General features: G+C 34.1%; 13 protein-coding genes across 36 annotated transcripts in view; 6 read left to right on the top strand and 7 right to left on the bottom strand.

Annotated features, from left to right (window-relative positions):
- Positions 1-10,475: 10,475 nt before the first annotated feature.
- Positions 10,476-19,315, bottom strand: LOC129802131 (glycosylphosphatidylinositol anchor attachment 1 protein). Its single transcript, XM_055847711.1, has 6 exons — positions 19,040-19,315; positions 18,628-18,978; positions 18,382-18,567; positions 14,051-14,808; positions 10,778-11,089; positions 10,476-10,665 (listed from the first exon to the last, which is right to left on the bottom strand). The coding sequence occupies exons 1-6, from the start codon at positions 19,218-19,220 to the stop codon at positions 10,540-10,542; spliced, it is 1,914 nt and encodes a 637-aa protein (XP_055703686.1). The 5' UTR covers positions 19,221-19,315; the 3' UTR covers positions 10,476-10,539.
- A 1,975-nt stretch (positions 19,316-21,290) lies between these two features.
- LOC129802132 (phosducin-like protein) lies at positions 21,291-22,195 on the top strand. Its single transcript, XM_055847712.1, has one exon. The coding sequence runs from the start codon at positions 21,374-21,376 to the stop codon at positions 22,169-22,171; it is 798 nt and encodes a 265-aa protein (XP_055703687.1). The 5' UTR covers positions 21,291-21,373; the 3' UTR covers positions 22,172-22,195.
- LOC129802133 (40S ribosomal protein S20) lies at positions 22,183-23,292 on the bottom strand. Its single transcript, XM_055847713.1, has 4 exons — positions 23,170-23,292; positions 22,904-23,062; positions 22,581-22,670; positions 22,183-22,361 (listed from the first exon to the last, which is right to left on the bottom strand). The coding sequence occupies exons 1-4, from the start codon at positions 23,170-23,172 to the stop codon at positions 22,245-22,247; spliced, it is 369 nt and encodes a 122-aa protein (XP_055703688.1). The 5' UTR covers positions 23,173-23,292; the 3' UTR covers positions 22,183-22,244.
- Positions 23,293-28,184: 4,892 nt separating this feature from the next.
- LOC129802134 (zinc finger protein 431-like) lies at positions 28,185-46,661 on the top strand. Its single transcript, XM_055847714.1, has 8 exons — positions 28,185-28,419; positions 28,485-28,733; positions 28,802-29,216; positions 32,024-32,370; positions 32,435-32,782; positions 32,847-32,966; positions 39,476-39,617; positions 39,714-46,661. Exons 1-8 carry the CDS (start codon positions 28,321-28,323, stop codon positions 39,932-39,934), a joined length of 1,941 nt encoding a protein of 646 aa, XP_055703689.1. The 5' UTR covers positions 28,185-28,320; the 3' UTR covers positions 39,935-46,661.
- A 4,372-nt stretch (positions 46,662-51,033) lies between these two features.
- On the bottom strand, positions 51,034-55,764 carry LOC129802135 (sodium-coupled monocarboxylate transporter 2-like). Of its 2 annotated transcripts, none has more exons than XM_055847717.1 (5): positions 54,988-55,764; positions 54,305-54,929; positions 52,657-54,251; positions 51,979-52,598; positions 51,034-51,919 (listed from the first exon to the last, which is right to left on the bottom strand). In XM_055847717.1, the coding sequence occupies exons 1-3, from the start codon at positions 55,668-55,670 to the stop codon at positions 53,883-53,885; spliced, it is 1,677 nt and encodes a 558-aa protein (XP_055703692.1). In that variant the 5' UTR covers positions 55,671-55,764; the 3' UTR covers positions 51,034-51,919; positions 51,979-52,598; positions 52,657-53,882. The 2 variants fall into 2 exon arrangements, with proteins under 2 accessions (XP_055703692.1, XP_055703691.1); XM_055847716.1 differs by having other exon boundaries at positions 51,974-52,598.
- On the bottom strand, positions 51,715-53,339 carry LOC129805010 (sodium-coupled monocarboxylate transporter 2-like). The gene is made up of 4 exons (XM_055852813.1): positions 52,657-53,339; positions 51,974-52,598; positions 51,817-51,919; positions 51,715-51,764 (listed from the first exon to the last, which is right to left on the bottom strand). The coding sequence occupies exons 1-4, from the start codon at positions 53,337-53,339 to the stop codon at positions 51,715-51,717; spliced, it is 1,461 nt and encodes a 486-aa protein (XP_055708788.1).
- A 3,442-nt stretch (positions 55,765-59,206) lies between the features above and the next one.
- Positions 59,207-107,452, top strand: LOC129802136 (sodium-dependent neutral amino acid transporter B(0)AT3). 21 transcript variants are annotated; one of them, XR_008751772.1, is made up of 14 exons: positions 59,207-59,377; positions 71,617-71,727; positions 71,872-72,120; positions 88,816-89,048; positions 89,102-89,338; positions 92,809-93,161; positions 93,448-93,595; positions 96,162-96,363; positions 96,443-96,602; positions 96,673-96,835; positions 97,383-97,583; positions 98,353-98,421; positions 98,502-98,743; positions 102,061-102,123. XR_008751772.1 is itself a non-coding variant. In XM_055847728.1 (12 exons), exons 3-12 carry the CDS (start codon positions 71,895-71,897, stop codon positions 102,223-102,225), a joined length of 2,088 nt encoding a protein of 695 aa, XP_055703703.1. In that variant the 5' UTR covers positions 59,207-59,377; positions 71,617-71,727; positions 71,872-71,894; the 3' UTR covers positions 102,226-107,452. The 21 variants fall into 21 exon arrangements, 13 of the variants coding, with proteins under 13 accessions (XP_055703703.1, XP_055703705.1, XP_055703702.1 ...); XR_008751773.1 differs by having other exon boundaries at positions 89,117-89,338; XR_008751768.1 differs by having other exon boundaries at positions 59,207-59,321; positions 71,617-72,120; positions 98,502-98,715; positions 102,061-102,126.
- Positions 107,453-116,126: 8,674 nt separating this feature from the next.
- Positions 116,127-126,876, top strand: LOC129802137 (uncharacterized). The gene is made up of 5 exons (XM_055847732.1): positions 116,127-117,175; positions 121,572-121,805; positions 121,864-122,146; positions 122,212-122,328; positions 126,735-126,876. The coding sequence occupies exons 1-5, from the start codon at positions 116,813-116,815 to the stop codon at positions 126,821-126,823; spliced, it is 1,086 nt and encodes a 361-aa protein (XP_055703707.1). The 5' UTR covers positions 116,127-116,812; the 3' UTR covers positions 126,824-126,876.
- On the bottom strand, positions 126,841-127,937 carry LOC129802139 (NF-kappa-B inhibitor-interacting Ras-like protein). The gene is made up of 2 exons (XM_055847733.1): positions 127,680-127,937; positions 126,841-127,612 (listed from the first exon to the last, which is right to left on the bottom strand). The coding sequence occupies exons 1-2, from the start codon at positions 127,776-127,778 to the stop codon at positions 127,109-127,111; spliced, it is 603 nt and encodes a 200-aa protein (XP_055703708.1). The 5' UTR covers positions 127,779-127,937; the 3' UTR covers positions 126,841-127,108.
- Positions 127,938-130,676: 2,739 nt separating this feature from the next.
- On the top strand, positions 130,677-137,992 carry LOC129802140 (uncharacterized). 2 transcript variants are annotated; one of them, XM_055847734.1, is made up of 4 exons: positions 130,677-130,736; positions 130,841-131,596; positions 132,814-133,479; positions 137,378-137,992. In XM_055847734.1, the coding sequence occupies exons 2-4, from the start codon at positions 130,841-130,843 to the stop codon at positions 137,519-137,521; spliced, it is 1,566 nt and encodes a 521-aa protein (XP_055703709.1). In that variant the 5' UTR covers positions 130,677-130,736; the 3' UTR covers positions 137,522-137,992. The 2 variants fall into 2 exon arrangements, with proteins under 2 accessions (XP_055703709.1, XP_055703710.1); XM_055847735.1 differs by having other exon boundaries at positions 132,817-133,479.
- Positions 137,993-137,997: 5 nt separating this feature from the next.
- On the bottom strand, positions 137,998-139,007 carry LOC129802141 (protein OPI10 homolog). The gene is made up of 3 exons (XM_055847737.1): positions 138,810-139,007; positions 138,360-138,716; positions 137,998-138,292 (listed from the first exon to the last, which is right to left on the bottom strand). Exons 1-3 carry the CDS (start codon positions 138,843-138,845, stop codon positions 138,095-138,097), a joined length of 591 nt encoding a protein of 196 aa, XP_055703712.1. The 5' UTR covers positions 138,846-139,007; the 3' UTR covers positions 137,998-138,094.
- A 3,575-nt stretch (positions 139,008-142,582) lies between these two features.
- LOC129802143 (ragulator complex protein LAMTOR1) lies at positions 142,583-143,489 on the top strand. Its single transcript, XM_055847740.1, has 2 exons — positions 142,583-142,783; positions 142,851-143,489. Exons 1-2 carry the CDS (start codon positions 142,712-142,714, stop codon positions 143,310-143,312), a joined length of 534 nt encoding a protein of 177 aa, XP_055703715.1. The 5' UTR covers positions 142,583-142,711; the 3' UTR covers positions 143,313-143,489.
- Positions 143,455-143,590, bottom strand: part of LOC129802142 (uncharacterized protein C05D11.1-like) — a 7,865-nt gene continuing 7,729 nt past the window's right edge. For both annotated transcript variants that reach the window (XM_055847739.1, XM_055847738.1), the window contains exon 7: positions 143,455-143,590. This exon is cut by the window's right edge and continues 13 nt beyond it. In XM_055847739.1, coding sequence (XP_055703714.1) covers positions 143,543-143,590 — 48 coding nt within the window. In that variant the 3' untranslated portion in view covers positions 143,455-143,542.

Raw genomic sequence — 143,590 nt, forward strand, 5'->3', positions numbered from 1 at the left:
ATTAGGGTCTGAAGTGGTGTACAACTGAAAATGAAGTGCTTCACTGAGAGAAATCCTAAAAAGGTTTTAGGTGTATAATGGGTTAAAGTTACCCTTTTTCATGTTAATTTTACACTTAAAAAGGTGTAAAATTAACATTAAAAAATGTTGATATATTTTCACACCTAAAGTGTTAAAGTTACGAGGAAAGAAAGTTAATCGCACCCTTTTTTTTCTCAGTGGAAGTGAAAGTGCTCAAATATAAGTCCTTTTTGTCTAATTTTGTATTTTTCAGACTTGGTTGCTTTTAGTTGAGACTTTTAATTCCAGTAGCAATTTAGTTAAAATAGAGCAAATACGCTCAAATTTGTTCAATAGTAATTTTCCTTGATTTTCACAGGAATTTCAAATTCTTGTAGTAGCTCGCAGATATTATTTAAAGGCATGAACGTTCGAAGGGAGAGTTTTCCCCTATGTGTAAAAATATGTTTCTTGGGATTTTTTTTAAAAGATTTTCCTAATTAGATTTTTCATCAGACTAAATACCTTATTGATTTCTTAGTATGAGAAGTGCTTGAAGTGCAGGAAGTGCTAGAAGTACTGCGACATTTTTGAGAGTGTTTTACAGTTTTAGAAGTGCGAAGGCCTGATCCATACAAATTGTGGAAGTGCCTGGAAGTGGTGTACACATTTTCACTCAAATATTTCCCCCTTGGACAATTCAAAAATTATTTAATAAATGACCTCCCAATTCTAGGCAATATCAAATTCTTTCAATCCGTTTTCACTCAAGCCGGGACTCGCTGTTATAGTTTAAGTTTTGTCTTATCTCGTGGGAATTCTAGTCCTGTTATTGTACTTCCCAGTGTGTACAGTTAACTGAGAAAACAGTTAACTGCTGAGTCGATCGGCAAAAATAAGCTAACCAGTCAGCAGTTCTCGAACAAAAAGTGCTAACCAAATACATGGAAATAACATTACCTCGCGAGTATCGTTTTATCGGATAGCATGTTGTGTTTCCTGAGTTCTGGAATACGGATTTTTAAAAATAAATTTTGAGAATTTCTTATTGATCTATTCTGAATAGTATTACAATAGGAGAATATAAGCATGGTCCGCATATAGTGAACCTTCAACGATGTGAATTTGCTCTTTGATTGCAAATAACTAGTTCGGATAGTAAACCAACTCTTTGCAAACAATGAGAAAATTCGCATTATTTGAAGGTTCACTGTGTGCGAACGATACCTACGTTCCCCTATTACTCCCAATTTCAGTAATTATAATTTTGCTTTTATCACTCGTTTAAACAATTTTTGCGCTGAAGGAAAGCACGATCATTTGGAGACAATAATTTATTTTCTAATTTTATTCCCAAAATATTCATAATGAGTGGCTGCCCCATATTTTCTTAGGAATAAAACCAAGAATAAAGCACATATTGTGCTAAAATTTTGGTTCTGCTAGAGAGCAATATATGTTAGAATATCTTTTGCATAGATAAACACTATAAGATATGCAAACTAATATCGTATATTTATTTTGAGCTAACATAGTTAATTCTTTTTATGCTTCATCTTCCTTTACTACCTATAATGTTCTCCTGAATATAATACCGTTTTCAGTTGAAATTTTCAGAAAATGTGACTCAGGGATTTTACACTCAAGTTACAAGATTTATAACATAAATATGCACAATAAAACTATGTACAGAACTTTGGAGAATATTCTATGTATAAGAAGTTTTATTAGATTTACCTTTAAATGCTCATTTGAAGTTTTGTCTTTGCTCTTTCACAACTTACAGCCATTTCTACTTTTTGCAAGTTTACTCTGACATTTTGTTGTTCAAATGAAATCACAAGGGTCACAAGCTAATTTTTTTATCTTCAAAGAGTTACAACGTCGAAGAAACAAATTCTATTTAGTGCTAAAGAAAATTTTTTTAAATAATACACGTTGAATTTTTCAATATTTCATTTAATTTTTAAATTTTGTAAAAGCTTCTAAAAGTAAATTATTTTGTATGCAACCTCATTGTTTTGCGATTAAATATTATTTTAGCCACTTTCACTGCAAACGATGCAGTATTCAATGCAATCTACAGTAGAACCCCGCTATAGACCATCGCTCTATAGTCCACAATTTATTGACCGTTGATTTCAAAACACTGATTTTAAGTGAGGTTGTGTTTTTTAGTACGCGACATGCAATGTTGTCATAATTATTTTAATATTTTTTGGCAAACTTAATTGTGTAGTTGTGATAATTGTGATACATAATGAAGAGAGCGAAGACAAGTAAGTACCACAATCGCAAAGAAAGTGGAAGCCGTCGAGCAATTTCAATACTAAAAGTCGTTGATAATTTTAAAAAATGACATGGACTATAGTGCGACCCAAGTGTCAAATCTGGAACCAAAAATGGCCTATAACGAGGCTCTACTGTAAGTATTTTCAGTTTCCTGCTGAATCAATAATTACTTAAAATAATTAATAATTTCGTGAATATTAATTTTATTCTATCTCAAAAAACAACTTAAAGTTCAATCAATTAAAATTATGATAAAACTGCATGGGGGGGAGACGATTTTCCCATGAAATTGCTTTTACGCCTGTGATATAGGCAAATTAATTTTCACGAATTTTTGATGCATAAAGTGTGGTAGTTCTGATTCTGGTGAATTAATTTTAATCTTCAAAAGTACCAATGAAAGGTCTCTTAATTGCCAATAATTCCCTGGAACTAGTTAAATTTGTAAAACCTTTTCAGGTCAATTGAACGCTTTTCAGAGCGAAATTCATTAGAAAATCAAAAAAATTAAAATGATTTTGTAAAGTTATTTAAATTTTCTTTTATTGCTCAAATTCTAGGCACTTTCGCGGGAAAGCAGGAGTAAAATCACCTGTAAAGTTAGATGCGACCATAGGAGTTGAGTCGACAGAATAGAATGAAGTAGGTACTTTTCACCAGGTTTAGGTTCAATATTCTTGTAAGTTTTTTTTATAATTTTGTCCACATGAAATGAAATCTAATGTAAAGATCAAGGGGTGAATAAGTGGCTCTCAGAGTGCACCGTGACAGGTGATCGGCAAAATTGTCACAATGTGGAGCTAAAAATCGACAGATCGGCGTTATTTTGCTAAAAAAGCGACAGATCGGCACAATTTTAGCGAAAAATCGGCAGATTTAAATGGCAGTTTGAACTTATGGAGTATAGCATTCATTTAAACTCGTGTAAAATCATAAATTTCCTATGCACAATTTCAGTGGTAAATTTTAATGTACTTTACTGGAAACACTAATCTTCTAGATTTACTCAAATTGTTCGGCAAATTGGCACAATTTGCCGATTTTCCGTAAACCATGAGCAAAACTGTTATCTACCCTTTCTATTGCGGATGACTTCTCTAGAATTTTTGAGTATCTCATTGAAAACAACAGTAATAACCCCAGAGAAGCTTATGGTAGCTGAGATTCTTTACAACGACTTCGAAATGCGTGCAACTCAGGGTGATTGTAACTCTGAATACTTGAAAATTCGATTTGAGTTGTATTTTGGGGGTGAAAAATCGCATCGAGCCAATTTTACCCCCTTAAGGACGAGTGGGACACCAGTGTCCCAAAAACAAACACGTTTTTTCGACTATAGAAAGTTATTTTGTCCTCTAAATACAGTAGACTCTCCCAAATTCGGGTATTTGGAACCGAAATGTCATCCGAAATAGAGAGAAATTCGGGCATCAAACTTATTTGAAATGCAACGATTTCTTGTTCATTTGCGCACTCATATTAAGTTTAGTTACTCGTACTTATTGTGAATTGCATTAAAACTGCTTAATAATGCAAAATCACATCAAAACTAAGACAAACCATTCTCTTGATTACTTACCCCGTTGAGAATCCTCTTGGTGCAAATAAAGAGATTTTATTTAAAATGGCGAAAAAGTGCTTACTCTACCCTAATATTGAGTTGCAAAAGTAGTAAATTTAACGATTATATACTTAAAAAAATGTATAATGCCACCGCAATATCCTTAATAAAAGTGAATACGAGTGTCAAGTGGATAAAAAAGTGGGACTTCATGAAATGTTGCATTACATAATTTTCTTTTCAACCTCTCGCTCTCTCGCGCGTCCTTATTAAAGAGCAAAAGAAATAAGGAGAAAAAAATTAAAAGAAAACTGCGGAATGGAGGAAAATAAATTGGAAGAAAACTGGCCGATGTGTCCGGAAATCAAAGAGACAGCTAACAAGCATTGGCCATCTTCAGGCTTATGGCCCTGGAACATATTAAATGCTTTAGAAGGATATCAGACAGGCCAACTCTTGGGTGTATCTAGCATTATACTTTTCGACTTGAACATAAACTACAAATTATGTTTACTTTGAATACCACTTGAAATGTCCATCATTTTGCTATATTTTTTCCCATTCTTCACTCTTTATTGCTCGTACCTTAAGGAAAAGAAATATGCATTTTATCAATTGATAGAGTAGGTTGCATTATCGATAATATGCATGGATTTGGCTACTTTCATATTTTCTGGAATTTTAACTAGTTCATGAAACATCCAAGAATCATTCCATTCGTATTGCGGTAATTTAAATTAAATTTACTATAAAAATTCATTTATCGATGGTTTACCAACTTATTACCGATCAAAACCGATTCAATTACGTTGAGAATTCTAAGACCTTTCAAAAAAATCCAATTTTAAACAAGTCTGTTAAGAAATAAACATTTTCTAGAGCTTTTGAGGTAGTTAACCTGTATACTTAAAAAAAAGAAATTGGCGTGTATTTCCGTCATACTTGTCTATGGACGAATTGTCTGCCTAGTTCCCTTCTTCGCTTGTCTCCGGAAGTGGCCCTCATTGCCCATTCCAAGAGAGCTACGTATCCAGCGTCCTCCTCGCTTCACTGGTGAAGACCGGATGAGGAGCCGATTCGATTGTACCCTTCGGAATAACTCGTCGAGTACTCACAACCCCATCTAGCGGAACTATAGCAATATCGTAACTTGAAATTAGCCGCCGTTATAGCACCCCTCAAAGTTACCACTCCAGCTGAACAGCCATTCGTACCACTGGCTTAGAAGAGTCTTCTTCAGGACGAGCTTTCTCCCTCCAACTCCTCTAGGCTCAACAGTTCTACTACATTCGGCCTTTTCTGACCTTTGAATATCCTCATCAAAGGAGAAAAAATGGTAGTTTGATTTGTCGTCAACTACGTACTTTTCTATTCTCACAAACGTTTGTTAAATTTTTGGTTCTTCCCTAGAATGCTTACAACCTTAGTGTTATCGCTCATGCGACAACAGAGCCGCGATGCAGAAAGTGAGAGAAATACTCTTTGGGAAATTTCCCCTCCTACTATACACATACATGAACGCCAGAATTTCCCATCGGCTTCCCAATCTCTTTTTCTACGACATCATCTTGAGACAGAAGCACGCCATTTTTCGACCGCGATCAATCTCTCTATCAAATTCATAATTATCCAAGCCGTCTTTTGTTTTATTGTCAAATCTCAGTAAAGTTAATTTCTTTAAGTCCAGCGAATTGGAATTATCAAGAAATAAAAGTTGAAGTTATCAAATTAAAACAGTTTTTTCGGTGCAAGAAGTTGGCGTCATCCGAAAGGTCTGAATCTAATTGTCTCTCAATCACCTTACAGGTACGCCACAATCATTCATCATCAGTCACGCACGAGAGAGAAAATTCACGCAGCATTCATTCATTTACATTCAGGTACAGTTCAAAGCAAGCAATAGTGACGCAGGAATTCTATCATTCATACAACATTCATTTACAATTATTCAGGTAACATACAATACCACTTAAAATCCGTATACTTAAGTTCAGTCTGTTTCTTATTTAGAGAGAAAAACTACGTTCCTTAAAATTACTTAAACTCTCACCTAACAGACTTCATTTCTTGCCACTTTATGGTCTCTCAGTGTCCTTCTCAGTTCTAAGTCAATTGAACAGTTCCAAGTGCTTTCCAGTTTCACAGACATAACAGAACCATATTTGCGTTCAACCAGCTTGAAACTCATAAACCACTGAAATACCAACCACGAGCTATCAGTGACGTACCAAGCGTCATCCAGTCTCTTGCATTCCACCGGCTATAACCCTCGGAGTCACTGACTTCCAGCACAACAATCAGTGTCGTACCAAGTGCTATCCAATCCAGTCTCACAGACCTTAATGGAATCACACCTGCATTCCACCAGCCATAGGCCTCGGAATCGCTGCGTTACCAAAATTATACTTTATCCTTCAGCGTCGACCAAGTGCGATCCAGTCTCGCAGACTTTAGCGGAACTACACTTGCATTCCACTAGCTATAAGCCTCGGAATCGCTGAATTACCCAAATTGTTTCTAGCCTCCAGCGTCGACCAAGTGCTGTCTAGTCTCGCAGACTTTAGCGAAACTACACTTGCATTCCACTAGCTATAAGCCTCGGAATCGCTGAATTACCCAAATTGTTTCTAGCCTCCAGCGTCGACCAAGTGCTGTCTAGTCTCGCAGACTTTAGCGAAACTACACTTGCATTCCACCAGCCACAGGCCTCGGAATCGCTGTGCTATCAACCTTTCTGATTTTAAAAGTTTCATCAGTGTCATACCAATTCTAACTGTGTTATCACACTTGCACATTAAAATTTTAATATGATTCACATTAATTGTCGCTAGTGAGAGTCTAAATGTGTAATTTGTGTGTTTGAATCATTTTATATTCAAAATTTGATCTATTTGTTGATAAAAAGGTAGACTTGGACCGCAAAATTTGATATAAATTGATTTATATCAAATTATTAATTATTAAGTGCCCAGTTCAGGTTGTCGCATTCTCCGCGACTCCCTATTTGTTGAGGGAATCGTTCTTTGGAATAATTTACCTCGCGAGCGGAAGAGGGAGCTTATCCTTAGATTTGTTGGTGCCGCGCGCTCCTCGTGCCCCACATAAGCCTTTTTTCTTCTTCTTTTTTTTCTAAATTTAAAACTTCTTAAATTCTATGAAGCTGAGCTAATTGTATAGAGGACAGATTGTCCTATTCTTTATCAATAAATTGAATTGAATTGAATTGAATTGAATTTATAGCATTAATGCGAAAAATTAATGCGATTTTCTCTTTATTTTTTTAATGTGAAAAATATTTATGCTTATGGTAAATTTAACTTATTTTTGCAGGCCAAGTCCATTTCTTTATCAATAAATAGAAAAACCCCAAATATTAAGTGACTCAAAGACACAAATAACATATTTGGACGCTCACAAGCGACAATTAATGTGAATCACATTAAAATTTTAATGTGCAAGTGTGATAACGCCGTAAGAGTATAGAACGGTACAAAGTGTTATCCAGTCTCACATACTTTAATAGAACTACACTTACGTTCTATATGCTAAGGGCCTCGGAAACAGCTGAGCTTACAACGAATCCAATCAATAGTGTTGATACCGGATGCTACCAGTTCTTTAGTAAAGCAGCTTAATATATCAAGGAGCCTTAATGAAGGTCAAGAACCGTGCTTGATTAATTCTTGGAACCACAGGACGATGTCGAATGCTACCCAGTTAACTTGTGAGGTTAACTTGTTGCGACCACATCCGTATTGAACTGAATTATAATTTCAGAAGCTCCTGTTCGAATTCCATTTCTGTAATACTTGCATCGTACCGGTATTGTTGCATACTGCTACGCCCTTAACGTTCTAAATAAGACATAATTAAGCTAACCATTAGCGTCTCGTACGCTATGTAGCCGTAAATGATCAGCTATAAACTTCTCTATGTTTTTTTGTTTAATTTATAATCTCATTACAACAATCAAAGAAATATTTTACAGTAGACTCTCACTCAATCGGCTCTTTTTCAATCGGGCGACAAATTTTGTTGACAATTTTCACGTTTAATTATGAAGCTAATTCGCTCAAATTCGCTGTAGTTCTTCCTATTTTATCGTGATTCTTTATAATTGATCGCTTTTTGTGGAATTTACAAAGGCTTTGACGCTCAATTCTATCGCTAAACCGAATGACATTTTGCCCCATATTCCCGATTGAGAGAGAGTACTGTATAAATGTTGTTGGCGCCACTGCCTCCTCATCGAAGGCAGCGACACCAACGGGAATTTCCGACCTGTAGCTACCTTCACATCTTATGCTGTCTAACAACCCCATAGCAAAATTCCGCAAAAATTCCAATGGAAAACTTGCGTCCAAATGGCTAAATTCGCTGGAATTTGACGCTAAAATTCCACTAAGTTTTCCTATGGAATTTAAAGCCGGAAATTCCATGGAAATCATAGTGCTCCATGGAATTTACTAGTACGACATGCTGGAATTCCAGCGTTAAATTCCGCGGTATTCCGCGGAAGATTTATATGGAAACTCACACGTGAAACGTCCGCGGGATAAGCTGGAAAAAACATATGGAAATTTCCACTATCTTTCCATAGTGTTTTATATGGATTTTTCCACTAGTTTTCTGAAATGTCAAACAAATAAAATGGTGTTGCGAAAACTTTTAGAATTTGTTTCCAAACCTTCCGCAAACATTTCTAGTGATTCATGTGGCAATTATAATATAATTAATTATGCGATGCTTCGTTTCGTGTAGATAATAATGAAGTGATTACATTAAATAGGTCGCCAATCTAAAATAATGCTGTTTTTATGTTAATTAATTATATATTTTAGGAAAAAATTTTTTTTTTAATAAAATATTTTTTTATTGCTCAAAGTGTCAATTCGTTATTGCTGGTTTATAAAAACATACTATAATCCTCGTAATCTTTGCCGTTTCTATAAAATTTGGAAGTAAAATCATGAGGTGCATGTGACAGCTTCATTTTTTCTCCATTTTATTTTGGTGGAAAAATCCACATAAATTCCACGAGCATTTCCATGGATGTATTCTATAGAAAAAATCCAGCATAAATCCATTAAATTTTCCTTGGAACCTATTATGGAAAATTCCTATGGAATTTTTTAAGGAAAAATAGTGGAAAATTCCAAGGAATTTTTCGCTTGTTATTCCTATTCCGCTTTCTTTTGCAATGGGGAATTCTCTTTCTCTCTGCCTTCTATACCACGACACGCGCAACATCGTTTTCTGATCAACACCATAAATTTCTTGAAATATTATCTACATCGTTCATCAGAACGCATCCTACTTGAGTTCCTTTTGTAAATTAATTGTCTCTGAGTGAAGTGTGAAATATATTGGAAGAAAAAATCATCAAAAATTGTTCTCTTCTCGCCGAATCCTCAAGTCTCGTATATTTCACAGGTACCTCATGCTATATTTGTCAAGGAAGTTAGTTGAGGTTCAGGATCTCATGCTTTTCAATCGATATTCTCATAGGTAAATCATCACAGGTTTCCTTCACAAGATTAGTTAGATTTTAACTCATGCTTTCATTGCTCACTTTCTCAGGTAAACCCTAACAAATGTCAAATAAAATACAATACAAACACAAAAAAATATCGACGTGATTCTTTGTTATAGAATTGTCATTGGAAATATAGACCGGTAGATCCGAGCTAAACGATTAATAACCCTCAACTTTTCGTTATCCGTATGATTAGGGTTGCAAATGACAAATGAAAACCGATTTCTGAAGGAGTATTTGAATTTCTTGAACGTTTGACAGCTGTCATTCAAATATCGGAGACCTGCCAAGATTCTAGATATTGGATATCGAAGAGTGTCGAAAAAAGTTCATCCTAGGCAAGACGGAATTCCGGACAAGCCAATTTAAATTTAATTTAGGTTCAAACAACTTTCTTTAAACTGGACTAAAAGTCAATTAAATAATATTCCAAGCACTCTAGTAAATCTGAACCAGTTTATCAAAGTTCTAACTTCAAAATTGATTTGTCTAATTATTCAATTTTATTTCGTTCATGGGCCATATCTCAGATTGAAATTGGATTATGGGGTAATGCGACCTATCGTTGGAAAGGTCTCGACTTCAACTATGACGTACAAAAACTTTATTAAAAACGGTAATACGGATTTCGAGATATCGGACATGAAATTTTAAAGCATCAATTTTTCGCTTTCAACTACACGTTCGGTGACAAAATAAAATTGTAATGCTCTCTAAAGAGTTGTAGCGTTTCACGAGACCGTTCAAATCACTATCGATCATCAAATTCGTTCGATAAAATACGATTTTTGAACGTTCTTCAATTCGAGATCTCTTTACATTCTCTTCTAGAAGCAGTTATATGTCCACTCCTTCTGAATAAAAAACTTTAATTAAGATTTTGCCATGAGCTGATTTTCCCCATTGAAAAATCGTAACACATAAATTGAAGCATTCTGCGATGTCTTTTCTATTTCACCATTTATCTCCTTCATGCATAAATATTTACTTACGAAGCACATAAAATGTGGCTTATACTTGCTATGAAAATTAATGCTGAAAGAGGATATGCAGAAACTCCTGGATAAAGTTAAAAAAAAAACAAACTCCAAGGGTTTTCTTCTCTTTATTTTCAGGACATAAAGTGCTTTTTGAAACTCCGTTATTCACCTTAAAATTCTTTGCATTTCCCATCAATCTCACGTTCACTGAATCTCCATGCCAGGAAGTTCCACAGGAGGATCCAAATGGGAAAGAAAACCAGGCTAATCATATTGAACATCCAATTTCCGTAAATCTGCAAGAGACACAACCAAACAAAAAAAAGAACCCCCACAACACGATGGGATGTTATATTTTTCTCCACAGGGCCAGAACAAAAAGAGGCAATGCTCCAAAATGATATTTACCACAGAATCCACAGCAGAATATACGAGAGCATTCATTGTCGCGGACAATGCTTTGGAGCAGACACTCATCAATGATAGTTCATCAAATGTGATCCAAGTCAGTGCGAATACCACCAAATATGCCACAATGAGTGGTTGCAGCAGGATTCCACACAATTGCTGGGCAAATTTGATAATTCCATTGTGAGATACTTCAACATTTATCAATATTGGGACGGTAACAAAAGCCAAAATGAGTGCCAATGAGAAATTCAGCATTCCAACGACTATAAGGGCAGTTGCCAACTCCAAAAGGATCCAAATGTGAAGTATCTACAATTTAAAATATCCAATTTTACTGACGGGCTAATAAAAAGAAATCAATTGCAAATCTTTTGTTTAATCTTCAAAAGATATTATTTCTGTGATGAAAAAAAAAATCAAATTTATCTCGTGAGTACTTTTAGCCAATGAATTGCTCTCAGCCTTCCTGCTGCCCATCTCCGCAATGCATCTTATGGATCTCCTACAGCTCCAAATACTCGCTAGTGACCTGATTTCCAAGTATATTGTCTTGTTTGCAAATTTTTACACTTAAGTTTATACTTCAGGAGAGGAACACATATGGTTAGGGTTAGGGCTATATAAGGGACAGCAGAACGTATGGTATTCAAAAAAAAATCAGAGCTTATAGTTCAGTTGTAATTTACCAGTGTTTCCAGGCTTTTACCCTGAAAGATTCCTCAGGAAAACCAAGGCTTATCGTGGCCAATTGCCCGGCAGAGACCCAGCTCTGTGCTCCTATCAGAACTCTTCCAGGCCATGTTACCGACTGACTGACAGGGTTTTCTGTCAGAAATGTCCCAAACGGCAGGCAACAGAACTATACCGCCAGTAAAAGAGCCTTAGAGCAAGAGGCGGGATGTGTGAATTTCCCGCGAACAGGGAAGGCAATCCACCCGCCAGACTCTATTTCGCTATCAAGGAAGGAAGGAAGCTGCTGGAAGCAGGTTCCTTATCAACTGACAGGACAGTATGGACAGGATGGACTCTCCTACTCATTTTCAACTATAATTCGGTCCTAATTTTTGCACTTAAACTTATACTTCAGGAGAGCAACGCATAGGAGTGTACTCACAAAGAATACAGGACATCTATAGTTTAGAAAGCCTCTTATACTTCCCTTCCCTTCCAATAAAACCCGGTAAACCCATATAAAATAGTCCTCTTACAATAACTCAGACAAACAAAATTTTATGGTTCATGTCTTGGGTAACCAAAAAAATTACTTTTCCTTTTTTCCCATTTTTATAAACTTCACGTCACATTTTTTTTTTTAGTAACTTCGACAAAACTATGCTAAGAAATCAGTTAAATTGTTTTGGAAATTCAAAATTTTATTGCTAATTTGACTTTTTGAACCAAATGACCTAAACTAAGCTTTCAAAATAAACGCGCAATTACTGAGACTTCTTTTAATAAATTCTGAGTAATGATGAAAAAATATATAATAAGACATTGACAAAATTAAATTTATAAAATTTTCTCGCTTAGCCGAGACACATTCCTAGAAAGCTAATCCACTAAAGTGAAATATGTTTTTCAAATTAAGAGGTTAAAGAAAAACGTATAAGGAAATTTTACCTTTTCTTTCAGTTCAGAACTATGCAGAAAATCCAAAGCAGGATTGAAAGCTCAGTTTAGTTATTTTTTTTAGGGTTAGCTAAGACACACACCTAGAAAACGAAGTTAGTTTTACGTTCTTTTGAATTTGAACTATTAAAGCCTTCTTGTTTGCTTACTAAATCCTTTTTCCACTCTCCTTCTATCGTAATTTTCTTCTTTTAGTTTTTCTTCTCTAAAGGTTTTTCTTCCAATTTTCATGTTTCCTAAAGTACCCCAGATAAACTAAACCAACTGTTCACCTTAAAATGAATCTCCTTTACTATAAAAAGCGTAGTTTTTCTTATTCAGACCACGAGGCAAACTCATTTCGATGAACTCAAATCAATTTGGCTAGGGAACTCACGAAGAACCCACAGGGAACTCAGTAAACTCTCGGGGAACCCGGAATACCAATTCAATTTTTCGGGTAACACACAGGAAACCTGTTCATTTTTCAGGGAACCCGGGGAACTCATGTAGTTTTGTCAGGGATCCTGGGGATCCCATTTTTCTTGGAACCCAGGGAATTCATGTGCTTTTTCAGAGAACCCGGGGACCCAATTTTTCAAGAAACCCGTGGAACCCATCTATTTTTTAGGGAACCCGGGGATCCCATTTTTCAAACAACTCGGGGATCCCATGTGTTTCTTCGGGGACCCCGGGGAATCCATGTATTTTGTCAAGGAACCCGGGGACTCCATTTTTCAAGGAACCCGGGGAATGCATGTATTTTTTCAAGGAACCCGGGGACCCCATATATTTTTACAGTGATCCTGGGGAACTCATTTTTCTTGTAACCCGGGGAATTCATGTACTTTTTAAGAGAACCCGGGGACCCAATGTTTCAAGAAACCCGGGGAATCCATCTACTTTTTTATGAAACCCGGGGATCCCATTTTTTAAAGAACCCGGGGATCCAATTTTTCAAGAAACCCGGGGAACCCATCTATTTTTTTTTTTTAGGAAATCCGGGGATCCCATTTTCCAAAGAACCCGGGGACGCCATTTATTTTTTCAGGGATCCTGGGGAACCCATTTTTCTTGGAACCCGGGGAATCCATGTACTTTTTCAGAAAGCCCGGGGATCCCATGTATTTTTTCAGGGACCCCGGGGAATCCATGTATTTTGTCAAGGAACCCGGGTACCCCATTTCTCAAGGAATCTGGGGACCTCATGTATTTCTTCAAGGATCCCGAGGAACCCATTTCTCAAGGAATCCGGGAAACCCATGCAATTTTCCACTGAACTCGGGGATCCATATAATTTTTCAAGGACCCTGGGGAACTCATTTCTCAAGAAACCCGGGGACCTCGGAGAATCCATGATTTTTTTGAGCAACCGGGGATTCAAGCCACTCTAACGAAAAAGGTTTTCAGCAGCAATGTGAATTAAATTAATGATTTTTTTTTTTAAATTAGCTGAGACACACACCATGATTTTTTGAATATGTTCGAGTAATAATCATGTAGTCATTCGCTAGATTAGGAAAAGTCAAAAAAAAACTTTTTCTTCACCAGAATTAAGAGGGAAATTTGAATTACCGCTGCAAATTAATTCATTATTCTTTTTTAATGGGTAGCTGGTTTGTGTCTTGAGTTTTAATGTGTCATTGCTTTAGTCGTTCTTACCTTGACATCCTCTTTGTTGAATCGGAAGAAGAAGGAGGAAAAGAGTGCAAGAACTGACACAGTGATCAGTAGAGTAGCCACAGTCACTTCCGTGGAGAGCGCCTGGCGGTAGAAGAACTCATTGACGTTGTTGTAGAACGGAAGGTAGTTGATGAGAAATCCAGTTGCGTGAGCGAAAATGACCAAGAGTCCAATCCTCATGAGATTTGGACTCTCTGCATTCTCTTCCTTGACCTTGTCTCCCTCTTCTGTGGCCTCGGCGTCCGTCTGATGGAGGGAGAGCCACATGATGAAGGATTTGATGAGAAGGGATCCCGCCATCAGGGCAATGCAAGGCATGTAGTCGCCAATTGAGACAAATCTGTCATTGGCCACAATTAAGTAGAAGAAGAAACTCTGATGGAATCGTTCAAGGAGATTATTGAGACTCCGTGAGATGCCCTCGAGGATGCGCAACATAGGCAAGAGGGACTGAGAAGACTTTGCATCTGACCTCGTGACCCCTTCAAGTGTCACAGCCTCAATGCCAAATCTGTGGAAGAGACCGTGATTGCCGGTGGGAACGCCCGTCGATTGACTCAACACCATCGTGAGCATTTGCCATATATTATTCATGTGGCTGGCCTTAGGACGCTTCCCCTTGGTCTGCTTGTATCCACAGGCTATGCCCTCTTTATTTGTCAACTTCTGCACCAAATTGAATAAATCCAAATTGGGCAGCTGTCCATTGAGTCCCTCCAATTTAATATTGATGAAATCTATGCACGGAAAAACACAATGAATTATTCCTTTGGCATGATTCCTTACCGTTTTCTTGCTCCATTGCCGACTTCCTTGTCAAAGGAGCATCTCTCTGGGATAGGACTTTAGCAGAAGGAATCACATTTAGCACAAAATGAAAGGAATATTGGCGCAGGAAAAAATTGCAAAAAATAAATGATTTTTTTTAAATCAGTAATCGGTTTTTTACCGATTCAAACCAAGTCAGATTTCCGTAGTAATTTCCATGGGCACCCCAAATAATTAACGGTTTATCTGATTAATAATTTATAATGCTCTATTTGGTGAGGTTCCTAATAATCACAGCTATTACAATCTTCACAAAATTTTATGTTTGCTGATCACGCAGATATTGACCGGAAAGTTTTTGAATCAGGAAATTTCATAAAATCAAAATTTCCGTCTTTTTCTTTCTCAAGCGTATTGTTATTTGTCTATCATCTTTCATACTCTTCTTCTCCCTGTGAGTGTCACGACAAATTCAATTTAGATTTGAATGCGAGAGACTGGGATAGACTATAGATATGATCAATCCGTTTAAGAAAGGGATAGAAATTTCGTTTTTACTGAATATTCTTTATGTTCCGGAAGTGTTACTGACCATACTGATTTCATTACTGCCCGCAAGGAACAAAATTCCAATTTTACTGACCATTTCAACTTTGTTGCTCAACAAACCTATTTTCATTACCCAATTTTTTTTTTGTCAAATTCGATTTTTTGTAACTAAAATTCAACTGATAAAATTCAATTTTTCACTAATCAAAATTCATTTAATGACTAATCAAAAAATTTTCTGTATTACTGTACACAAAATAATTTTTTGCATGCAAAAAAGTTCAATTTGATAACCAAATTTTCTTTTAAAATGGCTCCGGCACACCTTTTAGATCAGGAAAATTTTATAAAGTCAAAATTCACATCCTTTCCTTCTTAAAAGCTTTTCATATGTCTATCCTACTCTTTCGTACCCTTCTTCTTCTTTTGAACATCACACCAAATTAAATTTAGTTCAGTCTAATTATGGGACTAAAAGAGTGGAACAGACTTATGCAAATTTTATGAGAAAGAAAGGAACTCGAAATTTGATTTAATGAAATTATATAGATCTAAAAGGTGTGCCGATGGCATACTGACTAAATACGTTTTTTTTCCTAACCAAAATTGATCTCTATGGCTTCGTCACATCTTTTAGATCGGTCAAATTTCATTAAATCAAAATTCACGTACCTTTTCATTCTTTTAAGAAAGAAGGGGATGTGAATTTAGTTATTATGACATTTTCCTGATCTAAAAGATTAGCCGGAGCCATTAAATTCAGCAAATTTGATTTATTTACTGACCAAATTCGATTTTTAAATTGAGTTTATTAAGGGAAAAAAATAAATGGTCAGTAAAAAGTCAAAAGTGATCAGCAAAAAATTAAATTTGATCAGCAAATAATTCGAAATAATCAGTAAAAGTTTTCAATTTTGTCAGTAAAAAGTAAAATTTTGTCAGTAAAAAGTTAAATTTGTTCAATAAAAAGTTAAATTTGGTGAGTAAAATCTTCGAATTGATCAGTAGATGTATTCGAGTTGATCAGTAAAAAATTAAAAAGTAATCAGTAAAAAAATAAAAATGGTCACTAAAAAGAAAATATGGTCAGTAAAAAAATAAAAATGAGCAGCAAAAAAAATTAAAGCAGTAAAAAATTAGAAATGAGCAGTAGAAAATAAAGAGTGATCAGCGAAAAATTAAAAATGAGCAGTAAAAAATAAAAATTGGTCAATAAAATTTTTATTTTTTACTGCTGATTTTTAATTTTTTGCTGACCACTTTTTATTTTTACTGATCACTTTTATTTTATACTGATCATCTTTTACTTTTTACTGATCATGTTTTATTTTTTACTGACCACTTTTTATTTTTTACTGATTGTGTTTCATTTTTTGCTGACCATTTTTCGTTTTCAACTGACCGCTTTTAATAAAGTACTGCTCCTTTTTAATTTTTTACTGCCCTTTTTTACCTTTTTACTGCATTTTTTTAAATTTTTTACTGACCATTTTTTTAATTTTTTACTGATCTTTTCGAATTTTTGTGCTAACCAAATTAGACTTTTTACTGCTCGTTTATTCAATGCCGTTTTTCAATTGATTTATTTACTAATTAAAAAAAAAAATACTGTTTCCCGAAAAAAATCCATTTTATTACTTGCTGGCGCTAGCATACCTTTTCAATTTAAATCGATTGAAATTTTACCTCTTACACTTTCAAATTGAAATTAAATAGTTGTCCCTTTCTGTCAAATGAAAATTGAAACTTGAGTTTCATTTTCAATTTCAATTTCGATTTTCATTTGACAGAAAGAGAGGTAGAATTTCAATCAACTTGATTTCACGAAATTGAAAAGGTATGCCACCCCGTGCCAAGTCGATTTAAAAGGTTGATCTAAAAGGCACACCTTTTAGATCAGAAAAATTTCATGAAATCAAAATTCACATCCCTTTCTTTCTCAAATAATTTTTCATGTATCAATATCGTGCTTTCGAACACAAAATTTGATTGAACTAAATTGAATTTGTTGTGCTGTTCAAAAGAAGAAGAATAGTTTAAATTAATGAGACAGACACGTGCAGATCTTTTGAAAAAGAAAGCAATGTCAATTTCGACTACATGAACATTTCTTGATATAAATCTAAAAGGTGTGTTGGAGCCATTAATAACCAAAATTGATTTTTAATGGCTAGGGCACACCTTTTAGGTCGCTAAAATTTCATGTGATCGAAATTCACATACCTTTCTTTCTCAAATGTTTTGGTTATAGATGTCTCATTTTGTCGCATTCAAAATTCGATTGAACTAAATTTAATTTGGTGTGATGTTCAGAAGAAGAAGAGTCCAAAAGACTGGGATAGATTAATTGTGGAAAATTTTTGAGAAAGAAAAGGATGTGAATTTTGATTACATGATACATGATTATAACTTCGGATGAAAGTTCAAAAAGTCACCACAGATGGCATTGCGACAGCGTCAAAATTTAAACTCATTTTCCTTAAAAACGCCATTGTGCAAGTCAATCAAATTTTAGAGTATTGTAGTCTAGGCTATGAAGTTTCCAAAAAGTGGCGTGGGTTCGCTGTGGTTAGTATAGAACCAGAAATATGGTAGGTCAAAGTTCATGAAATTCAAAAAGCCATATCTCCGGTTCTATTTGACCGATTTTGACGAATGAGGGCGCAAATTAAAGGTCTTGCAAAGCACTACAACTATCTAGAACATTTTAACTTCGTGGGACCAACACCAGGGGCGCCACAGTCGAAAAATCAATTTTCACAACACATAACCTCAATTAACTCGGTTTTCACGATATATAACCTCCAAACTTCACCTTCACATCGAATTTAAATGCAATTCTGGTTTGCTAACATTAAGAATCTCCCATACAATAAGCTGATTTAGGCTTATCACTGAATTTTTTTACCCAGAAAACATTTTAAGGATTATAGGAATAATCAAGGAAGCATTAATTTTTTTTTCATGAAGGATTTAAATTGTTTTGGACTTACCCAAATCGAAGCTCTGGATCTCAAGATTGAGGGCAGCCTGGATTGCTCCTGCCCTCAAATGCAAATCACTACTGATGAGGGCTGAATTCTCATTATTCCCGTAATAAGCATTCAGCCATGCCTGCATCCCGAGCTGTTCCTGATCCGTGATCAGGAAGATAATGTCCTTAGCCCAGTACTTTTGCTCTGGAAAGGTATCAAAGTCAATCCAGGAATTCAGAAAAACTCCTAAAACTTCTAACTTACTTCGTGCATAATCTGCAAAAGCCAGCATCAGAGGGACAGAGTGAGACACTTGAGGGTGAACGGAAACTGACGTTCGATAGGGGCAGGATATGACAATGGATTCAGTTGATCCGATCCTAGAAGCCCGGAGAATCCCATAGACATTGTTTCCAGTGAAAACTTTGCCTCCGCCAAAGGGATAATTGAGGGTGAAATTGTGAGAAGAAGCATCTAGTCCAATCTGCTTCATTTTGGCCAGAAGCCAAGCTGTTGGAATGGTATTCTGATGACTTTCCCTCTCCCTGGACAATTCCTCCTGAAGATTCACGGCGAAATTGCTCGTGTCCTTCTTGATGGACGAATACACGAGCCCTGCAAATGTTCTAAATTCAAAGACTTGCTCCTGACTATCTTCAGCTTCCGAGTGTCTTACCAGGAAGCAGGGCATTCTCAGAGAAATATGTTCCGTGATTGAAATTACTGTCCGAGAGGGCGGCAAACCAGGCAACTCCGGCAACAAAGAGCAAATTGCAGAGTAATTTGCAGTGTCTCTTCAGCAATTTGGTGTACTTGGCCTTTTGGGACAGTCCCGAAGGATCTGTGAGTAATCCCATTGCACTTTTCACAGATTTTCTTCCAGAAAACACTTGAAAACCCCCAATTTTGTTTATCTCTAATTAACCTAACCTCACTTTTTCGTGTTCCGAATATTTTCCGGAAATTCATCGATTACCAATTGTGGATCGATTAAAATCCCGGCAGACCAGACCATATCATTTTTAATTCTGACCCTGTTTCGAATACTTCGAATTAGTACTTCCAAATTGCAAAACGGATTGAATACACATGGCTATTCGTTATCCGGCACTTCGTTATCCCGTGCTTAGTGGCGAAAAAGTACTGACTCTACCCTAAGGAAAAGTCAAAATTTCAACGTAAAAATGCATATTTTTTTAAACACTAAAAAAAAGTTACGATTTCACGATTTTCTTCAAGTTTTCTTAGTTTAAATTTGGTATATAGTTATGAGAATTGAATTATTATTAGATTTTTCTCAGACAAGAATTACGAGATGTAGATTTCACGCAAATAGGAGAGCGGTAAGGCGAGGAGTTCCACTAAACTAGTTATTAATCCACCATTTTAGGCTTCTAATAAGGGGTCAATTCACTTGTATGCGATTTTAAGATTTTAATGCACTTAGAAAGAGAATTTAATAAATTTTTAGATAATGTAAGTCATTAAATGTTGTCATTATGGTGCTGACACACATTTTCAGTTTAGTAAAATTCAATCGATTAAAATTTTATCTCATACTCTTTCAAACTAAAATAAGATATGCTTATCTCTTTCTGTCATATGAAATTTGAATTTGAAATTTCATCTTCAATTTCAAATTTTCATTGACAGAAAGAGACAGCTATATCTGATTTAAATTTGAAAGAGTAAGAGGTGAAATTTCAATCGATTGAATTTTACTCAATTGAAAAGGTGTATCAGCTCGCCATTAGAAAAGTTCTCAAAATTTTACACTTTTTGATTACTTATGTAGTAGGGCGTTTCAACTAGGAAAAAATTTTTTTGGCACTATTCTCACGGTGCTGTATTTGATGAGACAAGAAAGTTTTTCTTCTACGACCATATGATCAGACGCTGTTTAGAGGTGGCTGAACGACCCTCTCTGTAGAACAAATTTCTGATTTTACCGGATTTTACACTACAGAGAGGGTCGTTCAGCCACCTCTAAACAGCGTCTGATCATATGGTCGTAGAAGAAAAACTTTCTTGTCTCATCAAATACAGCACCGTGAGAATAGTGCCAAAACAATGTTTTCCTAGTTGAAACGCCCTATTATGTAGTTTTGTTAGAAGTTAAGAATCACAAAATAGATTTAGTGTTGAAATTTTTATGGAAAAAGGGACTAACTCAAGCAAGTTGAGTTCTTTTTATTCTAATTTCAGGAATTGCAATTATCTTTTTATTGCTTAATATAGATGTAATTTAGACACAAGACAGAGACACAAGTAAAGAAACGCTGAGAAGATTTGCAAGCACTCAAGCAATCATTCAAAACTTTAAAGCGCGGTTGGTTCACTTTTTTTTATTTTTACAATTTCTTCGAAATGGTGGAAAATATTGAGAAAAAACTTATTGACCGAATAAAACAAATGAGGGCTTATTCGCTTCAATATTAAATGCTCTTCTTTTTTAACTAAAATATTTGTTGTAAACCTATTAATATAACTTGTGTAGAATGGAAAAGTCAAAATTTTATCTTAAAAATGCATATTTTTTTTAAACAATAAAAAAGAAAACTTTTTTGTTGTTGAAAGAAGACTTGTTCTGATTGTCGCTCTCTGTGCAAAAACACAAAACTTCTTGGAATTACGTACCAAGCGAACAGGAGTCTGTTCAATCACTTTCATTGAGAATACCAGCACTAGAATTTTTTATGCCGTTTTGTTTTATTCCTTTCACTGATTACAAAGGCAGATATAATAAAATTGTAAATCATTTGTAATATTTCTTTAGAAATATTTTGGATTTTTATATAATATTTTCTTATATTATTAAAATGATTAATTTTGGTAAATTTTTAGAGTTTTCAAATTTTTATAAATATTGCGTATTGAAATAATTGCGATATGATCATTGCTGGAGAATTGAAAGGTGAAATCGATTAGTTGATGCATTGTCAGCCGGGTGGACATCTCCCATTTTCGGAAAATAGAAAAAATTGTAAACAAATAAACGAAATAAACAAAAATGACTTCCTTGGAAGACAAAATTCTGGGTGAAAAGTCCCAAAATTACTGCAGCAGTGACGAGGAGGAGGAAGCAAATCCCATCCAGGTTGTCCGTGATGAGGAAGGAAGTGGGAAGGATTTCTGTCCTCCAAGTGGCACGGGAAATACTGGCCCCAAGGGAGTCATCACAGACTGGAGGGAGTACAGGAAGATGCTGGCTGAAGCCCGGACAGCCGAGGAGCAGGAACGTGTGAAACAACTGACGCAGGCATCAAAGGTGGGCAAGACAAAGGCAGAAGATGAGAAGGCACGGGCAGATGCTGAATTGGAGGCAGAATTGGCTGAGCTGATGAATGATGAGAGTATCTTGGAGTTCCAACGACAGAGAATCCTCGAGATCACGGCCAAAGTGGGGACTAGGAATGTCTTTGGGCACGTGATTGAGCTGAAGAGCGGAGATGACTTCCTGGAAGCTGTGGAGAATGAGCAATATTCCACGGTCATTGTTCACATTTTCGAGAACACCGTTCCAGCCTGTCGGAGGCTCAACGAATGCCTCGAGGAGCTGGCCAAGGAGATGCCTACGATCAAATTCTGCCGGATTCTCAGTTCAGACGCCAAAGTGAGCCTCAAATTTCGCAGCACTGCCCTTCCCACGATCTTGGCGTACAAAAAGAATCAGATTATTGGGAATTTTGTGCAACTTGGGAACGAGCTGGGAGATGACTTCTGCTCCTCAGACATTGAGAACTTCCTCATTGAGCAGGGAGTCATAGTGGAGAAGGAGATTCAGTATAATTCTTTATCTGTTAAATAAAACAAAGAAAAGATTCTCAAGGAAGTGCCTTGTACTTTATTTATCTCCTTCCGGGAGTGGACAGGAAAGCATCTTAAGCCCCAGCGATGGTCACCTCGATCACTACACCCGGCTCAATGTTGATTGACGTGATCTGTTTGACGATCTCCGACGGGGAATGCAGATCGATGATCCTTTTGTGGATTCGCATCTGAAATTGGAAGATTTTTCATGAAAATTCCCTTCCTGCGACCAAGAAAGTCCAATGTCGTGCCCTCGTGGAGACCATCCAGGGCTAGGATAAACCCAAGACAGCACTATGAACCAGGCACATTTACTCTTCGGCTAACTAAAAGAAATCCCAGATCCAGGAACGATTTTCCTAGTCCGGGGCGCGGTTGCCGTGGCAAAAAAAAACCTTCCAACTAACCTGGAATCGATCCCAGGTCTTTGAACCTTCACCGCAGGGTGTCTTCCTGGTGGTGATCCTCAGGATTTTGGTTGGCATCCGGACTGGACCCTGAAAAAAGCAATTTTTAAGTAAACATAACCTCACTTTGTGCCTTCCGAAAACTGTCTTTCCCGCCCTCTTTCCACCCTCGGCCCAAAAAGTTAGACTCTGAGGGTACGTACGAGGGTGAAAAAACATTCATTTAGCATCTGTTAAACAAGGAAACTCCCAAGAGCACCAGAGTATCCCCCAGGACAGAATGCCTTGGCAATAAAGTCCTCTTTCCGGAACTTATATCTCACCTTTACTCGCAGTTTCTGCTTCTTGGCGCCAGTCACGAGATCAGCACACACCTTCTCCAGTGATCGCACATTCCTGGAGGTCAGGGTGATGCGGATCCGATGGACTGAAGCGACCTCAGCCTGGGGCTTTTCGATGTCTTTTCCAACAGCTGCAGCAGCCTGCAAGACACGTGGATATATTTACTCTCGCATAACTCCCAGAAAATAGCCAATATCAACCAAACGGCAGCATTGATTTGTGGCCAGAAGCATCATCTGCAGCTTACCATGATGTAATTGTTGTCTTCTGGTCGAGATAGTTGATTTTTTGGCGAAAATTCCAACCAGCGCTGAACCAGACGATTTCAACACCACGAGATTTTCTCGCAAAAAGGGCCGCCAGATGGCCAAAATGGCGGCACTTTTGCTCAGTTTTCCGGAAAACCAACCCCATAGCAAAATTCCGCAAAAATTCCAATGGAAAACTTGCGTCCAAATGGCTAAATTCGCTGGAATTTGACGCTAAAATTCCACTAAGTTTTCCTATGGAATTTAAAGCCGGAAATTCCATGGAAATCATAGTGCTCCATGGAATTTACTAGTACGACATGCTGGAATTCCAGCGTTAAATTCCGCGGTATTCCGCGGAAGATTTATATGGAAACTCACACGTGAAACGTCCGCGGGATAAGCTGGAAAAAACATATGGAAATTTCCACTATCTTTCCATAGTGTTTTATATGGATTTTTCCACTAGTTTTCTGAAATGTCAAACAAATAAAATGGTATTGCGGCAACTTTTAGAATTTGTTTCCAAACCTTCCGCAAACACTTCTAGTGATTCATGTGGCAATTATAATATAATTAATTATGCGACACTGCGTTTCGTGTAGATAATAATGAAGTGATTACATTAAATAGGTCGCCAACCTAAAATAATACTGTTTTTATGTTAAATAATAAATATTTTCGAAAAAATTATTTTTTTTTACAAAATATTTTTTTATTGCTTAAAGTGTTAATTCGTTATTGCTGATTTAGTAAAACATATTATAATCCTCGTAATCTTTGCTATTTCTTTAATATTCGGAAGTAAAATCACGAGGTGCATGTGACAGCTTCATTTTTTCTCCATTTTATTTTGGTGGAAAAATCCACATAAATTCCACGAGCATTTCCATGGATGTATTCTATATGAAAAATCCAGCATAAATCCATTAAATTTTCCTTGGAACCTATTATGGAAAATTCCTATGGAATTTTTTAAGGCAAATAGTGGAAAATTCCGAGGATTTTTTCGCTTGTTATTCCTATTCCGCTTTCTTTTGCTATGGGGAAGGCGTTTCTTGAGTTCCGAAAAATAATTTTGAAACGGTTTTCCGTTATGTTAAAGTTAAGCGTTAAGGCATTTGCACACTGAAAGCAATTTTTGTAAAAAAAAATGATTTTTTAACACTTTAAAACCCGAGTCAAAAAATCACGTAAAATACCAAATTGGCATAAAATGCCAGTGTAGATATTCTCCACAAAAAACCAAATTTTCAAGTTTTTTTTTCCGTAAGACTTCTACAGCAGTTTGAGGACTCGTAAATTATTTTTTGAATAAATATTTTCCCAATTTTCTTGTCAATTTTTTATAAATTTTGTGAAAATGGACAAAAAATTCCAAAGTGAATTTTTACAGATTTTCGTAGAAAAAAGCCAATTTCTATTGAATTTCCTTTTTCTTAGCAATTTGGTAAGGATCTTAGAACACATGACATATCTATATATTTTCCTGTAAAATTTTCAAATTCTCATTAATTTGCGCTTTTTGTTTAATAAAATTTTATGTGAAGTTGCAATAGGAATTCGGAAAAGAAAAATAAGACGTAAAGTGAATTTTCACCTTATTTTTCTCTGTAGTACCACTTTACAACAATTTTAGGTCTTATATTATTTAATTTTTTATAATTATTTTTTTACATTTTCACGTATTTTTTAAGATTTTTTCGAATCGTGACAAAATTCAAAAAATGGTAACATTTTTTAGGTTATGTAGAATAAACCATTCAAATGTCCATTTCGGATACAAACTCCATATAAAAAAGGTGGCATTTTACGCCAATTCGGTATTCTACGCCCATTTTTTGGTTTTTTCCCAATTTTTTAAATAATAAAAAAGTTATCAACTATTTTTTGAACTAAACGAAAGCTAATTAAATTCTCTACACATTCGTGTTATCACTTTAGCATAATATTGAATAGAATTCCTACTATGAAGCTCCAAACTTAAAATTGGAGTAAAATGCCACTTTGGGTTTTAAAGTGTTAAAGAAAATTTTATTAGGAAAGAGATATGAATAATTATTTACAGCTGAATGTTGAATCGAAGTGTAAAGATAATTCGAGGATGATCCACCGTTTTCTAATGTTTGAACGAGAAATAGAATAAATTTAAACAGTGGATTAACATTTAACTCTTTCGCGTCTTTAGGGTCATATATGACCCGGGGAAAAAAGTTTCTTTTTGGCTATTTACATTAATTGAAATCTAACTGGAGTCTTGAGAAAATGAGCCAAGAATCTTACATCCTTCTATTATGATGTCGTGCACGAACAGATAGATTTCAATTAATGTAAATACTCAAAAAAAAACTTTTTTCCCCGAGTCATGACATTAGGACATTACCCTAAAGACGCGAAAGAGTTAAGCCAAAAATTAAACCCCCGATTTCAGAGGTGTAATTTTTGGCTTAAAGATGGAATAAACCTGTCCACATCTATCCGTAAATTCTTCCCGAAAATACTGTTAAATTTATTTAAAAAAAAAATAAGGCTTTCACTCTATTTACAGCTTCTTAAAAAGCCAATTTTGCCTGAAATAAAAAGAATCATCCACCATACGCGACTTCAATGAGTCGACAAAGTCCTCAACTTGCAATTAAACTCGAAATTTGAATTCTCAAGTAATCTGTAAAGGTAATAATTGAAATAATTCCTTAAGAACAAAATCAAGAATATAAAGAAGTATGTCATAATTTGCTGAAAAATTGCATATTTTTATTTAAGAAATATTTTCACACTTCGACTTTTTATAATTTTTTCAGTGTTTTATGGTGAATTTCTAAAAAAAAATTCAACAAATTCATATTATTTATGAAATAATTGACCGTATGATGTTAAATCATTTGCTAAATATTATTGCAAATGTAAATAAATTGTTCCACTGGTCGACTTACGAATCCCAGGCTCAGGGTGGTCGAGTCAAGGATACTTTACCCAGGGTTGAGCTAAAATAAAAGCCGAAGTGAATTTGGTGGTACCCATTCAGATTCTTCGAACTGCCGCGAGAATTCACGTAGAGAAAATGAGAGGTTTTTAATGTTAAAATTGTTTAATTCCTTATGGTGTCTATGTCTACACACTAGAAGCAATTCTCGTTAAAAATTTTATTTTTTTAAAAAATTCTGACGTTGCTGCCTACTAGGATAGGGGAAATTTTCTCTAAAAAGGCATTTTTTAAAGAAATTTCTACTAGTGTGTAGAGGCCATAGAGTTAAGTCATTTTCACAAGAAAATCCTTTTTATAATTTAGTTGAATACAGCTATTTGGGTTAATTGTAAATACTTGTCGATAAATACAACAAAAACATTGGGATGAAATTTTGAGCTGGAAGACTCATATTGTCATATTCTTTTAAGCTGTCTCATAATTCAGGATAGGTTTGAGAAAAATCCTTTTGTACAACACTATTTTGGTTAATAAGCAATGCAAAAGTACGTATTACGAGAAGAAACAAAACCTGCTAATAAGCATAAATTAGAGAACAAAATATTTTTTCGCATTTTAGAGATTTTTTGCAACCACAACGCCGCCAGACGTTTGTCAAGTGAATTATTTATGTCTCTATCTCTCTCGCGGTTGAATTGCGCGCGATTTAATAACTTTCCATTTGAAGTTATATTTGCATTCAATTTCCTCATATATCTGCAAGATTCAAGTAAAAAGGCGTGTAGTGAAGAGCTACCCGTCTTCTGACATAGATATCAAGAAGACAATTTCTTTTTATGTGAGTTTTTCTTTATATTATGTCTTTTTGACGCAAATATATTCATCGTGGCACCGTAAATAAGCGGAATTAGTGTTACTGCAATTTCCATTAGAATTATCAAAACAAAATTTCCGATATTACACAACTTTTGACGAGCACAGGTTTGCTTCACCTTATTTATGTAAATTTAAAATAAAAATTATGGTAAAAGACTCAAATATATATTTTTTTTAACTGAGTATGCCAGGGGCATGACATTTCCTATGTTTCCCATATGTTTCTAGCGAGCTGAAAAAGTTTTTGAGTTTATTAGCTGTTTTCTGTCATTGCAGACTGATTTTGTAAAAAAAAATACTAATACAAAATAAAAGCCAATTCAATAACGAAGAGGCAACCGAAAACCCTAAATTGGCAATCTACGTAGTTTTGGAGATATCTCATGAAATGTGTACGAAAATAGGGAAAAAATTACACTAAAACTGGTCGCATTTTTCAGAGCTAATGTCACCCCCGTGGAGTATGCTTATGTCCTGGACACACTTACGACTAAAGTCCAGAGATGACTAAGCTAGTTCATAGCCAAGTCAGTTCCTGACACACTACAAAGAGGCTTAGCATTCACTGGTATCCACAAAACATAACTTTCATGGGTTTTTATGCAGATATTTCTACTGAAATGCACTAATACTCCTCTGAAAATGAAACTATTTGTAATATCATGTCTCAGTACACGTCCAAAATAATTGTTTAATTACAATTATTTGTGAGGGGGAAGCTAACTCGCGACTTAAGCCAATTTAGGCGATTATAGTGAATAATTCTTGTTGTTATACATGAATTGTGAAGTAAATTTGAAAGTAATTTAATTTTCAAAGGAGTACTAGTGTATTTCAGAAGAAATATCTGCATAAAAGCCCACGAAAGATATGTTTTGTGAGTGCCAGAAAATGTTAAGCAAGCCTCGTTTGTAGTGTGTCAGGAACTAACTTGGCTATAAATGAGCTTAGTCGTCTCTGGACTTTAGTCGTAAGTGTCCAGGACATTAGTAAGAATATGTATTTAATTAAATGATTTTTAATACGGATATTTTAAAACAGCAGTTTGTAATTTTTCTAAGTACTCATTTATAATTTTTTTAGAGTTTCTTATAAGAATTCTTGTGATAAGAAATGCATGAGGCTGTGTTGATATGTTTCACCCTTAAAAATTTTCGGAAAGAAAAGTTGCTCAAAAAATTGCGCAATTTGACTAGCAGCGCCATCGTCGAAAATTCTTTCTTTCTCTCCCAAACCTCGGACCATCAATGACGGTAATTATAATTTCTCCTAATTTTTGTTGGAAAAAACGCCCGAAAAAGCATAAAAATCAGTGGAAAGGCTAGCTCACGATCTCCCCGAGTCACTGATGCTCGAGGACAGGATGGTGAAGACGGAGAGCGGATGCTGCGTTCTCTGCCAAGTGAGCGTCCCTTGTCGCAGAAGCTTCCACATTTTCACCAAAAAGGTGAGACGCCATCATGGCTTTCCGGAAGATGAATTCTCAAGCGCGTTTTGGGGCCTTTCCTGTAGGTTTCTGACTCTGACAATGTGGCTGAGGTGCTGTCCAGAATTCTGGAGCATCCCGTGGAGCCCGAAGTCATCCATTCTGAGTACATGTGCACCAAGTGCGAGATGATTTGCCGGGAATTTGCGGAGATTGAGGATCGAATACTGAAGATCAAGGAAACTGTGATAGACAATTACAATACATTCGTGTCCTCCATTGAGTACGTGGACGTTGTGACCAAAGAAGAAGCTGCGGAGGACATCCCAATGGAGGTAGAGCTAGAGCTCTCTCGGGCTGTTTTTGCTCTTCAGTAAAATTCATGGAATAATCCTCGTTGCAGGGCGAAGGGGATGGAGAAGACCTGGAGCAGGTCCTCGAGGGAGATCAGGAAGAGACTGAGGTGCCAGCAGATGAGGAGATTTTGCTGCTGTCTCATGTGGAAGCCACAGAAAATGACAGTATCATCACAATGGTGTCCGGAGGGGAGAATGAGGAGGAAACAGAAGAGATTCCCGGACTCTACTATCCAGATCTCGAAGAGGATGCCGCAGAGAAGTCTTCCGGAGCAGCCCAGAGGAAGATTTACACGCGCAAAAACAGTGTCTTCTACTGCAATTTGTGTCCGGAAGAGAGGATCATCAGTGATCCCACGGAACTCACCTTTCACATGAAGATGCAGCACATGGAGAAGCTCTACCTCTGTGACATCTGCGGACTGGATTGCGGGAGGCGAATGTACCTGATGAGGCATTTGGGTAAGTTGATTTTCTCATTTTTATATTCTGAAATGCAATTTTGAATTTTTTTTGGTCTGTCCGCCATTTTGAAAGCCCCCAAAATTTTGCTCTATCACTTTCTGCCCCTTGGAATGGATCCAGCTACAATTTTATCATGTCTAAGCTGACCTTTTGACTTTTTTTTAACCCAAAATAAATTAAAAAAATAAAGACCCCTTTGTAGGAAAATGAAGGAACAATTCCAATTAGTTTCCAGTAGAAGTGTCCAAGGTCAAATAATTTTTCCCAAAATGAAGTAAAATATATTTTTAGAGGTAAAAAGTTGCGAAATTCTTGAACTTGTTTTAACCCTTTAAGGACGATTGGAACACCGGTGTCCCATAAAGAAAATAATTTCTCCTGACTACCTAAAGTTATTTTTTTTTAATGTTTGTACGTAATTGCAAAGTAGAAGGTTGAAGGAATCTTAAGATATATTTTGCAAGTCTCAAGATATTTGCGATATAGTAAATAAATAAGATTAAAAATGGCGATTTTTTTAATTCTCATATTGAAAAATTATTTTTTTTATGCAGTGGAGTGTCTATATGCATAAATTGTTGATGCACAGCTTTTGTGCGGTTGCATTCAAAATCAATTGGTTTACATTTTGACAAAGTAAATAAACGAAATGATTTTCTGGGTAAATAATTTTTCTCGTTTTTAATTTTAGTAATTTTATTTTTTTCTCAGTTAAAATAACACGGGAAATTCTAAAAAATAAATAAATATAAAAAGGTTTTTATTAAAAGAAAGAAAAAAATCGTTAGGCATTTAAAAAAAAAGTTGTGCATATTCAGAGATAGAACTGTCAAAAAAGTAGGGGGAGGCTTTGGACTTTCGCACAGAAAAATGATGTTCAAGTTCAGTGATTTTTTCTGACTACCATGCAAACCGTATGGATTCTCCAACTATGCCAAAAAAAATGTCTTATGCTCTAGACACACTTGCGACTTAAGCCGAGAGACGGCTTAGTGGAAAATGATGGAAATGCACTTTAACCATCATTTCTAATAATATAATTACGCTAAGCCGTCTCTCGGCTAATCCTCAGGTCTGTCAAGGCCCTTATAAGGTTCATAATCCCACCCCACAAAATCCCAGGAAATTCTTAGATTTTCCTCCAGAGGAAAATGAAAATATAATTGCGATTTGTGCGAAAGTTCAATCAAGTTTCCATCTTCGCACACGATTCACGCCATCATTGAACACTCTATTTTCACCGTAAATTTTGCACCGGACACTAAAAGTTGCACATCATTGTTTAAAGGGAACTCTAATCTACTTGATTAAACCATTTTTATAAGGAATAAAACATTTTAATATCACTTTTTTTTGGAACTTTTCTGAGAGATGTTTTATTGACACTAAAAACCATTTTTTTGCTCGATTCTACGAGAATTTCACTCCGGAAACGGTTAAATCTGATGAATACTTTCTTGAAAAGTCCAAATATCACCAAATTTACACGAATCAATAAGTTTTTAAAGCTAAAAATTGACTAAAACTCTGCAAGCGAGAAGACCACAGAAGATTCCACCATTCCTCACGGAGCCGGACATGCACAAAAACGTTTGAATGCGCATCATTGAAGATTTCGTTCCTGCAGCTGCAGGAATATTGAGCTTCAGCAGGTGAACAGGCCAAAATTTTCACAAAACAGCTTCTCACGGACAATTTTTTTTCTTTGACATGAAAAACAACACAAAAGTGAGGTTATGTCAAAGATCGTCAAAAACCATTTGTAAACTGTGTGAGCTTATTGTAGATGTGATTCTTTCATTGATCGGTGGGAAATTCTAGAGAACGATAATGGAAATTGCACATATGAATTTCTCTAGGAAACCCATCGAAATTCCCTAGGAAGTTACTGTTCCCCAGTCCGAAGGAAGAAATTTCCAATGGAAACCCCTATGATCTACTTGGGAAATTTCCACTCTTGAGTAATCTTGGAGACTTATGGAGGAAAATTCATTTGGTACCTCCTGAAATTTCTCTGAGATTCCCCTGATGAGATTTCCTTCAGGAGGATATTTTTTATGGGGTCAATTAGAATAACTGCCATAAAAACCCCAAATTCTGAGAGTGAATTCTGAGATGCTGTGATAATTTCATTTAGAGAGTTTCTGTAAACGCTTCATAAAAATTTCACAGAAAACGATTCTAAGCGTTCGTAAATTTATCGCGTGAAGAACTACTCACTTGCCAATATTTTTCACCGAGGATTATTTCGGTGAGAAGGCTTTTCGCGAACGATTATGCCAAAAATATCATGGGAAAGGTTAGGAATAATACAATTCGCTCGTTGTATATAACAGGGAATAACTTTTATATCTTATAGTGTAATTTATCACACTTTATTGAAAAGAAGAGAAGATCACAGATAATGGAAAAGACAAGGGCCTATCGACATTCATTTTTCCTATTCATTTTATTGCTCGACTTGTATTGATCGACTTCTCTGGGATTCCAAGACCTTTCCAACGTTTCTAAACTTGGCCAAATCGGTTGAGAAATAAGCTCTGTAGAGCATTTTTATCCCATGACCTTGAAAAACCGTAATGAGGAGTAATTCAATAATAGTGCAATCGTAATGCATTACAAATTGCAGAATATCCTTTCACAAGGGGGTTCAAACTTCACTAAGCAATCTGTCAGAGCTAAAGCCTGGGTTTATTTTCCTTCCAAAAATCAAAAGTTCATTTTGCATTGCAATCTTAAATCTTTGCTTTTTGCTGTCATAAAATTTGGATTTTTCAATTCCACATTTAATTCAAAATTTTCAGAGTCTCATTCAAATGTTAAAGTGAAAGCGGAAGGAACAGTCGAAGCTTCTGTCAATGAATCCGTTGCTCTGCCAGATGATTCAGTTCAGAAGCGTGGAAGTCAAACTAATTCGTCCAAATCGTGGTTTTGTCGATTGTGTGATAAGCCTTATGGGTCGAAAAAACTGTTGGACGAGCATATGAATATGCATACGGGCGATCGGCCCTACAAATGTGACATTTGTCCTAAAGATTTTGCCTCCAAATACACTTTGGCGGCTCATATGCGAATTCACACGGCAAGACCACGTCCTTTCACCTGTTCCGTCTGTCACAAGACATTCCTCACGGGTCAGAATCTCTCACATGTAAGTGCGATTTCTTTTTGATGTTTTTTTTGACATAAATTACTGAAATAGTTTTGTCCTTCAGCACGAAAAGACGCATTTGGGCGTGAAGGAGTACAATTGTGATGTTTGCGATAAGGCCTTTGGGTCATCTCACAATCTGCGAGTGCACAAAATTGTGCATTCGGGCAATAAACCCTTTCTGTGTCGAACGTGTGGGAAGTCTTTTGCACGAAGGGCCGAAGTGAGGGATCACGAGAGAATTCACACGGGCGAAAAGCCATTCAAATGCGACATCTGCTCAATGGCCTTTGCCCAGAGATCCAATTTGCAGTCGCACAAGAGAGCAACGCATTTCAATGAGAAACGCTACAAATGTGACGTCTGCGAGAAATCCTTCAAACGTCGACGACTTCTCGATTATCACGTTCAGGTTGGAGTTTTTTTTTTTTAAATCAGGAGATTTTGGATTGATTTTGAAAGGATTTGTTTTTCAGGCTGCTCATACGGGAGAAAGACCTTTTCAGTGTTACATTTGTCCATCATCCTTTGTGTATCCGGAGCACTACAAGAAGCATCTGTTGATTCACAAGAACGAGAAGAAGTACACATGTGAGGTGAGTTGTCTTTTTATGAAATTTACTTTTGGATTTTTCAGCTGTGGTTCCTTTACTTGAAGCGTACATTAAAACGCTAGCTTCATTATTAAGACAATTATTGTCTAAAATTCCCATCCAACTCGTCGATTCTGTCAATAGCGCGGCTACTTATGGATTCTGCTGACCCGAATAAGACTAGCGCTGTACAGAGGGGGACAGAATCGGGAACAATAACAAGAATTTAAAATAATATAATAATAATTATTAAGTGTTGTTTCTGCAACGTACTCCTTAAAGGCTTCTACACATTGTGAGAAATTTTTGTGAAAATGGAGCATTTTGAAGTAAATCGTTTGCACATGTGGACGTAAATCGCGTCAAAATACAAAGAAGAATGAGTTACAAACTTTTCTTCTTTTCGAAGTGTTTGAACACATGATTTTCATTGATTGATTTCGTATTATCATTATTACGAAATGATTCAGACATTTTTTGAGTGAAAACGCTAAATAACAGTAATAATGAGTGTTACCGTATTAGCAGTTACTAAAACTCCGTTAAAGTGTTAAGACAAATTAATGCAGACACAAAACAAATGCAATTAGCACAGTTGCTGATCCAACCGACGATATCCTATTGATTTTGCCCTAAGATCGGATTTGTAAGTGTCTGAGCGTCAGCGTGACATGAAAACTTACAAATCATCACGAAAAAGGCTTTTACAGTGTTTGATTAGTGTAACGGCGTTATCACACTTACACATTAAAATTTTAATGTGATTCACATTAATTGTCGCTGGTGAGAGTCCAAATGTGTAATTTGTGTGTTTGAACTATTTTATATTCAAAATTTGATCCATTTGTTGATAAAAAGGTAGACTTGGCCCACAAAATTTGATATAAATTGATTTATAGCATTAATGCGAAAAATTAATACGATTTTTTCTTTAATTTTTTAATGTGAAAAATATTTATGCTTTAGGTAAATTTAAACTTACTTTTGCAGGCCAAGTCCACTTCTTTATCAATAAATAGAAAACCCCCAAATATTAAGTGACTCAAAGACACAAATAACATATTTGGACGCTCACAAGCGACAATTAATGTGAATCACATTAAAATTTTAATGTGCAAGTGTGATAACGCCGCAAAATGTTTTGAGCCATTTGAGAAGTGCACACATGGATAAACAAGTCTGGCACTTATGGTTCACTATACCGATCTCCGCGATCCTGGGAGTGGATTATGTAAAAATCGTGAACGTTCACTGGTGAAACGTTCACAAGTGAACGATTCACCACTCGCGTTCACAACTGCTAGAAAAGTGATTATGAATGAGTGAATCGGTTGCGGTGAAAAATTGCTAGAGTGAATTCGAAGACGTCAAAAACTCATTGTTTTTGTTCAGTGGTCATGTAGTTTTTCACAAATTTTCTAAGTTTTCCAGAATATTTTAGCAAAAATGGAGTGAAATTTATGTTGTTAAAATAATACAAAGTGTATACAAACCCGAGAGCAGCGTCTCTTAACGTGAGTGAGAAATTTTGTCAATCTTTTCGATTTGTCCGGAAGTGAATATTCTATACATACCACGAAAACAGTGTTGCGATAAATTATATTTTGGCAATTTTTTTTTTTGCGTTAAATGCTTTATAAACTCAATGATTTCGAGTCAAATGATATACTAGTTAGGTGAAAAAGCCTTACTTCCGATTCTGCAATGTATTTTTTCATCCTAAAAATTGCGTTCACTTCCAGTTTCACCCCATCAAAGTTTAACTGGTCTTGAAATCAGTAATGAAATGATTAAATATCCGAGAATTACTTATCTTTCTCGTGTTTACATTTCTTGTTTGTCCGTATGCTTGTAATTCATCCCAGAACATTCTAAAATTATAATTTCTTTACCAATTTTTGATTTTGAAAAGCTTTTCTGATTTATAAGTCAATTTGATAATCACTAACAGCTGAATGTTGAATCGAAGTATAAAGATAATTCGAGGATAATTCACCGTTTTCTAATGTTTGAACGATAAATAGAATAAATTTAAACAGTAGATTAACGTTTAAGCCAAAAATTAGACACCCGATTTCGGAGATATAATTTTTGGCTTAAAGATGGAATAAACCTGTCCACATCTATCCGTAAATTCTTCCCAAAAATACTGTTAAATGATACCAAATTGATATAATCTACACTTTAGTGGATTTAATGAAAAGAAATAAGGCTTTCACTCTATTTACAACTTCTTAAAAAGCCAATTTTGCCTGAAATAAAAAGAAACATCCACCATATGCACTTTCAATGAGTCACCACTGAAGTAGGAGTCGCGAGTGTCGCGGAAGTCGCGCTTTTTTGCACCCAGAAAACATGCACATTCTTTCACATCCACAATATTGATTCCTATTTTATTTTAGAGAATTTTTAGCAAGTCTGGTGGTTCAATATTACCAAGTAACGAGAAAAAGCCGTGGAATCTTGCTAAATCGAGCGAAAATATTGACGAATTGACATTTTCTGGCATGCCAGAAAAGCCAAAATATGGGGTTGCCATATGACAAAAACAGCTTAAGCCAAAGCACTATTCCACGTTTCTGCATGCGAAAAAATATTGAAGCCTAGCTTAATTTTAACTCTAGATTAACGCTAATCTGAGGTTAAACTGAAGTTATTCTTCGTTTCAACATTCAGCTGTAAAAGATCATGCGAAAAACTAATTCACGGAGAGCTCTATCTCATGAGTTCGAGCATTCCGCATGGTTGGGATGCTTTGACATCTCAATGTGTTGATTTTTAGTTTTCATACCATGATTTTGCTCAGGAACTTGCGAATCCTATTATTTTGGGACAAAAACACCAGGACAGCAACACTGTTAGAGGCAGGGGTCTCTCGACATTTAATTTTTTCCATACGTTTTTGCATAGAGGCACTGAAGACTATTGACAAGTTTTTCTCCTAAAGAAAATTTACTTATTAGTCTGATACATTTCGAAATCGTGCATTAAAAGCTATCTAAAAATATATATTTCATAATGTTCGCCGAAATAATACAAGAACTACGATCAAATTTGTTTAAGTCGCAGTGCAATATCTGCAAAATTTTTACAAGGAAAAGTGAAAAATAACTTGACTTTTTATTAGGCTTGATGAGCCCTTGGTTAGAGACATGAAGTTCTTTCGGCCTCTGACAAAAGGCCTTTCGATTTTTAGAATACCTTCAGACCTAATCATTTTGTAGTTCATAAGATCCACCGCCTTCAAAAGACTTCAATTTTCCCTTTACCTTTATTCGTTAAACATTTTTCCCGTGATATTTTAACAAAAAACTTATAAAATATCTAAACTATGAAAAAAAACGTTGAGGAAAGTGGTCTTTGAGGGGGGGGGGGGTTGGAAGATAGAAATTTTGGGGGTACAAAAATCGATGGATTGTAAACTACTCTCTCTCTCTCTCTCTCTCTCTCTCTCTCTCTCTCTCTCTCTGTGGAACATGCTTAATTCGGTATTGAAAAGAAATTCTGTGAAACATAATTCGCAGTGATTTTCTTCAAAACTTAGCAAAGTCATTAGGCCCTTATATTAAGAATCACTTTTAATGACAAAGAAGGTAGTCTATACAAAAAAAAAAAAGATTTTTTTAAGAAAGGTTTCTTTTCTAATTCTAAGTGACTATTAATGAGTCTGGTCAAATGATTTTTAATAGTAATGATAATGCCACCTTTATCCTTAAAAATGAGTATTACTTTTGCAGGGTTTCTTTCTAACTTTGGAAAGACAAATTTAACAGAATTGAGAAAAATTGAATATAGTGGACTCTCTCTCAATCGGTCATATGGGGCAAAATGTCGTCCAAATTATCGAAAGATTTGGGCATCAAAATCATTGTAAATTCCATAAAATGCGCTTAAATATAAAAAATCACGATAAAACAAGAGGAACTACAGCGAATTTGAACAAATTTGCTTGAAAATAAAACGTGAAAATTGTCAACAAAATTTTCCACCCGATTGAAAAAGAGCCGATTGAGCGAGAGTCTACTTCGAACTGATTCCGAAGAATTTACCAAAATTCACAAACGGAAAGAAATATTTTATGATTTTTTGAGTAATTTTATCTTGGTAAACAAATTCAATTTCTACAATCTTACCGATAAAATCACAATTTTATCGGTATTTTTCTTTTTTGTTGAATCAATGTACTTATCTACAGTCAGTCTTTGATAAACTTTAGGGTAAGTGTGCCAAATTTCGGCATAGTTGCATGCAAGCGTCAAAGTCTCAAGTTTGAAATGTAATATTTTAAATACAAATTGATTTTTTTTTAAAATTCTTCTGAAAAAGTGTGGAACCTTGTAAAGAGTGTACCGTCTTTATTTACTCTAAAATCATTCTTAATACATTTTAAAATGGATAAAATTATAGACATAGCTTTGGTGCCCTACTTCGGCCACCTGCATTCTTCTAGTTCCTTGCCCTTCGGGAATTCTTCCAATATCTTTTTCACGTTATCTCGTTTGTCGAAGTTACATTTTTTGTTATTCTTTTGCATTGTATAATCTCTAGAGTACGTAAAATCTAAAAGTTCATGGAAATTCGAGGAACAAAAAAGGTGGCCGAAATTACAAGCTGGCCGGAATTTGGCACACTTACCCTATTTATATAAATAAAGTTCGACTGTGAAAGAATAATTTCGGTCCTAGAGAATAAGAAACGATGAATAACTCGCAGTAGGCAAATTTTACAGGAGAGTGATTTGAAGCTGAGGTTTTACATGTAGAGTATAGGATTTTTGAGATATAAAATCTCAATAACTTTGAAGATAATTAACTTTTAAGTATAATATTCACAGGGAAGGTAAAGGATATAATGAAGTGTCCAAAAAGCGAATAAAACGATGTTCGTGAAAAATCGAGTTGTTCGACTTATATTCAGTCGATTTAGGTATCCATAACTACAAAAATTTATTTTGTAAAATTTGTTCTGTCTTTAAGACATGCAAAACGTTTCCTTGGAACTATCATGGCTTGAAATTTTAAATAATTTTTGACCGATATACCTGTAGCCATTTTGTCTGAATATTGAGGCAATAAAAGTTTAAAAATAGCAATTTTGAGCTATGGAAAACTCCAGGCAGATCAAGCAAAAAAAAAAGAAAAGGTTTCTCTTGCAATTCCAAGAGGGCTGTTTAGTTGCTTGCGAGCAGAATTTTCTACCTGTTTTGCTTGAGTCTGCAGATTGTGGAGGGGATAAGAGACGAATTCTTGAGCGTCGGCTTCTCTAAAAAGCCGCTTCTTCAGCTCATTTCGTTCATTTGCAATCGTGTCTTCGTCCAGAGCAGTTGGACAAAATAGTGACAAGAGGCATCAAGCTTAAGATATTCCAAGTGTGAAAATGAGTTTTTTCAAGTTCTCGTGTGAATTTTCCAAATTTAATCGAAAGTTTTTAACAAAAGGGCATCATTTTTGGCTCAAAAGTGAGTAGAAATCAGTGAAAATGTTGCAGTACGCGGTAGCTGAAGATATTTCCCGCGAAGCTGATATAACCACGTGGTCGGCGGCGTCACGCGTGCTTTCTCTTTAAAACGGAAAATCTCCTTTCCATTTGGTAAGACTAGTGGAAATTCTTAAGCTTTTTTATCCAATTTTATCACATATTGAAATTTGATAAAAGTAATCTGTATATTTCATGTGGAATATAAATGAGCCTTTTCATTTAGTTGGGCTTCTTTTTTTTTACAAAGCTTCGGTAAGCGTCAGTACTCTAAATTCAATTTCTTTAAAGATATTGTCGGAAGTATTAATCACTGTGCTAGTAGCGTGTAATTTATTTTCGTAAAATCTGTTAAAATTTATATTTTTTACAAACTTATACAGAGATTCAGTATTTGTGGTTGAAAGAATCAATTGTATACAAAAAGGAGATATTTTCCAATACAAGCTACGCGCTTCAATTATTTCAGAAATACGCTCTCTCCGCTCTCTAGCGCTATTCTTAACCTTGACAATTCTTTGGAATCCATGTTTCAAACATTTCCGAATTCTCGGCTTTATATAATCAATATAGTATTATTAATTGATACAGTAGACTCTCGCTAATTCGGCTTTTTTAAGATCGGGCTACTTTATAATTGGGGCGGCAGTTAAATTAAAAAAAAAAAGTTTGTTGTCATTTTTCAAGTTGGATTATGATTTCAAATGAAGCAAATATGCTCAAATTTGTCATTGTTTGTCTTAGCTTTGATGTGATTTTGCATTATTAAGAGGTTTTCATGAAATTTATAATAGCAAAGAGCATATAAACTCAATATAAATATGCAGATGAACAAAAAATCGTTGAACTTATTAAGTGTTAAGTCTAAGTTCCAACCCAGATTCATAAAGCAACTAGCTTACAGTTTTTCCGTATAACTAATTTCAATATTTAGACATAGAAAGAAATAGACCCCTTTTTAAATTGTATTCTATTGTGTAGTGCAGGTCTTTTCTGAAGAATTTCTCAGCAAATCCTTGTTTCTTTTTGTTTTTCAGGTATGTGGAAAGGGTTTCAACAACCAAGACAACCGTAATACCCACAGATTTGTCCATTCGGACAAGAAACCATTCGAATGTGTTCAATGTGGACAAGGTTTCATGAGGAAACCTCTCCTTTTTGCTCACATGAAATCTGAAGGTAAGTTGTTCACGAAAAATATTTTCTTTCTCTTCCTTAATTCACTTTTTTAAAAATCTTTTTTTTTTCAAATTCATTTTTCAATGTTCTTTGCAGGTCATTTGAGTGATACAATTATTGTAAATCAACCCAGATTGCAGGACAGCACCAAAGCAGTTAGTAGCGAAAAAGTAAGTGAGACTCGAGTTGAGTCTAGCACCGTTGACGATGTCAGCGTAGAGGACCAAGGGGAAGAAATTGACGAAATATCAACCAAGGATGTTCAAATTCTGCAAATTGCCATTGAAAATCAACAAGAAAAGACTACATGGATGTGAAAAAGGTAGAAGAATCAGAAATTTTATTTAATTTTTCAAAATTAGAAGTAATTTTTGGAAATTTTAATTTTTTTTTTAAATTTTCTAATTTAATAGTGAGATCAATAAGTTTTTCTTTAAATTATTAAATCATTTCGTGAAGTTCATTGAATAAGAAAACACTTCAATTTTGACAGATGCATGCAAATGTATTTTTACATTACGTAATTTTTGAATAAGGAAATCTATTGAGCTACTTTGGATACATGTTTAAAATAATTATTGAAAATATATTGAAGTTCATATTTTCAAGTGGCTTTTAGGCCAAAAGACAAAATGTTTGATTACGTAGGGGAATGGTTGGTCTTTTTAGGATAATAAGATCACCCGTTAAAACATTGCAGACGGACAATTGTTGTCCAGCCTGCAGATGGCGCTCGAGTAAAAGCGCTGATTTATGATATTGTTAGTTATTTTGAATAACTGACGTCCATTTAGTAATTTTCATAGCGAAGCGCTATGGAGAAGTGCGATATTAGTGGAAAGTACTTTATGGTGGAGTACTTGACGAGTCGCATTTCTGTAGCCTACAATTTGTTTTTAGACCATTTAAAGAAAACTGATGGTTAATAATAATGAAGAGATAGATAGTGAGAAAAATAGGCCAAAATGACAAGTTTTCTCGCTAAGTCCTAAGACTTTCTCATTAAATTTTCTATGTCAATGAATTGAACTTCTTTCCCTGGTTCTTTATTGACATCACAAAACTGGTTATTATCATATTTTTTTTCACTTACTTCAAGTAAAAAGGAAATTATAAGAAAATATTTAAATTCTTGAGTCTCTGGAAAACTTGCTTCAATGTTTAAAAATGAGACTCCAGTTTGTTCCCAATTTTATTAGTATTTCATGTATTTTTCAGCCATTTGGCTTGACTTTACTTCCCTGGTTCTTTATTGACATCACTTAAACTGCTTATTATCATATCTTTTTAACTTTATTATTGAGTTCAAGTAAAAAAAGAAATTATGAGAAAATTGAAGACCTTGAGTCTCTGGCAAACTCGCTTCAATGTTGAAAAATGGGACTCCAGTTTATTCCCAATTTAAAAGTATTTCATGTATTTTTCAGCCATTTTGGCTTGACTTTATTTCCCTGGTTCTTTATTGACATCACTTAACTTGCTTAAGAAAAAAACGAAAAATTAGATATTTGAAACATAATAGAACGTTCCAGATAATTTTTCCAGTATTGTAATTTTCTTTTGAAAATTATTCAGAGATTGGCCTTCTTTACCTGGTTCTTTATTGACATCACTTAACTACTTGTGTTTTGCGAGCAGTAATACTGTTATGCATTTTTGTGGTCAAAATGACCTTTAATTCGTTCAATTACATTCTATAAAGTGGATTATGGTTCGTTTCGAAAAGAAATTGCGAACTTTTTCGAATTTGTCATATTTTGCAGAGTTGGAGATGAGATTGTGTTTGCAGTGACATCTTCAACTCTGAACAATATGATTTGAATAGTCATATTTGGGCATTTGCCTTTTTGAACATGAATATTTCGGTCTAAGATATAGGTTTCCAGGATTTATCAAGAGGTAAATCTAGGTGTAGTTTGCTTTGAAAATTCTTCTAGAGTAGGCTTTCCTTAGCGTTGTTAAGTTCAATTCTGGGAACGCGAATATCTTGAACGATCGTGGATTTGTTATCAAGAAGTTTAGGCAAAAACCAAATCTCGTAGATCGGTGAGCGCAATCGTAATATTCATCTTGTTGTTACGCCCCAGACGCACTTATGACTTAAGCCGAGAGATGGCTTGACGTAAATATAATCAAAATAATGATCAGTTTACATTTCCATCAGTTTCTGACTAATCCGTCTCTCGGCTTATAAGCCAAGTGGAAAACTGATGGGAATTTAGGCAAAAGCATTATTTTGATTTTAAAATTATGTTAAGCCGTCTCTTGGCTGAAGTCGTAAGTGTGTCTATTCCATTACACTGCACTTGGACTTGGATCACAACTTCTGCCGTAATCTTCACCATTCGACTAACAGAATTGTGTTAGTTGAATGGTGTACTGTACATTATGGCTGAAGTTGCGATAACAATCCAAATGCAGTGTAAAAATTCCCGGCTGTATCATGACTTTTTTCCTGTCATATTTGATACCTGATGACGAGGACATACATAATCGTGATAATCAAAAGAGGTTCTGTATTTCTGTCCATCTCTGCTGAAGGTGAAAACGTCAAAATTCTATGTAAAAGCCCTTAGTCCATCAAACATGAAGGTATGTCCGTACATCGAGTTACCATCGATTTAGAATTTGATTAAATTTATACGTTACATTGAAGTACGCCAAGTAATCTTTCAAGATATTTGGAATATCTTGAATCTATTGGCAGCTATTGCTCTGTCTTTCCCTAGCTCTTTATTTAATTTGTAACCTACTAGCGAAGTATGATGTATATTCTCAAGATACCCACAATATCTTGAATATAGTGACGGATACTGTTCTGTCTTTCCCTAGCTCTTTATTTAATTTGTAACCTACTAGCGAAGTATGATGTATATTCTCAAGATACCCACAATATCTTGAATATAGTGACGGATACTGTTCTGTCTTTCCCTAGCTCTTTATTTAAATTGTAACCTACTAGCGAAGTATGATGTATATTCCCAAGATATCCACAATATCTTGAATATATTGACGGATACAGATCTGTCTTTCCCTAGCTCTTTATTTTATTACTGTATCATACTTATGACGTGTGATTTATGAGTGTACCGTCTGGAAGCACTGGATGTCTTACAAGACTCTAATTTATTATGAACCCACTTGAACCACTGCTGGATATCTTGTTTGGAGCCGACTGTACCCCACTACCTTTGATTTTCATTAATGGTACTAAGGTACTAAAAGTAGGAAAATCATAGGTAGTGATGCAGGATCACTTTTCTCAATAAAACTGTGGTCGGCTGTTAATTGTTTTCAAAGTAACCCGAGGTATCCGGAATGTAGAGTGGGTGTATGTATCGATATTAACCTGCTCTTGGAGCATGGGTCATCTCAGATATAATTGGAACAACTACCTTATTTAATGTATTACTACAGAGGGGCCAGGTTGCAACAGGCCGTTTCTTTTTTTTTTTTCATTGTAATGGAATCAACATTTCATACTCCCAGTTTAAGCCACATAAATTCCAAAAATGATATACACTGCTATGCACAGGTAGAGCATAATTCTCTGACTTCTTCCTTCTTACTAAGATCATACACATCTATACAGTAAAGAATCTCTTTCAATTGTATGTCTTGTTTTTCGTTAAAGGTTTTCTTATTCCGATATTTCCGATTTTAGTACTTTGTTCAGTCAGAATCTTAATGTTGCCCATTACATTTATACCAACGCACTTTGCGCTTGGGTATGGCATTTATACCAGGGACTTCGTGTGAAGAAACTGGAAGGATAATTCTTTTTCTATGTGATCTTGCGATAACTTACAACCTTCCATTTTGACTTGGCGGGTATTTTATCTGAATAAGTAAATTATGGCTCTATAATGGAATGCCTATGGTAAGAAAAGTGTTAGATTGTCTAGCATTTACTTACATTATATTTATTATAACTATACAAATAATTATGATATTCAGCGTTTCGTCGTTGTTCACTTTATTCTGTCTTAAAGTAGAACTTGTTTCTATGTGATCTTGCGATAACTTACAACCTCCCGTTTTGTCGAGCAAGTTATGCCCTAGACACACTTACTACTTAAGCCGATAGACGGCTTAATGTACTTACAATCAAAATAATGATTCGACTAGATTCTCTCTAGTTTCAAACTAACTAAGCCGGTTCCCGGTATTAGTCGAGAGACGGAGTAGTCAGAAACTGATGGAAATGTAATCATATCATTATTTTGATTACAGTTACGTTAAGCCGTCTCTCGGCTTAATTCGTAAGTTTGTCTAGGGCATTTCGTTATGTGAATCAGGCATTTCATTAGTGTTTTGATTCACTATTTATATGTTCTTGTATAAGAATAGAGTGTGACAGCTCTTCTGAAAAATTGAACTTATTTCTATGCAATCTTGCTAAAATTTATAACCCTCTCTTTAAATACATGGATTTTCGAGGTGCATAGTTACACTATGGTATTATTTTATTTTTTACTAAACAAATAATATTACTTCTTTAAAAATGTCATACTTGAAAGAATTTAAACTTATTTCTATGTGATCTTGCGATAACTTACAACCTCCAACCCTTTGCGTGGAAGTTAATTTATGTGAATCAATCATTCCAATTATCATTCGATTCACTTATTTTACTAATTATTTTGTTTGTTACTAAACAAAAACATAACAAGACATCTCTTCCTAAAAATTGAAGAAAAAGAACTTGTTTGTATGTGATCTTGCGATAACTTACAACCTCCAACCCTTTGCGTGGAAGTTAATTTATGTGAATCAATCATTGCAATTATCATTCGATTCACTTAGTGTACTACTATTTTGTTTGTTACTAAACAAAAACATAATAAGACATCTCTTCCTAAAAATTAAAGAAAAAAGAACTTGTTTCTATGTGATCTTGCGATAACTTACAACCTTCCTTTTTGACGTAAAAGTTATGGTCGAAGAGGATCTGGCAGTGGGACGGGTTCGTCCTGGGGAACATGGTTACGCGAAGATTCATCTTAAAAAGATGATAGGGGAAAGTGCCCATGCTTGATACCATTGGAAGCTTCGTAATGACTAAGTTTTTCCTATGTTTCTCAATAATCGTGACTCCTCAATATATGTTAAAAACTGGCCAGTTTCCCATAGTTTTTAAAATATGGTTGCGATGAGTGAAATATATATTGGGAAACATAGAAAATTTAGTCATTACGAAGCTTCCCATGGTATCAAGCATGGGCACTTTCCCCTACCATGCGCCTCTAGGACATTTGATCTAATTCGACTTTTAGTCCGACCAGTTTTCATCAAAAACTTACCTTAGGCTTCTGATGAAAATGGTTGTAGTTAATTTACATTATTATTAACACAGGACCTATCTGATAGCTCGTTGTTACTATAAGTTTCTCACAGATTGAGCTACTCAGTATAGGCACAGCGTGTTGCTGCAACACCTAAATTTTCTGTAGATCTACTCGTTGTATTTAGATTCATCACTTATACTTCTATTTAACTCACTGTGACTTATCCAGAATATTTTCTAGTATAAAAATGTTGTTGGGTTACCTTGAATGAATAGAGAATCCCGCCTGACAATACTTTAAGAAAGAGAGAAATACTATATTAGAAAAGTCCGTGAAGAGGACTAGAAAATTAATTTTCACATCAATCAAACCAGTTTTAGTGAATCAGTTCTTAGTTTTAGATTTATCACTTTTATTACTCTATTCTATTCTCTCTCTAGTATCACATTGTTGCAGGGTTACCTTGAATGAATAAATAATCCAGTCCTTATAAAGATTATGACTATGACTAATTGTCTTATATCAAATTGTTGCAGGGCTACCTTTAAATAATAGTATACCGGACTTGTTAGAAGTTGTGACAAGGTTATACGGTCACCACCCCTTTGGGTGGTGAATATTTTTGGATAAATAGAAAAAAATCCTGATTAATAATTTTTCCCGGATTCAAATTCCAGATGTATCTCAAAGAGAAAAATCTACAGGCATGATTGATCTCTTATCCTTATTCCAAATGATATCGATAGCACAAGAAATACACGTTTAAAGAAGATAATATTCCGAGAAGGACGACTAGACGAACACGTTTTTATAATGTGATTTTTGTGTGATCGATTCACAGTTCACATCACTTATTTTATGTTACTTGTTGTAACTTTTCCAGAATATTTTCTGATATCAAATTTTTGCAGGGTCACCTTTAAAGATAAAGAAACCGGCCTGGTTAGAAGTTTATATAGTTTATTCGCTCACCTATATTGGTTGGGAAATACCTTTAAATAAACAGGAAAAATCCTGTTTAAATATTTATCACATTGGGCGCTAGATCCTTACGTTCTTCAAGAGTATTACATGTACCTTACAGAGGTAATTGTGCAATTACGATCGAACCTTTAATCTTGTTCTTCTTGTTTAAAGGAAGACTAGAATAAGATTCATATTGTCAGAAATTCGTAAAGAAATCTTTGAAGAACACGTTTTCATAAAGTATTTTTTGTGGTTCCGTTCATAGTATTCAGTATTACTATTCATATTTTTACGTTACTTTCAGTAACTTTACCAGAATGTTTTCTGATATCAAATTTTTGTAGGGTCACCTTTAAAAGAAATAAACCGGACTAGTTAGAAGTTGTGGGTTTATTCAAGTAGGCATTATTAAAGATCTATATATAAGATCACAATAATGCCTAATTTATACTTTATAAATTTACTTAAAAAAAAAATTGAAAAGACAGTTCACAATTGTGTAAGCAGCAGTCTTTTATAAAATTAATTATTTTGAAATAAAATCCAAGAAGCTCAGTAGATTATTAAAATCATTTTACATTATATATTGTTTCTAAGTTTGTTGAATGATGCGGGTTGTGATTTCTGTCAAAATTGATTGTTATATCTTCCATGTAGTCTAACACAAATGTATAAATATTAAGCAATTGCAAAATACTTGTGAATTTTTATTTAAAACAGATTAGTTTTATTGCTGACAATGACATTCTTGAATGGGTTTTAAGATACTGAATAAACAGGTTAAAATTAATTTAGAAATAGTTTTTTACTTTGATCGATGGGGTTGATGGTATAAGTTGGGTATTTTGATTTTGTTTCTGCAGTAGATTGAAATGTTCTTTTCGATGGATTTATCTTCAATGGAGACACTATATACAAGTAAGTAAAATGTTAATTAAATCAGCAGCGGTTCAGAATATTAAAAAGATAATCGAAAAACGTATTAATTACTTCTAAACGAAGTTTTGCGGGTCAAGTGGTTTTACAAGTCAGTAAGGCCCACTATATTGTAGAAATAGGGTAATATGGGGTAATTCGGAATCATTATCTTGTTATTTCGACATTTTCTCACTGTTTGAGATGGTCAAAGAGAAAATGAAAATCACTAATAAGTACAAAAACTTGCATCCGAGAGTGCTTATTCGTTCTATTTTCCCTTTTGCCATCTAAATCTGTTAGGAAAATTTAAAGTTCCAAAGTAGACATGATTCCAAATTATCCATCTTACCCTACTTTCAGATACTTTAAGAAGTCTTAAGTACTTAAGAAGCTTACGATACAAACTTGTAAAAGATGTCAAATTTCGTAATTTTATTGACACGCTCTGTTCAGAACAAAATTTTCTATGTAATCTTGACCGGTGAATTTTATAAAATATGAATTCCAACCTCAAAATGTGTCATAACTATTGGACACTTTCAGAGGTGCAAAGTACAGTAGAGTTCCTAAAATTTGAACATTTTGGGGGGTATAGATGACATTTATCACTTCTCAAATTTGAACGATATTTTCAAAAACGTAACGGAATTCATGTGAAATGCACTTTCCATCAATTAAGATAAACAACTTTAGAGAATATATCAGTGTAATTTATTGTGAAAGAAATGGAATTTGTTGCGGAAGTTAATATAATACGATAATATTGAGGAAATACCAGAGAAAAATGCCACTCTACGCAAAACTTTCTTCACATAACCTGAAATTTTACATTTTGAACTCAACCGTCGTTCATATTTGAGGAGTTCAAATTTGAGGAACTCGACTGTACAAGATTTCTTGCTTTTCTGTGCTTTCCGAGAGAAAAAATTCAGAATTTTTTCCTAGTGGTCATTTATTTATTTGAAGTTGTAAAATCTTTAATTCTTTAAAATAAATTTTTTTCTTGGTTAGGTTATTTACAACAAAATTCAAGTTCATGGAAAAAAATCAATAAGATCATTCACACCACACATTTGTAAGCAATTTTATGCTATAATTTCAACACTTACCTTAAATTTTATTAAATTTTTGCTAGGAAACTCAGATTCACTGAATCATCATCATCATTATAGGCTTCACGGGCGCGCGGCGGCCAGGGCCATACGCATTCACTGAATCAAAATAACACGATTGACAACTCGATAAACCAAAAATGTCTGTGAGGGCGCCACACGTCAAATGCTGTGGCCAAATGTTAATAATCTTATCAAATTGGTCATAACTTATGGCCTTTGTCATTATTTTACATGTTTGTTTGAAAAATCGTAAAAGAAAATATAATTCCAAAGAAAACAAGTTTTGAAAAATAGTACTCTCTCCGTTCCGAAATAAGTCGTACGTTTGGGAAAAATTCTTGTTCAACATATCGATTCTTTAATTTATCATCGTGATAGGATTCCCATATTATCCCTGAACATGGAGGATAGTTCATTCATAAGATATTTACAAATAACAAAGACATTCTCTGAAACCATTCCTTAATCCCTAATTTTTCGCCAAACGTACGACTTATTTCGGAACGGAGGGAGTACTGAATATTTTTAATTGAAGATACCTAATTTAGTCACTGAAAATTGTGAGATCCTTAGTAAATTTCTTAAAGATTTGACGTATATTTAATCGTCAGGCGCATCAGTAAAATAATCTCCACAAAATAATTAAAATTCTATCGAAATATAAAAGTAAATCAGTTCAAAAGTTGCATTTAATGATAGCACATCAAATATTCCTAATTTTGTGGTTCTTCGAAATTCATTTGTTGGAAAAAATTGAAGATATCTGCGAGGTGGCCACAAGTATAAACTGGTTCATAAGTAATGCCGCCACCCTATATAATCCCCCAGAAGACCACTTTTCTCAACAAATTTTCGTGTTTCAGACGATTTCTGAGAAATGATGTCACGCCATTTGTCCGTCCGTCCGGTCGTTACCACGCCTAGAGGCCAAACGGTTAGAGATATTGACTTGTTACCTTCAGGGACCCCCCATAAGTCGACACTAGGACCATTAACATGCCCATCACTTCTTCCATTCTTCCTTTTGGCCTCCAAAACCATGTTTTTTTTTGAGAATGCTCGAAAACGCGGCGTGCAATTTCCTTAGTTTTTGGATATGGTTCAGATTAGAGACTACCCGTCTGACACCATGTAAGGGGTACCTAGTTCTGAGGCATCGGCAAGACCTGAGTGGTAAGCCTGAATTAAGGATTAGATTTTGCCATATACATTAATGGCGGATACATTAAAACAACCACGAAACACACCTTCTGATTTCACTTCCTGGTCCGTTTCCTACTGGATTATCCTAGTGAGGTTTTTTTTTGGGCCTTCATCCTCTATTTTACTCACCAATGTGCAGGGTAGGCTTGTACTACATAGACTATTGTTGTCCATCCTAAAATGTTACCCCATGGGACACAGTCTTCTCTTCTCTTCTACCCCCTACCGTGGACACTTCCTCCCACTATTGTTACACAGGCCCATACAACATATTACCCTCTTATCCCACCCTAACGAACTCCTAGTGTCAGCAACACGTGCCTTTTTGGGCCAATCAGATACTCATCATCCTTCATTATGTTTACTTCTGTTGCCCCTTACACAACGACAGCCATTCACCAACAGTTCAAATTGTGATTCATGGTTTCTGCCGTTTACCTGATAAGAACGGTCGTCGTAAGTCAGCGGCAGCCTCAATCAAGCAGTAATTTAGGAGAAATATATTGAAATTGAATTGGTCATTGTTTTGCGTGGTTTATAAATCGCTTTCAAATCGGTTGTCAACCGGTAATGAACCAGTTATAAACCGATAAGTAACTTTTGTACGAAAGTAAATTTTATTACTTTTAAAATTATTTTGTGGGATCTTTTGGATGATTTATGAATCGATTCAAATCGGTTGAGTACCTGTAAACGGTAAATGATGCGAAAGTACTCTTGAGGTATAGCACCTAAGTCAAATTCTAGCACTTCGCAGAGCCTGAGATGCTTTGCCACATCTTTTAATCCTACCTAGTGTGAATATTTAAAGAATTGCTACTATTTACTCTTCTTAAATTTTTCGAAAATGAAATCTTAGACTGATTGTGAATTGACAGTCTGCTTACTTCCAAAAATGATAGCATGAATAATCACTCTTAATCCAATCCAGTTTTGCGTTATGCATTCATTAATTGAGCATACTGCAAAGTCTCACTTGTGCGAAACAATTGTTTTCCATGAAAGAATTAGTGCAAATTGATACTTTATATAGCGCCTGCAGTGTCACATGAAATTCTATATTTTACGATTTGACTTCGAATGTATAAATAATGTATTATTGCATTATGCAAAAATGAAGAAACAAATAGATTTCTATGAAAAATTATCATTCTCTGAACAGATTCCCAGTATCGGTTTTCTCTATGCAAAATGCTGTGAGAGTTTTCAATACACAAAATTTAATATCAGTCTGAGTACTATTCCATTTGATTTTGATTTTACCAGCAAGGTCAAGTTCTATTTGAGGAAGTTACCGCGTCATTTGATCCAGAAAATAATTAGGACTTTCCAATGCAGTTTCAATCTTCTCTAGAGCATACATCAACAATTATTTATAATGGGAAATGCATGTTGAGCAAAAAAAGTAAAGTTTTCCTGGTGTACATGCACATGTTTCTCATCTTTTTCCTCGGATGTACCCAAATCGATAACCCGGAAAAGTTAGTAAACTTTGAAAATTCGTCATAGCGCAATAATGTTCACATCACCACGAGCAACATCAACATTTGACGCAAAGTTTTCTTTTTCTATATTGGAAAAGACGATGCAATCTGTTGAGGAAAAACTTCGTAGAAGTGTCTTTAAACGGTATCACATTCTTAATTGCATTCAATTGGCTTTCAATAAAAGCTCTGGAATCAATATTATTGCAGTGTTTATTTTTGAAACGTAACAATATCTCTGTCAGTGGCAGATCAATTAATCTTGCAATTTAATTGTTTTTGCCACTTCACTCTTTTTTATATATCTCTTCCCAATCAACTGAGATTTCTTTTGGGTGAGTGATTATACGAAAAAACAAAATTGTACTATATCCAATTTATATCCATCAATGAAGCATCTACTGCTTACACGCTTCATTGATAACAATGAAAAATGTATCTAACGTGAATCAGATGCAATTTTTGTTTTATTTCATTTTTCTCAGGCGTATTACATGTATTATTTAGTGCCAACGGTTTTTGTTTTGCCAGCTTTTAAAATACAAATTGAAATAAACTATTACGACAGCTTTTATACCTATCACAAATATGAAAAAACGCTTTCATATTTATACTATGAACATCAATTTTCATAGAAACATTAAAATTAAGTCAATTGTGAAATAAATTCCGCTAATAAACTTTTTTTTAAAATCTTTTTACAATATCAAGTTTAAAAAAAATCATTTAGGGTGAAAGGAACGTCTATTGACACTTTAAAAAGTCGTGTCAGCACCTATTGACACCCTACTCTGTACCATTTGGGATACGAAATTTGAACATCTTTGTTTATAGTAAAAGGTATATTAAAGAAAAGACGTTATATTACTTATATTTTACTAGATACATTAAATAATTTTCAACATTTTGACAAAAGTGTCAATAAGGGTTCCCTGTCGAACAGACGTTCCTCCGACCCTATTTATATAAAAAATTTATAATAAATTATCTTGAGTTATGTGTTTCCTTAGAAATGTAACTAGAAGCCTTTGATCTTCTACAATATTTCCGCCACTTAGAAAACTAACAACTTGAGCAACAGAAATGTTGATTAATAACCCAATTATAGAATAATATTGAAAATTTATCTTAAAGATCCATGGGAGATCATCATTATCAGGAGTTGTTGCATTTCTGTTCAAGAAATTATTTCGATGACCCTGTGTACTATTTAGGAAGTCACAACCATCAATCCGGAGTTGTAGTGGTGGATCTGGCGTTTTGTTCAGTTCGCCAATGATAAGAACACCAACAGCGACCATTGATAGGACAACTCCGCATTTCGCACCCTTAAAAACATTGAAAATTTAGTAAATTTTAAAAGTCTTCAATTTCTTCTTTACCTTACTGTTGATTTTTGGGAAGATCATACCACTCACGAAGAGTCCAAAGACTCCAACGGTGGACAATGTGAAACATTGAGTAGTTATAGAAAAAATTGTGCCCATTTGCTCAATCACGAACACCAAACCTATTCCGATGATACCTACAACTGCCACGATCCCTCTCATAATGATCTTGAAAGCATTTTCCTTTCTCTTGAGTTTTTTGATGAGGAAATCGTTGTAGATCGTACCGCTAAGAGTGTTCAAGAGGGTAGAAGTTGTCGATAGACCAGCAGCAAAGATACCAGCAATGAAAATCCCATTGAAACCAGGAAAGAGTGAAGCCTTCTCCTGGACGAAATGAGGAAAGATCTGATCAAATTTCTTAACAAGGCCCGCGGATACAGGATCACATTCTTCATAGGTTGTGAATATAATTCCTCCGATCGTCAATTCGATGACGAGTATGAGTAATGTAAATATGAAAAAAATCCACAAGGACTTTTTAGCTTTGCTCAAACTCGGCAGAGATAAATATCGTTGAATACTACTTTGATTGACACCAAAATAGTAAACGTAAACGAAAAATGTACTGAACATGTAAGACCACATATTGCCTCTTTCTTCGATATCAAATTTCGTTCTGAAACAACAAAGAAAATTGTAATGCAAATATATTCAGTATCATATCAGTGACTTACTTAAAGAATGTAAGTCTTTGGCCACGATCGAGAGCATTCCAGATATTCTCAAATCCACCTATACTTCTCAGTCCGACGATCATAATTGTGATTCCGGATGCGAAGATAAGAATGCATTGAAATGCATCTGTCCAGACAACTGCTTTAATACCTCCGAGTGCTGTGTACCAGATACAGAGGAGGCCCATTATTACAGTGATGACGTAGAGATTGATCCCAGTTACTTCTTGGAAGACTAGTGAGGGTACGTAGATGGTCAAGGGAATGAGGAACATTCCCGTGATTACGTATAGGGCACTCGCCAGATGCTTAACACTCCTATCAAACCGCAATTCAAAATACGTAAAACTGGACACGAGTTGGAGATCGTAAAAAACGGGTAGAAAAATATACATGGTGGCCAATACTTTTGGTAACTCCATGGGTATTACCATCCAATTGTGCAAACCATATGCGTACACTTCAGTACTTTGTCCAACAATTGTTGAACCAGAAATAGCAGTGGCCGCTAAAGACAGTGCCACTGGCAGCAACTTAAGATTCTTTCCACCAAACAGATACTCTTCAATTGAATGATGTTTGTTTTTAGTAGCTTGGTACACACCGATACTCATGGACACAACAAAAACGGTTACGAAGAAAAAGTAATCCAATATTGAAAATTGAACATTTGGAGATACCATTTTGATGATTCTTGCTCATTCAAGAATACTGCCACTAACAGTTAATGATTTGAACTCTAAAGACAGACTGATAATATCTAGATCATACAGCAGAAGCCACATGTTGTGGTTTTACTTTGCTTGTTCAGTTGGTATAGTTGTAACTGTAAGTGACTACATTATAAAATAGACAAATGCAGGAAAATTGCTTATATTTAATGATTTTCACTTTAGGTGTAAAACAGAATTTTATAGCTTTACTCACGTCTCAATGTCTTGTGAAATGGAATATATGTCACAATTTTATACATTATCTAGAGACTATCAATTCTTGGTTAATTTTCGTGATCTCGAAAAATAGCTTTTTCGTTCTTGAACTATCGTTTGATTTTAAACACTTCCGGTGTATACAACTCTTTGTCTTTTCACGTCACAACATTTCCCAAGATTCCTAAGAACATCTGAGTTATTGTTATTTAAAATAAATATGTGACAATAAATTATATTATAAATATTCTTCGTTTTGTTAACAAAAAAATACAACAAAGCAGATCCTTCTTTTTTTCATATTAAAGGTTCTTGAGGAGTGTTCCTCCTTAAAAATGTAACTAGAAGCCTTTGATCTTCTACAATATTTCCGCCACTTAAGAAACTAACAACTTGAGCAACAGAAATGTTGATTAATAACCCAATTAAAGAATAATATTGAAAATTTATCTTAAAGATCCATGGAAGATCTTCATAATCAGTATTTGTTGCATTTCTGTTCAAGAAATTATGATTTTGGGAAGAGTTTTGATGATACTGTGTACTATTTAGGAAGTCACAACCATCAATGCGGAGTTGTAGTGGTGGATCTGGTGTTTTGTTCAGTCCGCCAATGATAAGAACACCAACAGCGACCATTGATAGGACAACTCCGCATTTCGCACCCTTAAAAATATTGAAATTTAGTGAATTGTAAAAGTCTTCAAGTTCTTCCTCACCTTACTGTTGATTTTTGGGAAGATCATACCACTCACGAAGAGTCCAAAGACTCCTACAGTCGACAGCGTGAGACACTGAAGTGTTATAGCAAAAACTGTGCCCATTTGCTCAATTACGAACACCAAACATATTCCGATGATACCTACAACTGCCACGATCCCTCTCATAATGATCTTGAAAGCATTTTCCTTTCTCTTGAGTTTTTTGATGAGGAAATCGTTGTAGATCGTACCGCTAAGGGTGTTCAAGAGGGTAGAAGTTGTCGATAGACCAGCAGCAAAGATTCCAGCAATGAAGATCCCATTGAAACCAGGAAAGAGTGAAGCCTTCTCCTGGACGAAATGAGGAAAGATCTGATCAAATTTCTTAACAAGGCCCGCGGATACAGGATCACATTGTTCATAGGTTGTGAATATAATTCCTCCAATGACAATTTCGATAAACATCACAATGGCACAAAAGATGCCGTAGATCCACACAGACGTAGTGGCTTTTTTGAAACTTGACAAAGACAAATATCGTTGGATGCAGCTTTGATTGATGCCGAACTGGTAGACGTAGACGAAGAAGATGCTGAACAAGTAAGACCACATAGTGCCTCTTTCTTCGACATCAAATTCAGTTCTGAAACAGCAAGGATAATTAGGCACTAAACATATTGAATATCTTCTTAATAACTGACTTAAAGAATGTAAGTCTTTGGCCACGATCGAGAGCATTCCAGATATTCTCAAATCCACCTACACTTCTCAGTCCGACGATCATAATTGTGATTCCGGATACGAAGATAAGAATGCATTGAAATGCATCTGTCCAGACAACTGCTTTAATACCTCCGAGTGCTGTGTACCAGATACAGAGGAGGCCCATTATTACAGTGATGACGTAGAGATTGATCCCAGTTACTTCTTGGAAGACTAGTGAGGGTACGTAGATGGTCAAGGGAATGAGGAACATTCCCGTGATTACGTATAGGGCACTCGCCAGATGCTTAACACTCCTATCAAATCGCATTTCAAAATACGTGAAACTAGACATGAGTTGGAGATCGTAGAACACAGGCAGAAAGATATACTGAATGACCAGCATCCACGGCAGTACAGTAGCTAAAAGCATCCAATTGTGCAAACCGTAGGCGTACACTTCAATACTTTGTCCAACAATTGTTGAACCAGAAATTGTAGTTGCAGCCAGAGATAGCGAAACTGGTAGTAACTTTAAGTTCTTTCCACCAAACAGATATTCTTCAATTGAATGGTTTTTATTTCTCCCAGCTTGGTACAAACCGATACTTATGGACACTATAAAAACGATGATAAAGGAAGAGTAATCCAATATTGAAAACTGAACGTTGGGAGATACCATTTTTGCGACCAAAAATATAATAACACTGCTTTCTACCTAAATGATTTGGACTCTGAGAGGTAGTGATGCACGTAGTGACTTCAATTTACTTTTTGAGTTGCTTTAGTCGCGAGTGACTATATCGTAAAAGAGAATTTTATTGTTTTATTTTTTTTTGTATAGCCCAACATTATATTGGCTAATGAAACTTTAAGGTTTATAGACTTATATGCTCTATTTTTGTTCTAGACGACTTCTATAACTAAAACTTACATAGAAAAAAATATATTTTTTTTTAATTATTAGTCACGTTTTTATAGGTTATGTAAAATGTTCATATATTTTAGTTATCAAATTAAGTTACGTCACTCTAAGATTTAATAAACAATATGTTTTAGAAACAGCTTTTGCGCATTGTTTAGATAAAAAAAATGCAAGTTGTGCGTAACGTAAGATAATCGTATTCATAAGTGGTTGAGTATTCCGAAGTGTATATATAAATTTTACTCCAGTTTTTATTATGACTTCTATATACTACAGAAAATTATGTCTGAAAGTTTTTTTTACACAAGCGTAGGTATTCTGCTTCAATATAAACATATGAGGAAGTTGTAAACATTGTGATTTCTTTCAAATTAGTTTAGAGGACGAGACAATAGTCGACATTGACTTGTCTACAATAGTCGACATTAATCCAAATACTTACATACTTATTTCAACTAGGAAAAAAATTTTTGGCACTATTCTCACGGTGCTGTATTTGATGAGACAAGAAAGTTTTTCTTCTACGACCATATGATCAGACGCTGTTTAGAGGTGGCTGAACGACCCTCTCTGTAGTGTAAAATCCGGTAAAATCAGAAATTCGTTCTACAAGCAAAAATGGCGCTGAACGATCTGGACATCGAAATTTATGAGCGAAACTCATAAATTCATGAAACACGAAAATTTCCTTTTGCCCCAAAGGGTAGAACTAATAATTTCCCAAAACGTAGAAAATTTCTCTTCCCTAAAAGGCAGAACTAATAACATCCCAAAACAAGGAAATCACAGATCGGCAGATCGTGCGAGCAGTCAACGAGATCGCACTGATCGCGCTGATCGCACTGATTGCGCGATCAGTCTCCAAGATCGAATCGATCGTGTGATCAGCCTCCAAGATCGCGCTGATCGCACTCAAAGTGTACCTTGAGTGACAGATTTATTCACCGCCTGGAAATTTCCTTTTTCCCTAAAAGGCAAATAACTTCCCAAAACATAGAAAATTTTCCATTGTCCTAACGTGAAGAATTTCGGTCCGATGAGGTGTAGCAAGAATGGACGGAAACACTAGACCTTTCTTGACTTTCGCAATTTTATTCTTTACGACGACGTTTCGAGGATGAATGTCCTCTTCATCAGGTATCGAATTTTGTTGGGAAAATCACGTACAGGCGGGAAATGGTTACACTTTTTCTTTTTTTTTTCGACTTGGATCACAGATTGCACTTTGAAGCTCACCATTCGACTGATCGACACAGAACATTCTGTCAATTCTTGCTACATTGTCCTAACAGTGAAATATTTTAACATTTTTGATTTTTTTACCTACCAATTTTATTTTTTTTACTTACCATTTTAAATTTTCTTACTTACCATTTTAGATATTTTTATTTATCATTGTTTTTTGTACTTACCAGTTTTGATTTTTTTCTCACCATTTTCGATTTTTTTCCTTACCAAATTTGATTTATTTACTTACCATTATTTTACTTACCAATTTTTAATTTTTACTTACATATTTTGATGTTTTACTTACCAATCTTGATTTTTACTTACCAATTTTGATGTTTCACTTACCAATTATGGTTTTTTGCTCACCAATTTTTAATTTTTACTTATCAATTTTTAATTTTTACTTACCAATTTTGATGTTTCACTTACCAATTATGATTTTTTGCTTACCAATTTTTAATTTTTACTTATCAATTTTTAATTTTTACTTACAAATTTTGATGTTTCACTTACCAATTTTGATGTTTCACTTACCAATTATGATTTTTTGCTTACCAATTTTTAATTTTTACTTACAAATTTTTAATTTTTACTTACCAATTTTTAATTTTTACTTACCAATTTTGATGTTTCACTTAACAATTATGATTTTTTGCTTACCAATTTTTAATTTTTACTTACCAATTTTGATGTTTCACTTAACAATTATGATTTTTTGCTTACCAATTTTTAATTTTTACTTACCAATTTTGATGTTTCACTTAACAATTATGATTTTTTGCTTACCAATTTTTAATTTTTACTTACCAATTTTGATGTTTCACTTACCAATTATGATTTCTTACTTACCAATTTTGTATTTTTACTTACCAATTTTGATTATTTTACTTACACATTTTTATGTTTCACTTACCAATTTTGAGTTTTTACTTACCAATTTTGATGTTTTACTTACGAATCTTGATTTTTACTTACCAATTTTGATTTTTTGCTTACCAAATTTGCATTTTTTTTTACTCACCATTTTACCAAAATACTTACCATTCTTCTGCAGCCATTTCAATATTGCTTGCCTTCTGCCAAAACAGAGCGAGTTTGAAAAGTTTTCTCTCTATGCTTGAAAAAGTATCGTAAGATAGGCCAAGTTCATCTCATGTGAACACTTGGTTGTAAGCTTCAGAGTTTGGAAATCTTATGGAAGTTTGTGGTATAGAAGAACAGGGAAGACAAAAAAGAGAATTATTGATGGAACACGCAGTTGTGGGCTATGAGAAAAGGGTTGTAAAAAGAAAACGTGTGTTGATTGCAGAGGGTGGAGTGGGTTGAAAGCTCGTGCTGAGGTGGGAGTGAATGGAGGAGCTTTTGTCTGAGGACAATGGGGGTGTGTTCCTCTGCACTGTAAAGCTATTGGGTGGCTTTTGAGGCGTAGAAAATGCTATGACGTCAGGTGATCCCCTCTCATTCATCTGACCCCCCTCAACATCCATTAGATGTAACCTTCTGCGGAAGGGAGCTTTTTGTGGCCCTTTGGGCTATAAAGCTGCGTGGGCTTAGGACTGAAGGGTGGGGGGGATCTAAAGGGGCCTGCGTTTGATTTCACAGATGATGAAGGGGGTGAAAGCTTCAGGAAATTCAGGATGAACGAATTTTTAGGGGGAAGTTTTCGTTCAATTCCCATGTGATTAGGATGAGTTAAAGTTTTCTGAAGCTTTTGAATTTTTGGGAATTTCGGGATTTTCTCATTTTCTCTTCATGGAATTGAGAGAATTCTCACATGGATTGAGGGGAAGTGTATTAGGTCGTGAGGTGGGAGAGAAAATAGGCTAGAGATATGTGTGAAAAATCTCTGTCGTCATTTCTTGGCGCCAGCGCAGTTGAATTTTCGCGCCAGAAAAGCTCAATTGAGCGTTGCAATATACCTACACACAGAAAAACGGTGCGTCATTTGCTGTTACACTGAATAAGCCCTAATGGTACACTTAAAGGGGGGTGGAGGGTAGTACATTGAGAGCGAGAGAGAACGGTGAGAGAATTCAGAAGGTTGATTCTATTAGACTTCTTTGAACAATTTTCAGTCCCCGACGAACATCTTCAGTGACTGGATCACGTTTAGAACAGCTTGAGCGCGAGTGTACTAAAAAAGAAAAGTTCTAACCTCTTCAGTGAAGGAAAAAAAAGGTGTTATTTTTTTTTTAATTTTAGCAAAGATCAAACAACCACGGTAAAACGAAACAGTTGAGTGTTCTTCTTAAAATAAACCAAAGAAACGTTTGTGCGATTGTCTCTATGAAATTGTTTGAATGATTTTCTTTTTGGAGTCTCTTCTCTTGCTCTTCCAAATATAACTGGTGATTTTCATTGTGGAAAATCCTCGTGAGAGAGCGAGAACGAGTGAAAATTGTATGTAGAACAGTGTGTCGAAAAATTCTTACATCATACATTTTTCCTCGTGAAGTGCAAAATATTTCAATTTTTCATGTTATAACCCATAATTTTTCAAAAGTAAAAGAGAAAAAAAAACATAGTGGAAAGTTTGCCAAAACGACGCACCAAGTTCTATATCTATTTTTGGTCACTAAGAGACATTTTTTTCTTAGTTCATTTATTTTCAACAAATACTTATGTACATAGTTAACTATATATAATACATAACTTTGACTTTTTTTTCACTCTTCGTCTCTATGGACTGTTTTTTCTGGTTGTGGCGTGAAAACAGGCCCAGAGTTTGTGGAAAATTTTCCCACTCATGACTTTTCCAACCCAAATAGCTAAATGCAACCGCAGAAATTTTCAAAATGAAAGTGACTCAAGTGTTTTAATATCATTTCAACAGCATCATAAGTGAAGAATTTTCCAATATTGTTTACTCAAGATCAGACGGAAGAGACTTTTTCTTTCCTCCTTACTGACATTTTTTCTTCAAGATACTGGCAGCATTTTTCTTTTAGCACCTCTATTTTTCCAACAAGATAGATAAGAAAAAATATTGAGTTTGTGCGTGAAATTATTTAATTGAGTGTACTAATTCTTGGCATAATTTGGAGAGATAACAGATCTTTTTTGAAAGGTGAAAAATAGCATTCTTTTTTCTTCTGACACAATTTTTCTTGGTCAAATAGAAGGTGAAACGTCCCTAAATTTTCAGACAAACCAAATGGAAAATTTCCACTCACACATACAGTCACACAGCTGAGGATTCCCAAAAACTACCACATTCACGAAAGTTTCTCACCCCTTAGAATTTTATGGGGTGTGCAAGAGAAAGACTGAATGGAAGAGAGAATTGGGGTATGAAAGAAAGAGATGCAATAGTTCAATTTACGTGTGCAAAATTTTACCCCTACAGGAACATGTGGTTTTTGCAAAAGTTCGTTACTCTTAATCAACATTTTGAAAAAATTTAAATTTGAGGTTGCTGAGACGTCCCATCGAAAATCAAGTGCTAACCGATTTCAATTCAGCTGAAAATATATGTATTTTCAACTATTTTTTAAACCCGCGAGGCAGTGCCATTTCCATATATTTGGTTAGCACTTTTTATTCAAGAATTGCTGACCGGTCAGCATATTTTTGCTGATCAACTCAGTAAAAATATGCTGAAAACGCTGCTTTTTCAGCTAACTGTGCTAACTGTGCGCAAGCTCTCATACATGCCACACATTGATGGTATATTTCAGACCTGTGCTCGTTAAAAGTCGTGTAATATCGGAAATTTTGTGTTGATAATTTTAATGCAAATTACAGATAGTCATACTGGTAACACTAATCCCCCTCATTCACAGTGTCATGATAAATATTTTTGCGCCAAAAGGCATAACATCAATAAGACAATTTCTTTCTATATGAGTTTTAATTTCTATCTTTGTCAGAAGACGGATAGCTATTCACTACACACCCTTTTACTTGAATCTTGCAGAAATACAAAGAAATTAAATGCAAATATCACTTCAAATGGAAAGTTCTTAAATCGCGCGCAATCCAACTGTGAGAGAGAGATAGAGACACAAATAACTCCCTTGACATGCGTCTGGCGGCGCTGCGGTTGCAAAAAAAAAATCACCGAAATGCAACAAAATATTTTCTTCTCTATTTTATCCGTATAAGCAGGTCGTGTCCCTTCTTGTAATATGTACTTTTGCATTACTTATTAACCAAAATAGTGTTGTGCAAAAGGGTTTTTCTCAAACCTATCCTGAATTTTGGGACAGCTCAAACGAATATGAGTCTTCCAGCTCAAAATTTCATTCCAATGTTTTTGTTGTAATATCGACAATTATTCACAATTAACTCAAATAACTGTATTCAACTAAATTATTAAAAGCATTTTCTTGTAAAAATGACTTAACTCTAAGGAATTAAACAATTTTCACATTAAAGAAAACTCTCATTTTCTCTACGTGAATTTTCGCGGCATTTCGAAGAATGCCAAAAGGCACCACGAAATTCTCTTCGGCTTTTCTTTTAGCTCAGCCCTGGATTTGCTGGGCATAGAGAAGTCGCTTCCTACCTTCAAACACGGCTTAGTATTTACTGGTACTCACAAAACATAACTTTTGTGAATTTTTAAGTAGATATTTCTACGGAAATGTACTAATGCTTTTATTGAAAATGAAGTTGCTTGTAAATTTATTTGAGAACTCACGTGCAAATATACCTAATTATTAACCAGAATTATTCACTAGAATCGTGGAAACTGTAACTATAATATTGTAGCTACAATATTGTAGATACACTATTGTAACTACAATATACTTAAATTCAGACTTCAAATTCGGGCATTTGGGACCAAAATGTCACCCTAATTAGAGAGATATTCGGGCGTCAAACTATTTGAAATGCAACGATTTTTTGTTTAACTGCATACAAATATTAAGTTTACATAGTCGTATATATTGTCAATTTCTTGAAAACCCCACAATAATGCAAAATCACATCAAAACTAAAACAAACCATGGCAGATTTGAGCGTATTTTCTTCATTTGATAATCATAATCTAACTTTAAAATTGTCAACAACCTTTTTTCAAGTGTAACTGCTGCGTGAACTGAAAAGTAGCCCGATGACGTGAATTTCGATATAGGGGAGACTGGGGCTCATGTAAACATTTTCGATAGATGCGAATTTGAGGTGATTTCCCAACGACAACGTGAGTTTTTGGAAAATCTTTCTTAGCTAATGTTTTACCCTTGAGTATAGGCAATTCATTGAGGGTAATGCGGATGCTGGAAAACAATTGAGTTTTCCATAAAAATAAAATTTGTGTCACTGTGCATTTTTCTCTTTTCACAAAATACCTGGGGTAGAAGTAAACACTTTCTGGAGAGGATGTAAACACCCTTTTTTCCACCCTTGATATTAACTTTGCACCACTTTCAATTATTTTAATTACTTAAGAGATATATAAAGAATGTATATTTTTCAAAAAAATCACTACACTTTTTACAAGGAATAATTAAAATAGCAAAAAAAAAACTAAAATCATGCAAATCAAAGACATTTTTCAATGGATTTTCCCCATAGTTTGACATCATGTAACTTCTTATTGAACACAGTCAACGAAAAATTTCCCACCATGAGATGCAATACCAAGAAAAATATTTTGCCATTCATTCTACACTCGCGACACCTAAAATTACGGGGAAATTGCCTGTTTACATCTACCCCAAATGCTGTTTTCTGACTAATTATCAATTCTTTTAAAGTAATGAGAATCTCAATTTCTCTAGTAAATGCATTAATATTATCCTAAAAGATGTAGGAAAGTACTGGTATTGCTACATTTCGATTATTTTACAAAATTTTTAATTTCCAGGTGGAAATCCAAATGACCAAAATAATCGAAATATCAACATTTTCGGGAAAAATGATTTTTATTTTTAAAGTATTAGGATTTTATTGACCAATTCATCTGTGGACATACATCCCCATGGTATCTATGAATGCTTATGGGTTTTATCCTCTGGAGTCTTAAAATTAATGAAAAAAATCACAGTGTTTACAACTACCCCTGTTTACTACTACCCCAGTTCTTCCTAATCAGTTTAATTCTTAATAGAGTACACGTTACATGTAATACAAATATTTGCATAACAACTCTGATTTTTTTTTTTGTAAGTCACAGTGAATACCTACACTGAGAAAAAATGGGGGTGCGATTAACTTTTTTCCTCATAACTTTAACACTTTTTAGGTGTAAAAATATATCAACATTTTTTAATGTTAATTTTACACCTTTTTAAGTGTAAAATTAACATGAAAAAGGGTAATATTTACACCGTTTTCGGATCAATAATGCAGGGTAAAGTTAACACTTCCGAAATGTTATTATAACTTTTTCGGATTTCTCTCACTCAAGTGTGGAAATTTCAGTTTGAAATACTTGTAAACAATGTTTGTAAACAAAGGGTACCGAACTTTTGCAACAACCCCAATATTTTCGCAGTTTTTTTGTGGAAAGGTGAATAGAACTGCTGCCTAATGTAATGTTCTCCATTCTCTCTTGCTCACAGAATCATCATGTAACAGTGAGAGGAAAAGAGAAAGAGAGAAGATGAGAATGAAAGTGTGCAAAAAACAACCCCTTTTATTTCATTTTTGCGCGGTAAAACACAAGAATAACGACAAGATGTTCAACGACAAATTTATGCTGAGGAAATAGGAGAATAGAATATTCAATGAGATCTCTTGAACTCTCCACCATGGCTCAAAGACGCAAATATTTGTTCTCTTCACCCCCTGATTCTGGGCCAGGACAAGAGAGAGCTTTTCCATTTGGGGAAAAAAAAGAGAAATAGAATTCGAAGGATGTGGGTGGAGAGAGCGGAAAAATTCCAAAAAGAAAATTGTGATACAACACAGTTAATATTGTGGCAACCTCCTTTTGAATTTTCTCTCATTCTCTCTCTTTTTCTATCCTATTCATCTGCCATTTAGTTGATGTTGGATGGAAGAGCCAAAGGACGGGAAAAGGGGGCCAAATACTCAATTGACTGGCATTTCCTTGAGATGTAATATATTGTGCCCAAGGAAATTTCACTGCCAATTAATATTCGCGAGAAGATGTTTATTTTTACCACGATCGATTGATAAGTTTTAAGTGATCTACTACCCCATTTTATTGCATTTTTTTCACACAATAATTAAATCTCGTTGTCATCACGCAATTTTTCCTCAACAGAGTTGCAAAAATATCGTTGAAAATTTTTATCGCGAAAATGCAAATTAGAATTTTGAAAAAAATGTTTTTAAATAGAAATGAATGCAACTGATTAGCTTTTATTCCAGAGGTGGTTTCAGCGTACGTAGGGGAAACTGGGGTACCACCAAACACTTTTGAAAGATACGTTTTTGACTAAATTTCCCAAGAAAACTGTGAATTTTAGAAAAATGTAGCTTACCCCGTGTTATAGCCTTAGGTATAGGCTACATATTAATGTATACAAGGATTTTGTAAAACACTTTAATTTTCCGTAAAAAGGAAAATTGTTTCAACATGTATTTTTCGCTTTTTTCTTCAACCACTCGGGGTACCACCAAACACTTTCTGGGGCACCAGTAAACACCTCTTTTTCTCACCCATTGGAGGTAGAGGAGACTGGGGCAAAAAGTCACAAATCGAAAAATTCAAAATTCAATATCTTCCAAGGTAAAAAAGATAGCGGCTTAAATTTTTTTCTATAGTTTCTTAGAATTCGAACATGGAATTTAGAAAATAAAAATATCGAAATTTTTTGCCCTATTTTTGTAATATTTTCGTTGCAGAAGATAACAATTATTACCTACTTATTTTCCAAAATTGATGCTGCAACTGGTGAATATTTTCTAAATAATTTGGATTTTTTGAATACGAATCCGCTATCTATTTTAGAATTTCACAAAAGTTCTTTTCTCCAGAAATCCTTTTATTAAAAATGGCCACTTGGGGTAAAAAGTAACAAAAGGTATAGAACAAAAAGTAACAAAAAAGCGAAGCAATTTCTGATGTCTCACGGCGAAAAGAAACGTCATTATCATGTCTCGCCGCTTGTTGTTTGCATTGGTCAAGCGATTTCCAGTCTTGTGTGTTTTTTTCTAAAATAGCTTGAAAAGCGCTTTTTTCGTTTTCTCACTTTTCTCGCAGAGAAAACGGTGTTTTACAAAGGTGTAGATGAATAAATTTTCTATGAAAATATGTCTTCTAGGTATTTTTTTTCAAATTTACGGAAGCCCGTAATGAAGCGATTCAAAATATGATAATACCCAATGTCTGGTACTATTTGCCCCAGCATTTTTGAGAATAGTCACAAAATTACCTTTTAGAAATCGGCTCGATAGACGTATTTCCTTACAAAATAGAGGAAAATTACTTTCACAAAGTTGTAGAGCGGTAGATTTCCTAGAAAACTGCGCAAATTAGAAATTTTTGAAGCGCTCGAGTAGCTTGTAAAAAATAAAATATCCTTTTTGTGACTTTTTGCCCCAGTCTCCCCTATTTTGGGCATTCACCACAGTTCTTTATTATGAAGAAGATATTACCAATCTGAATAATTCTAAAAAAAACATTCCAACATTTAGAATAAATGACTAAAAAAGCAGAAAACTAAAGCAATGCACAAACGAACATATTTTTCCATTGACTTTCCGTCATTTTGACAGCAATCGACTTCTTGGTAAGCAGCGCCATTAAATTGTGGCGAACGTTTTACTTAAAGTTCGAATTTTGCGCGCTCTTTAGATGTGTTTTGATAGAATCGAAAAATTTTATCGACACCTATCAACGGAAAATTCGCCATCTTGAATTATTGAAAGTCAAAAGCCTAATTTTCATCCGATTTGTTCAATTATTTAATTAAAAGGTTATGATTTTTTTGAGACCTTTTTCTTGAAAAATTTTCAACTTCAAGATGGTTTTGCGATGATTTATAGACAAATTAAATTCGACAATAAATTGCACCAGAAAAAACTGCGAAGAGGTTGTAAGGCAGAGCTCTTTCTCGGGAGTTCGAGCAGCTCGCAAAGCCTCGGACGCTTTGTCACCCCTTTTTTCTTATGTCTGTACATAATTATAAAGTAGAAGGTTGAAGGAATCAAGAATATTTTTCGCAAGTCTCTAGCTATCTGTTATGTAGTAAATATTTAAGTTCAAAACTGGCGAATTTTAAAATTCTCAAATTCATAATTAATTTTATTTATTTTTTATACTTCCAATTTTTTTTAAGCAAGACTCTTTTGGCAATAAAAACTACAATACTCATACGTAATATTTGTCAGTAAAGCGAAAAATATTATTCATTGGTAGGGTGGAATAACCGGCTATCGCCATGTTTAGGAAAAAATTAAATTCATTTAATCATAACTTTTGAATCCTTGCTACAAGATAAGTCAAATTTGACACAAAGTTACTTAGATGTATTGGCTTTAGATACGTCAAAACAATAATCCTAGAACATAACGCTGGACTACTTAAAAAACTGATTTTTATTAATAATGCAAAAATAACCATTTCGTCGCCACTTTTTACCACTTTTCGCCAGTTTTGTAAAATTTGTAACCACTTCTCGCCACCCACTTGAAAAGAACCACACTCGGTTATTTTAGGCAATATGAAAAGAATACATTCACCATTTCTCTTTCCTTGTGATCACTTTATTATTACTTTCTTTAAATGATTTTTCTTCACTTTTATTTGAGAAATCAAATTATGGGGCTTTTGCAGAAAGTAAACAATGCAGATTTGACAACTGAGAATGTACGAAGTGAAGTTAGCGTCGCCTATTGAAAAGATATGGCGACAGGTGGTAAAATCAATTCCAGAATATTACCACTTCTCGCCATGCCTCATTTTTATACAAAAATAATATAAAATGAAATATTAATTGACTAAATACAAATTTTATGTATTCCACAAGTGCAATTAAATATTCAATAGACAAATTATTTACCCAAATAGGTATTTTTGGCCTGATGAAAATTTGACAACACTTAGTACATTTGGTAAGAGATGTTGGATTCGATGCACTTGCTTACAATATTGCTCTAAAAAGTGATCAAAATCGTGAATCCAAAACGAATAATAATTATTTTTCGATTCTATGCGTAGAAGCAGAAACAATACAAAAAAATTGCGACTCATTTATTTCATAAATTGCGCAAAATAGCGATTTCAATGTAAGTGGCGACAAGTGGGGCACTGGCGAGAACTGGTGATTCCACCCTATTGTCAGAAAAATTACTTAAATTTTTGAACTATTTTTGTCCCTATCGTTAATAGAAGCACAAAATACACCGAATCAGACTCTGTTGGATTTTCCAAAGTTATATGTAAGACTTATCATTGATTAAGTTTCTCAGTTTAATTTTTATTTTTGATTTTCTGTCCGTAAAGTGTCTTGTCGTTAAAGGGTTAAAGTATCCTTCCCGATTTAAAAGCTTCTTTTCATTCAAATTGTAACGTCCAAAAGTTATTCAAATGTCCGAAATTTTGAATCAATGAGATTCAAAATGCAAATTACAAATATGAAAATTCTGAATTAAAGGAAAAATTACCCAGAAGATAATAGTAAAATAAAAAATTCATGACATGAATCGAATAAGGTAAGATGGGGTAATTCGAAATCATGTCTGTTGTGGAATTTTGAGATTTTCTCACTGTTTCATATGGTCAAAGAGAAAAAAAAGTCACGAAGAAGTACAAGACTTTATATTCAAGAGTACATCTTCGTTGTCTTTCCGTCTTGCCATATAAAAATTTTCAGGAAAACTCAAAGTTCCCAATTAGACATGTTTCCAAAATACCCCAACTTACCCTAACTGTTATTTGTGAAGAATGTCAAAATTTCGAACAGGAAAATCTAAGAGCGCTCATGCGGCGAATACGTTAACTTTTAGTTGATTTTCGATAATGTTTGTGTCCTTGTCTAAAAGCCCGTCTGACACAGGGTAAGGGGGCCCAGCGTTGAGCCATTAATTCACACCCCAGCTTTAGGCACTTTTTCATGCCTCATCGCATAGATCTTGAGTGGTAGGCCCGAGTTAAGGACAGGATTTTGCCACGTATATCAATGGCGGGCGAATGGAACTGTCAAATGCACCTCCTGATTTCACTTCCGAATATTATGCAAACCACAAAAGCTATAAGGATAATGATCTGTTTAACTAAACTGGTAGTCACGATTTAACATTTTAGAAAAGGAAAAATAATTGCATAAAAAATTGTCTACTAAAAATACTCACGAAAAAGAAATAAAAACACGTATTTTTAGGGTTCTGATTTGTTTAATGTTATCACTATACTTTTCTCTGCACGAAACACAGTGTCGCATATTTAATATTATTAATAAAATCACTGAAATCGCGCAAAATCACTGAGATACTTTGAATCAATTTAAAAACAAATAAAATTATTTAGAAAATATTCCATATTGTCACTGTCAACTGAGCAACACGGCCGGCAACATAAATTTCATAGTTCCGCTGCTCGCCACCATGAACGCAAAACAGTGTCCTTCACATATATTTAGTAAGGGGTATTTTGTATGGGAGCTTCTTAAAAGTAAGGTGTGAAAGATAGGGGTTAACTCAGGCTATAATCCACGCTTATCTGGTCAGATGGGAGAGCACACTAGAAGAAATTTCTTTAAAAAAAAACGCTTTTAACTAACTTGTATTCTTCGTAATTTTAATCTCAGTGTAAAATGTATGAAAGGCGAATATGAAAAGAATATTTATTTATTCATATCTCATTGCTTCCTTATTTATATTTCAGAAGATATCACTATCGATTTTGTTTTATTTATTGGAAGTTATTGCATAAACGATAAAGCATTTTCCTTAGAAAACGTTTAAAAAGTGTTTCTCTTGAAAATTTACATTAAATGACCATTTTTTAGTCTATCCGGTCTATCTTATAAATCAGATGACATTTATGAATTCGTCCAAATTATTTTTGACACTCGAAATACTTAGAGATCAGTGTGATTTTATCTAAAATCTATGAAATTTAACTCTTCATCTTCCGTGTGGAATCGGATTTTGAAAAGGAAATGATTGGAATTTTCAGTTGTATACACTCTTTCATAGATTTTATAGCGTAGGTAGAAGAAAAAAAATCAGATATAAAATGATAAAGTGCAATAAAAAGTTTGTGCGAATGAATGCGAAAGAGTGGGTGGAAGTGAGATCTATGTAGAAAAATTGGCACGATGTCAAGTTCAATGCAATCATGATGACGTCGAATCTGTAATAAGGTTGCGTATTATTTGCTATTCACAAGAAAACTTGAATTAGATTTGTGTGATTTCCTCTACATGTATCACAAAATGTAATGCCATTCATTGTTATTTTGCTTCATATTTCTGGACACGAGATTATTAGGTTTACCTTTGCCCATTTTTCTCGCTAATTGTTTGACCACCTTGGAAAATTTTCCATAGTTTTTTTCCCTTATTCATTATAATTTTTTTTAGAGCAATAAAAATCGTTTAATCAAATTAAAGATACAATCAATGTTCTATCTCACTCTTTCACGTATTTCCGTGTGATTAAACATAATTCAGTTTGCGATATGCCTTTCATGCGATAAAGGCACTTATCGCAAACTTTTTGTTTACTTTCTTACTAAACCCATCGTGTATTGTAAGATACTACGCTTTTTCGGTCCAGTAATCGGGCTTAAACTGACCTGAATATTTTTTTAAAGGAATGCCCTCTACGTCAGGCCTGAGCTAAAAGAAAAGCCGAAGTGAATTTGGTGGTGCCTTTTGGCATTCCTCGAAATACCGCGAAAATTCACATAGAGAAAAATGAGAGGTTTTTTAATGTGAAAATTGTTTAATTCCTTAGAGTTAAGTCATTTTTACAAGAAAATCCTTTTATTAATTTAGTTGAATACAGTTATTTGGGTTAATTGTGAATAATTTTCGATATTACAACAAAAACATTGGGACGAAATTTTGAGCTGGAAGACTCATATTCTTTTGAGCTGTCCCAAAATTCAGGATAGGTTTGAGAGAAACCCTCTTGTACAACACTATTTTGGTTAATAAGAAATGCAAAAGTACATATTACAAAAAGGGACACGACCTGCTTATACGGATAAAATAGAGAAGAAAATATTTTGTCGCATTTCAGTGATTTTTTGCAACCGCAGCGCCGCCAGACGTTTGTCAAGTGAGTCATATGTGTCTCTATCTCTCTCTCACAGTTGAATTGCGCGCGATTTAAGAACTTTCCATTTGAAGTGATATTTGCATTTAATTTCTTTGTATTTCTGCAAGATTCAAGTAAAAGGGTGTGTAGTGAACAGCTATCCGTCTTCCGACAAAGATATCAAGAAGACAATTTCTTTCTATATGAGTTTTTATTTCTGTTATGTGCTTTTGGCGCAAAAATATTTATCATGGCACCGTGAATGAGCGGGATTAGTGTTACCAGTATGGCTATCTGTAATTTCCATTAAAATTATCAACAAAAAATTTCCGATATTACACGACTTTTAACGAGCACATGTCTGCTCTACGTTTTGCAATTTAATACTGTACAGTAGACTCTCTCAAATTCAGGCATATGGGACCGAAATGACAGCCGAATTAGACAGAAATTCGGGCGACAAACTTTTTGAAATGCAACGATTTTTTATTCATGTGCATATAGATATTGAATTTACACACTCATATATAACGTAAATTGCACGAAAATCCCTCAATAATGCCAAATCATATCAAAACTAAGACAAACCATGCCAAATTTGAGCATATTTGATTCATTTGATAATCATAATCAAACTTGAAAAATGACAACAAACTTTTTTCAAATGTAACCGCTGCCCGAATTAAAAAGTAGCCCGATCTTAAAAGAGCCGAATTTGCGAGAGTCTACTGTATTTCTAAGGAAATATGTCACGTAATTTGCGGTCCTTTCGACTGTTAGCAAGGATAGAGATCAAACAGTCAAGGATAGTGACTGTAGGTGTGCAGGGAACCCCCACAAACGGAACCAAGGATCATTACATAAATATTGCATCTCCTTTTTAGTTTTCCAAAAAATTCTTATTCTATTGTATATCTCATTTTCTGATTTAATACGGTATTTATTTTATTTCTTTTATTATTTATTATGTATTTCAATTACTTTATTTCAAAATCTTTTTCTGAATTCAATGCAAGTTGCCAAGTTCACATTGAGAATCACGCCTACAATAAGTTTATCTAAGTTTATCACTGGTTTTTCTTATTAGTGTGAACAATATTACATTTCCAAATATTGTGGGTATAAGTTAGTGGAGCATCGAATGGGTGAACACTAGAATGTGTGAGCCTCACGAGAAAGCTTCACACACCTAATTACTGTAACAAAAATATCACATACACGTGAGTGACACACTATTGTAATAAATTTCAAGGATATTTTTAGTTTGAATCTAAATATAAAAAGGAATCTCAACCACAAAGATTTTGTCTCGTCATTGTCGTCATTGAATCCCTGTCTCCCATTGCAGATACCTGAATGATTGGTCAGGATACTGAGACAAGTAAAGAAACACTTTCGCACATCAAACTGGATCAATATTCAACGGATAGTATTCATCCGTGACCTATAATCAAAAAAGGTAAAGGGGTATTGAGAAATTCGGAAGAGACATTTGTGTTGTGATTATATTTTGCGAGTATATAAGAGAAAGGTGAAAGAAGAAAAAAAGTGTGAAGTTAAATAACTGCACGGATTGTCGCGATAATGACCACTAAATTGCAAGGTGCCCTCAAGAACGGTCACGAAATGGCGCCACTCAACACCAGAGCACGAGGCGACGGCACGCACGGAGTCACAATTGTCCTGTCTGCACCACCAAGAAGTTCCATCGGTTCAGCAGATGGGGCTGATGGTGATCCTGATAGAGCCGCATGGTCAGGAAAGATGCAATTCTTCCTCAGTATCATCGGCTATTCCGTGGGATTGGGCAACATTTGGCGCTTTCCCTATCTATGTCAACAGAACGGTGGAGGTGAGTGAAATTTTACATGATTAAGTGTTAAACATAGAGTAAATTAAATAGTAAAATTTACAAATTTATTGTTGAAATTACCATTCAATGTCTTAGTATTTCTAAAACATTAAGACGATATTCTCGATATTTACAATATTCGGGATTGCAAAATATTCCGAATATATTTTTGGTATTATTCGTAATATTGGTAAATAATTAAAATATTTATAAAATATTGCCACAATATGAGTATTCGCAACATTCCTAAAGTATTCATAATAATGAATAATCACAAAATATTTTCAATATTTTAAAAATTTGTGACAAGCAAAATCCCGAAGGTGAAAATCTAAAGGTTATCGGTTATCTAAAGGCTATCGAAGGTTAAAAACCCTAAAGTGCAAATCCCGAAACCGAAATTCCGTACGCCAAATTCCTGAAAATCTAAAATTTCGAAAGCCTAAATTCCGATAGCCAAAATTTCGAAAAGTTAAAATCCCGAAAGACAAAATCCAGAAATTTAAACCTCGAAAGCCAAACTTCCAAAAACCATAATCTCAAGTTAGCCAAAATCCCAAAAGCGTAAGTCCTGAAACCGAAATCCTCCCGAACGCCAACCTGAAAAACTAAAATCCCTGAAGCGCAAATCCCGAAATCCTCCTGATCGCCAAAATCATAAAAGTTAAAATTTCAAACACCATAATTTCGAAAATCTAAAATCCCGAAAGTCAAAATCAAAAAAGTCAAAGCCTGAAAGCCAAAGTCCCAAAAACCAAAATTCCAAGTGGGCCAAAATCCCAAAAGCATAAAACCCGAAACCGAAATCCTCCTGAACGCGAAAATCTTGAAAAACCAAAATTCTGAAAGCCAAAATCCCGAAATCGAAATCCTCCATAACACCAAAATATCAAAAGCCAAAATTCCAAACGCTAAAATTTCGAAAAGTTAAAATCCCGAAAGCTAAAATCCAGAAAGTCAAACCCTGGAAGCCAAATTTCCAAAAAACCAAACTCCCGAAAATCAAAATCCCAAATAGGCTAAAATCCCAAAACCGAAATCTTCCCGTGCGCCAAAATTCTGAAAAACTGAAATCCCGAATTGGCTAAAATCTCGAAAGCCAAGTTCCAGAAAGTCAAACCCCGAAAGCCAAATTCCCAAAGAACCAAACTCCCGAAAAAATAACGGTAAGTAACGAAAATCCCGAAACCGAAATCCTTCCGAATGCCAAAATCCTGAAAAGTCAAAATGCCGAAAATCAAAATCCAGAAAGTCAAACCGTGAAAGCTCCAATAACCAAAATCTCTAAAGTTAAAATTCCGAATGGTCAAAATCCTGAAAGGGATGTAATTCTACGGAGGATAACATGATAGTAGCTCTGAAAGTAGCTATGATACTTTTAAAAAAAATTGTAATTTTGGCTTTCGGAATTTTGGCCGGTACCCTTTATTAAGATGTTACAGTATTTACAATATTTGTATATATTCAAAACAATATTCACGACTCTCTAATCCACCTTATAAGTATTCATAATATACGCAATATTTCGAATATTCGCTATATTCGTAATATTTGTAAACCACTTACAATATTCGTAGAATATTACTGATATTCATAATATGCTTATTTTTATTCTTAATACAATTATTCTTTACATGATTTGTACATGAATTATTCTCAAAATATTACTAATATTTTCACAATATTGTTAATATTCTTTGAAAAATAATATCGCGTAATATTCTTTTAAAAAAATCATTCGCTAGATATTTTTTTTTTAATTATGGAAATTTAAGTACTTCTATTTAGAACAAAGGTAAAGAGTAAACTTCATGATGTACTTCAAACTTCAAGGTTTTAACCTGCAAACTGTCAGAATTTGTCATTTTTAAGATAAAAATTTCTTAGAAAATTCGATGATTTTTGAATATTCTAGTTTAGTATTTTCATTTTTTTTTTAAATTTTTAATCAATCTAAAAAGTCATTTTTTTAAATTTATGACTAAATTTAGTTGTACTATAATACTGATTTTATTATTTTACTATAAAATTAAAATAAAAAAAATTGAAGAAGTGCGAATGAATTAGAATTAGAGTATACTATGGGGTAATTTTAAACAGAATTTACTTTTGAATTTCGGGATTTCGTTACTGAAATGTCTCTTGAATTAGGCTTGTACTTCTTTATGGTTATCTTTTGTACTACTCATTTTAAATAGTAAAAAAGTCGCAATATTCAAAAATAGATTCTGTTTAAAAGTACCCCCATTTTACCCTCATTATTCCAATTTTTCTTACTACAAATTTTCCACGCGATCCAAAAAATATGACGCTTTCCTGAACCATAAATCACCATTGTGAATATTAAACATGTGTGACAGCATTTTATGAAAAAGACCACTAAAGAGATTTACAAGAATATTACCCCGAGAATGTGGCACATGCCATATAATCGTATGTGCTTTCGCAGTTCCGTCATAAGGAACTGGTTTCCACTGGACTTTTTTTCTAAAATAAAACAAAAAAATTAATTGCAAGACAATTTGAAGATATATTGTATTTAATCTACATTTAATTTGTTAAAAAGAAACTCTTGCAGTACAATGGAAAAGTACTGGAAGTGAAAATGAGTATCAAGGCCATCAGTTAGAGTCACTTTCACAACTTACAAGTGTTATCAAAATCAAATTTAGAATCTTTGACTTGAATCTGGGGGAGAAAATGTGCTCATCATGTTGAGTAAATGCACTTCTATTTGGAAATTTATAGAATATCAGTAATCCTACCCAAGTTCACAGCTCTAGAGCGTGAATCGAATGCAAAAATAAATAATGTTAATATTTACATTTCATGTGTTTTGTCCTTAAAACAAAGAACTCACCTGAGATTTATCAGCTTTATACACAAATTTTAGAGATGATATAGTATCACCTTTAGCTTGAATATGATTCATAGAGAATTTATTTTTGGAGCATTGGAAGTTGAATCTTTGAACTATAATGAATCATAAATGAGTAATAAAATTCATGAAAACCGTTTCAAAATTCGCTACTTGATTACTTTTTTACGAAAATCTTTCGAAATTGCAATTGTTAGTTCGCATATCTGGTGCTTGAGCGCTAGTAGTAGTTTGTATGAGAAGTTTCGAATTCCTTTGAGTTGTTAGACTTGAATTAAAAATTTTTCCGAATATTCATAATCACGTTGGTTAAAATGCTTTTTGCCAACCAGAAATTTTCCCTATTATTTGTATGACAATTTCTGCAATTCAAATGTAAAATTCCCTACGTTCAGTAATAATCTTCCCAATTTGAGAGCTCTCTTCGGTTGAGGTATAGAATAAGTGTGCCAAATTCCGGCCAGCTTGAAATTTCGGCCACCTTTTTTGTTCCTCGAATTTTCATGAACTTTTGGTTTTTACGTACTCCAGATATTATACAATGCAAAAGAATAACAAAAAATGTAGGTTCGACAAACAAGATGACGTGAAAAAGACATTTGAAGAATTCCCAATGAGCAAAGAAATATGAAAATGAAGGTGGCCGAAATAAGGCACCAAAGCTATGTCAACATTTTTATTTATTTTAAAATGTATTAAGAATGGTTTTAGAGTAAATAAAGACGATAAACTGTCTACAAGGTTCCAAGCAATACTCCTTAAGAAGAAGTAATAAAAATATTCAATTTGTATTAATAATATTGCATTTAAAACTTGAGACCTTGGCGCTTACATGCAACTATGCCGAAATTTCGCACACTTACCCTACGTGATAGTCTATTCTGAAAATGGATAAAAATGGTTGTTTGAAGGCCCAACTGGTCGATGTCATATTAGGAGTAACCCTCTGCCAATTTTGCTGGACTGGTGAATTACTATGATATCTCAAATTGATGAATTTCGGCCCAAGAACGAAGAAAGTCTAGTCTCTGGACGTCTCTAAAGCATAAGTCCTTTACATTAGAAGTCAGTATTGATAAGACGGCGGCAGTCAAAATCACAGACCAAAGAGTGAAAACCTTTCCAATTTTATTGGTTATGGAATAGAATTTTAGTTGTATAAAAAAGGAACAGAAAGACGGAAGAGTAGGGAGAGGGGTAGGCTGCCTTCGGACAATTCATTTTTTTTCTATGTTCCTAATGGATTTGATCTGTGGTTCTTTTTAGAAAATGTGACGCATTTGACTAGCTTTAAAAATGCTTACCCCTATCAGTTCCAAAATTCGAGCTACAGAAAGGTCGCCTGAAGGCTCTAAGTCGCTATCTCTAACTGTTTGGCCTCTCTAATGACGAACGAACGCAAAACGTGGGAAGTAGAAATTTTATGATGGACTGGTTTGTTTACAAAAATGGCAACTATTCGAAAAGGAAATACTGCGAGCGCTAATGCGGAAAATACAAGAACTTTCGTTTAGGTCGTTTAGCTTCGATCAATGTTCGAATTCTGTTTCGAATGATTTCTAATGCATGCAAGGTATACAAAAGTAGGCATTGTGATGCAAACCTAATTAGAAAATTGCATATCAAACAGCTGTGAGGAAATTTTAATAGTTTCTTCTCTTTCATTAACGTAATAGATTATTCACTTTATTTATTTAATGTTTAGAAACACTTAATGATATTTCTTTCATAGAAGAAGTCTTTATTTACTGAAACACTACAATGTAAGGCGATTGTGGTTAATTTAATGGGTATTAAGTGATTTCTTGGTGCTCTTTAATTGTTTTCCCTTTGTTTTTTTTTTGCGTAAATTTGTGAGGCATGTACCTAATGACTATATTTTTGAATTAGACCTTCGTCATCACAATCTCAATGAGATATTTACTCGGTCTAACATAATTAAATTTGCAGTCATAATGCAAGGTTTTCTTCCGATGTTGAGATATCATACGTTAATTGGCATTTAAGTTTTCATCTTCCTTTTATTACCAACGTTTCGGTTGATAGCTTTTGTTGGAAAATTACTTAATTTTTTTTTCAGTTCTATTTCTATTGCTAATCTTGAGTAAATATTTGAATATTTCTATTTGCGAAAGAAAGTCATTCTTCATTATTGTTTTATTCCTTTCAATTCCCAATCTTTTCTATTTTTGCGATTTAACTTATTCCTCTTGTTGATTTTCCATTAGGAAGGACCATGAATTGGTATATAGGGGGGTGGGGGGTACATTGAACACACCTTTAAATAACCTAGTCATAACATTGCCTTGAAAAGAAAATTGCTGTGCAATTTTGAAAAATTGGAATACCAAATACCTCATATATTTCCCAGAAAATAAAAAAGACGTAGTTTTTGTCATGATGGCTTTAAAGTTTAGGAAAATTTTCCTGGGAAAAGTCAATCAGATGTAAATGGTAATGCACATGATATGGATTTTCTGTGAGCTGAACTGAGTGAGACAGTTCGGTAATAAATGGTTTTTCATCTAATAATGAACTTCTCGCGTGTTTGAAGGTGACTGAAAAAGACTGAGAATCAGTGGTATCGACGCAATATTAAGAGGCATAGGCAAAAGAGGATGGGAAAACCTCTTGAAAAAAAAATGTAACTAAATTTATCATCATGCGTCTCGTGATGCTCGTAAAGAAGCCCAATCTCAGTTTGGTTCACGCAGACACTCTATTTTGGTGGAAAAATAAATGTTATCGGAAAATGTTGTCAGTGAGACTCTATTGAGAAGTCGATCAGAAACGAAAATCATAAGAATTTTGGGGAATTTATGCAAATGATATTTGACCTACATTTCCTTAAAGACGATGTCTGCACGAGAAAACTCAAATAAACCGCTGAAAATGGCAAAATTGCCAACCACAGAGAAAGCCCTCGTGGAAAAGAGCTAAACATGCTGCAAAAGACATAAATTTTCAGAATAGAAATCATTCGCAGTGCCTGAATATCAATTCTAGAACATGAAAATCAATAATGTTTTAGTGCAAGTATTTCCACAGATAGAAGAATAATAGAAAAGTCTGGCGAAAGGAAAGATAATGTTGCGTGTACAAAAGAAAGATACATTGGTCGTTATTCACAATATAACTCACTTCTTATTTTATTTCTATTGACACCGCCAATTCTTATTCCAATCAATCATTGCTTGGTGCTATTTTTTACGCAAAATTCATTTCTACCCTATAAAAATGTTCCATGGCTGTCTGCGGAGGTTCAGTGGGACGGTTTTTTCTTGTTTTATTTCTTTATTCCAATTTTGACGACTGTTGGATCTATACACGATCGACATTGCATAGAATTTGATTTTTCTGCAAGTGAGCCTTACAACCAACAGGCGTGGAAATTCCTTTGGAATTCCAACGACGTTTCCCACAAAAATCCACAGAGTTTACTGCAAAAAGCCACAATGCGTTTCGTACGTATTTTTAACAGGTATTATAATTATTACCTAGCGTCTCCTTGAACGGTTGCAGCTTGCAAGATTCTACATAGATAATATCCATGACAGTCTATGGAATTTTCCGCGGAATTTTCATGCAGTAGCTTTTTTTTTAAACTTTTCAAGGGTTAACCCTTTAAGGACGATTGGAACACCGGTGTCCCATAAAGAAAATAATTTTTCCTGACTACCTAAAGTTATTTTTTTCTTATGTTTGTACGTAATTGCAAAGTAGAAGGTTGAAGGAATCTAGGATATTTTTTCCAAGTCTCCAGCTATTTGTTATATAGTAAATTTTTAAACTTAAAAATGACAAATTTTTAAATCGTCATAATGAAAATTAATTTTAAATATTTATTATACTTCCATCTTTTATGCACAACCGATTTGGAAAAAGAAACTACAATACTCAAACATAATATTTTTCATTAAAGTGAAAATTATCAATCATTGGTATTCTCAGAAAAAATACTAGATAAAAAAAATACACCGAATCAGACTCTGTTGGATTTTCTAAGGCTAGATGTAAGACCTTTAACTGATTTTGTAAATCGGTTTCATTTTTATTGCTGATTTTCGGTCCGCGAAAACTGTCTCGTCGTTAAAGGGTTAAACAAAAAAATAGTTCCACGAATGTTTAATAAATAATTTCACGCATTCTTCTTTCAACACTGAGAAAAAAAGAGGGTGCGATTAACTTTTTTTCCTCATAACTTTAACACTTTTTAGGTGTAAAATATATCAACATTTTTAATGTTAATTTTACACCTTTTTAAGGGTAAAATTAACATGAAAAAGGGTAACTTTAACCCCCAATACACCTAAAAAGGGTAATATTGACACTGATTTTGGATCAATACTGCAGGGTAAAATTAACACTTCCGGAATGTTATATTAACTTTTTCGGATTTTTCTCAGTAAAGTATAATCCTTAAAATTGATTTACAGATGCATGGGATTTTCATGAGAATTGTGTACTAAAACACTAAATTAATAATGGTAGATGAAAGACTCATGGTATTCCAATGGAAAAGTGAAATAGTGAAATCTTTTTCCTGAACGGTTTTTTATTAGCGCTTTACTTTTCTAAAATGCGTCTTCATTCCCTTCGGTTTAAATTTTAACAGACATGTACTAAAAAAGTAGACCCCATAAACATAACTAAAATTTAGTACAACAAAATAATGTAATTATAAAATTCTCAATTTGTTGCTACAACAAATTTTATTCTGTTTGCAGAAGAAAATTTTCCTTGACCCTTTTCTGGATGCATTTCGATTTGTTTTATAAGATTAAAAAAAAAACACCTTTTGTTTAGTGCTTTTAGTACCCGACGTATTTTGACATGTCAGAAACCTTATATTCTTTTTTTGTAACTCTTGTAACATTAAAAAATGTTGCGAATTTAATTAGAACAGGCATGTACTAGAAATGTTTCTGTATAAGATTATTTCCTCACGTCCTTTTACATTTATTTAAGTTTAGATTTTATTTACATTTAAATAAGTTTAGCCGGATTTTTTTGTGGAATGTATATGCGCGAAAGGATATTGGTAATTCTGTGGAACGCCATACGGAATATGAACGCTTTTTTCTCATGAAGACACAGTGTTAATTTTCTTAAAGATCTCTATGGATTTTATTGCAAAAATAGAACCTTAAGGGCGTTCTTTCACGAGGTCAGTATTTATAATATTTCGTTCATGTTAACATCTCGATTATTGTTGTAACATTACAATACGTCTAGACAAAAAAGGCTGAAGATTATGTTTTTATGGGGGGTCCCCAATGGCACGAAGCCAATATCTCTTACCGTTTGTACTCTAGACCGGTAACAAGTTGAATAAAAGAGGATGATACTGCCCTGTCTTTAAGTTCTAGCAGAAAATCTGTTTCAACTGAGAACGTTTAGAACGTTTTTTGTGATAGAACATATATTCCGAAGTGAAAATTTTTCACAGAAATTTGCGTGTTCATTTTTATAGAGGCCCGTAAAGGTATGGTAAATGCAACATCTCTGAATGCAACATAGATATTTTCAAGCTTTCGTTGATGAAATTTCCATTTCATTTTCACCGCAATGGAAAATTTTTTTATAGGATTACTATCTCAAAGTGTCATGGTGAATTTTTGCTTTGAGCAAAACATTTAATACCTGCACACTATCTCAAAACATTCACCGTGGATAAAATCAATATGGTTTTGTGTGCCAGACTTCACGATATATAACATTTGGAGTAAATTAAACAGCAAATAGAGAGAAAAATTTTATCTCTGCACTTGTCGCCAAAAATTTATTATATAAACATTCAGAGATTTATATCATATTGCTGTATATTTTGTGGAAAAAAATCGTGCTAAATGCTTAAATTGAAGTGTGTAAATTAAAATACGAGATTTATGGATGACCTATGGCAATTTGCATATAGTTATAAATAAACATCGAGTAACCTAGGATAGTAAAATATCCACACAGGTTTATCTTTTAAATATTACAATGTTTTAATGTGAAAAACTCAGTTGAAAAATTAATGTAGATGAAAGTGCTGCAAATGTCGACGGAACAGCCACATTGAACTGTGATGCTTTCAAGCGGAATTCCCATAAAATTGCTCAATCTGCTCCTAAGTGAATTATATTGGGAGTTCTTGAGTAAACCACCGGTTGTGACTAAACTAAACATCGTTATGTCGCTTTTGACTCAAATTTTGATAACCAGTAGACGATTTATGATAGACCGATCGATGGGGAGGCACAACTACGGCAATTTCCATCAATTAATTACTCATTGATTAGCTAATTCATCAAAATTTTAGACACATTCTCTCAATATCGCAGACTTTAGTACATTACTTCACCTTCGCCTTCGTTGAGATGATTTATTTTTTTGCGGAAGCATTCCTTGAGATACTCAGACTATTAGAGATCCCTCTGTAAACAAGTTCATTCTTAATCCAATAATTTATGCCCTGGCTTAGGGCCTCATTAGCTTTGCAAGTGTTTGAAATGCAAGAGTCATTTAATGTCATTTGATCTTATTTACGCAGCCAATTAATTTAGAAAGTTTCTCTTGATATGAATGGAAATTACGAATTAGCTGATTCAGTAATTGAGACACTGTTATTGTTAGAAAAATTTTCAAAATCTCGTAAAAATGACCTAATTCATTATCATAGATATATTCAAAGTTAGATTTGGACAAATATTGCTCATTAAAAGTGACAAATTCGATCGATTTCTTCATTGTAAATGATAACGAGATGTAAATATTGATCAAGAAAAATTTTAAATATTAACAGAAATGTTTTTAATAAAATTATCTAACATAGACTGCAACATTTTGGTTAGTATTTTAGTAAATTTAATCTTAATCTTAGATAACTAATTAGAAAGAAATAATATTTTATATATAAACTGTAAATCATCTTTATGTCAAAAGCATAATCTAAATTGATAATTTAAATCTAAATCTAAATTGAAAATCTAAAATGCTAATTTATGGATCAAAAATTAGTTCTCCGTGTCCACTGAAATAATATACGAGTTCTCAGAGTTCCCTAAAAAAAAAATAAATAAATGGGTTTCCGAAGATCCCCGTGGATTCCCTAACGATATGTACGGATTCCTGGAGTTCCCCGTGAGTTTTCCGAGTTCCCCGTGGGTTTCCCAGGTTCCCTGTAGGTTTTCTGACCAGATTTACTTGAGTTTCTCAAAATGAGTTTCCACTCGCATTTTACCGGATTTTCTAGATGTAACTATTGACAAGAAATGCGAAATGCATGTAAAAACCGCCAGTATTTTCATACTGAAAAGACGGTGCTCTCTTTCTAAAACGTTTTGCATCCCACTCTTTCGAACACTTCTTCTTCTTCTTTTTAACATCAAATCAAATTTAATTTAATTCGGTCCAATTTTTGGTGCGAAAGAATGAGGTAGACTTACCAAAAGCTTTTGAGAAAGAACGAGAACTGAATTTTTGACACTTTATAGATCAAGAAAACTTCATAAAACCGAAATTCACATCCTTTTCATTCTCAAATTATTTGCATAAATCTATTCTACTCTTTCGTACTCTTCTCCTTCTTTCGAACATCACACTAAATTAAATTTATTCCAGTCCAATTTTGAGACCGAAAAATGGGATAGACTTATCCAAATTTTTGAGGAAGAAAGAGACGTGAATTTTTACTTTCAGAATTTTTCCTGATCTGAAAGTTGTGCTGGCCCATTATAAAATTTTTCTAATGACTTTCAGATTAGAGCTAATTTATGAAATTCCATTGCAATAAAATATTCACAAAATATGTTTTCAATAACCAGGATATTTGAATATATTTAATAAAATTATTATAAAAAGTATAACCTCTAGGGGAATGTAGGCATGGTTCGCACAGAGTGAACCTTCAAATGATGCGAATTTTCTCTTTGTTTGCAAAGAGCTGACCTACCATTTCTCATCACGTCTCATGAGCTTAATAATGATCTATCTTATGGCTAAGAAATGATGAACTACCTCTTTGCAAACAAAGAGAAAATTTGCGTTGTTTGAAGGTTCACTCTGTGCGAACCATGCCAACATTCCCCTAATTATGTTATTCTATTATTTCTATATTGTGCAGTATTTGTGTTGATATATATTAGACATCCTTACGAATACTTCGAAAAGTGTACTAAAAATCAAAACTTTCCATAAAAAAATAAAACAATTTCTTAGAATTGTGGCGTTATGGTGCTACTCCAATTAAAATGAACATTTTTTTGCACTTTACTGTTCCCAAGTGTTTTTAATAATTGACTTTTCTTTATATTGGTTCCTGGCACGGCTGTTTTGTTTTAGAATTCGACGAGAACTGACGAAAATAGTCGAGATAGGAACCAGTGCTAAAAACATTTTCATTTTTCGTTGTAATAAGAACCATTATTATTACATTCAGAAATGTTTCTGCACTTTTTTGATACATATATGGCATCCCTCCCTCTCATATATTTTGTGCTAATAGACAGATTTCAGATTATGTAATCGGCACTGATTTTTAGTACAGAAATGTAAAATGACGTGAGGAAATAGTCTTATGCAGAAACATTTCTAGTACATACCTGTTCTAAATTAATTCGCAACATTTTTTAATGTTCCAAGAGCTACAAAAATAGAATAAAAGGTTTCTTTCATGTCAAAATGCGTCGTGTACTAAAAGTACTAAACAAAAGGTGTTTTTTTTTATCTTATAAAACAAATCGAAATGCATCCAGAAAACGGTTTAGGAAAATTTTCTTCTACAAACAGAATAAAATTTGTTGTGGCAACAAAGTAAGAATTTAATAATTTTATTTATATTGTACTAAATATTTTAAGTATGTTCATCTGGTCTAATTATTAGTACATGTCTGTTAAAATTTAAACAGACGGGAATGAAAGAGCATTTTAGAACAGTAAAGTGCTAAAAAACAACTTGATGATGATTTAAAACACGGATTATGACCTATGTTTGGATTTATTCAATTGTTACTTCATACATGAAATGATGTATGAAGTAACAATTGAATAAATCCAAACATAGGTCATAATCCGTGTTTTAAATCATCATCTAGTATAACTAACTGACCGTACCATTCCATCTAAAAAACAACGTTCAGGAATAGTACCATAACTCTTTCATCTACCTAATTGAGAGTTTTAGTACACAATTTCCATTACAATTCCACGAAGTTTTAAATCAATTTTAGGGATTATTTGGCAAAAGAATATATCAAAATACTTATTAAAATAATAATTACATGATTACTTATATTGTCGTACTAGATCTTAGATATGTTCATTGGGGTTTTTTTTAGTACAAGCCTGTTAAGATTTAAACCGAAGGGCATGAAGTGGCATGAAGAAACTAATGCTCATTATTTTAATCGTCAAAATTTTTTCAGTGAAATAGCTCCTTAATTGTTGTGAAAAAATAAGGTAACTTTATGAATCAATAAACTTAGGGGAGACCGGGGTAGAATTAGCCACGCATAGTATTCGATAGTGGTATCTTATAGTTTGACTTCGAAGGAATATCGAGGAAATCACTCTTTATTCTAAATACATATATACTTCCCTTACTATTCACTGAAATACTTATCAACCTCATACAAACATTTTTAGTACAAATTATACGCAATCAAAAATTTCCCCGGTCTCCCCTACTGTGTTTTATAGTGTGATCCTGGTGATCAGATAGACGTATTGATTATATACGCCTAATGACCTGCTAAAGTGAAAGCGTTACTGACCGAATCACCGAATCGATAAAATTGAGTGGTATTGAGTTTATTTAAATTACCTTTGAAGTCTTTGAAGATTGAAAATTCTTTGTAGAAATAATAGAACTCGTTGTTCTCCTACGTAAATTGAAAAAGTGTTTTTAAAATAATTTTATCAAAAAATCTACGTATCTAATCCCCTGATACATTAGACACCCATAATACTATGTCAAGGACGTTTATAGAATGAGTAAAAGGTCAATCAATAAAATGGAAAAGTAGAAATGGGACAAAGGATTCATTCTAACAAATTAAATGGAATTTTCCCCAAAAAAAGAAGGCAAGAAAAATAATTTACAAATCCATGTTATAAGAGACTGTGACACATAATGGAAAATTTTTGTTGGTGCGTATGACCGCCAAATCTTCACCAGAAATTGATTTTTCCTTAAGGCGAGAAGCAATTCGTGGAAAATTTCTCTTTCACCTTCTAAGTTTAGGGGGAGGAAGGCAAAAAAGGAGGAAAAGCGAGGCGTCTCCACTGAGAATTTTGTCATGAAAATTGACCAAATGGATAAAATTTTATTTATCAGAAGGAAAGAAAGACTTTCATCAATGGAAAATTACGTGTGGGCATTTTGTGAATGTGTCTCTAAATTTAATGATACCGGCACAAACCTCATATATGCATCACAAGATCCTATTTATAGGCATTTTTTCATGAACGGAATATTTTTCCTCCCCAACTATTCCCCTCTCTCTCTTATCACAAAATTACGTGTAGAAGCGTGCAGAACTATAATAACGGCCCATGTGACGATTTATTTACTTTTTATTATATATTCCAGCACGACGCAAATGTGAAATTGAAAAGGTAGAGGCAAAGTGTAAAAGACTCTGCGAAATACTCCACATTGCGAGTGTGATATTATGCCCTAAAAGTTGATTTTTATTTTTATTTTTTAATTGTTTAATTATTAGATCAAAGCCGTTTTATAAAATTTAGGGAAATTGTATGACATTAAAATCACAAATTCTAGTATTCGGTGATATCTTATCTATTTCGTCACATTTTTAATGTTTATTGAGTAATAACTGTGAGCTACAATTCAGGAGAGCAATCAGAGAAAGATTTATTTTATATTTTAAATGCAATAAAGTGTCTTGGATAGTGACGAAATGGTGCAATGTACGAGGTTGATTGTTCAAATGGTGATTGTCTAAGATGGAATTTGAAAATCCAGCCTAATAACATTATTTATCTTCTGAAAGATAACAAAGTAGTGAAAAAACTCGAGAATGTTAAAATTTTTAGATTTTTTGTTTCATTTTATTACAAAATTTTATTATTATTTGTGAGAAAAATCAACATTGTGAATACTATAATTAACAAAAACTTGGTTACAGCAGCTAATGTACAAGTAGCAAAGTCTAGCTATTCTCTTATTTATTTGAGATATTATTGAGCAGTCTAAATATCTGCAATACTCACGATAGAGGGCAGTTCACCCTAAGGATAAGATGTATCACATCTCAATTTATTTTCTTATGCCTCTAGCACACTTTTAGATCGGTAGAATTGCATGACAGCAAAGTTTGCGTCCCTTTCTTTCTAAAATGATTTGCATAAATCTGTTCCACTTTTTCGGACTCGAATTTTTACTAAACTAAATTTAATATGGTATGATGTTCAAAAGAAGGAGAAGAGTGCGCAAGACTAGCATAGACATAACCAAAACTTTTAAGAAAAAGAGGGATGTGAATTTCAATTTTATGAAAGTATCAAGAAGTAAGAATGTCTCTTTTCTGGCTCTTCAAATGGATCTTCGAATTTTTCAAGTTCTACAGTAGAGTCTCGCTATAGTCCATATTTGGTTTCAAATTTGACACTTGGGTCACACTATATAGTCCATGTATTTTTTTAAAATTATCAACGATTTTTAGTATTGAAATTGCTCGACGGCTTCCACTTTCTTTGCGATTGTGGTACTTGTCCTTGCTCTCTTCATTGTGGATCACAATTATCACAACTACTTAATAAAGTTTGCCAAAAATATTAAAATAATTATGCATGTCGCATACTAAAAAACATAACCTAACTTAAAATCAGTGTTTTGAAATCAACGGTCGATAAATTGTGGACTATAGAGCGATGGCTTATAGCGAGACTCTACTGTACTTGCGAATCATAAGAATAATTAAAAAGAAATACCTTGAAGCTCGTTGCTTTGATTTTTCCCGTAACAAATTATAAACTGATGTATACATTTTGATATTCGTGATCCTCGTGATACTTGGAAATTCGAACAGAAATTTCTTCATAGACTATGGACGAGACGAGAAGTTTCGTCCACGAAAGTTCGTTTTGGTTTTCGAAACTGATCTTCAATCTCTCTTGGAAAACTCCAGTGAGCGATCAGACTGAGGAATATCTTTGACAACTTCAAGAGTTGCAATTGATTAAGTCTAACAATTTTGGCCAAAATCTTTTTACACTACGATCTACGATATTCACCCGATTGGACCGAAAATGACAGATAAAAAACAATGGGAAATGCAGATTTACTTTTTTTTGGTAATTTCATGTGTGTCTTGCCCGAATTTCGGAGAGTCGAATATCCAAGGGCCTCTCGACATTCATGTTTTCATACGTTTCTGCATAGAGGTACTGAAACCTGATATATTTCGAATTTGTGCGTTAAAAGCTAGTTAAAAATACATATTTCATAATGTTCGCCAAAATAACACAAGAACTACGAGCGAAAATTTATTAAATTGCGGTGTAATATTTGCAAAATTTTTACAAGGAAAAGTGAAAAATAGCTTCACTTTTTATTAGGCTTGATGGGCCCCTGTTAATATCGATATTTAGATCGATTTTTCGAACATCAGTCGGCTCAGAAAATGGTTTGCTTCTTGAATGCATAGAGTTCCAAAAACAAAACATAACCTAAGATGACAGAATCAGATACAAACAAACAAGAGGATAGGGTAAAAGTTCAAATTTCGAACAAACCAATTTGGAAGAGTCTAATAATATGGTGACTCCGACATGCCTTTTAGATCAGAAAAATTCCATGAAATCAAAATTCACACCTCTTTCTTTCTCACACGTTTTGCATAATGTCTATCTCATTCTTTCGCACTGAAAATTCGATTGAGCTAAACTGAATTTGGTGTGATGTTTCAAAGAAGAAGAAGAAGAGTGCGAAAGAATGAGATGGACTTATACAAAGTCGAATCGCATTTTCGAAAAAGCTCTCCTAAGATTCGAACTCAATTTGTCATATGGCATTGCCAGAGCGTTGCAGAATTCCCCTCCTGATCTAAAAGGTTCGCCGGAACCATAAAATCTAGACTATAGGGTAAATGTCCAAATTCAAAACCATTTCCAGACGCTTTAACTTTGACAGAAGATTCAACATATTAAGTTCATATTTTTTCTGAAGAAAATTACATAAATTTGCTCCTTGACTCTACTAGAATGTTACTGTTTAGTGAAAATTCTTTAGATATAATTTGAAAACTTTTTAAATACAAGAAAAATACGCGAACGTAAAATGCTTCTATTGGAAACATATTAATCCAAATGGAGACAAGGGAAAGTATCTAATTGGAGACAAACAGTGTAAGTGAAACAGCGACGAAAGGCTTCCAAAAACCTTGTTGAGTTGCTCTGAGTGCAGGATTTGTTCTTATTCCTTTTCTTTTCTCCTTTTTTTCTCATCTAAAACAATAAGAAAATCTCTCCAAAAAATCATATTTTTTCGAAATTTAAATTGGTTTTATCTGAAATACAAAATTTTACTTGTCTAAAAAGAGGAAGTGTTCTATAAATACATAAAAAGATACTTCTAGAGGTGGATCAGAGAATGGCAATTGTATACAATCTGAGTCAAGAATGGGAGCAGGTCCTTTGAAGACCTCAAGTCGATATCTATCACTGTTTGACTCTTAGGCCTTTAGAATATGCACAAATGCTTCACGGGAATAAGGGATGCCCAACTAAAGAAGAATCTAGTCTAGATATTATGTTTTTAATGAATTAAAGCAGTAAAACATGAAGCTAAATTGAGTTTTGTGCCTTTACAGGTGCTTTCCTCATTCCTTTTTTCATCATGTTGGTGCTAGAGGGAATACCACTGTTCCTCATTGAACTGGGAATTGGCCAGAAGATGCGCCTTGGGTCACTTGGGGTGTGGAATACTATACATCCCTGGCTCGGTGGCATTGGTATCTCATCGTGCATTGTCACACTCTTCGTGTCGCTGTACTACAACGTCATCATAACATGGTGTTTCTTCTATCTGTTCAACAGTTTCCGGGTAGGACATAGGATTATGGAGTAGTTGAGCAGGATTCCGCACTTTCCGCTAAGTCTTCTTTCTTGCAGTATCCTTTGCCGTGGTCCAGCTGTCCTCAGATTAACGGTACTGATGTGGACGAATGTGCCCGTTCTTCTGAGACAGCTTATTTTTGGTATCGTACAACGTTGGATGCTTCTCCATCCATTGAGGATTCTGGTGGCCTAAAGTGGTGGATTGTCCTGTGTCTCCTTCTGGCATGGGTCGTTGTATTCTTCATTGTCATGAAGGGCATTCAGAGCTCCGGAAAGGTAAGACCGCCATAATAATTGCACCACTCTCAAGCCATTAAGGAAAGTGCTTTAATGTCTTGAGTTTGATGTTATTACACTATCTCACGAATTTATTGATTTTTTGTTAAGGCCAATACTCTTCAAGCAACATTTATAATCTATTTAATTCTATAAGAAATAAACTTGAAGAAAAGCAGATTTTTGATTTCGAAGACAAATAGGGGAAATGTGATATTCCGATATTTTATATTTATCCATTTTTCTGTTTATTCTTCATTTTATTCCCTTCTCTCGGTTTGTTTCGTCAAAGACACATTAGAAAAATGTTTTAAAAGCAAATACTTCTAAAATATACTTATAAATAATCAAATATTCGAAACATTCGTATAAGATTTTATTAAACAAATTTCCTAAACAAAAAACTCCATTACAAAGTCTCATTTCCATTTCATGAAGTTGATAGTTTTTAATGAAGAAAGTTTCTTTATTAAGCAATAAATTTTTGCACGTAAATTTACATTTATGATTTTCCTGCAAGGAAAATTCAAAATTAACCTAATAAATTATAAATGGAACTTAAAATTTTGCAAATTGCAATCCCAAAATCTTTTGATTGCTCCTATAAAACTTTAAAAAATGAATTATTCGTTTTAATGTGAAAACATAACCTCTTGTAATTTAATAACATAACCCTTATGTTTATATTGCAAGTTTCTAAACTATTGAATTTAATTGTTTTTATTACAAATTTAAGGAATATTGATATAAAACCGCTTTTGCTTCGGTTTTTTTTTGTAAAATGTTTGTTAAATGGAAAATCTTCCATTTAAAATGTCAAATTAGAAGGACATGTCAAATTAGACATTTGAATCAAAATTCCTCCATGCTGCAGGTTAGGAAATTCCGCGAGACAAAGCAGTTCTTAAATATTCAGGTTAGGCTAAACATAACCTAAACTTTTTTGACTTAACCTATTGGTTGAATTATTATTACTTCAATTATTTCCCGAAACTGTTTTGTCATACTCTCAAATGGTTTCTAAATATTAGCTCATATTTTCTGATGAATCGTAAAGCCATATTTTAGTTTTTTGTAGGTTATGTTCAGTATAACCTCACATTAGTAACTGACTTTTTAGCTAACTGAGAGAATACCATTCAAAATTAAAAAAATGGAACTTAATAATACTTCAGCTTTCCATAAAGTCTAAAACAATTCAATTTGGAATATAAATGAATTTATGGTGAATTTTCTAGAGAATCATTATATAAAATCTAATATTAAAGACTTCAAAATAGTTTTTTTTTGCTAGATCAATTTTTAAACAAATTTTCTCAAAGAAAAATGCAATGTTTTATGAAAAAACCTCTTATGAAATCCTCAAGCTGATCACATCTGGCCCTAAAATAATCAAAATCGGTACAGTATTTAACACTAAACCTACCAAAGCCCGGTCAATTTGACCAGTTTAAAATTACCACATATTTAAAAGGTACAATGTCACTATAAAACTTTATGAATTTCTTAAAATATACATGTAATATGTTTTTCAGTGTTTAAATTTTAATTTTTTGCTTTTTTCCAAGACAAATTTGTTGAGTATCCTACTCTACCGCGGTTTCTCATTTGATTGAAAAACGACCAAAAACGGTCGGTAGGTTTAGTGTTAAGTTTTGAAGAATTTTTGAAAGAAAACTTTTAAGACTGAAAGTATATTTCATTAATTTTTTAATCAATTTTCCGGCATTTTCTTCGAGAAAAAGTGTTCTTGACGTCTTGAGGTATCAAGCTTTCAGGTCAAGAAATCAAAGTTTTGAAGGAAAATGACAGCTTCTAGATCAGAGGTGTGCAAGAACCATTTGAAACCCAACAAACGTCAAATGAAAATTGTATGTCAATGGTCAAAACGCTACCTGGGCAGACTTATTTTGACGTTTATTGGCTTCAAACGCTTTTTGCTCACCCTTGTTTTACATTTATCTTTTCCTTTAACTAGAAAAATTAATATTCACCTTTTGAAAAACTAGAAAAAAATTTAAAAGCTTTCCGGACTACTTTAAATATTCAAAATCGTTAAGTCTAAAGCCGTTTTAAACCTAAGAACATTTCCTTTTTAGATATCATTCCCAAGCTAAAAGTGCAATTTCTTCGAAGAAAAGATTTTCAGATCCTAAAGAACGTTTTTGAACATTTTCTTAAATCTGACAAAATCATTAAAATCGGTACAAAAATGGATGAAATGACAGAGCTTCCTAAAACTTGTTCCTTAGTGCTTATGTACAGATGAAAGGTCATAGAAAAGGATTTCATTTGAAAGCTCAAATTAATAATTTGAAATATGGCTCATGGCTCCCTTCTTACTGAAATCTGGGCTACGCCGAATGCCAAAATACCGGAAGCCAGAATACCGAAAGCCGAAATACTAAAGCGGCTTAAGCTAAGAAACGGTTTAGTTAGTGGGAAACTGATGGGAATTTAGTCAAATCATTATTTATAAAATAATTACGTTAAGCTCTCTCTCAGTTTAAGTCGTAAGTGTGTCTAGGGCATTACCAATTTGGGATTTTGGCTTTCAGGATTTTGGCTTTGGGGATTTTGATCGGGGGCCAAGAAGTTAATTTGTTTGCGAATTAAAAAAAATTATTTAAATTTTATTAAAACTATTTTGAAATAAAAAATAGGTTATTTTGATTTTTAAGATGTTCTATTTTGTCTAATTTGCATCAAATTATAACCTTAAAAACATTTATTTTTTAAGGGAAATCAGATAATTGGACCCAAAATCTCTGAATCTTCCCTTTTGAGAAATTTTTAATAAATAATATAAGTGTTATAAAAAGACTGTCTATAAAACTGTTCAAGATTTTAATCATAGAAATATAACTAATACAACATTATTTTTTTTTCATAAGTACTAGATTCGGAGAATAAAAACAGGATTGCATATTTTGCATATTTTTTAAGTGCAACATAAATTGCATATTTTTCTAGGTTAGGTGAGACTTAACCTCAAATTATCATTATAATATAAACTTTTGAGGTTCAATTCAACAACTCGTTTTGAACCATTTCTTTTTCCTTATTAAATTTAAATGGGATTTTGTTTTTTTTTTATTTGACAGTGTAAAATTTATTTATTTTTTATAATTATCTCAGAAGTCAAAGATCAGCTAGAACAAAACCACGTCTAAATAATTATAAAAAATTTAAGGTTAGGAGAAATAACCCTTTTCTCCTGTCTTCGTGAAATCAATTTCTAGGGCAATTCATGCAATTTTCACAGATTAAATTGCCTGGGAAAATAGTCAATCTACATTTCAGGATTACATATTCATAACTCAGTGTCTTAAAGGAGCTTCTATTGTGTTCTATTTCAATCCAAGTGAAAATGCCTATTATTAGGAGTACAACAACTAAAATAACTCAGTAGCAATACCGACAATGAATCCCTTCAGTTTCCTAATTTGAATAATAACTTTTATTGCAAGGTGGTGTACTTCACATCGCTCTTCCCATACCTAGTTCTCACCATCTTCTTTATTCGGGGGATCACGTTACGTGGCGCGAGTGCAGGACTCGTCCACATGTACACGCCGAAGGTGGAAAAGCTCCTGGAGCCAACGGTGTGGTTAGATGCAGCCACGCAAGTTTTCTATTCCTTCGGATTGGCATTCGGTTCCCTGATTGCCTTTGGGAGCTACAATACGCCCAAGAATAATTGCGTACGGGACGTTATCCTTGTGTCCGTATGCAATGCCATTACGGCCATTTATGCCAGTGTCGTTATATTCTCCATTTTGGGTTTCAAAGCTACTGCCAATGTTGATAGATGCATTGAAGTGTAAGTATTCAAGTATTCAATAAGTTTTCTTTAGCTTTTTACTGTTCTCAAGTGATTCTGCATTATCGACTTTTCTTTGTGTTGGTTCCTGCCACGACTGTTTTCTCAAAGTAATCGCTGTGTTCCAAAATCATCAAACAGTCGTGACAGGAACCAACACAAAGAAAAATCGATAATACAGAAGCTCTTGAGAACAGTAAAGTGCTAGAAAAATGTTCAGGAGAAAAAGGTTTCCCCTTTCCATTTTTCCCCTCTAAAAATTCTCATCAATTTTCGTCTCCAACAGAAATACAAAGATTCTGTTTGAGCACAAGCTACTGCCGGATCGGCATGTGGACAGGAGCGTCTATGATAAGGTTATGACGACAATATCACCAAATATGAGCGAAGCATGGAACTTGGAAGAATGTAGTTTATCCCAACAATTGGACAATGTAAGTCGCATTTTTGTCACACGTGAATACACTTGATAAGGTAGTTTGTTCTTTTATCAGTACATCTTCTCAGCTTTTGGCATGTCATACAAAGAAGAAAGCCATGAAATTTATTCACATGCAAATTGCGTACTTGGCAACTATTCCGTCTAATGTATCTCTTTCAAAATGTGAAAGAGATAATTGTACAAATATTATGAAATTCAGCTAAAATTTTGCTTAAATGTTGAGTCATATTTACATTTTGATTTTTAGCGATATCCAAAGTTTTGAGAACACTTGTAGAAAAATTGAGAACAGTTTGAATTTTTGGTCAAGCTAGAAATTCAGAATGAAACCTGCGATTCATTATTTTAGCTGCTATTCCAATGAAAAATTAATATTATTTTCAGCATTTTACTGTTCTCAATTGATTCTACATAATCGACCTTTCTTTGTGTCGAGACAGAAACCAACACATAGAAAAGTCGATAATGAAGTAGCGCTTGAGAACAGTAAAGTGCTAAAAAAATGTTCAAGAGAAAGATTCTCTCGCTATTTTCATTTTTCAATGGAATAGCACACTTTAACAGCTTTTCGATACAGAATCTAATTGAAAACCTTAAGCCTAATAATGCTTCAGAATCATCAAATTTGAACGACGGTTGAGATCAAAATGTAAAATTGGAGGTTATGTGAAGAAAATTTTGCGTGTAGTGTGAATTAGAACAATTTTTCTTTGCTCTTTCCTCAATATTATCGTATTATAGTAACTTCCGCACCAAATTCCATATATTTCACAATAAATTAGATTGATATATTCTCTAAAGTTATTTTTCTTAATTTAGGAAAAGTGCATTTTACATGAATTCCGTTAAATTTTTGAAAATATTGTTCAAATTTTAGGAACTCTACTGTAATTCATTCAATTAAAATGTCGTTCTTAAAAAATTCATGTATTTACTAAGATTACAAATTGCAGAAATAACTTCTAAAAGTTCTTCAAGAACGATGGAGAAGTACCTTAATATCATATTTAATACAGAATATATTTTCTTGACAAGTATCAATTTCTCAAAACTTTGCAACGTTTGCAAATTATTTCTACTTGAAATTATTCAGAAGAATTTCTTTGAGAGCTTGCTTTAAGAATTTTAAGTTGCTAAGAAGTAATAATAATTTCACAAAGTTCTACAGAGTAATTTATAAACTTAAAGAAATAATTCGAAAACAATTGATTTTTACTTTAAAAACATATAATAGAAATTGATAGAACCTTTTATAGTTCTCTGAAAAGTTTTCTAATTTGATTTGAACATTTTTTTTTACACTTTTGTTTGTTATTCCTTTTTTATTTAAACTATTATTATTTTTAAGTAGTATATCTTTTGTTAACAATATAAATTTGCAAACATAAAAAATGATAAGATGGCGTTGTAGTACAGTCCTGCGGCGAAAAGTGGGACAGTTGCGGCGAAATTGGGAACAGTTTCAAATAAAGAAAGCAGAAAAGTTTCTGCAGCCTCACGTGATAAAAATAAATTCTTCTTTTTGTACTTAATGTAGGCCATTACTATTGAGAAAAATATTCAGATTTTTGTAATTTTAAATTCATAAAAGTTTGCAAAAAATCTCACTTTAAGATCCGAATATTTGGTTGACATTTGGTGGCTTTGAGTTAGTTTTTTGGTGAAAATCAATGGAAACAATCGAAACCTTCATGAAATCACTGCTAACAGACATCTTTAATCGTGACTATTTATTCACTAATTAAACTTAAACTTGACTACAGACTTATTTCACTTGATAAAATACGGTCCTGGAGATGGGGGAATTCTGTAACTCTGTGAAGTGATCACTTGTCAAAATTGGATCACTTGTCAGCAATTCTCGAAGAAGTGCTATTCTAAAAAGTTGGAAAAAAAGTGAAATTTAAGTTGTAGGCATTACATAACCTCTTTTCATAACCTTAAAGATAATTGTAATTTTAATAAATTTTAAAAACGGTTTTAAATGGGAACATTGTTATCGTTGCACTTCTTTATGTCTCTTTTTGTTGTGGTTCAATGGTTCTTTATTGTAACCACAGATTCCAAGATATTTAATTAAATAAATCGCGTTTAGTTAACCTAGAAATTTTTTTTATAGTTATGTGTACGCTTTTGAAAACGTTTTGTGATGGTGATGTTCTCAACCTTCTCAACTACCGTGATTACTAAAGACAATAAAAACAGCATCGCTACCAAAACTTTCTTCTCTATAAAGCTATATATTGTTCTTAAGGCAACATAACCTAACTTTTGAACTTAACCTTTAACTTATTTAGTGAACTATGATGAAGTGATTATAAATCTTCAAGTTTCTATTTAATTTGTATTTCGGTAAACCCTGTAGAACTGTGATGAGTATGTAACAATGGATATAATGGAGCGTGCACTATGCTAATACCGCTAACTTTTGCCAATTAGCATTTGATATTTGCAAGTATTTGCTATATTATTCCCATGTGAATAAAGTTTCTCATGGCATTTTCGTTGGTCTTTCAAAATTTTCTTTAGGAGCAAATATGTTTCTTATTGTCTTTTAGGCCGCTGAAGGTACTGGGTTGGCTTTTATTGTCTTCACTCAGGCCATTGTGCAACTTCCAGGAGCACCTTTCTGGGCTGTTATATTCTTCATGATGCTTCTGTCTTTGGGACTTGGATCACAGATTGGAATGCTCGAAGGAATGTTTTGTACCATCTTCGACATTGACATTTTCAAGAGGATCCGCAAACCATACGTTACAGGTTTGAGATAAAGATCTAGTCAATCGATTATAAATCGTTATTGAGAGATGATTTTTTTGCTTTTTAATAAATATTTCAGGGGTTGTTTGTGCCATATGCTTTGTAATTGGATTAATTTTCTCTACTGGTGCTGGTGAATACTGGCTGAAGCTCTTTGATTCATTTGCCGGCACTATTGGACTAGTTGTGATTGCTCTTTTGGAGATGATTGCAGTAATTTACATCTATGGCCATGAAAAGTATGTTTAGGAAAATTCCGGTCTATCAAAGGATGCTTTGTAACTTATTTCGCAATTTTTAAATTTGTAGATTCACCGAAGATATCTACCAAATGACAGGACATCGTCCAGGTCTCTATTGGCAGGCTACTTGGCGATTTATTGGACCAGGAATTATGATCTGCATATTGACCTCTTCGATCTTCTTCATGATTATGGATAATCCAACTTATAAAGCTTGGAATGCAGATAAGGTAAGAATAAATTGATTATTGTTTGGTCTGTCGCTTTCCTTGTTAGAAACAGTTTATTGTCGCGAGGAGATGATTTTGGCACTTTGCAATCATAAAACAGTGAGAACAGTTTTGTCGGAAATGGGAACAGTTCCGGCGAAAATGGGTACAGTTGCAGCGAAAATAGAAACCTGTCGCGAACCAATTTCCTTTGCCCAATAAAACAATCTTTATTCGCCTTTCACTGCCTCAAATCCTTGAGAATGTTGTGTGATGATTCTTGGAATGAAAACTCTTTTGATTCTTTTAACAAAAACGGATTTTATTCACTAAACTAAAAAAGGCGTGTATTCGCGACGTTGACATGATGAAAGAGGAAGAAGTAGTATTGCCCGATGGCATTAATTGTCGTATTTTCCACCAGAAGCATTTCGCGCCGTAACAGAAACAGTTGCGGCGAAAATGGGAACAGTCGCAACATTCAAGATGTCGCACTCTAATCTTCATTTTAACATCCTTCTCTTTAATATTTCCATTGTTGATGCATTGTTGACTGTCTTATTTCCAGGGACTTCCTGAGGATGCAAATTTCCCAGGTTGGGTAATGGCTATTGCTCTTGCAATGATAATTGCCGGAGTCTTACCCATGCCGATAGTTTTCCTCCTTCGACGATTCCAGATCCTCAAAGTTGATCTGGATATCCATCAAGGATCAATTCGCCGCAATGAGACTACAGCATCAACCAAAGAAATGATTGATGAGGATGATGTAAGTACAAAATTCTTTTATATTTCAATATTTTTATTTTAAGTTTATCATTTTTGGTATTCTCCTAGAACACATTATTTTTTTCGTCCTTGAAAATCCAGGAAAACTTGAAGTTTTTAGATTTGTTTTGTACAAATTTTATTTTGTCAATTAATCCCATTTGTGTTTTTAACTACTCTGTGTTTTTCACGAACATTTTTTTTGTGTTTGTTTTGTTTTCTGTGTTATGTCCAATGCACAGTAATTTTTGTTTTGTAAACATGTTTTCGAAACTGCTCATTGCCCAACACACAATAAATTTTGTTTGTAAACATGTTTTTAAAATGTCATATGAGAGAGAGCGAAATGACTAGATCTCGGTTTCATTCACTCTCACTGAAATGTCAAAAACATGTTGACAAAACAAAGGTTATTGTGCGTTGGGCATATAAGAGTGAGCGAGATGACTAGATTTAGATCTCTCTCACTCTTACTGAAATGTCAAAAATATGTTTACAAAACGAAAGTTATTGTACGTTGGGTATGAAGTACGCACAATTCATTTTGTTTTGTAAACAAGTGAATGACAGTCCAGAGAGAGTGAGACAACTATAATTAGTTCTCACTTACTCTTTCTCATCTGTCAAAAACATGTTTACCAAACAAAGGCAATTCATTGTTTATTATTTAATTAACTCATTTCATTTGATAACTAAATGCCCATTTGATGTTCTAACCGTTTTCCATTCATCTTTTTGACAAAAAAAAACTCAAATACGAAAACGAAAAGATGATCAGTCCAGATTTACCACCACAAAATTCATTGAGCGCAACACGTTTCACTATTGGAGATTTCGATGTAAGTTCATAATTGCAAATTCAGCACAAAATTGATCAAAGAAGAAAATTAACCTTTTTGTTATCCCAAAATTTCTGCAGGCCATTTAAGATTCACTCAACTAACCAACACTTCCCCTCCGTTGAAAGACTCTTTTCTAATCATTAAGAGAAAAATAGTAACACTATTAGTAGACATTATTGCCAGAATTTGCAAACATAAACAATATTTCCTGGTTTTCATCGGTTCTTTTGTATAAAAAAATAATAAAAACAAAATGGAATGAGTGATATTTGCTGAAGTATAAGAACTACGGTAATCAATTAAACATGACAATATAATGGTAATGCCATTTAAATTTAAAAAGTGTTTTTTTTCCTGTAGACTTTGGGCTATTTGAGTAGTAGATATTTTGAACTATTGACTTTTGCTGATTGAGAAATGGCTTATATAACAACTATTTATACACGCATGATTAATTTATCATAGCTTGCATCTATAAATAATATTGAACATAATAAAATGTTTTGGTATTAGTAGATTTGTTGTTTCACAGCTTTTCATTCTTATTTATGAAAATTCTATAAGCACAATATTCAGCTCAATTTATGAGCAATACACAAGAGATTTTTGTTTTGGATATTCAACAAAACTGAAGAATTTGTTCTATTACTTATTTGTTTATTCAATGTCAAGGTTCAGTGAATGTTTACAAAATATCAGTAATACTTATGTTCAGCGCACAATAACTTTTGTTTGGAAATATGTTTTCAAAATTTCCGATGAGAGTGAGCGAGATGACTAGATCTAAGTCTCACTTACTCTCATAGAAGTGTCAAAAACATGTTTACTAAACAAAAGTTATTGCGCGTTGGACATAATGCCCTGCACACAATAACTTTTGTTTATAAATATATTTTCAAAATCTTCTATGAGAGAGAGCAAGATCACTAGATTTCTGCTTCACTCACTCTCATTGAAATGTCAAAAACATATTTGCAAAACAAAAGTTGTTGTGCGTAGTGTATAATGCCCAACACACAATAACCTCTGTATATTAAAGATATTTTTGACATTTCAGCGAGAGTGAGTGAAATCTAGATCTAGTCATCTCGCTCACTCTTATAGAAAATTTTAAAAACATGTTTACAAACAAGAGTGCACTAGGCATAATGCGTAATTCAATGTTAAGAGTCGACTATTAGGATATGATGCCAAATTTGTAATTTCGGTCTAAAAATTTTCTTGCTGTTCTTTATTCGACCCTTACTTGGGATTATTTAATTCTTCAGGGCCTATATACAATTTTCAAAATATGAATGACAATTTAGAAAACGCACTTAAAATAGATTTTTCTACAAACTCACATCAAAAACTGACAATAATAAGCATTACTGCGGTCATGAAAAATAAATTAATGAATTACAAATGCAATGAAATGTTCATATTGAAAGTTTTCTAATAGTTCTGAATTTTTTTTAAGTGTAAGACAAATAATATAGCATTGTAGGTCTTCCAGAAAGTATTTCTAAATAATTTAACGCTTTTTTGTGCTCGAAAACATTTAATTGCTTCCACATTTAATGCATGTTTTTTTTTAATTAAACTTTTTCTCATTATTACCAAGTTGATATTACTATATTATAAATCTTTCCACATAATCAACTTTTTAGATCTCGCTTTATGAAATAAAATCTGCGATTCTAAGTACAAATTTTTAAGCCAATATACGTGTTTCGTATTTTCTATTGTTTCTCGTTGTTTTTAATTTCATATTTCTAATTTTTAATTTTCCTTTGTGAATGTACAAATCTTGTCTAAGTCACAGATTTTGTTTTATGAATTTGGATTTCGAAAGTTGAATTATACGATTTTTTCATTGTTAAACAAGGGCTAAAATATATTCAATTACAATAAATTTTGGAGAGTCTACAAACTTTTGACGTAATTTCCAGGCTGCTCGGTAGATTAACATTTAGCCAAGACACAAAGATATGTGTCTTGGAGTAAACGATTTTGTCTTTTTCGAATTTGAGTATTTATTCTTAATACTCTCTAATTAAGACGGCATACACTCAGAATCAAAGGAAATATATTCTGACTGGTTGATTATTTAGCAAACCATGTGAGTTACTTTTCGAATTTCGAATTGTTTCGAATGTACAGTAGATTCTCGCTTATCCGCGTGAGAGCGGGACACAAGGATTAGTCACACGGATTATAGAGATTCATAAACATCAAATCTTTTGAAATCCAACGATTTTTTCGTTTACTTAGTAAATTTCTGGCAAGAATCCTCACCGTGATGTCACATATAAGATTAATATTAATATTAAGAAAAGCCTGAAAGAGAAGTATATAATTGAAACAAGGATATGGCCTTTGGTTTCTTCTCCTTTACTTTCTCAAAACCGACGTTTCGGAGGGGTTTTCCTCCTTCCTCAGGTATGAAAATGATCTTGAAAGAACTTGTCACAAAGGATTTTGTTACACTTAGTTACTGCTTTTTGGACTCTTCTCACTGGACACTTTTCTCATTGGATTCTCACCAAAGACTAGTCTTTGGTGAAAATAGAAAGACTAGTCATTGGTGAGAATTTGGTCGGAGAAATTCCCCTATCATTGTAGGCAGAAACGTCAAAATATTTTTAAAAGGGCGATTTTTGACGAGAATTGCTTCTAAGTGTGTAGACGCCATTAAAGAGTTTGTTTGCTAAAGAAGTGAAATCCCGCGCTATTGCTAAAATGTCAATTTTTATAGCAAGGGGATTCCGAAAAGCCTTTCCGAAAAGAAACGTCTTCAGAGATTGTCCACATTATGGCGCTCATATCACTGTTGCTCATAAAGTTTTATAGCAGAGGCGTGCAAGAACCGTTGAAACCCAATAAACGTCTAATGAAACATGTACGCCAATGGTCAAAACTTTACTATAACAAACTTATTTTGACGTTAATTCGGTTTCAACGGTTTTTTGCACTCCTCTGTTTTATAGCATGGAAAAAAGTTCAACAGTGTTGAGCTTTTTTTCCGAAGAAAGTTTCCAGTTTCTTCCTCATCTGACAGTACGCGAAACAGTATTTGTTGGGCCAAAACATTTGATTGGCTCAAATATTTTGGTCATTTGTTTAGGCTTAAATAACCTCCCTTTTTATTCATTGAAATATTTATCAGTCAAACACGTTTGTTACAAACCATAGGCAAAGAAAAATTTCATTTGCTGACTAATCTGTCCCGGTATCTCCTATACTAATTTAGCTAAGACACACACCGCAAGAAAACATTATTTGAATTTTTATTGATGCTTTTATTTGCGAGTTTTTCTCAATGAATGCCGACAATTTTAATTCCAAAAGACCGGATTTAAAGTCAGGTTATAGACATTTATTTTTGTCTATAAGGTATGTGTCTCAGCTAATCGTTTTTTGTCTGCAATGTCAAATGTATTTTAGCCCTAATTTTGTAGCAATGTTGTAGTTAATTTTTTTGGAATCTTCAGAATACCTTCTCGATTGCAAGATTGATCACAAGAAGAATAGAATATTTTTGCAGAGCATGGAGCAGCATGAAAATATCTTTTTATTCCATTATAAATCTTTTTAGCGTAAGAATAATTTGTTCCTGCTGAATTTTTAAGAATATTTTCTTCTTTTCTAATGCAGAATGACTACGATGATGATGATTACAGCGGTCCAGCGATGGGTGGACGTGTGAATGACACGGACACAGACGATGATGATGATCAACCACCAACAATGAGGCATTTAATGCAAAATCATTTGAGTGTTCCGAAAAATAAGTTTAGAATGAAAATCGTGGACTATTGATAAGTGGGAGAGATGTTTGTGGAAGACTAAACGGGTGATGAATGTAGTATTATGTACATTGACTATCAAATCCAAAATATGTTTAATGTACATAATGGATGCATAAAAAAACAGTGCCAGTGTTAAATAATAAGGAAGACAATTAAGCGTAAAAGAAACAGATCCAATTTCTTAATGGACTATCGATGGATAAATTCGTTAATATGGTATTATTCTTAGCGATTTCCTTTCCACCTCAACAAAACCAACCATTAATAGTAATTCTTTTCGGATTTTCTCTTAAAACACTTTTTTTACTTCAAATAACTGTCAAAAAATGTCATTCTCAAGAGTGATTAACCTAACTTTTTAAATGGTGATTTCCTTTTCTTTTCAAATGGCCAAAAAAAATCTTACATCAGTTCCGCTTCTAGTCAACAAATGAATAAATATTTAGAGATGAAAAAGAATCTTATAGCGCTAAATATCATTAATTTATAATCTCGTATCTAATTGTAAAGGAACAAATACAGAAAAAAATTTACTCACATTGTATTTATTGAAGTAAATTATAATTGATGAAAAAGAAAATTGTGAAACAATGTACGTTGTGTGATGGCGATTTTGATCGAAAGACTTCAAAAGTCTGACTTAGGCATAAGGAGATTTAAGATGGCGGACAAACGGATTTAATGTAAAAAAAAAATGAAAGAGAAAATTAAATATAAAAAATTAATCACAATTCGGAAATAAGTCACACATTTTAGTTGAGAGTGATAAAAAAATCAAGTAATTTATCTACATAAAAAGTTTCTCAATTTAATGAGACTTCCAAAGAAATTTTTCACAAATTTATTATTTCTTTTAATTCTTTGAATAAGGTGAGGTTATGTCAATCTCAATTATTTCCTTGTACAAAAGTTTCATAAATCATTTTGTCACCACTCTCAGCGGCACCTTCACAGGGCGCCATTCTCCAATTCGTCCAAGAACTTACTTAGAAATATTGTGAGGTTATGTTCAATTTAACCTTAAAAAACCTGAAATTTAGTAACAATTTTGAAGTGTTTATTCAAATATTGCTCCAATCGTTAATTTAGAAATTCGAGAAGTGAATAAAATACTTTATTTAGTATCTGGGAACCAAATCAGCCTTGACTGACTTTAACAAAAATGTAAGGATTCGACTTTTGATTCGGGCGATCAAGTCAAATTCCTGTTTATTTTGCAGGATTGTAAAATATCTTTGAATGTTTTTAATCTTGTTTAGTGTACATGGATTAGATGTGACAATCGAACTTATGATCTGTGCATCACTACAGTCACAAGAGAACGATAAGGGATGTTGACTTGTGGCTTTTGTTGCGTTATCCAATAAAATACAAAATCCTTCTTTTCCTTGATTAGAACAACTTTAAACTTCCATTTTTAATTATAATCCAAAAGCATAATCGGAATCAATTGTCTAGAAATATTGGGCCTGTGCTCAACTATCCAAAACAGCGCGAAATATGCTACTCGACATACGAGAAAATAAGGTTTAAGTCATTCAGGATATCATAAATTTCCATTCCAGTTTCCATTGGATCGCTTTTGATTAGAAAAACAAGGTTTAATTGAAGTTTGTTCATTATCAATCGAATAATAGAGGCGTTACAGTTGTAGGGACCTGCTTATTTGTCACATAACCTCAAAAGTCAAATGTACCGATTTTGAAGATTTTTATTTTTGAAGTCAGGCTTTTTTATTTTTTATAATTTTGTCTTGACTATTCTAATGCAAGAATAATATTTTTTAGGAAGACACGATTTTCATTTTTCGTAAAGAAAAACAAATGTCTAAAACTATATCTAGATCTAGATTTTTTGTTGCCGGGAAGATATTAAACCAATTGATTACTTCAGAAGATTTTTTATTTATGAAATAAAAGATGTAAAGCACTTCTTACTAGCTATAGCGCAGATTTCAGATGATCTGTTAAATCGATTGCCCTTAGGAGATTTTCCTAAAAATGCTGCTTACTTAAAGAAACTCTAAAAGTTCAAAAGCCATGTAATTAATCGCCAGTTTCATCGGGGATGTACTACAATTTTTTTAAAAGAATTTTGTAGGACACGAAGCCCTTAGTGGTCTTTAAATTAGAGGTTTAACCCAATTTCCGAAGGTCGTAAATCTTAAATAGCAACAAGTTTCATTGGGTTTTCTGATTAGAATGAGTATTTTTCCTTTAACAATCCAATCCAAAGTCCAAATCCTTAGCCATATGGCTAAGCCAAGTCTCAAGATGTAGTACGTTCAAAATGTTTCACTCGATCATTGAGTAAGAAATATTGTCCATGAAACTTGGAAAAACAAATATATTTTATTAATAATCCCTGGTTTTCCAAGGATACCAGAGAAAATCATGATTCTGCTGAAGAAATTCTGTCAATTTTGTCAGATGATAATTCAATATGATTTTGTCGTAACTTGCATCTATCATCTCAATAAAAAACTAATTGACAAAAAACCGAAGTTTCAACAAATTGCACCAAAAAAGTGCTTTTAGAAGTTCATTTCTATGAAATTTTAAAGGTAGGTTAGTTTTTTTTTTATTGTGGATTAATCAAAAACTGTTTTGGGGGTATGTTCTTATTATATGGCACGTTAAAGGAGTCTGCAACACAAAATATGTTTTAAATTTCAAAGGTTACACTTAACATAACCCATATCTCGTTAAATTAACCTCTATGCAAATAACATAAAATTGTTAATTGATAAGATTTCAATGTAAAAAATGTAATTTTCAATTTTAATTCGCAATAATCGCAATTCTAGCAGCTGTGAAAAATCTGCCGTGATATTTTCATTTTGATTTTCTCACTGGTGAGAGTATCACTAAATCTTAGAATTCACCCCCAGAATAAGGAAAAACCTAATAAGGAAATTAGGAAACTTGAAAAATAAATCTTTCTTAAACTTTCAAGAAACTTGTTCAATCTTTTTGGGTACGCTCGTCCCCAAAAGAACGAAAAGGACACAACGTTCAATTTTCCCAATGCCAATATTATCGATTTTGTGAATTAATTTTGCGTGTCAGAGGACTCTTTTACGATATTTATCACTAAACAAGAAGAATTATTGACTAGTATCTTTTGGTATTCCCGCCATTTATTAACGATGTTTATTCTTTACTGATCTAAAATATCTCTTTTTAAAAGTATTAATGAAAATCTTGGAATTTTTACTTTGGATTTCGTCCAGCGCAAAATTTATTTAAAACTTCATTTTTTTTCAAAGGTGGTATCAGGTTCCGTTAAGGTACGTCCTAACCTCATTTATTTTATTGGTCTCTTGGACGAGTTAGAGAATGAATACATCAATTTAATGACTAAAATAAAAATCAGAACATTAACCAGAAAGATCATTAAGTAAAAAAAAAGAAATTGCTTAAAAAGCTTCTTCTTATTTTCTTGCAATAGTTGACCTTTGAGGAGTATTTTGATCTGAACAAAAAACCCAATTACGGTCTTGTATTTAAACTTGTGAATAGCACTTAGTTAAGAAAAAAAAGAGGTTTTATTGATTATCCAAAAAGCAAAACAACAAAAAATAGAAAATAAAAAAACAACAAATTTTGTTGTTTTATAGAAAATTCTATTGCATAATCCAAAGAGAAAAAAACTCGCCTAGATCCAAAGTAAATTTATTTTAAATAATTTATTTAGAACTGAGATAGTTGTGAACGGGGAATGATTTGGTTTGGTTTATTTTTTAGTTTTCTTTAGGATTTGCAGAAAATAGAAGTATAGAACATTTTTAGAAGGAAATTTCAGTAATAATATGTGTGATAACATTGCTCAGAAATTCATCAAATTCACCTTTGAAAGACTTCCCCGTCATTAGTACAAGTAATAGCTATATTCTTTGCTTCATATTTCTACAAAAAACAAATGATAATTAAAAAGAATAATAAAAAAAGCAGAAGAACCTACTACACGAGAACTTATCAAGTTGCACAGGTGAAAACAAATAATATATAGTGAGTTATGGTATAGAGAAGTAACAATACTTAACGTACCTTGGCTAAGTATTATTAGACTTAAAAGGAAAACACCTATAAATAATAAATTTAAATAAAAAAAAAGAAAAATTCTGAAGTGAAGCGAATTGAGTTTAAAATTTCACTTTTTGAATTTTAATAATGGGAAAATTAATTAAAAAAAGAAGTTACTTTTAGCAAAAAAAAGAAGAGACTCAGAGTCAATAAATCTTATGCAATTCTTACGTTGAGCTTTCGAATAGTCTCAAAACGTAGTAAAAGATTGTGTATAGTCATTAATATCAAAAGAACAAAAAGAAAATAAAAAGAAAAAAAATATTCACTTATGCTCGATTCACTGCTCAGTGAATCGATTTTCTAACGACGAAAGCCAAATTTCAAAAGAAACGATTAACCCTTAAGTTTAGACGAATTTGATAAGTTTAAAGTTTTTTGTATAAATTGGTTCTAATTTAATATTTATTTTTTTATTTCTATAATTAATAAAATAAAACAATAATTGAAGTTTTCGCAAACCAAATCACCGAAATAGCATGAAAAAAAGAATAAAAATCAAGTCAATTGAATTTCATATTTTCTAACGACTTCATTTTATTTAAAAAATATATTTTTTAACAAATATTTTTGTTTTTTTTGTAATAAAATGTAGAAACATTTCAGATTGATTGCATTTTTTTATTTAGAATTTAGTAAAATGATTAATTTAGCACAAGATTTTTAAATGTCGTAAAAGTATATTTTTACACTTTAAAATAATTTTACCGTTTAAAAAAATAATAGAATTGACGATACAACAAAAAAATCAGAGGGCAAAAAAGAAAATCGAAAAAAAAAATTACACATATTTACCATTTGATTTATTTAGACAATTAGTAAGGCATATTAGGAGACATTAAAATGCTGTGAGAAATTCATATGAATAAATATTTAAGGAATCAGTAATTGTGTAAAAATATTTTGCAAAAAAAAACAATATTAGAAATATAGACCAGATGATAAAAGAAAATACGGCAAAGAAATAAGAATGAAAAAAAACCCGCTGGATATAAGATGAAGTAAATTTCAATTTATAATCTATTTTTAGACGAGCTGAAAAATATAATGGAAATTTAAGGAAAAAAAGAAAAATGCCATTGTAGAGATTGTTGAAGATATTGTGTAAATAAATAAAAATATATTGACATGAAGTCGGAGCAAGACAACAAACTGGACATGCATTTTTATTCGTTCTGCAGATATTGATCATGATGACGATACCTTGAAATACTAATTAAACTCGATGACTGATTTTAGAACAATTCCCAGAATCCAACAACATTATTGCAATTAAGTTCTATTTCAAAGTTCTGCGATGATTCATTTCTGGCGCAATCATTAGTGATACTCTTCAAGTATTTTATTGAGTGTACTTCAGAGCTGCTAAATAGTCCATTTAGATAATTAAATGATCTATTACTTAACAGGTAAGTTCACTTTTTGAGAAGTCGCGGTACAATCAAAGATTCTCTACAAGGGGTATAGATGTTATGATCTGAAGTAGAAAAACTCGTACCGAATTGTTGAAGATGAAACGACGAAGACGTAGTGTCGGAATACAGATCGTCAGTTGGATCAGCAATTGTCGTAACTTCCTCGTCACCTCATCAGCAGTTCTTGTATAGTATTTGTATTTCCATGTTGCTAGAAGAAGTGATACACAGGCGATAAGGAAGTTACAATGACTGCTGATCCAACTGAGGAGTCTACGAAACACTGAAGACATTGAAGAACGTTAAAAACGACTTAAACACGTTAAATTACGATAAAAAAAATGAAAAAGTTGGAGGCCTCAAGGATATCGAAGTCAATGGAGACATTTAAAAACTTTAAGGACATTGAAGAACGTTGAATAATACGGTCTTCAAACTAAAGGTTTAGCCCAGTTCCCGAAGGTCTCCAAATCCTTATTTATGGTTGCAGAAGCATTAAAAAATCGTTTTAAAAGATGTGGCTCCACTACTTAGTAAGTTCATGATGGTTTTAAAATACTACAAAAAAAATCTATTAGAAAAATTTTTATTAGACCAATGCTATATTGGTCTAATAAAACATTTTTGGATTATAAATTTTCTGAAGCGCATTTTTGTGCCAAAAAATACTTTTATTATCGCGGTATAATAGCAAATTAACAATTTATTGTTTTTCTTAATACAGCACATTTTCTTTTTAATATTTTTAAAAGATTTTTAATAGTGTTAATATTTTTTAAAAGAGAGATTTCAAATACCTTTAAAGTCAGGAAAATCTGGTAAGTTGGAAATCATTTTGCGTCGACTGTACCATTAAATGAAAATGATATAGGCTCTAAATTTCATATATTCTTAGTCTTTTAGTATTTAAATGAGTTTCCAAAGTTTTTTCAACATTTCTCGATTTTAGAATTCATGAAATGTTAAAATATCTTGAAAATTCTCAAGAATTTCTTTGGTTATTAATTTTCTGAAATGAGCGGACTAGAATTCTTGACAATGCAATTTTAATTTAAGTGTATTGTACATATATTATATTTATATATTGTTGTAAATGGATTCATAATTTTTTTTTGATAAAATTAAACAATACAAAAATTAAATTGGTTGGAAAAGGTTGAAAAATACATATTATTCAAAATATTATTATAAATATTTTTTTAATTTTTGCGAATTTTATTTTTTTTTGCTTTATTTTTTAATGTCAAATGTGGTTATTGAAAGAATCATAAAATTGTAATAATGGAAAGGGTTTACATTTAGCTTCTACTCAATCCCGGAAACCTCAGCAAAGACAAAAACCAAGTTCATTAAATTCATTCACTCGATTGGGGAAAAAGAATAACTTTGACTAATTGCCGCTGCGATCGCTAGTGTCACTTCAAAGTTAGCAGAACTCAGCTGAAAATATATATATTTTCAGATCATTTGAAAAGGCTTAGCATTTGGTGCTCGCTGGGACGTTAAGAGATAGTTGATGCGTCGAAAAACATCGAAGAATTTTTAGTTTGACGAGAACACTAAAGAAAATGAAAGAACGTTTAAAACCCTGCAGACGCTGAAGACATCGTAGAAAGTTTATGTTGATTAATACATTAAAGAAAACTGAAGATGATAACGACGATTAAGAAAGTTAACAAATGTTAGAGACGTTAAAGACGTTGAAGAATATTCAAACCCGTTCAAATTATTTGTGAAGACAATTTAATCACTGATATCTTTTCAGTGAATTAATCTTTGTTGTGGATGAAACCAGGGGGTTGACATTAGCTCTGAAAAATGCGACCGGTTTCAGTGTAATTTTTTCCCTGTTTTCGTACACATTTCACGAGATATCTCCAAAACTACGTAGGTTGCCAATTTAGGGTTTTCGGATGCCTCTTCGTTATTAAATAAGCTTTAATTTTGTATAAGTATTTTTGCTAATTCATTCTACAATGACAGAAAACAGCTAATAAACTCAAAAAATTTTTCGGCTCGCTAGAAACATATAGGAAACATAGGAAATGTCATGTCCCTGGATGAAACCATCGATCCCAAGAGAAGTTTACTAAAGCTTAACTTTCTTATTTAATCCGAGACACACTTAGGGGATTATGGAACACGCCGGTGCATAGCGAGGTGAATTTCGAAATATCCCCATTTAAATGGGCATATGGGCACTTAACTGTTAGCCAAGACACTTTCAGAACTGAACGAAGAGGCCAAACACGACCTCTGTTGTGTTAGAACACTATTAGTTTTTTTATTTTAAAAATAAACTTTACGAAACCTTTGAATCCGATTCAAATTTAGAAAGAAATATATTATTTCAAAATTTTGTATATTCGTCAGTAGACTCTGAACAAATAATTAGGCGCCTTATCTGAATAATTTAGAGTTCAACAAATAATGTAACCAACTTCAATGTCAAAAGTGAAAATATGGTGAGCAACAAAATCACAGACTCTATGCAAATAGTGTCTAAACCATTTATCAAATAGAAGGCATTCATTAGGAACTTGAGAATTACTCGATTTTTTTAAAGTGCAGATAGTGCCAAAAGAGACCCTCTTGATCATCTTGATCATCGGCCTTGACGAAGAACAGCAATTCATCACAGTGATAAGATGTTGGTAAAGTACCAATTTTTATTGTACCACCAATTAATTCCTCTATGATTCATCTCCATCAAAATTTGACAAAAATTCACCTTGCGATAAGAAGTGACAAATCATTGTGATTATGCATCATCTGCGAGAGATAATGGGGTGGTTTCCATGGAATTACTCACATTCGGTGATTATCTGTTATGAAATTTGGGGTTATCCATTCAGTTATTGAACGATTGTAAACCATCAATAAAAAAAATCCTATTTGTTCTTCGTGGGTGTGGAAGCAAAGTAGAGCAAATAAAAAGAGCGGGAAACCATAAAACATATTTATATCTTTACATTTTTTTTATTTATTATTAATAGATTAGATAGTGGTGTGTATGATATTCTGAGTATGCAAACGTAGAGTTGGGTTAATTACTTATTCAAATACCTTTAGGTAATTAAATACACAATGCTGTAGAAGTATTGCTAGAATTCATGCAGAACAATCCAAATTGCAGCGCATGAGGCATAATGGGTATAATGATCTTGCATAAGGTTGCACATGTCGGTTGCTTGACCAGTAAATAATTAATCCTTAAGCTTAGCCTTGCAGAATTTTCCCAAATCTTCCTCATACAGAAATGTAGTCCTTTAAAAGAGTTAGATTATCCAAAGCCCGTAGGGTCTTATGATACTTTTGCTAAAAATTTTGATTAGAGTCTAGACGCCCTTCGCAGACCCTTCTACCTTTCATCTAATAGCGGGAAACGGATACGATCATGCCTTCCGATGGTATAATATAAAAATATATTAAAAATTTAATTCATTTATTTATTTACAATGACAATGTGTGCTATTGAAATTAAATTGATCTCTTGAAAGCACAGAAAGAGTGTAAGCAATTGAAAAAACAGTTAGGGTCCACCGCCGTCTTAGCGTTGGTAACTAACCTCCAGAGCCAAACAGTGGAAATGCTTTTTCGTATGTTGTATAAGTCGTCTGAGCTATTCAAGTTCAGAAGTACAAGTTAAACAAAGAATAAAAAGAAAAAATAATTCGTACAATGCACTGAGCCGACAGTCAGTTGATCCTGAGCTACAAGTAAGGCAACACACCCTTAACAAGAGAAATCTTGTCGAACCACTACCACCTGTAAGCTCTTGATACCCTTTTCCAAGACCTCAGTTACTTTCATTTCACAGAACATAAGTATTGAGGTACGTTTAACCCTGGTACTTCAAACCGGGATATGTCCAGAAGCTACTATGCAAACTAGGTCATACCATGAAAAGACTACCAGTCTTACTGTATCAGTAAACATCCTTCTGGGGAATCAGTGGCGCAATAGGCAAGACCGTTGACTCTTGGGCGGATCGATTTCCCGGCTCGATTCACTGTTGTGAGTTCGAGTCCCGCCCGGTGCAAAGATCTGAATGTTTAGAAAAAAGACATTTTCACTGTGATATAACGTAATAAAAATGCACCGCCTCGCCCAACAACTCCGGGAGCATGGAAGAAGCATTCACCATACTACGGGAAGGCGCTCCTGGGCGGTCTACAATGGACTTCGCAGATTCTTCCAACACGGGATATAACGCATTGTAAAAATGATTACCTTGTAATAAATATCTCGATACGATTAATAATAGTAAACATCCAAATCGTTACTTGAAGCAGAATTTGATAGCCAGAAAATATGCAAGACATGCGACCGGTTTTTGACGATGTTAAACGAATGTAAATGGATGATGAAACCAAATTAAAAACGGGCTTTAAGCTTCTCAGTCAAAAGTTTCGCCCTATGACTTTACCGTGGTAATTACTCATATACGGGATAAAAGGAATTTAGTTTTGAGCGATTTCATTCATCACTGAAAAAAAATCCATTAATTCACTTCAGTCACAGTCAAATCTTTGGGATAAGTTACAAAACTTCAAGTGATTCAATCCGTTGTTACTCAAAGCGGAACACTATGTAAGTCTTCATCTAATTTTATTCAGTAAAAAACAAAAAAAATCTTCAGTGAAATACAAAAAAAATCTTCAGAGAAATACAAAAAATGGTTTATAATAAGCAGGTATCATTCTTAAAAAGCCATGCGTCTTTGGACCGAAACCATGTACATATTAACCAAATTTTTAACATTTTTTAAAACGGTCTTTTATAATTTTTTCCCAATCTTTTGTAAAAATTGCGCCGATTTGACGATTTCGCACGGATAGATGATGTTTTATCGTAAATTTAATACTCTTCTCATATTTCTTACATTTGAGCGAACACCAAAGATTACTTTTTCATTGTTTTTATTTGATTATTCCGGAGTAAAATAAGTGCCAAACAATGACTCTTTTAAAGGATCATCGGTGACTCTTTCATTTTAACTGCTCGAACTCCAAAAGAGAGCAGTTTTCACAATCGACTTTTTTACCAGTATGGCATGAAATCAAAGTTTATGAAAGGCTTTTTAGCCATGTAGGGTCGAGTGAATACCTATTCGATAGGGAACCCCTATTGACACTCTTGTCAAAATGTTGAAATTTATTTAATGTATCTAATAAAATGTAAGTAATATGGTGTTTTTTCATTAATTTACGTTATTCAATAAGGATATAAGTGTTCAAATTTCGTATCCCAAATGGTACAGAGTAGGGTGTCAATAGGTCCTGACACGAGTTCTTAAAGTGTCAATAGGTGTTCCTTTCACCCTATATAGGCTCTTCCCTTTTCCACTCCTTCTTGTAGCCCTCATACAAAATAATGATTTTTTCCACTATAAACACCTATGTGAAAAGAAGTAGAAATCAGAAACTTGGCATAGGATCAATGGCAATGGAAGGCTCTTTAACCGTGTATATATACGTTTCCCTTCATCAATCCTTCCAGCAGTCCCCATACAAAATGAGAACTTTTACCACTAAAACTCCTCTCTAAGAAAAAATAGAAGACTGAAACTCGGCATGGAAACAAGGTTTATGAATTATGGCTAGTCAGTCATATAAAATCTGATTAGATTTTAAAATGAATAAATAAATCAGAGTTACAAAAATAAGTCAAAATAATGTAAAGAATCTACTAAAATCGATGAATACAATGAGGCTATATCTCTGTATAACACATTAAAAATATCATACATACATATTATAAGATCATTAAAATCGAGTGAGAATGGTTTCGAAAATTAAAACTTTTCTTATTATTTGAAAAATTTTGATAACCTGTGTCCCTTGCGATCGACTTATGAACTTATCTATACCGCTAGTTTGTAGAATTTTTCAAGACCTTTTGATTGAGTATTCACTGATTAAATTCAGTTAATAAATCTCTGAGATTTAAGGTTTCAAGTTATGACATTGAGCCCTTATGTTTCAATGTAAACTACACTCAGTCCCGGCATTAAGTTCTTCAAGGTAAGTTTGCCTACCCTTGGGAGTCAATTTACGAAATCTTTTTTTTGAAATACGCCTGAATGTGTACTATGGTGTGACGCGGGAAATTTGAAAACATTTTGCTACTTTTTCAAAATAAAACTTTAATTTATTTTATTAAGGTATTTTTTTTTAAATATTCTAACCATTTATTGAAGAACTCTGGCCAAAAAGTACTTTACTGTTTGTTAATGCATTTCTATTAAACAGTTGAATCTTTTTGTTAGAACTACATTTACTCCGCGCGAAAATCGTTCTACGGCCGATTTAATCTAAAGAAAGCCCCTGCGGGTATGCAAATTTTCTCGATGCTTAGTGCCATTTTGTGCGTTTTTTTCGGTCCCGAAAATGTGCATAATGCCGGGATCTAGTGTACATTCTAAAGATATTTGTTTTTATTTTCATTTCGAAAATATGCAGTAATTTAAATTTATGTTGCAATTTATGTACTTCCTTTAAAAAAGACAGTATAAATGCGAACATTTCGTATAAGAGATTTTTATTCTTCTACGAAAATAGTTTTTATGCTCTAAAACTTTCCCCCTTAGAACTTTGCTTTGTTTTAGAATTTAGAACTTTGCTCGTGAACAAAAGTTGTTACCTTTACAAATGCCTATCTAATGATATAGGTCTCATTGGTAGATGCACTTTTGCCTATTGTCCTTTGCAACAGTTGTTCTTCGTGTTAACCGAAATCAGAGAGATCGAGGCTTATGTGGTGCAAACACCTGAAGACGACCCTCATGACCATGTCACATATAAGATTAATATTAATACTTTCTGAACTGCGAGAATGCCAAAAAAAGATAGCAAGTGTTTTATCATGCCTCTCTCTCGCGTTTCGTTTGAAAAGTGACCGAATCACAGTTGGCACGCATGGAAAATTGCTCGAATTGCCTGTAATACGATTCAGAAAGCAATTAATACGAGCAGTAATATCTTACTCATCGTATTACTCCACTAGATTGTACTCTTTCTAACACACGTGATATTCCATTTGAAATTTTGAATACTATATACCTCTCTCTCCGGCTTTTCTTAATATTAATATTAATATTAATCTTATATGTGACACCGCGGTCAGACATCACTGCACTGCCTTGGCGCTCGCTACTTGCTGACTGACTGGCCGAGCAATGAGCAAATTTTGTCGCATCTAGATGTACGCTATGCTTATGTGGTACATACCGACATGGTATAAACTTTCGGGTAAGCCACAGAAAAAGGATTTTGATTTTACGCTTATCGTAGCTTTTCGTTTAACCCTGTAAGGACGATTGGGTCACCGGTGACACAAAAATGAAATCTTTCCTACGATCTTCTAAAGTTATGCTTTGCTCTAAAAAGTTAGAAAATGTGATTTTTTCGGACCACCGATTTTTGACCTTCTCGTCCTTAAAGGGTTAACATTTGTAGAAGTGCAAAAAAAAACTACGAAATGATTTAGGTTCCCTTTAGTAGAAGGAGTAGGGGGATCTGCGAGGGGCGTCCAGTAGGGGTCTTCTGTAACAGTATGGCAAATTCATATGACAAATTCAAACATTTTTATTGTATATTTTCGGGAAAATATTTAAAAATGCTATTCAAATCAATAACTAAAGTCATAAGAGAGCTCTTTCCAATGACCATTCGATAATAACCGGTCTTTAATGTTTTCCTGTTCCCAAATCACGAAAATTTGTCATATGATATTGTCATACTGTTACAGAATCCCCCTACAGATTTACTTTTAGCCAGCCTTTAGAACCCATATAATTTTGCCCATCCTCCTTTGAAAAGCTGTCTTCCCTGATTTGATAAATTACAAATATAAATTAAAGCACAAATATTGCATAAATGCAAAATATTGCACTTTATGGTAATGTATCATCCATTAACATCGATATCATCATTCACTGTTATCACGTGAAACTTGTTTACACGTTTCTGCAAGATCTATTGCAGTCCACATTGCGATAAGTTATTGTTGTACATTTTATCATTTATTCACAATTTGTGCAAAGTATTGTGAGACATTCAGTTGTAAAAAATAAGCATTGCTTGGCGCATTTTATGAATTGTTCACATTGCGTAGTAAAGTCAGCCCAACGCTGTTTCTTAACCATTTTTCGATGGTACAGACGGAAAATTCACGTAATAGTAAAATTGTAATCTTATCGCGAGAAAGTCTCTGAAAAAAAATCCCTCACTCTATGTATTCCCATGCCTTATCAGTTTCGGTTTTTTAGTACAGGTACAAACGATGACTCAGGTAACTGATTGAACACCTTTGTCTCTTTCACACTCGTCAGCACTAAATCCAAATGAGATAGAAAATTATGTAATCACTGATAAGGGGGCATAATATTGAATTCCCTGAAATAGTGCAATTTTAGGACTTTTGTGGACCTGTTCAGCGAAGATTTGGCTGAGGTACATTTTTCAGGGATAGTGAAATCTATTTTGTTGTTTTCTCACCTGCCTCTAACACCTCTTAAAAATATTTAAAATTTGAGTTTAATGCCTCTTTCGGTCTCTTTCTGTCTGGTTTGTTTTATTTTCCGAGCGGGAAATACATAAAAAGAGTTTCCCATTGGTCACACTTATTTATCGCACAATGTTAACTAAAAGTGTGCTCAAACACCGCTCCATCAGTCACATTTGAGCCGTTGAACGATAAACCGCGAATTTTTTTTTTGGAGGATTTTCCAGTCAGAAAAATTTCTGGAAATCTGCGGTTATGGGAAATAGTTTCCCTCCAAAAAATTTGATGAAGAATTTTGAGCAAGCCAGATGACAAAACGAGAAAATTAACGTTTTTACAGTTGGAAATTTTTGAAAGGAATTTGATCAATTCTCCACGATAAATTCATAACTTGGCCAAATATAAGGTGTACGTGGGTGAGATTTTAATTGTGACAAACGTAGAAGGAAGTTCAATGAGATGGACAAAACAGTGAAGTGAATACCTTGATGTCTAAATCGTTATTTCCCAGTTAAATTTCACTTTTTCCTCCATCACTGATTGTGTTCAAGTTCATCAGGTCAGACTGACTAATTCTTTACCAAAAAACATGATCCCAAAAGACTCCATCGAAAGCAAAAGTGCAGCAATGACCGAAGGTCCGTTGATCGTTAAATATCGCAATGAATTGTACGATATCACAGAATTTCTCCATAAACATCCCGGAGGAATTGGTCAATTGGGCGATTTGGGCAAAAATACCGATATCACTCAGCGTTTCACCCAAATGCCCCCACATTCAGCGGCCGCCAAATACCTCATGAAGGAATATCGTGTGCCTAATGCACCAAAAACGGAACAAAACGGCAAGGTGCCCAATGGTACTCACCTCAATGGACACAATTATCAGCATCGCGGCAAAGAGGCCAACAACAATGGTGATCTTCATACCGCATTAGACGACAGCATGGAGGTAAATATTGTGCTTAATGCGCGATTTACTTGCAAAATAGAAGCAAGGGTGCGAAAAACAAACGTGATAAAAAGTAGTTGGGCAAATAAAATAGATTTTACGGAAATTGAAAATAGAAATGAGTAAATTTTGTGTGATATTCCAGAGAATTTTCCAATAAATATCGAACAGAATTGAGTGACTCAAAACTAAACTATACTCAAAAAATCTTATCACACAAGTTTATCAGAAATTAACTTGAAAGTATTTACACAAAAAAAACTAATGCAATTCATTTCCTTTTACGCAAGTTACACTAAGGACCTTGACAGACATGAGGATTAGCCGAGAGACGACTTAGCGTAATTATATTATAAATAATGGTCAAATTACATTTCCATCATTTTCCACTAAGTCGCTTCTCGGCTTAAGTCGTGTGTCTAGGGCATAAGGAACATATTTAATTAAAATGGAGTATGCAAGCCATTGTGAAAAGGCGTCGACTTAGGGGCAGACCTAGGACAAGGTGGCTGAATCAAATTCAGAATCTTGCCTTGGAGGGCCTTGGAATCGAATCCGAATATCTTCCTGAAGTTGGCGGAGGATTGACAGGCGTGGGCTGTTAATCTTGATGTTATGGGCCCGCGACCCCAATAGGGATAAGCGGTTGAAAATGATGATGATGAATTAAAACGAAGGCAGGAGGAATAAAGCTTCGGCTTTCAAGCTTCGGCTTTCAAGCTTCGCACATAAACTGGCTTCGAGCAGATAATATTTTCACATATTCCTTTAATGAGATTTACCTAATTTTTAAAGGAAATGTGTGACTTAGAAAAATATGAAATCTGTCCGAAGCCTAACAGTCTTTCCCTATGAAATCCTGAGATATTTTCCTTTATTTACCGACTGATTTAGCCTTTGCCTTTCCTAAATTTAGAGTGAAAAATCACAAACATATTTGCAGATGGCTTTTTCATAGTCCAAGGATACAATAGCAACGTTGTTCCTTATCAAAATTTTGCAAATCTAATCAATGGGTCTTTTGGGCTCGACATTTCACAGCGATGAGTATTTTATTGCTCAAACCGTTCGGAATCAAAGAGCAAGCTAATAATCTCTAGATTTTCAATTAGGGAAAGTTGGGGTAGAATCCTACAATTTCGCTTGGTTTGGTCATGGACTTAGTATTTGAAGCCTTGGATTATGGGTCTCCAAGATGTTTCAAGTATACGGTGGGCCAAATCGAACTGCCAGTGACGTAGATACTTTTGCCCGACTGGTACAGTGTTGATAACTCAGATTTGTGAAACATTTGTAATAGAAAAATAGGAATCGAATAATTTTGCAAAGATTAACTAATTCTATTCATAAATGAAAACATATTTATTGTTCCTCGGCTAATAAATTTCAAATAAGTATAATATGATAACTTTTTATTAAAAAACACCTTTATATCAACACGACGCCATTGGGTATGGTATTAAAATTGTCTAGGTTCTAGGATAAAGTATCGTCCATATATTCCATTGAATTCAATAATTTCCCTAAACCGATTTTCCACTGTTAAATTTCAAAATTTAATCTTATTTTCCAGCTAACATGTTTAAAGATTGCATTAAAGTACAAAATCATAAATCATTCAAAATTGTACACTTTTTAATCCATTTTCAATTTTATCATGGTTTTCTGAAAAATTATAGACTTATTTCACTTAAGACTAAATGAGGTACTTAAGACTTAAGTACCTTACACTTAAGACTAAAAAAATTGAATACTAAATGAGGTAAGAGTTGGATCTTAATTAATTACAGATTTTTTTGGTGTAGTAAAAATTAAAATTTATTTTCGATTTTCCTAGAAAATGATAGCAAAGTCTGCAAAGAGCTCTTCTCCCCAGTGTATAGAATACGTAATTAACTTTCTCTGTGAAATAATTAGTAGATAATATTTTTATGATTTAAATTTTAAAAAATAGACCATATCATAAATAAATGAACAATTGAATCGGTTTTACCACAATTAAGACTATAGTTATCAAAAAAGGTCACGCTTTAATCCAGAATAAAAATTATGAGAATAACGCAATTGATTCTCAAAAATTCCGAATATCGTAAATATTTATGTCTTAAGTACAGTAGACTCTCACTCAATCGGCTCTTTTTCAATCGGGCGACAAATTTTGTTGACAGTTTTCACGCTAAATTATGAAGCTAATTTGCTCAAATTCGCTGTAGTTCTTCCTATTTTATCGTGATTCTTTATAATTGAGCGCTTTTTGTGGAATTTACAAAGGCCTTGACGCTAAATTCTATCGCTAAACCGGATGACATTTTGCCCCATATTCCCGATTGAGAGAGAGTCTACTGTATTGCAATATTCAAAAACAACTCTCTAAAGACAAGAAAATGCCAATTTTGTTTTAATGAATTCCCCTGTTTGAAAAACCTCATCAGGTGATGACGTTTTATAGGTTTCGTGGCATAAAAATTGGTTAAAAAACACAAAATAATTGTAAATGTGAAAATAATTGATAAAAATTAAGTCATATAAGATCCAAAATAGTCATAAAATTGTACTGAAAGAACCATAAGTTGAGAATTCAAATGTCTCCTTAAATTTCTTTTCTGAATTGCTCTAGAGTTTAATAAAATTTTCTTAAAAAACTCATACCTGACACATACGTAAAGATGTCAATTTTAGAGGAAAGTATATTGGTATGTGTGATAGAAGTCTCGCCAAAGAGTTGGGAAAAAGTAACTTACTAAAATAACTTTTTGTTAATAAAATCAATGAAAACTCATTTAAAGACTTTTTCTTAGTTTGACACAAAACAAAAAAGTGTAAATCTTAATGGGGAAATGAATTTATGAGTCCTTAGAACTGTTGTAGAAGTCTTACGAAATTAAAGAAAATTAATATTAGCTTTTTGTTTTGAATGTCTGATCTCGGCATTTTATATCAATTTGGTATTCTACGTGATTTATATGCTTTGAATTCTGTGTTACTTTACTTATTTTGAGTTTTTCCAAAGAAAATCTAAGTCGTATGCATTTCCCTATTAAAATAGCGTTTTTTTGCTCTGAGGTCCTCATATATGAGTATTGAATGTTCTGACACATTTGTGATTTGCTTATATGAGGTATGGTCTGCCGGGTTTCGCGGCAATAATTTTTGCCCATTAGAAATTTGTGGCAAAAAAGTATGAGAAAGACAGAAACAACATCAAATATTAGTTTAGTTGATAAAAATAGTCATTATTATTCACAATTAAACTAATAATTTTGATATATTCCAAATATTTTATAGAAAAGTATTCGTTTAAGCTCTACGACGGTGACAAGTTGAAAAAAATCGAATTTAATAACTGCTCTCTTTTTGAGTTTGGGCCGGTTTGGGCAGTGAATCATTCCTAATAACGGTTTTTCTAGGTCAAACGATAAAAAGACACTAGAGAGCGCATTTATCAAGCAAATGGGATCATGTTTGGGGTCGTTGGAAAGGTCTTGGAATTTCCGACAAAAATAAACCGGTTCCAATCGGTTTTGAATCGGTAATGAACCGGTTCATAATCGATAAAAAAATTTTATCTGAAAATCAATCCTATTACTTTTAAAACCATTTTGGGGGATCTTTTGAGAGATTTATGAGTCGGTTCAAATCGGTTGAGAACAGGTAAACGGTAAATGATGCGGAAGTACTTTTGAAGTATAGAATCTAAGTCACGAGTTCGAGCATTCCTCAAAGCCTGGGACGCTTTGTCACCCCTTTTTATGAGATTTGTGCGATCTATTTTGCTTAAGGGCACTCATTGAGTCAAGTAGTAAAGTACTCGGTCGATGAAGCAAGGGTCTCGGAATCGAATCCTCTTTTGGTCAACAGGAATTTTTTTTGGCGTTAAATTCGAATTGCATCTTTTGATTTCACAGGGAATGGGACTGATCACATCCTTGTGTAAGGAAAAATAAAAATGGTTGTCCCGAACTTCCCTTGCGGGAAGACCTAAGTTCCTGTATGGAACATTGTGCCACTATTATTATTATTATTTATATTTTGCTTAATATTAAAAAATAATATGATCGTTGTCTCAGATGTAACTACTCTATTCTTTGTCGCCCTTAAGAAAGACTTGTCTAGCTTTATTCTTAATCTGTGATTCTATTTCCTAAATTTATTTTACGTGTTCTTTATGGAATTTTTTTAACCTTGTCACTTAAAACAATTGTTTTTATTGTTTGTATGCAAAAGAACTAAATAATTAGAACTAGATATATCGCTGATTATGTAATGTCGAACAGAATTAAATAGAGAACTTTATTGTCTGTTGATCATAAAAAGTTGAGCTTGACATTTTATTTATGTTTTTTTTATGATTTGAAGCACAACAATAAACGAATAAATAAATGTTTATTTATTCTAGTATTTGGTGGATTGGTCAAAGGCCATGCTTCCTCAAATTGGAAAACTCGGAAGTGATTATATGGAATGGGTCAATAAACCAGTCGATAGACCCTTGAGACTCTTTGGGCCATGGTACCTGGAGATGTGCACAAAGACTCCATGGTACATCGTGCCCATCTTCTGGATCCCTGTTATCATCTATCTAGTCATTAGAGGTAGTGAGAATGTTGCAGCAATTGCAAATGAGCCTCAGGTGAGACTTAATCAAGAGGTGTATTGAGATTTCTTGCTGAAATATTGCAATTTTTCAGCCAATTCAAATTCTTCTGTGCTTTGCATTGGGAGTTGTTATATGGACTCTTGTGGAGTATTCCCTGCACAGATGGGTCTTTCATGCAGACACGAAGGATGTCAGCAGGACTTTTGCCACCTTTCACTTCCTCATTCATGGACTCCATCACAAAGTGCCATTTGATCCGTATCGCTTAGTATTCCCGCCAATTCCCGCCATGATCATTGCATCGATCCTTTATCCTCCGATCCTTCTGCTTTTCCAAACATACTCCCTGGTTGCTCTTGCTGGAGGACTTACAGGTCAGCGCAAGGTATTACTCAAAGAACTTTATCAATAAACTTAAAGAATTTCTTTGCATCTGCAGGTTATGTTGTCTACGACATGATACATTTTTACCTCCACTATGGAAGCCCATCGGGCGGTCATTTGTATTTCATGAAACGCTATCACTATCAGCATCATTTCGTCCATCATGATAAGGGTAAGAAAATCCACTGAATGATATTTCACAATGTACAAAATCTTATCAATATTGCCTATAAACACGAATTTTACACCACACTTTTGTGTTATTTCTGTTGAAAAGCAATATCAAAAATGATGGTGAAGGGTTATTCGCGGAATGCTTGAGCTTAAGCGTTCGGGTACTTTGCGATTTTCCCTTTGTCACTGTTTGTATACACCAGATAATTACGGATTTAAAAATAAATTTTATAAAGTGAATTAACTCTAAGAAATATCGATTAAAGGAGGGGTCACAGAAGACCGAAATTCAATATCTCTTTCCGTTTAGTTTCTAAGCCCATATCAAATAGGGATTGGAATCGATGCCGTGGGATTAGAAATTCCAAGACCTTTCAAAAAATATTAAGTTTATCCAAATCGGTTGAGACAGTTGAGAAAAAAACTTCAAAGTGATTTAATTTTGAATTTTATAAATTATGAAATATTTTCTGTCGTAAAAAAAGATAAAACACCTAAAGGAAATGTTTATCGAATGATATTCTTGTACTTACTTATATGGTGAAATAATACCAGTAGTCAATATCTCTAACCGTTTGGCCACTATATATCAAACATATAGAAAAATGGACTAAAACCATCATGGCGCAATTTTACCTAGGCTTCAGATTTACAAAATTCTACCAAAATATGATTATTTTGTGGAGTTTATATAAAATTCAATATCAATTGATTATTATATTGTCTTTTCCTTGAATTTGAGCAATATAAAAATGATAGTAATCAACAATGTCATTGATAAAAGCGAATTACTTGATAAAATTGAAAGTCATCGTTTATGGTTCGTAAAGTCGCTGGTTTGCCCTATCTTTGGCACAATTTCGTCTTGTTATTGTTGAGAGAGTTGGTGCACACTTCGAGGGGCATAAAGTCAATTGATTTCCAGATATTTTACGGCTCCTTATTGAACTTAAAGTATACTTGGAACACTTGAGACCTTCATGAATAATGGGAACTTTTTTGTGGTTTAGAGTAATAATTTTTTTATGATTGTAGAAAAAAAGCTTGAGGTATTTTATTTACGGATTTCTAAAGAGTTTTTACGTAATAAATACAATTTAGTGCATGGTGGGATATTTTAACGAAGTAGAAAGAGATTGAAACTCTAAGCAAAACGATAATACGGTTAAAAAATTGTACACTGTTTTCAGTACTTCTTAAACTTCTGTTTCACAATTTTTCTCCAATATCTTTAGGGGGAGGTGGGGGTACTTTGAGCTATGGGTCTACATTGCGTCGGTTGCCTCAGCAACTGTGCTAACTGCATCTGCTTTGTGTCTGCATTCATTGCAAACGCCGCGCAGCGATGCGTTGCTTACAACGAATGCTGACAGCAAATGCAGTTAGCACAGTTGCTGAGGCAACCGACGATTGATATACGATTTTTTCACATATTTCTAAAAGAAACTGGGCTTTAACGTAGAATGGAAGGCCCAGATTCCTTCAGAAGTATGCGGAAAAAATTTATATCAATATCGCCCCACAGGCCAAAATAGCCCCAGCTCCCCCTACTTCTTGAAATGTCTGGCCTTGTTTTGGAATCCTATTAAGTAAAGAATTAATTTTAAAGAAAAAGTCATCAAATTGATTTAAAACTACACAAATAAAGACAATAAAGCGAATTATATTAGTTAATAAACCGCAAGTGTGGTCTGTGTGGTCATTAAAAAATTAAATTTTGTTAGTGCTCATTTAAGAACTTTTATGTGTGATTCTCATATAATTACACCTTTTGTAATCACAAGTTTAGTCGACTTTCTCCGATAGGTTTGATATTCACCGGGTAGATTTTTGCAGCATCCCTGATGCCTAAAATGAGAGGTGATCTTTTTGGAAATTTTCGCATTCTGAGATATTTGGAGAAGGTGTAAAAATGCGTTTTTTATTGTCTCGAAATCCTAGCTTTTTCGATCATCTTAAGATATTTTTGTAGATCTCTCTCTCTCCTTAGTTCTCGAGATACGAGTACTTCTCGTCGAAATTTGAAAAAAATGAAAAAAAAAATCACTAATAAAAAAAGAGGGTGCGATTAACCTTTTTCCTCAAAACTTTAACACTTTTTAGGTGTAAAAATATATCAACATTTTTTAATGCTAATTTTACACCTTTTTGAGGGCAAAATTAACATGAAAAGGGTAACTTTAACCCTTAATACATCTTAAAAGGGTAATATTTACACCGATTTTCGATCAACACTGCAGGGTAAAATTAACATTTTCGGAATATTATTTTAACTTTTTCGGATTTCTCTCAGTGTAGATTTCAGTACGATATTTCTATTTTTTTCTTATTTAGCCTTAAAAGTGTTTATGCGATTTAGAATCAACAACTCAAATTTAGAATCATCTAGAACTTTTCGGTCAGTTCATCCAAATCCTTGATATTTTGGTTTAAATACAAAAAATTGTATAATTTCACGATTTTTTAAATTTAAAATAACTGAATGGCGTCCCCCAACTTCAGCTCTAAATCGAATTTGCATGAATTCCGAGTTAGCTTACGGCTTAGAAAAGCTGGAGTCGTACAGTATTTAAAAAGTACTGAATACGAATATCCTCCGAAAGCAGTGAATATCATATAAAAATATCTTACTTAAAAATAATAATCTCTATTCGAATATTTCTTTAATATGTTTTATATTCTGTGTGCGAAAGAATTTTTCGAAAAATATTCGTAGGACCTTCTTTTTGTGCCAATCACAGAATTCAAAAATGTATTGTTCCTCAGTCTAAAACGAGCCTCAACAAGAAGCAAAATAACAGTTTTTTTAATCAATAATTTGAAGAGCTCAGAGCAAAAAAAACGCTATTTTAACAGGAAAATGCATACGACTTTTGCTCTGAGCACCTCATTTATCAAAAGAGAAAGTGATTTTGATTTTTTTTTAAATAATTAATGATTTACATTCTAAGCCCAGAAAAATAACAGATTATGATCATATAAATTTTTTTTTTGACTTCAATTATTGGTAAAAAAAAAACAATAAAATGCCATATCCAAAAAAATTACTGTTGACGTACGATAACGCTTCCAAATCTCGTAACCTCGAGAGTGATTAATTGAAGTGCTAATTGCAATTGGTTAAAATCGCATAGAAAATCGCATTTGGCATTGTTATTAATGAGTTGAATTTACAATTATTTGATGACTAATTAAATGAAATAATCTTTTTCAATGGTTCTGACCACAACGACCATAAAGATTTTTACGGTTTTTACATTAAAAAAAACTCAATGTAGGGGAAAGTACTCTAGGTTGGACCAGAAATATGAAGTTCAAACTTGATGAATTTTTTTCTGGGAAAATGGAAAATGAATCCCAATTTTTATTACACCGAAAAAATCTCTAGTTTATTGAGACCCCATGCTTATCTCATTTACCATTCAAAATCCCTTAGTTTCTTTTTACGAGGTAAATAAAAATACTACGTCGATTTGGTCCAAGGCATGGTACAATTTATGCCTTCGAATGTGACTAGATAAGCATTCGAAGGTATGAAATTCTTAAATTCGAAGGCAAGGTATGAGTGGTTTTGCAAGTTATCCATCACCCACAAATATGGTATCCTTTTCGAGAAAAACTATGATGACGATAATGAACATTAATTAACTCTTTATCATTCACACTAGTCACTTTTTTCCAAAAATCATTTTAAATAGGTATAAAACACATGTAAAGTTCAACATTAAAATGAAGCTTTGAGTTCATCTTCAATTTTTCTTATAAAAGCATAAAAACGAATCACTAGGCTCTCTATTTTTAGAGAAGACTCGTAATTCATAATAAGCTAAATATTATTTGATAGAAATGTGTAAATCTTTTAGAAAAACCAAAAGAAATTCACATTATTCGAAGGCATGAACGTACGCTATTCCTTTTTTCATTTACGCATTCTCAAGGTAGTTAAGGGCTTACGTTGGCCAAGAAGATTAAAAAAAAATAATATTTTCTAATTTTTTTCAGTGTGTGTATCGAATAATCGGAATAATTATGTTTCATTTTTAAAATTTGTTTTATTGAATAATTTTTTTGTTTTACCTCATTCACTTACATTGAATTGAAGTGGGATGTTTCTGCTAAAAGATAACTTATGATTTTTTTTTTATAATTATTAAATATAAAAAAAGAAATTATGAAATAAATAAAATTCTGTATCAATTTCATCAAAATAGAAATGATAAAGGAAATTCTTCTAATTTCAAATTCAACGATCTCTTAATTTAAGAGACAACATTCTCACTCAGAAATTCAAAAACAAAATGAACAATAAAAATTCTCACGATACCAATAAAACAATTGAGCTTTCTAAAAATATCACATGCCCATTTAGAAAAGGCATTTAAATAATAATTTCGTACATTGCAGGTTTTGGAATAAGTTCATCGGTTTGGGATGATATTTTTGGCACAAAAATCCTCCTCAGGAGTCTCCAGTACATCCTTCGTTGGAGATAGAACAAAATACTTTCGACTGGATTTTTTACATAAATAAAATTTTATTACCATAATCTTTTCTTTTTTTATTTATTTATTTTTTTTTGTGATTAGAAGTAGTCATGTAACGTTGTGAAGGAAAATATTCCTTCGGAAGGAATTTTATATAAAAAAAAAAAGATAAAATAAATTAACATTCAATGGATAATTTTCTTTAGAAGAACAACAACCAGAATTAAGCACAAAGTCCCTTTGCAGATCCTTTAAGTAGTTTCGATTCTTTTTCTGACTGAGAGCATGGATTGTTCAGTAGTTTACGGAATTCTTCTGAGTGAGTTGCCGGAGCTGAGGGAATGTGCTCTTGGACTGCGGCACGTGAATCCTCGAGGCCAGATTGATGAAGGGTTCGTAGAGGGAAGCCCTCTCCATGGCATTGACCACGTAATGCTTGAAGCGTTCCCGGGAGCACCAGATATTGGCACGATTGAGAATGGACTCCACCGGATCCATTTCTCCTCGTTCACTGGCTCGATGGTTCCTCATGTGCATATTGGCCACAACAATCACAATCATCTCCTTTTTGTCCTTGTGCTTATCGATGTCATTCTTAATTCCCGCCAAAATGTCCAAACTGGCTGGATCACTGGGATCGTAAACCAGAACAAATGCATCCGATAGCTGGAAGTACTGCTTCGGCAGCTGAATATTCCCCTGAAGACCGGCAGTATCGAAGATTCTCAGCAAATCCCTCGAACCTCGTCCAGTATCAATACTCGCCACGTATGTGTCCTCAATTGTCGGATGCAGCTCCTGGGAAGAACCCAAACATTTATTCAAACCCTTCCGCCCCTAAAAGATCCTCCAATAAATTTATTACAGAGTCTGGAGTAATGTTTCCGGAGATCAATTGCTCGATAATTGCAGTCTTGCCAACACCTTTCATTCCACAAACCAGAACTTTTCCCACTTTCACCATTTTCTCTATTTTCTATTTATTTAATTACAATTGGAAGCTCATCTAGCAAATTTGCACAATTTCCAGGGAATTCTGCCAAGGATTCATGGGAAAATAAAGAAAAATACAAGGATTACCCTAATTTTGTGTACGAACAAAAAGAATGTAAACAAGAGAGCAAACTAAATATTTTGTTAAAATCTTTAGTAAAATATTTAACCGGAAAGACCGTTAAGACACTGTAATTTTTTTAATTAATTTATTTTTAAATAAATTTACTGAATCAATGATAGAATATTTACCAATAGCCGAAAACACGTTAGACATGTAAAATAAATTTATATTGAGAATTCTGCATATTCACAGAAGAACTCTATGAGCAAAATTTGAGACAATATTAAAAATATGCTATAGAATTCTTGGTTAATGATTTTTTCTGTATAATGTCTTACAGAATACTAGAATTTAAACCTTAACACTTTAAAACCCGAGCCAAAAAATCACGTAAAATACCAAACTGGTATAAAATGCCAATACAGATATTCTCCACAAAAAAGCAATTTTTCAATAGCTTTTCTTTCCGTAAGACTTATATAGCAGTTCTAGGACTCATAAATTCATTTTGCAATAAATATTTTCCCATTTTCTTGTAATTTTGATATAAATTTTCTGAAAATTGACAAAAAATCAAAGTGAATTTCTACACACTTTCGTAGCAAAAAGCCAATTTCTATTGAATTTCCTTTTTCCTAGTAATTTGGGAAGAATCTTAGAACACATATCTAGGGGAAACTGGGGCACCACCAAACATTAATTTTTATTTCTTAACTACTTGGACTATCTCAACCATTTCTTCAGTAGACAAGCATCCCTATAGTGCCAATAAATTCCTATAGGTCTTGTCCTTAGAAGTCGAATATTTGATTAAAAAATCGCAGTGTTTGGTGTTACCCCGCATTTGGTGGTGCCCCAGTTTCCCCTATATATTTTCCTGTAAAATTTTCAAATTCTCATATATAGTTTGCGCTTTTGTTTAAGAAAATTTTATGTGAAATTCCAACAGGAAATCGAAAATCCTTCCACACACATTTAAGTAATTCCATTGTTTCTTAGTTTTGTAACTATTTTATTCTCATGTTTGGAATTTTATTTTTCATCATTTACCTCCATTACATAGTTGGTCGCTCGAAGCGTGCCGCGAACCTGCGAAAATCCATGTTGTCCTTGAAAACTGAACGCGTCTCTTTCTCATATATAAATATCTCAACGGTATATGAAGAAATGCCTCCGAATTTTGTCTCGACTGAATTTTACGCTTATTTGTAAATTCTTAAGGATGTTACGGAATTGTTACGAACATTCTACAAAACTCAAGGAGAAATGAAGGGAAAAATAACATTAAAAAACTTAAGGGAAAATTAAAGGAAGTTATTGACATTTTGCGTGCAACGCGCGATTACTAAAAAAAACTTACTTAAAACTAAAGCTTGGTTTTAAAGTAAAAGTGTTCTGTGATATCGTTGTAATGAATATTTAATAGTGGAAATAAGGAAAATATCTTGGAAAATACATCGTTATACAACATCTCTTAAAGAATGCTTCTTACACCGCGATGCAACTTTACAGATCTCGTCTATTACTCTATTAACTTAAGAGATTTGCGATGCAACTTTATGAACGAGATGTCAAATCTCGTAATTTTATTGGCAGGCTCTGTTTAGAACGAGGTTTTATATGAACGAGATTTGTGATGCAACCCTGAGTGGTGAATTTTATAAAATATGAATTCCAACCTCAAAACGTCTCATAACTATTGGACACTTTCAGAGGTGCCACAAAGTACGAGATTTTCTGTTTTTGTGTGATTTTCGAGAGAAAAATTTAAGGAATGGTTTTCTTAATAATCATTTTTTGAAGTTGAAAAATCTTTAATTCATTAAAATACTTTTTTTGGAAAATACAATATAGGTATATTTTCTTCTTAGAAAATAGTGTCTTATGAATTTTCCTTAGCGCAATCTCAAACTTCTTTCTCCAGTTTGATAATTCTGTTATTAGTGTGGCTGTAGGAATTTTCTGCCTCTAGTAATCGCATGCTCCGGTCCAAAGGAATTGGAAGACACTGCTGAAGTGAAAGAAATTGCAATTTTCGGCGGTAGAAAATTTTAAAATCCTTTTCTTAATACAATTTACACACTGCCAGTGAAATATTTGTCCAATCTTCGACAGATTATTCTTCAGAACGAGTTATTTTTGCAGGGGCGTCCTCTTTACCTGTGTCACACAAAATTTTTATCCAATCTTTCCCGTTACCCCTTGTATCCTATTGGATCATGCTTCGTTCAGCAGACACGTCTTTTGATAAAGTTTCTGATGAAATCGATGAAATAGATGTATGCCTGGAAGTTGTGCTCTACAAAAACAAGAAACACCACCGGGTTGATCTTGATTTCCGTTTGATCCCTGAAGATATCTCTTCTGTAAAAGAATTTGAACATCAGGAAAAATCTAAAGTCACCTTTTAATTGTGATTTCTTGACCTCAAAGAATTATTACTTACCAATAAACGCACCTTTTTTTCCACATTCCTTTGGCCATCGTGTCATTAGAATCAACGTTTTCTCTAAAAATATTAAATTTTCCACTTTTTTCTTATTTTTTTTTTCTTCTCGCCTTCTGCTTTTCAAAAAGGAAAATAACGCGGAAACTAAATGACACCCAAAGCTTGCATGGTAGTCTCGTTCAAATAAACTCACCTTATAGAACTTAATCTTGCATACCAAATTCTTATAATTCAAATGACATCTTATCTTATAAGATACGAAAATAAAGTTGCATCGCTCTGTAAAATTTGAATATTATTTAAATTAACAAATCGATTTGTAACAGTGTATCTTGGTAAATGTTTCATTGCACAATCTTCAGTGTGGTTGATTGTTTTGCGGGGGCGACTGTCAACATTCCCGATTGGAGTTTACGGTAAAATTTAATTTAGGCACCTGTGGTGTTTACAATCCGGAGGAATTTTCGCGAGTGAGAAAAAGGGGTGCAAATGTGAAACAGTGATCTTTTTTTTTCTTAAGATGAGCGATCAAGATGACTTGCCACAGAGCTCACAACAACCAACAACAATTACCCCGCGAAGTTCCCTTGGTTCCGGAGCGGCTCTCTCTTACAGCAGCGGCTCGTCCATCTCCCCATCGAGCTCCAGCAGTTCCCAGGGCAGTGCCAAATCGGCTGTGTCCGAATGCCTGGGTGCCTGGCTGAACTACCTGCAGATCATGAACAACCTCTGCTCCTCAGGCTATCGCCTGGCCCAAACCATTTCCACCCTGGAGCAGTGGATCAATGCTGACCAACAGGCGCCGGGAATATTTACCGGAGCTGCCCAGCATCTCACTACCACCCAATTCACCAGCGCCTGGGATGATCTGGCCAGGGCTACTGTTGTAGCCACCAGCACGGTCAAATCCCACATCGTTACGGTCCTTCAGGACTACGTGACACAATCCCTGAACACTTTTGAGCACCAGGAGGGTGAGATGCAGCGCATCAAGGAGCACAATCAGCAGGTGGTCATGGAGAATGCCCAGACCATGATCAATCTGCAGCATCAGTTCTGCGTCGCCAGCTACGATTCCTTCTCCCACCTCATGTGCTGCTTTGTCTGCCAAGCTCCTGTCGGCTGTGCCCACGATCCCGACTGCGCACTCCTACAGCCCCAACCGCCCTACGTCAAGCTCCCACATGCCTCATCTGACCCACGTTCCCAAACCCCTTCACCGCATTTTGGCAGCGCCACCCGGGAAGCCACCACTTCCAAACCCTTCTCGCAGCAGGTAAGTTCCCTTTTTCAGCAGCAGAGTTGCAAAAATTCTAGATAAAACTTTTTAAGATTAGGGATCTTTTTCAAAACAAATTTTTAGAATTCTTAGTAAAAGGCAAGGGGTAACTCATATTGAGGAACCCTTGTAAATTGCCCGAGAAACGCTTCGCGAAACCCGAGAAACCCAAGATTTTCATCGCGAAACCCGAAAAAATCTCACTTTTTGCATCTCTAAACCCGAGAAACCCAAAAATTTCATCGCGAAACCCGAAAAAACTCTCACTTTTTGCATCGAGAAACCCAATTTCTGCTTCGCGAATCCCGAGAAACCCAAAAATTGCATCGCGAAACGCGAGAAACCTAATTTCTGCATCGCAAAACCCGCGAAACCCAATTTCTGTATCGCAGAACTCAAAAATTGCATCGAGAAACCCGAGAAACCCAAAAAAAATGCATCGCGAAACACGAGAAACACAATTTCTGCATAGCAAAACCCGCGAAACCCAATTTCTGTATCGCGAAACCCAAAAATTGCATCGCGAAACCCGAAAAACCCAAAAATTTCATAGCGAAACCCGAAAAAATCTTACTCTTTGCATCGTAAAACCCGAGAAACCCAAAAATTTTATCGCGAAACCCGAAAAAATCTCACTCTTTGCATCGCAAAACCCGAGAAACCCAAAAATTTTATTGCGAAACTCGAAAAAATTTCACTCTTTGCATCGCGAAACCCGAGAAACCCAATTTATGCATCGCGAAACCCGAGAAACCTAATTTCTGCATCTCGAAACCCAGGAAAAAGCCAATTTCCGCATCGCGAAACCCGAAAAACCTAATTTCTGCTTCTCGAAACCCGGGAAACCCAAAAATTGCATGGCGAAACCCGAAAAATGTCACTCTTTGCATCGCGAAACTCGAGACACCCAATTTCTGCATCTCGAAACCCGGGAAATCCAAAAATTGCATAGCGAAACCCGAGAAACCCAAAAATCGCGTGGCGAAACCCAAGAAACCCAAAAATTCCATCGCGAAAGTTACGAAACCAGAAACCCTTGTCAGGAAAAATGGGAATGAGTTACCCCTCGGTAAAATGCCTTAGTAAAAACTTCATGAAATTCCTAAATGGGTCTTTAAATGCCTTAAATGTATAAAAACTCGCCAATTATTTAGATCAAGTCTAGCTCTGCATGGAGCTTTTTGTCTCGAAATCACAGTATAGGAAATTTTCAGCAGGAAATGTACCGGATGCCAATTGAAGGGCGAGCCCTTCTGTTTGGATCAGGATCAACACAGAGTTCATCTGACCACAGTTGCTCCCTAACCGGGACTGCGCTGGAGCAGACCCGAGGACCATCCCCGCACCATGACATTCGCGGCCCAAGTCCAGTTCAGGGATTTCTAGAGACCATTCGTGGTCCATTACCAAATCCGGGCCATCTGCTGGGCATGAAGGCTCCATTCTATCGTGGTTCTCGCAGTCCCTTGAACTTTCCCATGCTCTTTCCACTCAATCAGCGACGCTGGAGCGAAGCTGCTGCCGGAGAAGTGAGTGGAGAGGCTAGTCTTGATGCTGAGAGCCAGATGCGACGCTGGTCGATGCCCTGGGAGGCATCCAAGACAGATCGCAGTACAGTGTCATGGCATCAGACGCGACTGATGCCCATGTCAAAATTGGCTGCAGTTCCCATTTCCAAGTCCAGCAGTGACCGAAGTCAGAGCACCACACCTGATTCGGTCTGGCAGTCTTCAGTTACAAGTCAGGACGGTCTGGCTGAAGCCATTCAGCTCCTGTCTTGTCGTCCAGTCAGTCGCCCACAGTATCCACCCCAACCACCGCCCCTTCATCAAGTCATGCAACAGCAACCACCGCCCTTCATTGAGGAACCCCATACTTCGGTAAGATTCTTTTTTGAATAGTTGGCTTTATTTTTTGAAACTTATTAAATATTTATCCAATATCTCTGTGATAAGTGTCTTCTGAAAGTGAATTTTGAGAATTTGTAACACGTTTACCAGTGATTGTACGTCTTTTCGTAAATGATGATTTTTAGATCGCGAGTGATAGATAGATTGCCTTCGATACCTAGGCTAGAAAGCCCTTTGCATCTACAGTGTGCCATTTCCTGGGTTTTAAACCAGTCGATTTATTGAATAAACCCAAGAATCCTCTTTGACAAAAAGTCACCCCTTTGTTTCGTAGAAGATATTTGTCCCTACAGGTTTGCAGTGCCGCAAAAGAAGCGCTCTACTGTTTTTTGAGCAACATTGCAGCCTCTACAGCCTGCTGTTGCTGCTAAATTCATTCTAAACAAGTGCAAGTTTAGAGAGTGATCTGTAAGGATACCAATCATATTCCTCAAAACATTCTTGTCCAATTTCATCAGGAACTTGCTTTTGGCCGGCAAAGGACCTTCAATCAGGGAATTAGCTTGTCTACAGCCTTGACACTCTGTCCAAAACTTTCAAAACTTACCTTGAAATTCCCAGAACGGGCAAGTGACCTATAAAATCCCTAAAGGATGCCTCCCTAGCTAGAACATCAGTTCTAATGTTTCCACGAACACCCGAATGGAAGACCGCGAGTGAAGAATTACTAACAGCATCCCATGGAGATTCTCTGCTGCTATACTTTCTTAATGAAAGTTCCTCAAAAGATATTACAGCTCTAAGCCTTCATGAGTGGCCAAGCCAAAGTTTTTTTCCTGAAATTCGTACAGGTTTTGGTTACGTTTTCGACTGACAGTTTGCAATTATTTTACTCGGATTAAACAATCAACGCTTCTGGAATTTCCTGTTCAAAATAGGTATTATTCCAGCGGAATTTGTTGCTTAAAATAGGAATTATTCCAGAAAAATTTCCTGCTCAAAAGAGGAATTATTCCAGCGGAATTTCCTGCTCAAAATAGGAATTATTGCAGCGGAAATTCCTGCTCAAAATAGGAATTATTCCAATGGAATCTCCTGCTCAAACTAGGAATTATTCTAGTGGAATCTCCTGCTCAATAGAAATTATTTCAGCGGATATTCCTGCTCAAAATAGGAATTATTCCAGCGGAATCTTCTGCTCAAAATAGGAATTATTTCAGCGGAATTTCCTGCTCAATATAGGAATTATTCCAGCGGAATTTCCTGCTCGAAATAGGAATTATTTCAGCGGAATTTCCTGCCCAAAATAGGATTTATTCCAGCGGAAATTTCTGCTCAAAATAGGAATTATTCCAATGGAATTTCCTGCTCAAAATAGGAATTATTGCAACGGAATTTCCTGCTCAAAATAGGAATTATTCCAGCGGAAATTTCTGCTCAAAATAGGAATTATTCCAATGGAATTTCCTGTTCAAAATAGGAATTATTCCAGAAAAATTTCCTGTTCAAAATAGGAATTATTCCAGCGGAATTTCCTGCTCAAAATAGGAATTATTGCAGCGGAATCTTCTGCTCAAAATAGGAATTATTCCAACGGAATTTCCTGCTCAAAATAGGAATTATTCCAGCGGAATCTTCTGCTCAAAATAGGAATTATTTCAGCGGAATTTCCTGCTCAAAATAGGAATTACTCCAATTGAATTTCCTGCTCAAAATAGGAATTATTGCAGCGGAATTTCCTGCTCAAAACAGGAATTATTGCAGCGGAATCTTCTGCTCAAAATAGGAATTATTCCAGCGGAATCTTCTGCTCAAAATAGGAATTATTCCAGCGGAATTTCTTGCTCAAAATAGGAATTATTCCAACGGAATTTCCTGCTCAAAATAGGAATTATTTCAGCGGAAATTCCTACTCAAAATAGGAATTATTCCAGCGGAATTTCCTGCTCAAAATAGGAATTATTCCAGCAGAAATTCCTGCTCAAAATAGGAATTATTCCAGCGGAATCTTCTGCTCAAAATAGGAATTATTCCAGCGGAATTTCCTGCTCAAAACAGGAATTATTGCAGCGGAATCTTCTGCTCAAAATAGGAATTATTCCAGTCCTGTTCAAAATAGGAATTATTTCAGCGGAATTTCCTGCTCAAAATAGGAATTATTCCAATGAAATTTCCTGTTCAAAATAGGAATTATTCCAGAAAAATTTCCTGTTCAAAATACGAATTATTCCAGCGCAATTTCCTGCTCAAAATAAGAATTATTCCAGCGGAATTTCCTGCTCAAAATGGGAATTATTCCAGCAGAAATTCCTGCTCAAAATAGAAATTATTCCAATGGAATTTCCTGTTCAAAATAGGAATTATTCCAGCGGAATTTCCTGCTCAAAATAGGAATTATTCCAGCGGAAATTTCTGCTCAAAATAGGAATTATTCCAATGGAATTTCCTGCTCAAAATAGGAATTATTGCAACGGAATTTCCTGCTCAAAATAGGAATTATTCCAGCGGAAATTTCTGCTCAAAATAGGAATTATTCCAATGGAATTTCCTGTTCAAAATAGGAATTATTCCAGAAAAATTTCCTGTTCAAAATAGGAATTATTCCAGCGGAATTTCCTGCTCAAAATAGGAATTATTGCAGCGGAATCTTCTGCTCAAAATAGGAATTATTCCAACGGAATTTCCTGCTCAAAATAGGAATTATTCCAGCGGAATCTTCTGCTCAAAATAGGAATTATTTCAGCGGAATTTCCTGCTCAAAATAGGAATTACTCCAATTGAATTTCCTGCTCAAAATAGGAATTATTGCAGCGGAATTTCCTGCTCAAAACAGGAATTATTGCAGCGGAATCTTCTGCTCAAAATAGGAATTATTCCAGCGGAATCTTCTGCTCAAAATAGGAATTATTCCAGCGGAATTTCTTGCTCAAAATAGGAATTATTCCAACGGAATTTCCTGCTCAAAATAGGAATTATTTCAGCGGAAATTCCTACTCAAAATAGGAATTATTCCAGCGGAATTTCCTGCTCAAAATAGGAATTATTCCAGCAGAAATTCCTGCTCAAAATAGGAATTATTCCAGCGGAATCTTCTGCTCAAAATAGGAATTATTCCAGCGGAATTTCCTGCTCAAAACAGGAATTATTGCAGCGGAATCTTCTGCTCAAAATAGGAATTATTCCAGTCCTGTTCAAAATAGGAATTATTTCAGCGGAATTTCCTGCTCAAAATGGGAATTATTCCAGCGGAATTTCCTGCTCAAAATGGGAATTATTCCAGCAGAAATTCCTGCTCAAAATAGAAATTATTCCAATGGAATTTCCTGTTCAAAATAGGAATTATTCCAGCGGAATTTCCTGCTCAAAATAGGAATTATTCCAGCGGAATTTCTTGCTCAAAATAGGAATTACTTCAATTGAATTTCCTGCTCAAATGAGGAATTATTCCAACGTAATTTCCTGCTCAAAATAGGAATTATTCCAGCGGAATTTCCTGCTCAAAATAGGAATTATTCCACAGGAATTTCCTGCTCAAAATAGGAATTCTTCCAGTGGGATTTCCTGCTCAAAATGGGAATTATTCCAGCGGAATTTCCTGCTCAAAATAAGAATTATTCCAGCGGAATTTTCTGCTCAAAATAGGAATTATTCCAGCGGAATTTCCTGCTCTTGTTTCTTGTATTTGATTTTCCTTAAGTTCCCAAGCGTTTCTATAGATTTTTCGAAAATTATTTCCCTGGGTTCCAAGGCGATCTCCATGTGTTTTTTTGATTCCCCGAAAATATTCCTCATCCGAACTAAATAATACAATGAAGCCCGTAATTTCTGGTGTTAATCTTTATCTTTAATCTATAGAAAATATTTAAGGAAATTCGCAACTCTGATTACCGAACTAAAAATGTAATTTTCTTTTTGTAAATGATTTTAGCAAATTCTCCAGAACATTGGACCATTCGGTTTGTGGCCCACCATACCAAATCCCAGTCTCCAGCGAGTCCAGGAGCGTCATCCACCTTTTATAAAATTCCCACCGGATAAGCCCTACGATGGAAATCCTCAGCCGCCTACATAGAGACCATTTGGATCTCTCGTGGTCTCTCTAAAAAAACAAATTAAAAAAAAAAAGATTTCTACTGCCAAAGAATTCTAAATAACGAATTTAGAAGAATTTACTGTGGATGGATATTTAACCAAGGAATGTCTTTTGGACTTTTACATGAGTCCCTCTTGTTGTTTTTTTTTTTTAATTTATAGTAGATTGTTTTTGTTGGTGGAGATAAAAACCAAAATGATGAATATTGTGAAATTCGAAGAATTTTTCTTTTGATAATGTTGCTCGACGTTGGTGTGATATTACATATAGCGATAATTGTTTATCTCGCAGAGTATTCCATGTATTAATTTTTACTCCCTATTTCTTACAATTCTCACATTATACACCGAGTATTCAAGAAACTTTGTATACCACAATTTAAGATAAATTTATGCAACTATAAATAAGTGGAATAATAAATCCGGAAGGAATAAAGATTGGAAGTAAAAAGGTTCTTTTGTTTTCTGGCTCTTTGACTCAGCATTTTTAATTTTTCAGCAATTAATAAATAAATAAATGGGAGGAAGTTGGCTTGACTTACAGATGACCTCACTATGACTTCCAGAAATTGGGATTCTGCTGCAGACGCCGCTGGAAGTTTGTGTACCAAGTCTGGAGGGTGGAGAGAGGCACAAAGGTCTCTGTGGGATTTGGGACCATTTGGGCTTGTGTCACAGCAAAACTTGAGGCAAAATTGAAGAAATTCTCCAGCATCTTCTGTCCAAATTGAAGATAGGAAGTGGCACTTGTCTGCAAGGTAAAAATCTCAAGCTAAAATGACCAAATCCATCCCGAAAGCCATCCCCTTGACCCTTACCGATGGTGTCTGCTGCATGATATTAGCTTCCGGCTCGATGGAAATACCAATTTGGGCAATATGTGATATCGGCTGGGAACCAAAGATATTGCTTGTGGGATTGTCCTGCATCTCATTGAGCTTCTTCAGTTGTGAGATCTTGAAGATTGCCGATGGCTTGGAATTGGATATGTGACCCAAATATTGCCAATTTGGTGGTGCACTGGGATCTGGCCAGCTGAAGTAAACTGCTCCAGCCATGCCGTCCGGAAGTGCAACAGTTCCCGTGAGAAAGACAACGATGTGATTGAGATTGTCAGCATCGGCAATGTTGAAGAGGAACTGAGACTGTCCGACTTGCTGAAAGTCCGTTTGAGGCTGCAGAAATTGACAAAATTTTACAGGCCTGCCTTGATTTCCCCAAAAACAATCAACATAAACATAACCTAAAAGGAGGGAAAATGATCTTACCAAACGCCCAGATACAATAACACCCATTGTATTCATTGCAGAATAATTTCTTCAGCACTCTCTCAGTTTAGTGAAGCATTTTGAGAATATTTACACAATTTAACAAGAAAAAACGTGAGTTTTTCACTTTAAGTCAATCAAAATAGACTTTGACAAAGTGGACAAATTCTCAAAACACCTTCAGTACACTGCTAGAAATGGGAAGGTAAAAAAGAAAAACAGAGGGATTTTATTAACCCATTCACTCCTATCATACAAAAAATCACAAAAATTGGCAAATTAGTTGCTCTGTAAAAAACAGAAGTCAGCTTACTTATTTATAAATAAGTTACTTATTAACACTTTAAAACCCAAGTCAAAAAATCACGTAAATTACCAAACTGGCATAAAATGCCAGTGCAAATATTCTCAACAAAAAAGCAATTTTTCAATAGTTTTTCGTTCCGTAAGACTTCTACAGCAGTTCTGGGGAGACTCATAAATTCATTTTTTAATAAATAATTTTCCATTTTCTTGTAATTTTATATAAATTTTCTGAAAATTGACAACAAATGCCAAAGTAAATTTTTACATATTTTCGTAGCAAAAATCCAATTTCTCTTGAATTTCCTTTGATAAATGCCACTTTGGGTTTTTAAGTGTTAATATGGGGATCTCCGTGGGGCAATAGTCAACCGTTGGCTCTTAGGTAGATAGATTCCCGGCTTTATTCACAGTTGTGAGTTCAAGTCCGCCCCGGTGCAAAGATCTGAGTGCCGTCTAGAAAAAAGACATTTTCATTGTGAAACTGATTGTGAAAGTATATCTTTCATTCGAAGTGCACTCTCTGTTTTAATCATTTCTTTACTGAAATCCATATTCACTAATTAGTTTAAAAAGAAACTAATTCGTGTATTATGGATTTCTGTTATGATTAAAACAGAAAGTACAATCACAACGAGAGCATATGGATTGAAAGTACGACTTAAACATTTATTTGAGTGCAGGTTTCCAAATGATTTTTCCAAAAAAAAAAATGGTTTAGGTCTTCGACCTTTCTAATCTTTTATAAAATTTCAATAAAAACTATGAATAATATTTACAACGATCCTCAGATAGCTGATTGTAAGTAAATACAGTTATTTTTATTCTTCTACCTAGAAAATTGATAATTCGATAAATTATGCGATGCACTTTCATCGCTTTTAAAAATTTGTTGAGGATTTTCATTCGGCACTATAAGCAATTTACACTACAATAATACTACTTAATAAAGAATAGAATTTTTTATTGAAAAAAAAAAAAGATATTAAAATGAAAAAAAGACGGAGCCAGGGGTTGAACCCGCGACACTCCCGTTGAATGTCCCGCGCTGTACCACTGAGCCACAGCTGCATGCAGTCTCATTCGAATTTTCTTTTATAGGGGGCAAGCAACTACTCTTAAATCTAATATACTTATAAGGTGACCTGCTTTTGCAATCGACTGGTGTGGGCTCCAGACTGTCGCGAGCTCTCCACACTAGGGGAAACTGGGGTACCACCAAACACTTTTGAAAGATGCGATTTTGACTGAATTTCCTAAGAAAACTGTGAATTTTAGAAAAATGTTGCTTACCCCATGTTATAGCCTCGGGTATAGGCTGCATATTAATGTATACAAGGATGATGTGAAGCACTTCAATTTTCCGTAAAAAGGAAAATTGTATCACCATGCATTTTTCGCTTTTTTCCAACCACCCGGGGCACCACCAAACACTTTCTGGGGCACCAAAAAACACCTGTTTTTCTCACCCATTGAAGTTATTTTGGGCATTCACCACAACTCTTAATTATAAAGAAGGTATTGAAAATGTAAATAATTCTCAAAAAAGCACTGCAGAATTTAGAATGAGTGACCAAAATAGCAAAAAACTAAAGCACTGCACACCGAACATATTTTTCAAGGGATTTTTCATCATTTTGACAACATTCAACTTCTGAATGGAAAGCAGCGGCACTAAAATCGTGGCAAACACTATACCTAAAGTTCAAATTTTGCGCGCTCTTCTGATTATTTGTAATAAAATCGAGAAATAATTCGTCAATCTTTGATTAAAATAATTTAAGAATCATTAAGAATCATTTAATGCAAAATTGGGTTCTTGAAACTATATTTCTCCTGAGTCTTGAATGAAAATCCCATGAATGGATATAAATTTCTGAAATCGAACAAAGAGGGAGATGAAGAGTAAGAAAGATAAGAGGAAAAATTTTGCCATTCAAGCTACGCTTGCGACATCTGCAATTGTGAGAAATTTGCCAGTTTGTTGGTGCCCCAAACACTGTTTTATGATGGATTTTATATTCTTTTAAAAAAATGTGAACATTAATTTCTTTAGTAGATACATAAATATTATCCTAAAACATGTAGGAAAGTACTGGTGTAGTTAAATTTGATGTAACTTATTTCAGTTTTATTTTCCAGGTAGATATATAAATGACTAAAATTATCAAAATCTCACAATTTTGCGAAAAAAAACTCTCATTTCTAAACTACTTGAACTATGTGGATCATTCTTTCTCTGGACAAGCATCCCTATAGTATCTATGATTTCATGTAAGTCTCATTCTCTGAAATCTTATACCTATTTAAAAAATCGCAGTGTTTGGTGGTACCCCTGTTTAGTGGTGCCCCAGTTTCCCCTATGTCCTATCACTTGTACGACTCGAGACGAACTCACGTCCGTACTCACTGAGATCATACGATCGACTAAACTATTACAGTTGTCTCCTCCATCACCAGAGGCGCTGGCCTAGAAAGGAGACGTTGTGTCTCGAATATTTAGGGTTGCCTCAGCAGAGCATTTATTGCTATAAGGCGGGAAATTTAAGCTCTACACTTTATTATGTGCTGCATATTTTCAACTTCGGGGAATTAAAAAAAAAAATTAACCAAATTTCGCACTTTTTGAATATACTACGTTTAATTTGATGCCTTTCGGCGTAACTGAGCAAAGCCCCAGATTTATATGAATTTGATGACTCGAGTACTTCACTTGTAAGTTAAATAACTCAACAACTCCATTGTGCATCGTGCTCAAATTCTAGTATGTTGTAGCCGCAGATTATACCTATTAAACAAAAAAGTAACTTAAGTCGATCGATAACCCCTAAACCGAGCTATAAGGGGTCAAAGTTCGAAAATTAACCGACCTCTGTCCCCGGTTCTAATTATCATTTTGAGCTAAATTTTGGGTTTTTGGTTTCGTATGGATGAGCACCTTCAGATGGAAGTTCAAAGTGACCACAGCTGAGATAGCATCAAAATTCATCAAAATTCAAACTAATTTTTCTCGAAAACGCCACTGTGCAAGTTAATCAAATTTTAGAGTGTTGTAGTCCAGGCTATGGGGGGTTTCCAAAAAGTGGCGTGTGTTCATTGTGGTTATAATAGAACCGGAGATATGAAGGGTCAAAGTTCACGAAATTCAAACCGCCATATCTTCGGTTCTATTTGAACGATTTTAATGGGTGAGCTGGGTGAGTGTGCAAATTAAAGGTCTTGCAGAGCTCTACAACTTTCTGGAACATTTGAACTTCGTAGGATAAGCGCTAAGGGGCGTCATAGTCGAAAACCAATTTTTATATTACATGAACACAGTTACCACGACTCTTTCTTATTCGATTATGATGATTATTTCGGCATAATTGGAAAAATTTAATAAAAAGAAATTAATTAAGAAATTAAATTAATTAAGTTAATTACAGTGTATCAACGGTTTATTTCAAAATTTGATTTTTCAGCTGTCTGTCAGTCCGTGGATCAACATAACCTCAAAAAAGGGAAAAGAAAAAAAATATTTTTGCTGGTGAAGAAGTAATTTTAGCTGCTGAAAAAGTACAATATTTTCTTTGAAAAAGAAAGTTTTCAGAGTACTGGGAATGGACTATTTGCGTGGGGCATGGAATTATGTGTTGAGTTGCTTCAATTGCCAGGAGAATCACCGGAATCAGGTAATGAGGATGAATTTGCTTTGTCTCTGTTGTGTCTTCAGTGCGTTGATTGGATTTCTTCCGGCAGAGAAACGAACCAAATGAGCGATCGCACTTGCTGATTGATCCCGTGAGCAATAGTCCAGCCGTGAGGCCCGTGACAGATGACTTCACCAGCGAATACCCGAGTTCTCTGCCCAAGAAGGACGAACAGACAGCCCTGAGCCGAATAGTACAAGAAACAGCATCGAACATAATTGATGTCGCAGCCATGGATATGCACAACCTGGAGCCCCAGGAATATTCAGATCGGGTGAAGCTCTATTCACAGCGCCTGGCCCAGCAATGGAACACCGTCAATCATCCTCGCACGGGTCCCAGGGGTCTCCTCCAAGATATCCCAAATCCCGAAGAAATCCTCTCAGCTTCCCCCATCAGCCCCGCTGATCTCCAGATGATGAGGACCACGGCGCAGTTGGTCAATGCTGCAGTCACGGACATCCAAGTGGAACACACAGAGGATCTCATTGTGCCTTTCCGGATCACATAAAAAACACTCCCTTCCCCATGCCCTCTTCTGAAATCCCAAAATCCTGGCCAATGTGCAACGTCTTTTCTATTTTATTCCTCCTACCGAGCTCTTCAATCTGCATCCGGGAAAACGGAAAAGTGTCAAGAGGAATTTCAACATATTTTCTGTTAATAAATCGATATTTTTATTAAAGTACCACCAAAGTTTTTTTTTGTTTAACTTCTTCCACACGGAATGCACAAGAAGCTTCAGCAAGAATGGGCCAGAACGCTGTCCTCGAGGACCTTCACTGACAG

The sequence above is a fragment of the Phlebotomus papatasi genome, chromosome 2, assembly GCF_024763615.1.
Source record: "Phlebotomus papatasi isolate M1 chromosome 2, Ppap_2.1, whole genome shotgun sequence".
In the NCBI taxonomy this organism is placed as follows: domain Eukaryota; kingdom Metazoa; phylum Arthropoda; class Insecta; order Diptera; family Psychodidae; genus Phlebotomus; species Phlebotomus papatasi.

Coding starts and splice junctions, on each gene's coding strand:
- LOC129802132 (XM_055847712.1), top strand. CDS start 21,374: ATGACTTCCTTGGAAGACAAAATTCTGGGTGAAAAGTCCCAAAATTAC.
- LOC129802133 (XM_055847713.1), bottom strand. Junction 22,671..22,903: donor AGCAGAAACTGCGAGTAAAG/GTGAGATATAAG, acceptor TGCTTTTTTCAG/GGTCCAGTCCGGATGCCAAC. Junction 22,362..22,580: donor AGACCTGGGATCGATTCCAG/GTTAGTTGGAAG, acceptor TTCCAATTTCAG/ATGCGAATCCACAAAAGGAT.
- LOC129805010 (XM_055852813.1), bottom strand. CDS start 53,339: ATGGTATCTCCAAATGTTCAATTTTCAATATTGGATTACTTTTTCTTC. Junction 52,599..52,656: donor CAAAGACTTACATTCTTTAA/GTAAGTCACTGA, acceptor TTGTTGTTTCAG/AACGAAATTTGATATCGAAG. Junction 51,765..51,816: donor ACTACAACTCCGGATTGATG/GTTGTGACTTCC, acceptor TTTCTTGAACAG/AAATGCAACAACTCCTGATA.
- LOC129802135 (XM_055847717.1), bottom strand. CDS start 55,670: ATGGTATCTCCCAACGTTCAGTTTTCAATATTGGATTACTCTTCCTTT. Junction 54,930..54,987: donor CAAAGACTTACATTCTTTAA/GTCAGTTATTAA, acceptor TTGCTGTTTCAG/AACTGAATTTGATGTCGAAG. Junction 54,252..54,304: donor TCCCAAAAATCAACAGTAAG/GTGAGGAAGAAC, acceptor AATATTTTTAAG/GGTGCGAAATGCGGAGTTGT.
- LOC129802134 (XM_055847714.1), top strand. CDS start 28,321: ATGCTCGAGGACAGGATGGTGAAGACGGAGAGCGGATGCTGCGTTCTC. Junction 32,967..39,475: donor AGAAGAAGTACACATGTGAG/GTGAGTTGTCTT, acceptor TTTGTTTTTCAG/GTATGTGGAAAGGGTTTCAA. Junction 39,618..39,713: donor TGCTCACATGAAATCTGAAG/GTAAGTTGTTCA, acceptor TGTTCTTTGCAG/GTCATTTGAGTGATACAATT.
- LOC129802137 (XM_055847732.1), top strand. CDS start 116,813: ATGATCCCAAAAGACTCCATCGAAAGCAAAAGTGCAGCAATGACCGAA. Junction 117,176..121,571: donor CATTAGACGACAGCATGGAG/GTAAATATTGTG, acceptor TATTTATTCTAG/TATTTGGTGGATTGGTCAAA. Junction 121,806..121,863: donor CAATTGCAAATGAGCCTCAG/GTGAGACTTAAT, acceptor GCAATTTTTCAG/CCAATTCAAATTCTTCTGTG.
- LOC129802139 (XM_055847733.1), bottom strand. CDS start 127,778: ATGGTGAAAGTGGGAAAAGTTCTGGTTTGTGGAATGAAAGGTGTTGGC. Junction 127,613..127,679: donor GAAACATTACTCCAGACTCT/GTAATAAATTTA, acceptor GGTTCTTCCCAG/GAGCTGCATCCGACAATTGA.
- LOC129802131 (XM_055847711.1), bottom strand. CDS start 19,220: ATGGGATTACTCACAGATCCTTCGGGACTGTCCCAAAAGGCCAAGTAC. Junction 18,979..19,039: donor TGAGAATGCCCTGCTTCCTG/GTAAGACACTCG, acceptor GAACATTTGCAG/GGCTCGTGTATTCGTCCATC. Junction 14,809..18,381: donor GATCCAGAGCTTCGATTTGG/GTAAGTCCAAAA, acceptor TTCCGTGCATAG/ATTTCATCAATATTAAATTG.
- LOC129802136 (XM_055847719.1), top strand. CDS start 71,853: ATGACCACTAAATTGCAAGGTGCCCTCAAGAACGGTCACGAAATGGCG. Junction 93,162..93,447: donor GTTGATAGATGCATTGAAGT/GTAAGTATTCAA, acceptor CGTCTCCAACAG/AAATACAAAGATTCTGTTTG. Junction 96,603..96,672: donor TACATCTATGGCCATGAAAA/GTATGTTTAGGA, acceptor TTAAATTTGTAG/ATTCACCGAAGATATCTACC.
- LOC129802143 (XM_055847740.1), top strand. CDS start 142,712: ATGGACTATTTGCGTGGGGCATGGAATTATGTGTTGAGTTGCTTCAAT. Junction 142,784..142,850: donor AGGAGAATCACCGGAATCAG/GTAATGAGGATG, acceptor TTCTTCCGGCAG/AGAAACGAACCAAATGAGCG.
- LOC129802141 (XM_055847737.1), bottom strand. CDS start 138,845: ATGAATACAATGGGTGTTATTGTATCTGGGCGTTTG. Junction 138,717..138,809: donor TTATTGTATCTGGGCGTTTG/GTAAGATCATTT, acceptor CAATTTCTGCAG/CCTCAAACGGACTTTCAGCA. Junction 138,293..138,359: donor TCATGCAGCAGACACCATCG/GTAAGGGTCAAG, acceptor TTTACCTTGCAG/ACAAGTGCCACTTCCTATCT.
- LOC129802140 (XM_055847734.1), top strand. CDS start 130,841: ATGAGCGATCAAGATGACTTGCCACAGAGCTCACAACAACCAACAACA. Junction 131,597..132,813: donor CCAAACCCTTCTCGCAGCAG/GTAAGTTCCCTT, acceptor GGAAATTTTCAG/CAGGAAATGTACCGGATGCC. Junction 133,480..137,377: donor TTGAGGAACCCCATACTTCG/GTAAGATTCTTT, acceptor AAATGATTTTAG/CAAATTCTCCAGAACATTGG.